Genomic DNA, 144,179 nt, shown 5'->3' with positions numbered 1-144,179 from the left:
AAACATTCTTATACGTCATTCGCCTTAAAAGCGCAAAATTAACCCATACAAATTAATACCACTATAAATAAACAACACATACATGCAGTTTATAATAATCAATAATTGTACTTATCTATAAAATGTGAGATGTTTAAAAACAAAATTTTTCAATAAGCTTTATCAAGTACAAATCGTACGTATAACCTGGGGCACGGTTTTATGGTGTAGGTATATGAAAACAATACCTAAATTCTGAAAATATTTGACGTTAAACTACATACAAATGTAACACAAAAATATGAAGCGTTCCTGAAATAAGAGTGGTATCAGAATATAATTTCTCAATAAATTAAATGTAGATAGTATTGCACGCATAAAGCTACACTCAGTAGAAACCACCACGATTCTATATGATAAAACTCCATTCACCGATCCTTGAATTAACAAAGCTTTAAAGCAAAAAGAGTCGAAAATTTTGTACCGTTTGTGGCTCATGGCAGCAAGATTGGTGTCATGCTGCAAATCAACACAATAATTGTAGTATCCAACATCTTTTGTGCTCCTCTACAATGTAATAGTGAAAGCAACACTTTATGATAATTACAACAATCTTATGTATTATGTATATGCCTACATATGAAAAAAAACTGACAATGTACATATACGTAACATTAAGAAGAGCTGAGCAGCCTTAAGACTCAACAATAATTGGTGAAACTGAGTGCTGCTTTAATTCTATAGAGACCATCGACTCATCGTCTGTCTCAGAAGATGACATTCTTTCTTCCTGAGATATGTTATCTTTCGGAGACAACGTGGTCCCTGACTTTGGATGAGCTTCTACTACAAATTGATCATCTGATGTTGAAGTAAAAGCAGCGTTTTCTTGAGTCTGTGAAGTATCAATATTGTTGCGCGATTCGTAAGTTCCGTCTGAGGTAGATCCTTCTTCACGCAAAGAAGATGCACTATTTTCAGAATTGTGAGTGCTTTTTCCCCGGGTATTTTCTTCTACTTCCGCTTGACTGATTACTTCTGTTTTCGCTTGATTGATTACACTATGAGATGTTTCTTCTCTAACACTGTCCGTGATGGTAACTGATTCACTTTCTACGAAGTCTGCTGATTTAATGTTATTTCCTGACAACTTTTCCACAATCCTGTTATCTAAAACTTCTCCCGTACTACATTCTGGTTCTTTCTTAACTTCAATTGTTTCCGACTGCGCTGAAATGGAAGAATCTTGCACTTCTTCACGTTTTATGTCACTTGTCACATCTTCTACTTTAAACTTCTTCTTATCTTCTTCACTCTCGCACTTTTCACGTTTCACTTTCCGTAAACTACACTTTTTGCTGTTAGGTCCACAACACTGTGACAAATACCATTTCTTCATCTTGTTCACATCCTCCTCCGGAATTGTCCATTCCATAAATCCTGGTTTGCCATCCTTTTCATCCGGTGGGATATTTCTAGTTGGATCGTCTTCTGGTTTATAAGAAGGAATGGTTAAATTGAGCAACTTCATAAGTTCCTTCATGATATCATCCACGTACGAATGGATCAGTAAGTCTGCTTTCCGGTCCTGAAATGTTTCACATATTTATCAGTTGAAATATAAAAGAAACGACACAAAATATAAGAATTTATAGCAGTCTAACATATTTCTTTATACGTGAAGTTGGTATCAACAATTTAGTATCTTTCGTGAAAAAAAATTCCTAAGGTCTGCTAACAGGCCTGATCAGAACATGTCTTCTTGCATATAGAATGGAACAATAGAAGAATAGAATAGAACATGAAGATTGTACAGATTGCTAACAATACAGAATTTTAAAAAGAAACAATTTTTGCAGCCGAATGTACAAACAAAATCAGGAAGCTTTCAGTATCATTTATTTTATTTTATGAGTATGGTATTCGTAGCTGCATTTCCAAATTATCATAATTTGGATTCTAAGTTTTCTAGAGGGTGGTGCGAGAATGGGAGATTTTTTGAATAGCGTAGTACACGATCACTGTTAAGTATGACAACGCTGTGAGATCATAATAATGTAGCATACACGATGATATTTCAGTTGTCATGGAGCAGTGTCAGGGGAGCAACGCGCTTTCGCGGTGAAAGAATATTACAAAAATAATGATAGTTGTGATGCTGTACGGCGTGAATTTTGGCGTCATTTTCAATTGCGCCGTCATGATATGGTTCCGTCGGGCCACGCTATGAAGAAATGGATGGAAAGATTTGAAGCAACGGGATAAACATTGAACTTCAAACATGTAGGACCAAGAAGAAAGATTCGAACTCCAGACACTATCCAAGCAGTAAATGCAACAACCGAGAAGTCCGCAACGCTCTGCACAGCGACATGCCAAGTCATTAGGATTAACACGTCCGAGTTTGGGTTGAATATTCCATGAAGATTCAAAACTGCATCCATATAAGCTCCAGGTAACCATTCATTGCAGGATAGTGATTCAACAATCGACGAACTTTTGCTGAAACATTTTTAGACAAAAGTAACGAAGATATAAAATTCCTTGAAAACTTGTGGATGTCCGACGAAGCACATTTTTACTTGAGTGACTATGTGAATAAACAAAATTTTGGGTACTGGGCTGTCAATAATCCCAATTTTATACACCAAAGACTGTTTCACAGTGAAAAAGTAACCGTGTGGTGTGCCGTTTCAACGCAAGGAATAATTGGTCCATACTTCTTTTAAGATGATTATGAACGGGCAGTTTCTGTAATGTCTCAACGGTATGTGAATATAATTGAAACGTTTTTCAGGAATGAACTACAAAAGTATGCAGTGAATAAATCCAGTATGCAGTATGGTATAAGTATGCAGTATGGTTTCAGCAAGACGGAACTATAGCTCACTCAGCGGGGATATTGATAATCTCTTTAGGAGACTTGTTTGAAAGACAAATCACGTCAAGAAATGGCGATATGAACTCGCCTACAACATCGCCAGATCTGCCAGCGTGTGATTTCGTTTATGGGCCTATTTAAAGAATCATGTCTTTCCTACTCGTCTTCATATACTGGATGAACTCAAAGCCGTGATATGTGAAGAGTTTCGACATTACTGCGGACGTACTGCAGAAAGTTATGAAAAACGTTCATTCGGGAATGCTGGAATGTTACCTCAGAGAGGAACGTCATTTAAAGGGTATTATTTTTAATACGTAAGTTACTTTCGTTTTCATTCAAATGGCATACATGTACCATCTTCTGTCCAGAATTACGTAAGAATATATATATATACTACTGTGCATTACGACATTTTCAAAATCTTCCATTCCCGCGCGCCACCCTGTAATTTTGTTTGTATGAACATTGACTTTTGTATGATTGAAAGAAAAAAAAAAAACATTAGAAAGAATATAATCCGCAGGTGAATCTGAGATCTCCCACGTAAGCCACCTACGTCAGTAATCAAGAGAATCTGACATTCTACGCCATCTACGTCAGTAACGAAGAGAATCTGATAATCTAAAGTAGCCATCAAGAGCAAGGAGAATTCAAATAGGTAATTTTACAGTAGTAAGAAGAAAGAAAAAAAGAAGAGATTGAAAGAAAATGTCACTATGATTTCAAATATGGTTCTGTGTTAGGAAAATCCGTGTCATTTTTCGTGACTTACTTCTTATGATTAGAGAAAGGTAAAGTTAGCAAGCGCGAATGCCCTAACTCTGAAGTAATCGTATCAGAAAGAGACATCACGTACATTTTGAAAGCAAAAATATGGTGAATTTGTGTGTTTTATGCGATTACTGTCGTATTTACATAAACAAGATGACTTCCAACATATCACAACAAGGAATAGCACAAATAAATGTCACAATATAAATTAACATCTCATAAGAGGACAGTAACTCACTGAAATACATATTATGTTAAACTAACTAAATCTTTAACTTGGAGAATGACCTAAGGCAAACCACATAGGTAACAATATTTATTGTCTCATATAGCTAAATCTTGTGAAATAATATCAGAGAAACATTTGCTACAACTCAATAAATGCTTGGAAACAGTAAGTGACGCTTTCTATACATTATTGCAACATATTAATTAAATAGTATGTTTATTCATAGAACTTGCGACAAATTTTTGAGAAATCTAATTAAGGTTGAAAATGAAATCTTTCGTTTAACGTCTTAAGGAAACGCATGATTAATGAAAGTGAATAAAGTAGTGAAATGAGAATGTGGGAGGAAACAGGAGAAGCTCCACAAAACCCACGGACACGTTGTTATCCACTACAAACTCACATTGCCTGGGATCGAATCAGAAACCTCTGTCATGAAAGCGTTCTAATACTGAGCAACCGTGTCCCCGTGAAGTTTGAAAACCAATTTCAAAAGGTGTTCTTATTATCGTTTGTCCAGCAAAAATCTCTATTTAGTTTAAACCCCTTACATTTATCTGAAGAAAAATGTCATAATCTTACATGTTTTGTTGGTTGTAAATTACAGATCACCAATCGTCCTCCATATTTTCTCGTATTCAAAGGAAGATTTCCACTTGGTATTATTTGAAGAGTAGTGCCTAGGCAAATACTCAGGTCACTCACGCTGAAAATAAATAAATAAATATTAGCTTCTAAAGTATCATCTCACATATGTCTAATATACAACATGATTATAAAAGAATGGTCCAAACAAAGAGGCCTGTAACAAGAGTGATAAACTGGTCAGTCATTGTAGAAAAAGGAAATAAAAGTTTTAAATAATTTTTGCGTGTAAATGTAATATAAATATGTAGCTACTAGAGCTGTGTGAACAAGGTACCAACATCAAAGCACCGCATAGATAGCATTGTGGGTTGGATGAAACAGATCGAATAAGTGACTGTTTATATCCTGGAAAATTTCGTATTCGTATCGCCCACAGACAACGGAAGACAGTGAACACCCATCTCTAAAAATAAAAAGTTAAAATAATTAAATTAATTAATTAATAATAATAGAGGGAAGAGTATAATACTGTAGTTACCACAAGCCACGGTATAGCGTCTCACGAAAATGACTACGTTGTACAGATACACGTCAGACTGCGATATACAAATTAGTCCCTGCATGAGATAACACCCAACAACATGACAAAATGCCGCAACTTTTGCATTCCAAGACAAATTACAAGAGGACAATGTAATCTATGGTATAATAAAAATTATTTATTTAATATGCGTAGTTATTTTTGATCCTTTCTTTGTGTACTACTTCTGAGGACTTTGTCAACGTATGTATTTTCTAAGAACTAATCTCTAGCTGCTCCTGTATCACATTTCTATTAGCTATTCTTAATGAAGGTAAGAACGTTATCAGTGACGTAGAAAAAGGAAAGTTCGAAGAATCCCAAACGTTTAATAATTGAAACCGTTCGATGAGTAAACTAATGAAAAATAACGGTTGCAAAACACTATAAGCAGCAATAGAGAAGATCCACCATATTTGATATTTGATTCTTCAATATTGCAATTACTAAAATAAAATATGAGAACTTGAATATTTACTAAGCTGAATTTTGTGGGGATTTTTGGTGCTTACTATGTGATTCTGTACCGAAGATTTTTGTGTGACCAATAATTAATGACATATTCCATAGGTTATCCAAGCTACCTCTATCCAGGTTTAATTTTTTAATTCTAAAGAAATAAGATTCGTAAGTTTGTTTCTATTACTGAAGACGTCTTATGTAGAATTTTTACTTTGTTTATGATATGTTTAGTTTCACTTTTGTGTTCTGATAATCCTGGAATGACTGGTTAAATATTACTTTGAAAATTTTAACGTCATGATAGTTTTAAGCAACGCGACGGTTTTTCATCTCAATAAGAATGTTATTCGCCGAAGTTTTACGATCTAGGGCCCAGAGAGCAAACTGTCATTGTAAAGTGCTTCATGAACTAAACAAAAGTGCACGTGTTTCTGCGCAGTGAGCAGATACAAGGGTGAGAGCAAGGTTGTAAGATATTAAGCAAATTTGGAGTTCAGAGTGTCTTACTTTTATTTATAGCTATATTCTTCAAGTGCATATCCACTTTGGGCAACGAAATTTTTGTGATCTGAGAATACATAGACAGGGAGAACTTGAGCGGTTTTCAAACTACTCTGAAACTGTCCTGTAACATCATACTGGTTGAACCAATTGTTGTTCTTACTAGCGAGTTCAGTCAACATAATATGTCATTCCTCTTCTTCTTTTACTTCTATCTTCCTTTCCACTGTAATTAATAACATTACAATTTATATGTTAAGTTTGGCATATATTCCAAATTAAACATAAAACATCTTTATAGAAAATACACCATGAAGCAAAGTAAGTGGTACACTGATCATTGACAGTGCAATACGCGCTGAATGGACTACAGACTGATAAGAAATCTTACAATTCTCGTAATTTTATAACGGGTCTTGCTGGAAGAATGACAAGTAACACCACACTTGCAATAAACTTCTAGTTTAATGGTGTAAAGCTGCTGAAGAACCTCTAGCCTTTGATTGGCTAGAGGTTCATGTTCAAATCTCGACCACTTGATGTGAGTTTAGTTTACAGAACCACCATCATTACACAAAACAACTTTCCTCTTGAATACCTTTCTCCTATTGCGCCCACTACGGATAGAGCCACAGACTCCAAATGAATGATTACGTAGGGAGATTAACTTTTAATACCCAACAATTATACTAACAATGAAACATGCCAAACCTAGACAGACAGATAGACCGTGTCGTTATAATTAGAGACACGATATTGTGGTGAATAAGAATTCGTAATTTCGTTATAAAAATATGCGTAAAGCGGGATAAAATCGGCGAATAAAAATTTAATGTAAGAACACTACTTTCCCTGGCAATTACAATTAGTTATCTTTTATTTCACCTTAATTTCCACTCATCAATCATCATGATATGAGTTCATGCATGACTATATTAAACAGTATTTGATTTTTTAAAAAAATAACACTATGCATCCTCTTTGAATAAAAGTATCATTTAAAGAAAAAACACACAGAGAGAAAACACTAATAGAAAAAAAAAATAACTTTAGTGTTCACGATTTACTTATGCAGCGTTAATTTTTTTTTTTTTTTTTCGGTATGTCACTGTAAGAAAGAGCCCTCTCCACATCAACATTCGAAACTGATATGTACATTAGTTGGAGACACTTTCCAGCGATTTCTGAATGCTCATTAATATACCCTGCAACACTCCTTCCACACTATCCACTTCAGCAGTAGATACCGTTTGGAGCTCATCTTGTAACTGCATGTAAAATTTCAAAAATTCATGATCTATTTTCTCAAAAATGGAAGTTTTCATCATATTGCTAGTAACTGCCAAATAATGATGAATAAATGTCAAATAATGAATAAATCGTAAGAGCGTCAAAAAACTGTCACTTTTGCGTAAATTTCGTGGAATATCGAGACTTGTTGCAAATTTCGCTAATTCGACAGAATTTCACGTTTAATCGCGAGCGTTTTGTGGTCTAACAAATAGTGAAAAAATATATATTTTAGGTACACAACATTTTCATACAAAACTGATACATTTTGCGTTTTCGCGTGTAACCAAAAAATCGTGTCTAGTTATCATACATTTCGCTGTGCAATTAAATTATCAACAACCAGTATCATCTGGAGCAGATAACAAAATAATGCAAATGATGAAGCAGCCTGGGAGGTTTCAAAAGTAACTTCTAATTGCGGTGTACTGATACAGGATAACAATACAATTTCTACGAAGGTCTATGTTGGTTGTCCGAGATACTCACGAACTTAGATACAGTAAGTTTTGCCCAAATCTTAATGTCTAAATTATGTTACAAACGTACGTTAAAAGAATATACTTACCAAGAATGAAAGTCTGCCATATGCAAATCTTTGATTGGAAGATTGTGTTCCCAATCTAAGATCGTATCATGAAGTCTTCCTCTGCATGGTCGTCCTCCAGGACGTACAGAAGGACAAGATACATTCAAGCACTTTTGTCCCACAGTACTAGTTGCTTTTTCTCGTACGAATTGCCTAAAAACAAATGTATACATCAGAGGAGTGCAAATCATATCGTCTACGTCTGAATGTTTCGAAACGTTACCACATAATCTTGCTATTAATTTTCTACGACTTTTTATAGGAACTTTGGACGATAAAAAAAATAAAAATAAACCAAGAAAGAAACAAATTCGAAGCAATAAATATCAGAATATAAAAGATACATTTCAAATGAAAAACTCACTTTATTAGATATTAAGATTTAACCTTCAAATACCACATTATTTCAGAAAACACTGGCATACATTCCAAACTATTGTCTTGAAAATTCCCAAGAATATTCTCAGTATAAACTCCGTTTTCTATTCTTGCTGTTCTATGAAAAATGGGAGACATACAGCATTTTAACAAATGAATAGACATAAAGTTACATTTTGTTAATTCTTAGAGGCATCTGTTACTGGTGTCCATATATTTACACCTATCCATGTAATGAATAAGGAGAGTACTATTAACTTCATATCGCTTTGTTTTATTGTTTTTATTCTGTATTTTATAATAATAATAATAATGATGATGATATTAAAAATAACTTCCATTTGAGCAAACACAGCAGACTCAGGGTAATCCCTATCAATGGTCGCAATTCCACCTCAGGCCATGTAAGTCTGTGGAGAAAAGATAATATGTGCATGGTTTTCTCGGTATATTTCAGTTTTAGCCAAATTTATCACTTCCCCCAATGACTTTATCGTTTTCCTTTACTTATTTTTGCCAATACGGTGTACGCTTCCATGTGCATAAAAATAAAAAGTGAAACATATATAGTTCTATTTTGAACAGATTACTCAAAGTTGTCTCTTTTGTTTTGGCAAAAGTTTCTAAACGTCATCCTGTCTATTACCTCGTTATCAATGTCCGACGATATAACCTCGTTGCTTTCTCCAGGAACCTTTTCAGAAATTCAACTTAAAACACACCTTACATTCATCTCTATCTACATAGTTCAGATTTCTTTGAGACCAGTTATCAGACCTGATAAGATCTGGTAATTCCTTTCGCAGTCATTTCGTTGTCCATAACTTTTGAACCTTTTTATTGAAGAATACATCATATACCTTTAGATAGTATTCCAAGGTTTCACTTCTCCTTTATGAACATAATTTGAACTTTTGTTCAATAGTTAAAAAAAAAAAAAAAAAAAAAAAAACTCACCGGTGAAGGCGATGTTTCCCAGACAACTGAAACGTATCATTGGAGTAAGCCATCAGCTCTAACCATTCTTATCTTCTTTGACGCAGAATCAGATGATTGAGTTGAGTTGATTTTGAGTTTAACGCCCCTTTCAGCAGCGACGCTATATGAAATGGTACCTACTGATTACGTGGAATCAGAACCACATGAGCTCCTGCCGGGAATCGAAGCCGGGTTTCCCATGAATCAGATGATGTCCTGTCGATGGATAAGACATTGAATCTGGTCAAAACTGCCTAATTCTCTGGTCATCTTCTTTGCGTCCATACTGAATTTCTTTTGTATCCACTCTCTTACTATTAAATCATATCAGTTCTCGCTCCTTGCAGAGATGAGCAGTTCATTTATTTTCCCTGTTCCTTTCAGTTAGATGAATCAATCAATATTAACTGGGATTTTAGATTTTGCCGTGAGGTTTAACTGAAACTAATTCTATGGTCTATTGAATCCGGAGGTTCAATGCCACATTCACAAATATCTCCACCAACTTTTGTCCTTAACTAACTGGGTCCAATTTCTACTTTGTATTTCTATTTCTGGAAATTCATCTTAATACTGTCCTCTCATGTGCACCTAGGTCTTCATTATGGTTTTTTTCAGTTAAAAGTTACAAATCATTTCTACTTTCTTTCATTCTGGCTACATGGTCTGCCCACCTTAGCCTCCTACACTTGATGACCCTCGTAATGTTCGGTAAAGGTATAAACTATGCAATTTTTCGTTTCCATCATTGTCCATTCCCGTCTCTCTTGGGTCCGAATATTCGCCTCACGACTTTATTTTCAAATACTTTCAGTCTGCGTTCTTCCCTCAAAGTACGCGACCATGCTTCGTAACCATTCAGCACAATAGGCACAACTATCGTTTTATATATAAAGCTTCAAATTCTTCTACAGAGTTTGGGAAGACAAAAGAATTTGGACTGAATAACAATACGAATTCCCTGGTTTTAGTTGATATTTTATTTATTATTATTATTATTATTATTATTATTTTGTATGTGTGTGTGTGTGGATATGTTTTGGTCTGTTGATGTTGATTCTGGATATCTGAAAGTATTCACTTTGTCAAAAGTACCATTTGATGTTTTAACGTATTCATAATTTGCGATATTATGGTCACGGCAAATTTCAATTTTAATTTTTTCTGCATTTATTTCTAAATATATGTCCCTGCAGGCGTTTAAAACCTATGCATTTCTTTCTATTGTTCTCACATGATTCCCTACCAGATTTACATCAACATATGCATAACATGGTGAGAAGGTTTGGGTCCTGGTTGCTATCTTTGATTTTCTTTATCGCGTATTGTAGAACAAAACTGAATAATAATGACGACAATACATCTCCTTGTTTTAAGCCATTCTCGATGTGCCATGTATTTTCCTAGTCGAACTTTATTTTTGAGATTTATTTAAAGACATTTTCATTGATCTAACTAGCTTTCTTGGTATACCAAAGTCAGTAAGAATGTTTTACAATGTTTCCATCTTAATCAAGTCGTAGGCATTTCTGAAATCAATAAATAATTGATGTACCGGGGAATTGTATTCTCATTTCTTTTCGAGTATTTGATCTATTTCGCCTAAATCCGCACTGATAATCTTCAATAATTTCGTCTACGTATGTGGCTAATCTTGCTAACAGAATGTTTGAGGGACTTTTATAGGATGTTGACAAAAGAGAGATGAGTTGGTAATTATTACAATAGTTTTGTCGCCTTTCTTATGAATTGAAACAATGACTGATTTCTTCCACTCTTGTGGCAATTCCACAATTTTTCGTCTCAACCTAAAATTAACTCAGTATGAATTTCTTCTACGCCCTGAGGTTTGTAGTTCTTTAATTTCCTTACAGTAGTTTCTATTTCTGTTCAGTTAGGCTCTGGAATACACGATTCTGCTGTATGCATATCACTTTAGCCACGAACATTATTTTCCGACTGCGTGTTAAGCAAACTGTCAAAGAAATATTTCCATCTATTCAAAATACTATTCGTATCCATACGAATTGTTCGGTTCGCTTTCCTTAATACATAAGCACGTGAATGGATAGCCTTTCTTAAATTCGTTGATACCCTGAATGTTTCTGGTCTTACTATTATCTTCAAGTGCAATACTTTTAGCTTTCAAAATATCGCCGTTTCTTTGTTCTAAAAGTTTTAGAAGTTTCCTACCTAATGTCAACGAAAATTTATGTAGTTATATCGTTCGGATTTTGCTGCCAACATAGTTTAGCTTGCTTTCTCTTCTCTGCTAGTTTAGTACATTCCTTGTCAAACGAAGGTTTGTTTCTATGTATTTCCACGTACCCCAATTTTTCTTTTGCTGAAATTTTAACGTAATCCCTAATTTTAATTCGCGTATCCTCACCGAATCTTCTATAGTCGAGTATCTGTTCAACACTTCAATCTGGTATTCCCTTCTCCTCTAATTTCTTTAAATTAAACTACCCATTTTTAGATGCTGAATATTTCCTTTTTTTTTCAGCGATAATTTCTCTAATCGCTGCTACCAAGTAGTAGTCAGTGTCAGTCAGATCCTCTAAATAACCAAATATCGATTTTGCTAGACTGTATTCTATCTACTAAAGCGTGATCAATTTGATTATATGTTTTTCCATATAGTGAAGTTTAAATATATTTATGAATGTCACGATATAAGTGTTTTATATATATAACTATCCACGATAAAGTCTTTAGATGTTGCAAAATTCACGAGCTGTAGGGTTTACTCTGTGTTTAACGTGCCTTTTGTAGAATAATTATGTACAATTAATATAGCTTGCATTTCATTGTGAAATATTATGACATAAAGAGTACTAGTATCGTAGGAGTGTGGCTAATGTAAATATTTAGGGCATTAGAAAATGACTGAAACTGCTCTTATTAAGGGGACACGGTAGCTTAGTGATACAGCGCTCACCTCTGCTACGAAGTACTCCTGATTCGATCCCTCACAGACTGATATTGAATAACGTGGAGAAGAAACAATAAAAAAATTCAGACATAATTTTCAAATCGATGTCGATATAATCTAGATATGTTTCTATCCGCAATTTTACGAACTACTGAGATTAAAGTATTCAATATTAAAATACATATACAGGTTCCCCCCCCCCTTCCCTTAGTTAATCCAAGAATATTGTAAATATTCACAGTGACATAACTAGGGGAGATGTTAAACGGGGCTTGTGCCCTGGGCGCCGGATTGGGAGGGCGCAATATTGGGCAATTATTTGGGGGAGCGTTTTGGTTTGGTTGGTCAGGAGACGCTAAGGCGAGTTCTTGCCCCGGACGACAACTAGCGTAGTTGTGTCGCTGAATACTCATAAGAATATAACTAAGAATACTAGTACAGCTTAAATGACATCGTCGCATGAGAACCAGAGAAACGTAACTCCATTTTCGTAGATTTCCAGACGAGCGGACAAAAATATTATTTTCTTAGAAAAATGGTCTTTTTAATGAGATGGTAATTGAGCTACATTCCAACAAATGATCGACAAGGAGAACAGATAGCATTACTTTCCATTTACACCAAGTGGGGCTTTCAAATTTGTCCAAACATGAAGAACAGGAAACCCGCATTTTTGGAGTTACGTTCCTCTGGTCCTCATGCGACGACATGATCAGTAAGAATTGAAAATTTACCTTTCACAGAGACTACACTGTCCAATAAACATATTTCCATGCAACTCAGAAAGATATGCACGTGGTAATCCAGATCGAAGATGAAGGCCGTCGATATTCTGGCTTACTACATAATGAATCAAACCTGCAAATAAAATTGTAGAAGTACTAATTTTCAAAACAGAATTGAAAATTATTTAGTGTAACATTTATTAATCAAGGTATTTTAGGTTTTAACACTACAAATGATGTGTAAAACCAGAATATCATTCATAAGCCTTCTACAGAAGACTTTAAACAAAGTGTAAGAATGCTGCAAAACTTCATCCAGGAGGTGAATATTTAACCCAACTACGAACAAACAATGTGCGTTAAATTTAACACGAAAATAACCAAAATATCGATATAAAAGAATTTTTCGTGTGACAAATTCCATACTATGCAAATCTCCACGGCAAATATCTGAAATGTGAATCATACGTCTTCTTTTATAGTGAACTTATTAATCATGCACATTTGTATCGCACAAAATATCCTGTGTAAGAATTTACGTAGGGTTAAAGTCCAACCTCCAAGTCATACTGCATGTTAATCCACCACACTACGGAGGAAAACTGGCAGTAAGATCGTATGATGCTGTAGCTTTTATTGGTACGATAAAGCTGCAAAATATTCAGAAACGCACAATACGAAGTATTAGTACTTGCATCATAAACAATTAGGGATCATTTTGAGGACGTATTGTGATATAGGGACATTGAAATGTGTTTTTGAATAATAAAATTATTTATACAAACCGCATTTATTGTTCCTTTTTATAACGTGAACGTTGAACATAGAATTTTCTTCTAACTTATTCAATATATTATTGTACAGTCCCCAACAAAAAATTAGTATGCCTCCCTACATGTTTTTTTAAACAACGAACTGACCAACTGGGATTAACTTTGGGTGCTGTACCTCTCTATGTCACAGAAAACTGAATTAAAATTGTCGGCCCATTCCGAAGTTACTGAGTACATGTAAAAATAAGTCTATTTTCTACTGATTATTTGCCTATTCGGGTATATTTTTTTCGACATTAATGCTTGTGCTATTGTATGTCGGATCGTTCTAAGCATATGCGACATCACTCTGTATGCTGATGTTTACACACATAATGTATTTATATTTGGATGGTTAGTTAGGACAATGGAACATGATAAGAATGTTACACATATCCCTTCCTTTCAATTTGCTTGGATTAATTCCACCTACGTAGTTCTAAGACTTTGAATATATTTCTCTCAAATGCATTACATTACATTACATGCTGAATCTTTTGAGATTATCTTAACTTTACAATGATGGATTTGAAATGACTTTTGGAATAAATGTACCAGTGAATGTGGAGCAAAGACGAAGCAAACACAACTTAATACGACTTCTTCAGATCTTAATTTCTTAATAGATCTAATGCAGTTTAAAATTTCATTATTGCATAGTTTAATATCTGATATTTTACTTTGCAGGATATCAAAAAGTACACTCGAATGCACAAAAATACATTGAATAACTTTAGCAGGAAAACAAATGTCAAATCACACAAGTCTCTTGTTAACCCAACTGCAATGTGAACAGAATTTGAGTCCCACCTATGTTACTTATGATGTCACTTAAAGCAGATTTAAGTTCTGGATAGTGTTCCAATATTGTGGCAACACCACGCAACTGGTAGTTCCACCGAGTGTCACAAGGACTTAGCAATTTAAAACCCCTTTCCCGAAATAATTCGCTTCTTTTGCTTGACCGACTGAAAAAACTGTGAAATCCACTAATACTTGCAACAAATAATTTTACTTTACGTATTTGCTTGCAAGAATTAAGTAACACTAAATTTAATGATGAGCATAACAATGGATAAATACAGAATGTGGAAAGGTTTCTTTAATAATAGTATGAACTCCTCCTGACTTTCCTGTCATTACACTACAGCCATCTGTGCTACTAATTTATTTGAATCGATTTCCCACGCTTTCAGAATGTTTACCAAAATTTTAGCAAGACATTGCGCTGTTCTGTCGTTTGATACATCAAAGAAGCCAACAAACCTCTCTTCTATGTTTCCAGTTTCAACATTGGCATAACGAAAGATTACGCTCAGTTGACTTTTGGTTGACACATCAGTTGTGTCATCGGCTTAAATAGAAACAAAAGGAGTATTTTGTATCTCTTTCAGTATATTTTCATTAATTATTTCCGTAATACAGTCAATAATGTCTTTTTGAATATCCGGAGAAGTGCGCTTAAATACAGCATTGGAATATATATGGTTCTTCTGCTAGAAAGTCTAAAACTTCTAAGTAATTACCCTTATTCATTGACAATTTTGTTTCGTCAATACCACGAAAAGAAAGTTCCTGTTGTGCTAGAAAACAAATTGTACCAATTAGTCTTTTCGAAACGTTTATTTTCTTCAACTTTGTCATTGTGTTTTATAGCAGCAAGTCGTTGGGCCTCTGAAAGAGCATGATCTATTCTGATTTTCCCCAGTTCTGTAAATTTTTTAGGCTTTCTTCCCTCACCCCCTTTATGCACCATTCTGTATTGTTCCATGCGAAAAATAACTAGTAAAAACAAAAGAGCCTATTTCTTTTTGCGCTTTCAGTTAACCATGCTCTTGTGTGGTACCACTTAGGTTGAAAATGTCTTGTTTGCTTCCCATTCTTTTGCACAAGCAAGAGAGATGGAGTGGGTCGCTTGTTCTTTTTTCCCATTTTTTCCTCTAATGTGAGGCGGGCGAAATATGTCTCGTTCTCAAGGAGATCGTCCACCAAGTTCCGCGATAAGGCCATAGTAAATCTACATATGTCCCTTCACTAACACACACATACACTGTATTACTGTTTCAAAGAAACAAATAAAAACGGATATATGGCTATATTGTAAGTTCCTCAAATCATAGACACAAACTTAACCACTTCACACACAACACATATCAGCATACTAATGGAAAACAGTGGAGCAGCAGCTCACAGTCAATTGATGATTTTTACAGAAAAAGCTATTTTTAGATTGAAAATATGAAAAAAAAAAAAAAAAAAAAAAACTATACCTCATCTGAGGCCTTCTTCAGTATTGATCTTCGAAAAGCTTTCGGATAGCAACGCAACGCAAAAAATGCAACAAACCATTATAACTGCTATATCAATTATCGAAAACTAAAATGTAAATTTTACGATGTAATAACGCAAACCAGTACGCTATAAGGTCCCTGATGTATTAATACTATTCACAATAACATAACTTTTTTTTTTTGGTCAAAACTTGTTACTGAATGCGAGCTTTTAAATTTTTCATAGTCTCTGTTCTATACTTTCTTACAAGACCGCATCCTGTCGCTTTTGTTTCGCCGAACACCGAAAGGCTAGCTTTTCGTCAGCATTCTACTACTTTCGTTGCATCATGTTGAATTTGTGAATAGCTTAAATAGTTTTCGTCTGCTGAGGGTGGCGAGAAAGTGATTGTCACCGTCCCATTCTCCTAATTCCATGAGAGAAGCGGAAGGCTAGCCGCCGATAGCCTTCAATGCGTTCTTGCAGAAGCTTCCACAGGGTGTCTATTAAAGTTCCAAAATGAAATTTTGCGACTTTTTCGTGACCTTTTCTTCACCAAATCATAAAATTTCCTAACATTTTCAAGAGCAAATTTGGGTGCGAATTAGGCCGAATTTTCATCCATGCGATAGAAACGTACTTTGCTTGCGATTTGGTAGCGTCTAAAGCCGATCATAGACATTTTTGGTGGTGAATTTTGACGTTTTATAGAACGAAATTTTCCAATCTGTACTTACATTTGTACAGTTTAAAAAAGCGTGACCCAAAAGCTAAATTTCGTGACTTTTATGACCGTTTTCTGATTTCGTGACATTCGTGACTTTCGTGACCGATAGACACCCTGTTCCATTTAAATCCATTTAAATAAAATTAATTGCATCAATGTCCAAAAGCAACATTTCAGGCTAATGTATAAATAAATGGATACGCTAAGCTTTATAGCCTTAATGGACACTACGTCCCTGATCATATTGCAAATGTACATGAATGGAATGACAAAAATATATTTAAAAAATGTGAGCATGGACCCATATTACAAGAAAAAGAATGGTTACATCCTGAATCCCATGACTTTCAAGTTTTAAGAAAAATAGTGACTGACCCACAACTCTCACAAGATTTAAATCACACTAATCGTTTTTGTCATACAAGTGCTTTAGAACAGTATCACAATGAACGACTCAAATACACTCCAATACGGCATTTTTCTTATGACGGTATGGTGACCAGAACTATGCTACCGGTACTGGATCATAACAATAACGTAAATTGCAAAATTGCAAAGAAACAGACTTCAAACCAATTTTCAAAGGCTACTAAACAATGGATAAAGAAAACAACGTACGACGTAAAAACTACCTCATGGCATGAATCATTCCAAAGCAGTGTAATGGATGTGATAAGTGAACAAAGCTTATCTTTTTTCAAAGACACATTCGCAACAGAAGTTCCCAGGAACATCGCTCCGATACCTCGGCCATCTATATGCGGTGAGGAAGAAGATTTGTAAATTTACGGGTAAGTATAAGAGTCTTCCTTTTTTACGTTTCTCTTTTTTTTAATATTATCGAATGCAATGATTTAGAATAGGATATACATATATATATATATATATATATATATATATATATATATACATATTACATGTTTGTATATTCGATGCAAAACCTAATCAAAATAATCGTATTCCTCTCCGTCAACAGATGTTCTAAAACCCACATAAATGTTATTCGCTTCAGGGAATGTTTCACGGATTTTCTCTACCACACAAGCTCGTATCACTTTTCATACATTTTTCCTAGTGTATTCCATGAATTGACCCAGTACACGAACTATCTGTAAGCCATAAATCGCTGCATAGCGTTTCTGTTCGATGTCAACTTACCTTTCACAATTTTGTCTTTGGAGTTTATTTCATGAATTGTCTGGCGGTATTTAAAGTATCAATATTTACAATAACACTAGTACAGTTTTTGTGTAATCTTATATACTCAGCACTTCCTCTGACATTATTTATTGTCTCGCTCTCAACATAACATGTACTTTCTTCTTCGGTAGCCATATGAGAGCAACATCTGAAACAGCACCAGTCCAAGTTTTCGCAACAGCAATGACCACGAAAAGGATTATCTGAATTTGTTTTTCTTCCTCCGCTGCCACTAGCTCGAGGTTCGAACTGAAGGCTTGAAGTTGTCAGTCATCGCAATCAGTTTTGGAAAAGGAAATCGAACTTTAGAACGTGCCACCGCAACACTCACAAACGAAACGCTTGGCACTATGTTAATGGAAGTCTGCTCTCGCAGCCTGACTACAGGTGACTCATCACAAAATCTTTTTTCCTCTGTTACTCGCTAACGACTCACTGTATCGCGATCAACCACCATTCCTTTTAGAATTTTCAACTCTACAAATGGAAATAATTTATAAAAAATGATTTTCTAAGTCGTTTAAAGTTAAGTCTGATACAAAAGAATCCCCAAGCACCAACGGAAAATGAAATATTTACTAAAAAAGAAAGAAAATATAATTACTCAATAAAAAAGTTTCGCTAAGGGCTTCATTAGATAGATGGAAAAGGATTCTGGAGAAGAAAAAAGAAATTAAGACCGGGGAAGTATCTGCGATATCACAGTGATTCAGTGCAAGGTCACGTGATTATACAGCCAGGTTAAAGAACTTAGTGGAGGAAGATATAATTAATGAGACGGGTAGATCGGTAAGAGCGCAGGAAACCTAAGAAATAATAAATAAAAAGCAAAATATAATTTAATGCAGAAGGTAACATTTTTTTTAAAGATGTTGCGAAGCAGAATAAACATCAGTGATGATGAAAATAATGAAAGACACTGCAGAGTGATGAGTATGTAGAATGGCGAAGGTAATAGGTGTATGGGAAACTAAAGTGTAGTGTGAAAAATGAAATCTTTTGAGTTATACGTCCCACGGTTATGCCGGTTAGGCTAAAGGAGACGGTGATGATGAGTAATGAATGAAATGGTGGAATGAAGAAAGTGGGAGGAAACGGGAGAACCCCGAGAAAACCCACGCACACGGTGTTTGTCCACCACAAAGTTCACTTGGCGGGGGCTGGGATCGAACCCGGGACCCCAAGCACCAGAGGTGAAGTGTAGTGTGGTAGGATATTATAGACATCAAGATCAAAAGAGCGCTTCGCCTATATGATGGTAATATATGTCTCCTCATCTCATTCTGAGACATATGGAAAAGTCTGGGGAGAGTATTTTGAGTATACTTACGGAAAAAGTATATCAAATCTTTAAGTTATTCTGAGACTGATAAATGGGAAATTTGGACGCTATACAAATATCGGTGATCGTAATTTCGGATCGAGAGAAATTCAAGTATGGAATACTGAAAAGTAGACGTATTTACGGATGTTAATGACGTTGGAAGGATCTCAATTACCGGAATGGTTAAAAGTATATGTTATCTTCGTGATGGGATATTAGATCAAACTGGTATAGGACAAATTTCATATCTGAATTTCTAATGTTTCTTTGATAGACATGTGGAACTGGGATTGCAACAAGGGACTGGTTCTCATGATCAGAAAGTGGACGTTAGGAGGCCTTTGTAAACAATTGGAAGGCAGGTCAAGAAAAGCTTTATGGCTTCATGTGAGGCGTCAATATATAACAATACAGAGAGGATGTAAGGTTCAAGAGGGAGAAAATTTCTTGTTTACAAATATGTAAAAGAATACATGGGATATTTTGGAAAGGAACAAAAGGTCTTGAGAGGGAAAGTAGCTGTTAATATGAAAATGAAAAGGGTAGAAAAAACAAGGAAACAAGGCAATAAGGTAATGAATTGAACGTATTTTATTCCAAAATTAATTCTTTATATTATAATATTCTTATAATTTATTTGTTTTATTTTATTTATGTTGCTCTATTTAATACCTGGTAAAAGTTATATTCTGTGGTCTGTATGTATGATTGGGTAATATGTACAGTGTGTCCATAAAGTCTCGGTATGTAGGGAATTCTAATAATTTGTTTTTGTTTTTCCAGATTGAATGATGGCTCTGCCTAAAGAACAACAAGTCGAGTTGGTACTCTTAAGTTGAATAGGAGGATGGTCGTATTGGAAAATTGCGGAAGAATTTAACCTTCGATACCCTCATCGTCAACGTATTTGTTTTACTGGTCTCAAGGCAACCCACATTGGATGAGTCCATCCAAACAGCAGGGCTGCCAAAAAGCGATGGTGTGGTGTGGTTTGTGGAAAGCTCATATGCTAGGTCTTTTCTTCTTTGATGAACATGTAACGGGTGAAACATATCTGAACTTGCTGAGAGACAAATTAATGCCTCAAATTGAGCGTTTGGGTTACAGACTTCCAGACTGGTTTCAGCAGGATGCGGCCCCTGCCCATTTTGCTGCAGCTGTTAGAGATTGGTTGAATAACAATTTTCGTCACTGGATTGGGAGGTCATGTGGAGTGGTCCCCTCGTTCGCCAGACCTTTCTCCCCTTTATTTCTTTTTACTGGGGTATGCTGAAAGATAAAGTTTACTCGATGAAGATTAGAAACGTAAACCACCTGACAGAAAGCATTGCCAGTCAGTGTGCTGAAATCGACAGCAATTCAGACCCATTCCATCGAGTTCACTTTAATCTTGCAAAGCGCTTCAAATTATGCATTGAACAACACAGAAATGATATTGAAAATATTATTCATTAACATTAAATTGACTAAAATGTGTTTTTTTCCCCTTGTACCCAACTTTATGGACACCCTGTAGACACTGACCAATACCGGATTGCCATTTGTTGAGATTGTAGAAGCTCAACGAATAGTAACTGTGATTTGTTAAGGAGCGTGGTTTATCACAAATTCGGTCTAAGAAGTCACAAGGTTAACCATAAGATTTCATAGGCTTCTAAAGTTTTTTCTTGAAACTTCGGACCAAATGACAGCATTTTCCCAAAAACTCATCCTAGTCTACCCATTAGAATTTCTTCGGTCGTTATAAACAAATTCTCTTCTTCAACGTGACTACGTTTCTAGTACATGCACTGTCCCATATGCTTGTAAATTAACCACACTGTCATCTGACGGCAAGTTGTTCCTCTTGCTTCTCTTCGACCAAGCTGCGCAGCAAGATTCTCTTTGACCATCGTTTATTTAAATGACAAATTTGATATTTACTTGCGGTTTTCCAATTTGAATATTCCAGGCCTCGTTAATCTGTTAATCTATCGTATCACCATTTTTTTTTTACTTACTTACTTTGCTTATCCAAGTAAGTATGTAACTCACTCACTGATTTTCCTCTTATTTCTGTCTTTCATTCAGAAAGAGGAAAGAAAAAGGAGAGAGACAAATAGAGAAATCGTATTTCACACTATTCTATGAAGCATCATTTTTTTTCAATCTGTTAAATGTTTCTAAGTATTTTCCTTCGTTTTAAATATACGTTAAAGAAATGCTTATTAACAATCTTTTTAACTAATTTGTAATATCTTATTAGATAAATATGTGTATATGTGCTTTTATTATCGCTGACGTCATGATTAACACCCAATCAATCAATCTTTTTTATTATTAATTCCTCGTTTATATACCTAAGTACATATTGTCTTCGAAAATGAATGATGAGATTTGGGGAGAATATTGAAGGGGAAGAAAAAAGACATGGGACACGAAGCTATCGAAAATCAGTGGATTATGGGCAATAATTCTAACGGTTTTCGCCCTTGTAATTCACCATGCTCGCGTAGTCTGCCAGGAGTAACCCGTGAAAATTTTGTGTTCTCTCAGATCATTGAAGTGGAAACTGAATCGTTTCAGGTAATCCTGCAACAACACAGAATCCCCACTCCATCTCCACCTTTACTTTGAATCATCCCTTCCTTGAGACATGAAGAGAAGGACCCACTCCTTGGACACCAAGATGTTGAGACTTAACCCATATGATTCTTCTTGTTGGATCATGTGAATAACATGGTGTACAGTGAAAAATTTCAGTGTTAATTATCTCAAAGCGCGCTTCTGAAAAGCATTTGAAAGTATTACCGAAGACACTCTTGGTAGAGAAAACGCGGAAATTGACAACCGCTACGATATCTGTCTATCATCACCGGGGTACACATTAAAACTCACTGAGGCACGTGCTTTTTTTTCCCTCGACCATTTATCTTACTAGAGCGATAGCTGCTGAACGCAATAAATCTCTCCTCACTTTGTATCGTATGTAACGCTCGATTCAAAATAACCTAACGGAGATCCTTTACATATACTGTATATACATTAGGAAAATGAGAGGCAGACAGACGAAAGATTCAACATTGTTCAGTTATTTTCCCCTTGTATCTATTTTCTTGCTAATGTTCACGAAATACGCCATTTCATCTATAAATAATTTAATAGAAATACAGTTTTCCTGTTCCAGCAGGAGAATGCCGGGATGGTACTTTTAAGTATCACAAAAAAAGATCTGGATAAATTCTCTTTCCCAATAATGTTATTGATGTTTATGGTTAATTATTCCAGTATAAATTGGCCTTGTATGCTGTTTCTGGAAATTAGATATAGGTAACGTAAAAATATTGCGCGAATCAGATAACAGTGTAGATAAGAGGTCCACAATATTCGAATAAGAAAAAATACTACTACATTGCAATTACGTTAATATTTGCAAATATTATTCAAGTTGATCAACGAAAAGCTTAACAAACAAACTAACACAGCGTGGTTGGTTTCAAATCATGCGAAGCTCTGCATACACTAGGAACGCAGTCACTTTGAAGAAAGTTATTTGTACATGACGTTTTAGCAAAATCTTATGGGTGAACTACGATACCTTCTTCATATTAATTGTGTGTTCTACTTTATAACAACTCTTTAACTTTTGTCCTTACAAAGAAAGGTCACTGTTTTGTCTCAGATTACTAAGAGGACCCTTGCAAAAGTCTACGAAGCAATTAATACGTTTCTATTTCTCTTAATAGAAAATAACTCTGCACACGCTATCTTGACCTGATGGAAACACTACTTGAGAAATAAAAATGCAAACGAAATTATGCATCACATACGAGAAAACAGAAAATAATTCTAAATTTAGCTCACTGTTATAGTTATGTAACTGATGCGGCTATGACCATCTTACCTTAAATTATTGTACAGTGAAAAATTTGTTTAATATTGCAAGTTTTGATCTTGTTGTTTTTGTCGGAGCTGACTAAGACAGCATTCTATGATTAAATTTTTTAAGTTAAATGAAATGTGTGGATAGTTCTACTTCCACATCTGAAAAATAACACCTGCTGTACAAGTATATGTACAAGGTTATGCTCCGACGAAAAAGCAGGATAAAAGATACTTGGACAGATGAATTTGTTTACTATACGAATACTTAAAATGAGACTTGTATTATAAACTGCGTTCCTTACAATTTAACTATAATGCAAAGGAAAAAAAAAAAAAAAAAAAACAAGGAATGTCCATGTATGAGCTTTTTCGGGTACTTTGTCCTATCTGTTGGTGACTTGGTACTATTTGACTGTATATGCCATGCATGCGTAGATGTAAAAATGTCCATGTAAAAAGGGGCAAAAGATGTAACTAACCCTATTCTTTTTATGCGGTTTTCAATGTTAAAACGCCATTTTCTCAAAAATGCAGTTTTGTGACATTCCTTCTTTTTCCCCCTTACCCTTCATTAATCTAACATCAGCTTCATATACAATTTTAAAACATACGAAATATCACTGAACATGCATATATAGCTTACCACTTTCAACTAGCTTTACAAGAGCCATGTGTGTTTTAGTCGGAACAGCGTCATCAAACGATATATTTATTTCCGGTTTCAGTCCTTTTGCTTCCAGGGTCCATACTCCTTTTGGGCCTCTGCAAGTAATTATTTAAAAAAAAAAAAAAAAAAAAAAAGTTTATAAACTTAATTTCTTTCAAACCTTGCAACAAACTTGAAATTGTAAATACGTATAATGGTTAACACGGACACCTGACTCTTACCTTTCTCATATTTCTTTGACTGCTCCGACATTGAGCATGATATAATAATAATAATAATAATAATAATAATAATAATAATAATAATAACAACTAAGTCACTAACCCATGAAACCCAGAGATTCAATACCGCTTTCTCAAAAGCTATTCCTTGATTTCTGTCCTTAGACAACTGGATTCAATTTCTATTTTGTATTTGTATTTCTGTGAGTTTCATCTTAATATTTTCCTCCCATCTGCGCCTAGGACTTCCTAACCGACTTCTTCCGATTGGTTTTCCAGTTAAAGTTTTCGAAGTATTTCTACTATTTTTCCATTCTAGCTACATGACGTGCCCACTTGAGACTCTCAGACTTGATGACCCTGATAATGATTGGTAAAGGTATAAATTATGCAATTCTTCGTTACGAAGTTTCAGCCATTCCGCATTTCCATCCCTCTTGGGTCCGAATTTCCACCTCAGTATTTTGTTCTCAAATGCTTTCAGTCTGCGTTCTCCCCTAAAAGTAAGTGAGTATGTTTCGTAACAATACAGCATGACTGGCATAGTTATCGTTTTATATATTTTAAACTTTAAATTCTTCTATAAAATTCTCAAAGACAAAAGAATTTGAACTGAATAATAACACAAGTTTCCTAACTTTAATCAGAAATTAATTTCTTCGTGGATATGGTTTTGATCTGTTAATGTTGATCCTCGATATTTGAAAGTATCCACTTCGTCCACAGTATTATTTGAGACTTTAAGGTATCCATAATTTACAGCATTATAACCACAGTGAACTTATATGTATTTAGTTTTCTTTACTCATATCATCCTCTATCAGACTTGTATCATCAGCATATACCATAATATGGTGAATTCCATTCAGCTCTAGGCCATGGTTTTCTTTTATTTTACTTGTAGCGTATTGAAGAACATGATTTGAATAATAATGGCACCAACGTATCCCTTTGTTTCAGGCCATCCTTGACGTAAAAGCTCGCGTGCAAATATTTTCCTATTCGGGCTTTACTTGGGATTCATTTAAACACATCTTTATTAATCAACTGTCTCTTTCGGTGTATCGAACCCAGTAAGAATGCTATACAATATCTCCTTCCCAACCAAGTCGTAAGCCTTCCTATAATCAATAAATAACTGATGTACCGTGTATTGATTTAATAATGATGTATTCCCATTTTTTTCAACTATTTGACGAATGGTACGAGGGTAGTCCCGAAAGTACCCGACCTAATAAAGAAATACACAAAATAAATAAATAAATAAATAAATAAATAAAATAAAATAAAATAAAATAAAAAAAAAATCTTTATTTCTAGTCTCCTTTTAGCTCGATATACTTTTCTCAGCAATGTTCAATAGCTTCGATACTCCTGTTTCTAGTGTGAACCGTCGAGCTCCGCAAAATAGCAATTAACTAGACTCCACTTCTATATTATTTGGAAATCTTTTACTACAGAGTCATTTTTTCAAATTTGCAAAGAAAAAATAACCTGATGGAGCTAAATGTGGAGAAGAGGGTGCGTGAGAAAGCAATTCGAACCTTAGTTCATTGATTTTGCCCATCGCCATAACGCATGTGTGAACTGGTGCCTCGTCTTCATAAAACAACTAACTCTCTTTTCCGCCAAATGCGACCATTTATTCTTGTCGAACGCTGCAATAAGTTTGCATAACACTTGCCGTTGATCGTTTTTCCTTTTTTGAAGATAATCAATTAAAATTATCTCAAACGCATCCCAAAAAACTGACGCCATGACCTTGCCAGCAGATGGAACTGGACTGAAACATTCTCACGACCCTGTTCTTCCTTCCATTGTGAGCAAACGCGGCACCCATCTCACGCGTAGCTTTCTAATGTCGAAATTTTCCATCAATATGCGATCTACAGCACTTTATAAAATGCCTAACATGTCTGCTAGCTCTCGCACATTCAATCCACGGTCATTTAATACCATTTTGTGGATTTTCTTAATCACATTTGCATGTCATCTCATTTTATCGACCACTGCAATGTTTCTCTTTGTTGTTCGTACGGCCTCGTTTAAACTCTAATATTTTACTGTTGTAAACGAAGATGTAGACTCCTCCAGAGTGCAATCTAGCTCAGCTTTGATATTGGTTGCACAGAGAGCTTTCAAATGAAAGTATTGTATCACATAATGATTACTTATCTTTTTTTATGTTTACAAATTCATTGAAAGGGTTCACTACTGGTGGCTACCAGACAAATATTAATGAACTTAATGTCTTCAAACTTAACTTAAAGGAGCAGTTCGACTTAGAAATGCATTTTTTACAATTTATTTCCATTTGTAGAGTTAAAAATTCTAAAAGGAATGGTGTTTGTTTGATCGCGATACGTTCAGTCGTTACCGAGTAAGAGGAAGAAAGATTTTGTGATGACGTCATAGGTGGGCAAGGAGCGAGAGCAGGCTTACATACTACACAGTGCCAAGCATTTCGTTTGTGAGAGGTGCGGTGGCACGTTCTAAGTGCGGTTTCCTTTTCCAGAACTGATAGCAAAGACTTACAAATATCATCTGCATGTAGAAAATGATATCTGATGGTGGGCTGTACAAACGTTTTTATAATATTATAAAACGTATCCTATAAAGCATAAGTTCAGCGTTTCAAAAAAAAAATCGAACCCGATATCATGTAAATAGATGGCGGACGAGATTGCTGCAATACCTAAGTACCTTTTCTTTAATCATTCTTCCGATTCTCAAACATAAGTATATTCATTTTCACGTTTTGTTGCAATTTTTAACGCTGACCCTATAATTTTGTGCTTCAAGGTATGTACAGGAGCGCAGCATATGAGGCAAAAATGAAATAACATCTGTAAAGTTTGCTAGAATACGAAAAACACTTCACCGGTTAAATTTCTGTTATTCTCATAGCTGTCCGCGGAACAACTCTCATCACCCGTTTCATCATCATTGTCACATGATACAGAGAAATTAAACGATGGATCAATGTCTTGAGGAACAATCATCGTCACTGATTCCTTCTACAAGCCGGTATATTTCACTCCCTAATTCACATTGTATAGCCTATTTCTAAAGCAGTATCTTCAGAATCATGAGTGACATCGTCTCTATTACCCTCTAATGCCTCGTCTTGACTACAACCGTCAATTGCGTCTTGTACGATATTCGTACGTTGGTAACTAGACATAGATCGGTGCTTGTTCAATGGCTCGGATTTTAAACCTTTCAATAATATAATTGGAACAGCATTCTTTCTCAGTTTGCGTGTAAATAATTATCCTGGCATTAGCCAGAAGTGGATCTAGACGGTAAAAATTCAGCGGGGGGAGTCAGAACCCAGACTATGATATGTATATCATGTTTACTAAAAACTTTCAAAAATATATAAATAATAGCTTAAATCAATTTTGTCACTTAAAACTGGGGGCCTAGGCCCCCGGCCCCAGTCTAGATCCGCCACTGGCATTAACTTTTCTTTCAGTAAACTTTACTTCTCGAAGGCAGGCTCTTCAAGATGTTTGGAACACGAGCGATTTTATTTGGTACATTTTTTTCCCATTGATTTTCTTGGGCCATAATTTATATCGATCTGGTGATTTCTCACGACTTAGAAACGTAAGAAAAGATACTTTACGTCCTCAGCTTCAATTGCACAAGAATTACAACCGAAAACACAGCAGGTGTTAGATATTTCTACTTCACTTCACAGACACAGCCCGCGCTGTACTAACACGCGTTTCCTACTTCACATTAGTGTTTCTTTCAGAAAAAAGTTCGGGGGGGGGGGGGGAAGGGACACTTAGTATTCGGAGAGGCACATTATTTTTACACAGTACTATTATATTTATTACATTATAGACGTATTATTTTGGTCTCCTCTCAAAGCTCCGAGAGACAGTGCCACCCTAAAAACATGTCCGGAAGAAACACTGTTTCGCACAACAAACGTAATTACTGCTCTCTCTCTACTCTTTTTTATACTAATGCTATAGGAAAAACAACTAACAAAAATTTCCCTCAAGAATTCAACACAGAGCAAGTCTGCTAACAAATCCAAAACACAACCTATTAAATCCAATGCACTATTAAAGGTTTATCAGCTGCGTACAAGGAGTGGTTGCTGACTCAGTTTCTCGCATATCCCACCCATGACGTCACCATTGACGATTCATCAAAAACAAATACCTATAGAAGCTGAACGAGACGGCCTATCAAGATATAAAAAAATACGGGTCTCTTATTTTTTGTTTCTCTTACTATTGCACCAAACTCGTTTTTAACTCGAACTGCTCCTTTAATCTTCATAAGACTGGTACTTTCGAATTTCGACCAGAGTAATGATTTTCAAACAACAACCGCCATCTGTAAGTCAGGTTAGGTATTTCTGCAACTATCCTCGTAAAAATCTCGTCGATAGTTGTTCGATTTCGCCTAAATTTGCATTGATAATCTCCAATAATGTCGTCTGCGTATAGGATCAATTTTCCTAACAGAATATTTGAGAGGATATTATAGGATGTTGCCAAAAGAGAGATGCATCGATAATTATTACAATTGTGAATTGGAACAATGATTGATTACTTCCACTCTTGCTGCAATTTCTCCTTGTTCCAAATGACGAGAATGGCTTTGTGCATCTCTGACAATGTTTCCCCTCCACCTAAAATTAACTCAATAGGAGTTCCGTCTACAACCAGAGATTTGTGATACTTTAATTTCTTTTCAGCAGTTTCTACTTCTGTTCGGTTAGGTTCTGGAATATCGGTTCTGCTTTATGCATTTCATTTTTGCCACAATTATTATTTTCCGGCTGTGTGTTAAACAAATTGTCAAAGAAATCTTTCCAGTTATTCAAAATACTATTAGTATCCGTGAGATTTATTCGTCCGTCTTTTTTAATATGTAAGTGCGCTGTTGACAGCCATTTTAAAATTCATTCAAGCCCTTACACATGTCTCGAATATTTTTGTCTTTACTATTATCTTGAACTTTAAAATATTTTAGATTTCAAAAAATCACGTGTCCTTGTTCTAAAAATTATGGAAGTTTTCCACCTAATGTTAATGAAATATGTGCAGTTATATCGTTCGGATTTTGTAGCCAACATAGTTTTGCCTGCTTTTTTCTCTCTGCTAGTTTAGTACATTTGTGGCCAAATCATAGTTTTTTTCTATGTATTTCCACGTGTCCCAATTTTTCTTTTGCTGAAATTTTAATCAATCTCTTAATTTAAATCAACGTATCCTCAACACTAATGAATTCCGAACCTTCTGAAATCGAAAATCTACTCAATACTTCAATCTAGTATTCCCCTTTCGCCTGACCCTCTCCAATTTCTTAAAATTAAATCTCTTCATTTTTAGACACTGAATATTTCCTTCTCTCAATGATATTTTTCTCTTATAATCGCTACTCCCAGGTAGTGATCAGTATTACAGTCAGCTCCTCTAAACGACTGAATATCAATCATGCTGATCTGTCTTCTTCTATCTAGAAAAACGTGATCATTTTGATTGTATGTTTTCGTTTGGTGTAGTCCCAAATATATTTATGAATGTCGCGGTATAAGAATTTTGTACTCTCCATAATAAAAGTTTAGGATGTTGCAAACTTCACAAGTCTAATGCCGTTGTCATTACTTTCCTTATGCAGATTTTCGTTCCCTACAATCGGTGTGAAAATATCCTTTCATACTAACTTCGCATTGAAATCCTCTAATAGAATATTCATATGGTATCGCGAGAGTTGGTCAAATATACGCTCTACTTTTTCGTAAAGACTGTCCTCTAAATTATCATCCTTATCTTCTGTTGGGGCGTGTACGTTTAAAACAATAATATCGCACCACCGACCCTTAAGCGCAATAAAAGGAAGTCTATCATTAACAAATTAAACTTGTTTAATTACTGTTCCCCATAAAAGAACGTAAAATTTCCGGCCTGTGCACTCTCTTTCCTTTCCATCTAACTAACTTTCGGAAGTCTTACCAGGTTCATCCTATATTTCTCTAAGCACACGTTACAGATTTTAATGTGCCTGCCCTACAAAGACTTCTAATACTCCATGTTCCAAACCTCATGTCCATTTTACTTTGCTGCTGTCGTTCCAAGCTATTGGTCCTAGTCCGATGCTTCTATGAATGTATCTGAACAAGTACTTTCTTTTACAGAATAAATTTGTTAACCTCACAACAAATCTCCAAGTTGGAGAGCCACCTCTTGTCTCTACGCGACTTCCTATTCAATGTATTCGCAGCTAACCTCCATATCTAGAGAATTTCTACTGTATCCGTAACCTGATGATGCGCCATGCACTGTTGACAGGAATAATAATAATAATAATAATAATAATAATAATAATAATAATAATAATAATAATAATAATAATAATAAGAAGAAGAAGAAGAAGAAGAAGAAGAAGAAGAAGAAGAAGAAATAAGTGAGTAAATAAATAAACAAATAAAGATAACACACTGAACCCAATCTAATACAATATCCATGAGTATTAGGGCACGTCTTACTTTCAAGCAATACACATATAAAAGCACACTAAGATAACAGCATTCATTTTGGATCCCACATCATATGAGTTTGTAGTAGACAATAACATGTCCATTGGTTAACCGGTTTCCTCGCACATTCTTCCATTGATTAACTCGTAATCATTCACTTTCGTTAATCACCCGTCTCCTTTAGTCTAAAGAGCATAAGTCATAGGAATGTTAAACTAAAGATTTCATTTCATTTTTTGGAACTCCTTGAATGAAATAAAATGTGTGTTTCTACCAATGGCTGATGAGCTTTAACTTAATAGACCAAACATAAACTAAACAAGAAGTACATATTGCATGCAAACAGCAAAAAATATAATAATAATAAAAACAAAGCCGGGAAAGCGGCGGCTAAGTGGTAGTGCACTAGCCTCTGGTACAAGGGATCCTTCGTTCGATCCCCGATCACGCGAATTTTTTTAGGTGGCCAACATTATAGCCGTGAGTTTTCTCGAGGTTCTTTCATCTCCTCACACATTTTCATTCCACAAATTATTTCATATTCGTTCATCTTCATTAATCATCCGTCTCCCTTTGCATAAAGGAATAAACGCGTGACGTGAAACTAGAAATTTCATTTCATTTCAGAAACAAAGATACTACCAAGTTGTGATAAATAAAAATAAAAACTTACCTAAAATCAGGTATACCAGCTGCAGTGCTTATACCTGCTCCAGTATGAACTACAACATGTTTCGCCGCTTTTATCCATTTAGCTAGTTTCGCTACCTTCTCTGCTACGATTTCCTTTTTATCGAACTTCTGCAACAAATCATAAAGAAATATTAATTAACATTTTTATTTTCGTTAAAGTTTTAGACTTTCAAATTATGCTATGCACAAGTGTTGGAAGTCTTATAGAGCGGCTATGTGCATTCGTCTGTCGACAGGTAAATGAAAGGGAATCTACTTTCACAATGTGTTGCTGTGATCTTTCCGGCAAGGTGGTGCACATGAAAGTCCTTGAGGGACGAGATTCTTTGTTTCCATACTGTCGAATTTCGTATGGTGCTTGAGTCATGGTAATGGATCCATATTTTATCACCTGTAAATATTTTTGAGAAAACCTCATCTCAATTTTCTATAAGCAGATACAAATTCACTTTACTAACATTACACAGAACAAACTTATGATTTACTGTTAGCATTCGAGGAAACCACTGCGAGCTAATCTTCAACATCACTATACCAGGTCTCCCAGCAGGATATTGAAAAAATATAGGACAGTTTGGTTTCTACAATAAAATATTACGCTCTGAACTACAGAAAAAATATAAATGTATTGTAAGAAAAGGCCACCCTTCACCCGCCAACCTTCTATGACTTTTCCAGTATTCATTGCAGATTTTCCAGGGTACTAACAATTTTGATTATAATGCACAAACACAAATTAGTAATGCAACTGGAAGTATTATTCCTTTAAGGATACCACCTCTCCATACATTTTGACGTTACTTTTTGTTTCGTTTTTATGATTTTTGTGCAAACGATAGAATTTGAACAAGGCATTGAAAATAGTAAAAACACTAAAAAAAATGCAGCTTTAATATTGTTAGAATTTAGAACACAATAATTCGCACTACCTTATAAGAAAAAGAAATAGTTAACTCTTATTTATAAGAATTACCATGGAATTTAACACCTTTTACATTTCGTTATTTATACGTAATTTTGAATACACGCAAAAATATTAACTATTTCTCTACCTTCCTACTATCCTTCTAGTTTTTTTATTATTATTTATTTATTTATTTACAGATGAACTTTATACTGGTCAGTCGATGTTAAACATCACCTCTGATATTATTAAAGACTGGTGTACTTCCAACTTGCTTAGTATGAACTCTGATAAGATCAAAGACTTGGTGCTTACCTATAATAACAAAAATTCGAATGCAGAACTTAAAAAATATTCCGCTCCTTTTTGTGGGTTTTTAATTGACGACCATATCCTTAACGTGGAATCTAGAGCTAGTAAAGGAGTTGACCTAATACGTAGATTAAGATTGTGCGTAAGTTGAAAGGTACTTAAAACTGTTTATTATGCGCAAATTCACAGTCATTTAAGTTATGGCACGATACTTTGAGGTCATTAGTCCTCCATCAAAAGCCTGTTGAAAATACAAATTTATCTGTAAAATGATGCTCGGTTTCCCCAGTTGTGCACACTGTAGGTCAAGCTTCGTTAAATTAGGAATTATGACAGTTCCTGCAATTTTCATGTATCAATGTTTGCTTTATATCAAGGAAAACAATCATATTTACAATGAATTAGGATACTCTCATACTTATCAAACTAGAAACAGGAACCGTTTAGGATTATTTAGATGTGAATATAGTAAGACACAAAAGACCTTTTACTATATGTCAGTTAAATTTTATAATTTTCTTCCTATATTTTTAAGACAACTTCCATTTCCGGCTTTTTTAAAAAAGTACAGAAATTACTTATTAATAATTGTATATATACTGTTGAAGATTTTTTTGAACTCAAAATTGATAGTTAAAATAATTTCGTCTATTATATAGCAGGGTGGATTGATTTAAATCAGTCTGATTTAAATCACGATTTAAATCACTTGATTTTTTAAATAAAAATCGTTGATTTAAATCGAATTCCAAAATAAATTAATTTAAAGTGAAAATAAGTAAAATCCCGTTTCTGTTCTGCTATTTCGATTATGGAAGTTAATAATCATAATTCAATGAGACTCAAATGTGCAATAGTATGAAAACCAGTGTCATGCAGAGGATGATTAGGGAAAATCCCGTTTTGAACAGGTAACGGAGCAATCCTGCTTTCTTCTTTTCGTATCATTGGGTTTGGGTTTTAAAATCGTTAACTATTCTAACGGGGAAATCACCATCGACATTTAAGACGAAAATTCTTTTTTGTGCGTGTCTGTTTGTTTGCTCCCAGATAATAGGGCGTATTTAGAGAGGTCCTATCTCATTTTTTTTTTTTTTTTTTTTTTTTGTTAATTTTATAACTTTAGGCGAAATTTATGTATTTCATGCCGCAAGCTAAGTTCTGAGTTTTTAAAAATAGGCCCCTGCCAAATATCAGTAACTTTTGTGAAAAAAAGTGTTATTTTGATAAACGTTGCTGTACTTTTTCCTTAATGCTTAACCTTTTAAATTATATCACCTACTTTTAGGTGATAGGGTAGAATCTTCATTATTCAATTAAAAAAGAACGAATAAGGCTTTTTACTTCGTTTTCTTCAAGACAGGAGGCATTTTAGAACATGTTACATATGCTTTCACGCCTTTTTACGTTGAGGCATAGTGTGTGATGACGTCATCAATTTAAAAAGATATTTTTTGTTATGCGTATTATTATTATTAGTTGGCGGGTTACATTTTGCATTCAGAAGACTGAAATTTTGCACACACGTTCAGTGCACTTCTTAATAATTTTCAGATGTTTTCAGATCTCTGCGTGAAAACAGCGGGGTCCAGAGGGGCAAAAATGATTAAAAAAAGGATATTGTTAACAAAAAAATGCTTTTTTCGTGATTTTCCCGCCTCAGATGGAGACATATGAATGGTACCGTTTGAAAGGCTGTTCTATTGTGAAGAGAATGATGCCCGTACTATGCTCCTAGGACAAATAGGGATGTCTCAGGAAACTGTTACCTGAGATCCTGTTTATACGGGAATCTGGGGTATTTGGAGAATATTATTTTTCGAGGGCTTACTGTTGTACATACAGGATTGAAATTTTGAACATTTATTCAGTGCACCCCTCAGTATTTTTCAGATTTGTTTCAGATCTCTGCCTTAAAACAGGAGGAGGGGCCCACAGAGGTAAAAATTAAAAACAAAAAAGAATATATTTTTAACATGGTGGAGACATTTGAAGGGTACCGTTTGGAAATTTGTTTTATTCTGAAGAGAATAATGTACACGTCATGATCCTAGGATAAATAGGGATGTCTGAGGAAATTTTTATATTACATCCGAGTCATCTGGATCATTGTGGGAATGTTCTTAGCTCATTGTTAAATAGTTTCCTCACCCTTACTACTCAAGATAGAAGCTTGAAATTTTGTACACACATTTTGTACACCCCTTAGTATTTCCCAGTTGATTTTGAGATCTGTGCGTTAACACAGGGAAATCCAGAGGGGATCAAAATTAAAAAAAAGAGTAAAAAAAATGCCAATTACTCTCAAAATTACCCGCTTCAGGGATATGATAAGGAAATGTGAATGTTACCGTTTCAAAAGCTGTTCTATTCTAAAGAGAGTATGTACCATGATCCTAGGATAAATAGGGATGGTGCTGTATCTGCTTGACTGAAAGTCTATAATTTACCTTTAAAAAGAGCCATAATTTAAAAGGGTTAAAAAACATTGTTTGGATTGATATATGTTAACGATTGGGGATAATTCAGAATTCAACCCCAATACTTTCACTTAAATGGCATAATTAGCATTTAATACTAATTCCTAATGCTTTTTCTTCAGTTCGTGACTTGTATTATACGAGGAGAAAGATTTGATTTAAATCAAAAAAATCGATTTAAATAAAAAAAATCAACAAAAATGATTTTTAAAAAAAAAATCAACAAAAATGATTTTTTTAAAAAAAATCATGATTTTTTTCCACCCTGTTATATAGTGATCTTTGTTTATATTATGGTATATTATGGTTTGTTATATATGTAACCCTAAAATTTTCAACCTCTAACTATTCCTGAGGATTGTAATACATCTGATGTTCTCAGATGTTTCTGCAATAAAATGCATTATTATTATTATTATTACTTTGACATTATTCTTCATTGCTTCGTATCTTTCTAATGAAAAAAGAAGACTGATAACTTATTTCTCTGCAATGAAATATTTGAATCTAATTAAACATTGAATCATTTGTTCAACGTATTGCCTTCTGAAATAAATAATGTAACAGCATTTCATTGGTCATAGCTCTGCAAATTATATATATACTTCTAACAATTGTTATACAACAAATTTCAGTTTATTAATAATTTCCAGGATTTTCACTATTCATCTCCTTTCCATAACTTTTCCAGGGCGTTTCCACGACACACTCTTATTTCCAGGTTTTCCAGAACGCGTGTGGGAACCCTGCATATTATGTACAGCAATATGGAAAGGCGTTGGATTATGTTGGTAAATATCAATACACCTTCATGCCTAGCCAATACTACTGCACACACTACTGAAAGAAAATACTAACACAGTTTGCGTTATAAGAAACTAGAGCATGGCAAGGTTCATCAGCTAAGCTTCCTTGGAGAAGACTACGCACATAGGAAACAAAGAAAAAAAGAATGGACATGTAAGGATAGGAAAAAACAAATAAAAAAAATAATAGTGAGGATTAGTGACTAGTCCCTCAGTAAAAAAATTCATTAAGCATATTGCTAATATGTAGCAATTTAGCAATTGGCCTGTATTTGTAATAATTCAATCACTGAAAAATATAGGAAATAAAGGACAAGATAAAAAAAAATAGAATATATATAAGACAAATATACATAAATTTCCAAAATATACGAAAAAATAGGAAAACTGTGAGCCCTGCTATCAGGGTGGATTGATTTAAATCAGTCTGATTTAAATCACTTTATTTAAAAAAAAAAATAAAAATCGGTGATTTAAATTGAATTCCGAAATAAATTAATTTAAAGTGAAAATAAGTAAAATCCCGTTTCTGTTCTGTTATTTCGATTATGGACGTTAATAATCATAATACAATGAGACTCAAATGTACAGTATAGTATAAAAACAAGTGTCATGCAGAGGATGATTAGAGAAAATCCCGTTTTGGACAGGTAACGGAGCAATCCTGCTTTCTTCTTTTCGTAACATTGGGTTTGGGTTTTAAAATCGTTAACTATTCCAACGGGGAAATCACCATCGACATTTAAGACGAAAATTATTTTTTGTGCGTGTCTGTTTGTTTGTTCCCAGATAATAGGGCGTATTTAGAGGGGTCCTATCCCCTCTCTCTGTCTTTTTTTTTTTATGTATTGCATGCCGCAAGCTAGTTCTGTGTTTTTAAAAATAGGCCCCTGCCAAATATCAGTAACTTTTGTGAAAAAAAGTGTCATTTTGATAAACGTTGCTGTACTTTTTCCTTAATGCTTAACCTTTTAAATTATATCACCTACTTTTAGGTGATAGGGTAGAATCTTCATTATTCGATTAAAAAAGTACCAATAAGGCTTTTACTTCGTTTTCTTCAAGACTGGAGGCATTTTAGAACACGTTACATATGCTTTCACGTCTTTCTGCGTTGAGGTATAGTGTATGATGACGTCATCAATTTAAAAAGATATTTTTTGTTATGCGTATTATTATTATTAGTTGGCGGGTTACATTTTGCATTCAGAAGACTGAAATTTTGCACACACGTTCAGTGCACTTCTTAATAATTTTCAGATGTTTTCAGATCTCTGCGTGAAAACAGCGGGGTCCAGAGGGGCAAAAATGATTAAAAAAAGGATATTGTTAACAAAAAAATGCTTTTTTCGTGATTTTCGCGCCTCAGATGGAGACATATGAATGGTACCGTTTGAAAGGCTGTTCTATTGTGAAGAGAATGATGCTCGTACTATGCTCCTAGGACAAATAGGGATGTCTCAGGAAACTGTTACCTGAGATCCTGTTTTATACGGGAATCTGGGGTATTTGGAGAATATTTTTCGCGGGCTTACTTTTGCACCTACAAGATTAAAATTTTGCACATTTACTCAATGCACCCCTCAGTATTTTTCAGATTTGTTTCAGTTCTCTGCCTTAAAACAGGGGGAGAGGTACACAAAGGTAAAAAATTAAAAAAAAGATATTTTTAACTGGAAATTCCTTTTTTCGTTATTTACCCGCCCCAGATACATGATGAAGACATTTGAAGGGTACCGTCTGAAAATTTGTTTTATTCTGAAGAGAATAATGTACAAATCATGATCCTAGGATAAATAGGGATATCTGAGGAAATTTTTATATTATATCCGGGTCATCTGGGGCATTGTGGGAATGTTCCTAGCTCATTGTTAAATAGTTTCCTCACCCTTATACACTCAAGATAGAAGCGTGAAACTTTGTACACACATTTAGTACACCCCTTAGTATTTCCCAGTTGATTTTGAGATCTGTGCATTAACACAGGGGAATCCAGAGGGCATCAAAATTTTTTAAAAGAAAAGTAAAAAAAAAAAAAAAAAAAAAAAAACGATTACTCTCAAAATTTCCCGCTTCAGGGACATGATAGGGAAATGTGAGTGTTACAGTTTCAAAAGCTGTTCTATTCTAAAGAGAGTGATGTATGTACCACGATCCTAGGATAAATAGGGATGATGCTGTAGCTGCTTGATTGGAAGTCTATAATTTACCTTTAAAAAGAGCCATAATTTAAAAGGGTTAAGAAACATTGTTTGAGATTGATATAGGTTAACGATTGGGAATAATTCAAAATTCAACCCCAATACTTTCACTTTTTAATATTAATTCCTAATGCTTTTTCTTCAGTTCGCGACTTGTATTATACGAGGAGAAAGATTTGATTTAAATAAAAAAAATCAACAAAAATTAATTTTAAAAAAATCATGATTTTTTTTTTCATCCCGCCTGCTATACGTACGTGCTAACTGAAGTTCATGGGCTATAAATTGCAATTCCATACGAGAATAAGAGTAATGATCAAAAATGATCAAAATGAGATAAATTCATATCTGGGATTAACTGAGTGATTACAACAGTATATCCCAGATTAAAAGAAAGTGTGAAAATTAAAAATGTAAAGGGAAAGTTAGTTTTAAAAAGAAAGAACTTTTCTTTTGCCTCTGTTGGAAAATTGGTGTATTTTGCACTTATACTCTTTTCGCAGCTCTTCAAATAAACAACAGGCAGGCTTCTCTTTAAATTGGCGGAGCTTCTTCGTAGCTAAGCGGTTAGTGTACGCCCTTTTGGCGTAGGAGACCCGGGTTCGATTCCAGGCGGCAGCTCATGTGTTTCGGATTCCACGTTAATCAGTAGGTCCACGTCTCGTATAAACTCAAAATCAACTCAACACAACTCAACTTTAAATTGGCGATTGTTATCCACGAAGCTAATTTACAATTTGCAATCCTATCTATGGTTAACACTAGTACTGATGTACACAATCAAAGAAAGAAAATAAAATACGTGGAGAGGAGTAAATTCACACCTCTGACTTAAATAACGTTTTTAAACAAAATTAGAAAAGTACTTACTTAATTGTATCCCTAGAAGCAAAGAAGACTTTCCGAGGAATAAAGAAGCTTAATAGAGGTTATGCAAAATAAGTTCTTCACATGCTTGTATTATCAATATAATACCACTCGAAAATACTATAACGTATTGCTGGAAGTGACGTTCATTTTTTAATAAATTAAATTTTTATTTGGGGGCTAAACAGATTATATTCTTGCCCGTTAAATTAAATTATCTGTAAGTGCACTTACACATCTAACACTTATAGTAAATAAATTTATTTCTATTCTAGATGTTTGCGAATATTCTACTTCGTAAAAATCTTGATGTATCTTCAGCCTTATACACAAAACAGTATGTAATATTTATGTATGGCCGAAGCGAGGATCATTGTTGCCTGATCATATTACCAGACTTATAGTGAATTTTCTCTCACTAGTGGAAGAAACTTATAAACGCTAATTTCAGAGTACAGAAATATGAAACCAATATTATTGTAAATAGTTATTAATGTATATGGGATACAGCAAAGTAATAAAGTTATATGGTACAAGAGTACCAGTTCAATTTTAGTTAATAGGATTGGTGATGATGGTATCCCAACTCTTCTAAAAATTTACTTTTTCAGTATTTAGTTTTGAACTTTTCGTTGTGATATAATAAACCTCAGAAAGGGTTTATTATTTTTTTTTTTATTATTTTTATCTTTAAGGTTATTCAGAACGTCCAAACAGTTTGTGTCTAAAACGATAGATGGCGCCACCGTCACCAATGTTAACATATACAACTAATAAAATTAAAACAATCAAATATAAAATAAACAGTTCAAAAATTAAGCAAAAACGGATATAATCTGGTTAATGGACGTTACAAAATCTAGGGAATGGTACGTGTCGATTTCAGATATTGTTATTAGTTTCATTGTTAGAGGCCACCATTGTTAAGTAAACAATCAACTTTATCTGCCGTACTTTCGACCAGAAACTGACCAAACTTTGCACACCCATTTAAGATTGAAATATCTAGGGAATGGTACGTGTGGATTCCACATATTGTTGTTAGTTTCATTGTTAGAGGCCACCATTGTTAAATAAACAATCAACTTTATCTGCCACACTTTCTACCACAAACTGACCAAACTTGGCATACCCATCGGATTACAACTGAGATATCTACTGAATGGTACCAGTCGATTTCACATATTGTTGTTAGTTTCATTGTTCGAGGCCGCCATTGTTAAATAAACAATCGTTGGATTTCTCCATTGTTAGATAAACAATCAACTTTATCTGCCATACTTTCTATCACAAACTAATTAAGCTTGGCACACTCATTTACGATTGAGATATCAATGGAATGGTACGTGTCGATTTCACCTATTGTTGTTACTTTCATTGTTAGAGGCCGCCATTGTTAAATGAACAATCAACTTTATCTGCCATACTTCCTACCAGAAACTGGCCAAACCTTGCACACACATTTAAGATTAAAATATCTAGGGAAAGATATGTGTCGTTTTCTCATATTGTTGTTAGTTTCATTGTTGAAGATCACCATTGTTAAATAAACATTCGTTGGATTTCTCTATTGTTAAATAAACGATTAACTTTATCTGTCATAATTTCTACCACAAACTAAGCAAACTTTTCACACTTATGAACTATTGAGATATCTATGGAATGGTATGTGTCGATTTCACGTATTGTTGTTCTTTCATTGTTGAAGGCCACCATTGTTAAATAAACAATCTTTGGATTTCTAAATTGTTACATAAACAATCAACTTTATCTTACACTCTTTCTACCAAAAACTAATCAAATTTGGCGCACTCATTTACCATTGAGATATCTATGAAACGGTACGTGTCGATTTCACTTATTTTTGTTAGTTTCATTGTTAGAGGCCACCATTGTTAAATAAAAAATCAACTTTATGTGCCACACTTTTTAACAGAAACTGACCAAACTTTGCACACCCATTTAAGATTGAAATATCTAGGGAATGGTATGTGTCGATTTCACATATTGTTGTTAGTTTCATTGTTGAAGGCCACCATTGTTAAAGGAACAATCAAGTTTTTCTGCCACACTTTCTACAACAACCAAAACAAAATTTGCAGACTCATTTAAGATTAAGATATCCATGGAACGATATGGGTCGATTTCACATATTGCTGATAGTTTCATTGTTAGAGGCCACCATTGTTAAATAAACAATCAACTTTAACGGCCATACGTTCTACCACAAACTGACCAAACTTTGCACACCCATTTAAAGTTGAAATATCTAGGGAATGCTATGTGTCGATTTCACATATTGTTGTTAGTTTCATTATTGAAGGCCACCATTGTTATATAAACAATGGTTGGATTTCTCCATTATTAAATATACAATCAACTTTATCTGTAATATTTTCTACCACAAACTAACCAAACTTGGCACACTCATTTACGATTGAGATATCTATGGAATGGTGCGTGTTGATTTCACTTATTGTTGTTACTTTCATTGTTAGAGGCCACCATTGTTAAATGAACAATCAACTTTATCTGCCATACTTTCTACCACAAACTGGCCAAACTTGGCACACCCATTTAAGATTGAAATATCTAGGCAATGGTACGTGTGGATTCCACATATTGTTGTTAGTTTCATTGTTGAAGACCACCATTGTTAAATACACAATCTTTGGATTTCTCCATTATTAAATATACAGTCAACTTTATCTGTCATATTTTCTGCCACAAACTAACCAAACTTGGCACACTCATTTACGATTGAGATATCTAGGAAATAGTACGTGTTGATTCCACATATTGTTGTTAGTTTCATTGTTGAAGGCCACCATCGTTAAACAAAGAATCAACTTTATCTGCCGTACTTTCTACCAGAAAGTGAAGAAACTTTGCACACCCATTTAAGATTGAGATATTTAGGGAATGGTACGTGTGGATTCCACATAGTGTTGTTAGTTTCATTGTTGAAGGCCACCATTGTTAAATATACAATCAACTTTATCTGCTATACTTTCTACCACCAACTGACCAAACTTGGCATTCCCATCGGATTACAACTGAGATATCTAGGCAATGGTACCTGCCGATTTCACATATTGTTGTTAGTTTCATTGTTCGAGGCCGCCATTGTTAAATAAACAATCGTTGGATTTCTCCATTGTTAGATAAACAGTCAACTTTATCTGCCATACTTTCTATCACAAACTAATTAAGCTTGGCACACTCATTTACGATTGAGATATCAATGGAATGGTACGTGTCGATTTCACCTATTGTTGTTACTTTCATTGTTAGAGGCCGCCATTGTTAAATGAACAATCAACTTTATCTGCCATACTTCCTACCAGAAACTGGCCAAACCTTGCACACACATTTAAGATTAAAATATCTAGGGAAAGATATGTGTTGTTTTCTCATATTGTTGTTAGTTTCATTGTTGAAGATCACCATTGTTAAATAAACATTCGTTGGATTTCTCTATTGTTAAATAAACGATTAACTTTATCTGTCATAATTTCTACCACAAACTAAGCAAACTTTTCACACTTATGAACGATTGAGATATCTATGGAATGGTATGTGTCGATTTCACATATTGTTGTTCTTTCATTGTTGAAGGCCACCATTGTTAAATAAACAATCTTTGGATTTCTAAATTGTTACATAAACAATCAACTTTATCTTACACTCTTTCTACCAAAAACTAATCAAATTTGGCGCACTCATTTACCATTGAGATATCTATGAAACGGTACGTGTCGATTTCACTTATTTTTGTTAGTTTCATTGTTAGAGGCCACCATTGTTAAATAAAAAATCAACTTTATGTGCCACACTTTTTAACAGAAACTGACCAAACTTTGCACACCCATTTAAGATTGAAGTATCTAGGGAGTGGTATGTGTCGATTTCACTTATTGTTGTTACTTTCATTGTTAGAGGCGGCCACCATTGTTAAATGAACAATCAACTTTATCTGCCATACTTCCTACCAGAAACTGGCCAAACCTTGCACACACATTTAAGATTAAAATATCTAGGGAAAGATATGTGTTGTTTTCTCATATTGTTGTTAGTTTCATTGTTGAAGATCACCATTGTTAAATAAACATTCGTTGGATTTCTCTATTGTTAAATAAACGATTAACTTTATCTGTCATAATTTCTACCACAAACTAAGCAAACTTTTCACACTTATGAACGATTGAGATATCTATGGAATGGTATGTGTCGATTTCACATATTGTTGTTAGTTTCATTGTTGAAGGCCACCATTGTTAAAGAAACAATCAAGTTTTTCTGCCATACGTTCTACCACAAACTGACCAAACTTTGCACACCCATTTAAAGTTGAAATATCTAGGGAATGATATGTGTCGATTTCACATATTGTTGTTAGTTTCATTGTTCGAGGCCGCCATTGTTAAATAAACAATGGTTGGATTTCTCCATTATTAAATATACAGTCAACTTTATCTGTAATATTTTCTACCACAAACTAACCAAACTTGGCACACTCATTTACGATTGAGATATCTATGGAATGGTGCGTGTTGATTTCACTTATTGTTGTTACTTTCATTGTTAGAGGCGGCCACCATTGTTAAATGAACAATCAACTTTATCTGCCGTACTTTCTACCACAAACTGGCCAAACTTGGCACACCCATTTAAGATTGAAATATCTAGGCAATGGTACGTGTGGATTCCACATATTGTTGTTAGTTTCATTGTTGAAGACCACCATTGTTAAATATACAATCAACTTTATCTGCCACACTTTCTACCAGAAACTAACGAAACTTTGCTTACCTATTTACGATTGAAATGTCTATGGAATGGTACATGCCGATTATCAAGGGCTAACAAGCCCTAGCCAAATTGTGTGTAATACGTCATTATGCTTGGGATCAAACGATAATTATTCGTGATCAAACGAGCTGGCCAAATTCCGATTGAATTTGTTTTCATGGTGGCTGTGGTGGAGGGGCTAACAAGTCATCGGTAAATGTTATTGTTCGGAAAATGGAATAGTGCAAAAAAATAAACATATTTCATTCAGAACTTTGTTGTGCCTGCTTTGTAACCAGTGTGAATTAGTTGTGTGCCGCCAATTTCTTTTCATTCTTTTTTTTTTTTTTTTTTTTTTTGTCTCAGGTGGAGCGGGATGGCCCCCTACAGCGTTCCTAGAATTACACTCTAAAAGCCCACAGTGTTCCTAGAGCTGCACTCTAAAATCCCCTCCCATATAACTGACCTTTGTTTCACAGCAGACACCTCACATTTGAACTCTGTTGAGATTCTAAGTTTGTCGGTTGTACGCACAAATTGAGAGTATAAACATGTATTAGGGAATGAGAAGTTCTCGAAATAAATTTGCAAGCTGAATATTTTTTCGCGACATAAGTGAAAAGTAATTGTATATCCTTGAATAGTACCCTGGAGAGTAAGAAAACTCTAAGCAAAATAATCATTGAATAAATAGCAACGTAATCACAGTAATGTACATATGGCATGTTGTATTTCTACCAGATTGTCAGAGCACTAATTCTCTCATTTTTTGATGTGAGCGGTCTCGCTATCGAATTTCCAGAAGAACATTAAAAGATGTATTTAGGTCTATTCCATTTTAAACAAACGAAATACGTTGCGTAAAAGAACTTTCCATGTTAAAATATTTGATGGGTAGAGTAGTTTGTGTGGGATTTGATTGTTATTGCATGTATCTATTGCATGCTGATTGGGTAGCTGGGAAGGCAGCCAAGATATTCATTCTGACGGTTGCAAGCCCGTGAAAATACAGAGCAACAGTTACTCCAAGGGAGTAGATAATAGATTAAAAAAAAACTACCGTGAGGGAGAGAGCCGAAAAGAGTTTATAGTATGAAATTTTGTCCGCAACTAGGGAAGTTCCGCCAGGAACGCAGGATCACCTGTATATGGCTCTCATTGTTGAGACACTAAAATTTTTCAATTGATCTTATACGGAAGATAAACATTAATAAACTATTTTTATTTATTTACTTATTCCTCGGGGGATAGTCTATCTCAGAAGATTACGATTAGCATAATTCTATGTTTCAGGGGTGCGCTTCCAATCCACCTCCCAGAGGCGGTTTTTGGGTGGGCGAACCGGACCTTGTCCTTAGATCCACACATTAATTAAAGTATATGTAACACACATGTACGTATGTGTGTGTGTGTGCGTATGATATGTGTATATGTATGTATGCTAAATGTAAAATATTTTTGAACCAATGTTTCCAATCCAAATAATAGAGCCCCACTTTTCCAACTCGCCAAAAACAAATTCCGCCTGTGTCACCTTCTACACATCAGCGGCTATGCCCATAGTATATTCTATGATAACAATTGACTGAATGTGCTTTTCAAGTTTCTAGCTCATTTTCTTGGAAAGATAATGCGTAAGACTCTCTTAGTGTTGCAACGAGACGAGACAGGACTCTTTGAAACGAGACACGATACAATACGAAACGTTTCGTAAAACGTCTTGTCTCGTGTCTCGAAAAATACAAACACAGTTTCTGAATTTGCTTAAAAATTTATTAACTCGGAATAAATTATTTGCCTTCGAAATGTATACCATCTTTTATTATTTCAAATGATCCAAATGATTCAACGTTTCAAACCCTACAAAGAACAGGGAATACCTAAAGCACTTTTTAAAAATGATTCTTACAAACAGCTTTCACTTCCATTTTTCAATCGATTCAAGTTTAATTATTTTGTGATAGTGCTCCAGATTCAAATACAATGTAAAGCGTTCATTGAGATCAGTGTTTCAGAAGATTTTATTCCGAGGGCTGGTGGAGATATCTACGTATAAAAATCCTTTAATAGAAGTACAAGTATGCGTAGAAGTGGCAATTTTATCAGTAACTAACTACTGTTTCATGGTCTTTCTCGTTCCGAACCAAGACAGAAACGTGTCAGCCTTTCTCGACACTGAGTTTCGAAAAAGATTCTGATTTGACAATAAAATTTATCTTTTTTATCCTTTTATGCTGTTATTCGAAGATAAACCATTTTTTTAAATGGGAAAGTTACATAGGCCTCCTTATGTGTTGAAGTGGCGCCAGGGGTTCTGAAAAAAGGATATCAGAATAAATGGGGAAATCTTGCCTTTCGTCTGTACTGACGGTATTGACAAATGTTCCTATCGAAGTAATTACGGGTTCAGTCGAAACTAAGCAGTCGTTGCTGGAGGATTGCAGTCGTGTTTTGTGTTGTGCTCTGTTAACCAAACTAGGTTAAAAGTTATAATTTTAACCACTTGGTTTAACAGCTCTTTTGTGGGCCTCAGCCTTTCTGGTGTTACCACGAGACGAGACAGAACCATTCGATACGAGACGAGACGGACACATCTTTTCTAGACGAGACGACACAGCCAGAAGTCTCGTCTTGTCTCGTTTCGTCTTGTGGCAACACTAGACTCTCTAGATATATCAGTGCAAGGTATGACAACGTTCCTCGCGGAGCACATGTTAGCTCTCAGCCTCTTTCTTTCACTGATGTTTGTTTACGTAGTAGATGAATATATAGAGAGTAACAAAAGGATGAGATATGCAGATTCTCCTGAAACCACATTAAAATTGTAGCAGTATTTGGAGCTTGTTATAAATGGATTTACCGGGGAACTAAAATAATTCTGGGAACTGATCATACAGTATTGATATAAATAAACATGGAAACAAGTAAATACAAAGAACTGAAATCGTGAATTGTTTTCAAAATACAGAAATTTCGAAGGAATATCTGTTTAGGCGGCTTTAATTGTAAAGGAATTTTGAATAAATTTGCATCCCCTGAATTCTTATACATAAAAAACAGAAATCTTTCTTTTAGCGTACGAATGAGATGCTTTAGGAAATTAGGTTAAGATAATTAAAATGATACTGTCCTTTGCAAAATTTAAGAGGAATACCATGATCGAAAAAGCATGAGTCAAACTATAAAGGTCAGTGGTAGCTTTTGCCATTTCTTACGACCACTATACGCACCTTATTGCGAAAAATTTATTCGTATTATAAAACCGATATCATTCAATAAATGTCAAATTTAACAGATCTTGAGAGATGAAATGACAAAAATTGTCATTACCTCTGTCGCATAAGATATTCTAGCTTTGTGACCCATGTTATTATATGACTTTCACGATAAGTGACAAGGAGAATATAAATCCCAAGTTCAAAACGTAAGGAAAGAAACCGGCTGTTCGCGCTTCAAATTATGAAAAATGTACCAAAATGGTTGAAATTATGATTTTGTATTTCTTTACGAGAAAGAAGAATAAAAATAAAAATTGGAGCAATTCTAATCATGTATGTATAAGTCCACTATCTTCTTCAAGTTACTAAACTAACTTCAAGTGTTTCAACCATTTTTGACACATAACTCGAAAACTTTTTAGAGATATTAGAGGCAAGAATACGTGGTTGATAATGAGCTTTTTAATTATGTCACAATACCTTTTGAACTTTACCTTATGAGAAATGGCATATTCCAAAATTAATTCAGTACCACCCTAACCTGAATTTTATCAAATGATCAGCGAAAGTGATATGGTGTGCATCGTCCAGGGATTAATTCCCGGTGTGGCACTCAAACATTTCTGTGTTGACCAAATATCGAGAGAAAAGTTAGGAAACTAAAAGATAGCGGACTTCAATCTAGACAGCCGGCGACGTTGGGTGTGGTTGTGCTTACTACTAACATAAGCCCGCTGCAGGCTCAGATCACAAGGGACTGTTGCGCCAGGATTATCTATCTATCTATCTATATCTATATCTATATCTATCTATCTATCTATCTATCTATCTATATATATATATATATATATATATATATATATATATATATATATATACCGGTATATATTGGTGTTATTATTTTACCTTACATTCTCTCAGTGGCGTAAGTAAGGACGAATGGGCCTCCCCGCAAAAATGTTAAACGGACTCCCTCTTTCCACATTCATGAGTCACGTAAAATTTACAGAGAACAGTTTTGACTTTCCATGTTCTATCTAGTGAGTCACAACTTGCTCATATGCAAAAAAAATGCACATTATTATTATTATTATTATTATTATATTGTGCTATAGTTTTCGTCTATTCTGCTATACCAAATTCGAGAGTCTACGACATCCGACATTTTTAATGAGGTGAGGTAGTCCCACTTTTTGTTGTTTGGTTCGATGCTGGTTTCACTGTTCTTTTCCCATCTTTGAAATACATAAGCACGGCAGATCGCGAAAACTCGACAAGTCGCGTTGTTTCCGAAATGAAGCTCCCAGCCACTTAGTCACCCTGATATATCGTCGTCCTTCCCCATTCGAGTGAGATTCTTGTCGTGTTTGGCGCGCGGTTGTGTTATGCCTTGTAGCTCTTATCTCAGCCCGATGATTTCGTTCAAAAAGTAGCGAGTGGTCATAATGTTTTCGCTGGTCAGTAAAAGTTTTGTTGGCATTTAATTTACTAAATAATCGCTCAGGTGTTACCGTCTTCATAGGTAAAAATGAGATATAGTTGGAACATCACATAATTTTTAACATCTTAACATTATAAAGTTTAACTTCGAAACTGAAATGGGCCTCTTTCTGTTCTGGGCCTCTCAATGTTGCGGGCCCTGCAGGCCCTTTAGTTGTGCCACATCATTCTCTCTACTCAGAAGGATAGGGACAAATAGAAAAGTCAAAATTCATTTTGTCCATTCTTCATGCATCATACACTTCAGAAAAAAAATCATATAATACTGATATGTAAGAAAATATTAGTATTGTTTGTCTGTTTTCTGTATACAAAGAACCACTTAGGTTCTATTTATCTCATATTCTGGTAATAATCAAAAAAGAAAAGAGTTTCATGTGATAAACGTACGAAAGATAATTTGTCAACGCGATGTGAATGACGTTCTCTGCAACCTAATTCCCGTTTTTCGTACAAAACTCTATTCCTACCTGCAAAAAGAAAAGATTTATGTTACTCATCAATGGTTGAGATTTTGCCCTGCGGCTGAACAACACGGCTTGTATAAATAGACTCTGACTGACTGCAGGTGCACGAAAAAAAAAAAAAAAAAAACTGTTGGATTCCTCTCCCCGCCCACTTCAAGTGTGGATATCCTGGACACATTCAAACTGAGCGGTACGATCTTTCAGTTCTTCCCAGTAGAGGTACCAGCAGTGATTGCTAAATGAAAAAGTGAGCATCTGGTGGCGAAAAGGCGAAGTGCTCGGACAAGGGGGAGTTCACAGGAACCTTAAGCGGAAAAATGGATGAGGCTTAACTTCTGTAACACTGAACTTGCGTTAGCAAGTATTTTGTAACCAGCAAAAAATGTATATATCTTTAAAACATTTTCCATAAACTATTGTTAGTTATCATAAATGCTATGTTATTACTAGAAAAAAATCTATTTGTTTGTGATATGCAGTCTTATGGAGTATTTCTTTCTTTCTCTTTCAAATGATCTGTACCGTAAGACTCTAAGGTTAAGAGCAATAGCACACTTACTCTACAATATGGGCCCCTATTTAAGTATTTACGCCTTTGGGTTCAAGAAAATCTTTAAAATCCCTCATCTTATTTGTTCTTATTCGAGTATGTGTAAGCAAAAAGAACACAAAACGTTATAGCGTGTCTCTTGTATCCGAAATAAAAACCAAAATTACTAAAACTATTAAATACTAGTCTACAGTAAACACAACATAGTTTTATCGTGAGTATAGGTAAAAGGTTTAATAATGCCTGCAATTCCACTAGGAAAACAAAAGTGAACTTCTTCTTGCTTTGGTAGTAGCAAACACACTAATCGATTCCTGGTGGGAGAGCACAAAAATTTAATTTCATCATCATTTACCTTTCATTAATCGCCCATCTTCTTTCACGTAGAGGACAAAACGATGGGAAGTCAAACTAAAAGATTAATTTCATCTTTTCCATCGTGGACTGAGTGTAAATTTCCGAAATATTGGCACCCAGATTCTTAAGCTGCATCGAGAATTAAGTCAAAAAGGAAAAAAAAAATCCTAAAATTCTGTTGTGTTGTCTTGTTTCCCCCTACAAGTCGGTCGAATAAAAACAATACCGTATCCCTGTAAACATAATATATAAGCCAGTAAACTTTTACCACATTAAAAATCGTTTATGTACGTACCTCTATTGGGAACAATACTCAGGAAGTAACATAATATATCGTAATTGATCATTTTTCTTTTTTTGGTTGAAAACTTAACATGACTATCCTGTACGTAATCTTTTACAGTACAGTGCGCCATCAAATAATATATATATATATATATATATATAAATGCTTTAAACGACTCCCTAACACATTCTGCGGTCTTATTTTCCTGACATATGATCAAATAGATGCGTACAGATTGATTATGTGCGTGCAAACTGAAGTGCTATAAAAACTATTATTCATGCGAAAAACTCAATAACCTTTGCTAGTTTTCCTCTACAAGCAACAATTGTATCTATTCGTTATTTTGCCCGTTTAAAATACTGCTTGCGAAGATCCGATATACAGTCTCACAATACAATCGTCTTTTACCCGGAGCAGTACAGGAGCCCAAGAAAACGTAATAGTTTATTATGGTGGTTAGTGGAACACCCCCATTATTATATATACTAGTATTACCCTCAGTGAAATCATTTGACAAAAATCTTAAACACCACCATTATTTTCATCACAAGAACAGGCTTCACCATATTTTGCTACCTATACAAATCTCAGTACGTGTCTTTTTCATTATAATTATTTGTTCTCTTACTCTGATTTCTAAGTTATAGTTCTGTATTATTGGTTTATTGACATAAATAAATAAAAAAAATACGCATCAGGGCAGGCCAAAGTTGTTGGGGAGCATGAGCAAAGGGACTGTGGAAATACCACTTGTAATGGTTTTTACACTAATAACCAATACCGGAGACATAATGACGACATACCGACTTAAAAATTTTATAATCCATACTTCCATTAAAAAAAAAAAAAAAGCCTGTATGTTGGGTGGGTATACGCTAGGCTTTTAAAATAAGTCTAATGTACCTATTAAAAAATTCTAGCATTACATCACTGCTAATAACCATATTCTTATAAATATTTTGATGCAGATGAGCGGGGAGTTTAGATATGCCCCTCTGTTTTTTTATAAAAATTAGGAAAATTTACAAGAGAAATGAGGTAAGAAATGATGATTTGGAGTTCTTATGTAATGTTTAGGCGTGTAGAAACTATGTTTAATACGAGAAAAGATATGTAGGAATGGGTAATTTGCAAGACGCGGAAGTATTTGATGATTCAGCAGCATGGTAGTCGTATAGGATAGCAAATCGGTGGGTTTAATATGATATTTCCTCATTGAGTTTTACACAATTATATAAGAATAATGAAGAGAATCTTTTGAATTTTTATTTTCTATGAATTTAAGTGATAATTGAAGCTTCTATGAGACCCGGAAATTAAATCATGCAGTTTTACGTCCCACGTTTATGCCGGACGGTCATGATGAAAAATGAATGAAATGGTGGAATGAAGAAAGTGGGAGGAAACGGGAGAACCCCGAGAAAACCCACGAACACGGTGTTTGCCCACCACAAAGTCTACACGGCGCGAGCTGGTATCGAATCAGGGACCCCAAGCATCGGAAGTGAATGATCTACCACTGAGCCACCGCGCCCCCTCTATGAGAACCGGGTCAAGTCAAGTGTAATTTAAGTCTTACCAGGTAACCTAACCTACGTTAAACTAAGCAAACCTACCATAAACTAGCCTAGTATAGTCAAACCTAACATTTTTTAATGTTTTAACTGCTCTTTTGTAGGTTTGAAACTGGAGGGGCATCTCTAAACTTAGGTCGATGAGCGTATCCTAGAACATACAAATGGGAACTTTTACGCACAAAATCTATTACTCCAAAAAGAAACAGTAATGCATAAAGAGTCATTTATAAGGTGACCGTTGCCATTATAAGAAATTATATAAATAATGTAAGTGTACTGTAACATAAGCCTCGGGTTATGTTCCGATAAGCCCTGCCGCACCAAACCTATACACTAAGTGAACGAAATCTAATCTAACCTAATCTAATTTAACCTATTTATAAGTAATATTTTGTGTTCAAAAGCTGGCAAGGCTTACCGTATAAATTCCTAAGCCTATGTTACCATTCTATGTACACTCCAACACTAACATGGGCATTACTGCTGTATGGCCGGACCAATTTGAAAATCAAAGGAAGTACCAAATGTATTGCATTCAGTTCTATTTGGTTGGATTAAATTAAGTTATTTTAGAACGTGTTATGTTAGGCGTGCAGTTTCACTATACGGACCCATAGTATAAGCATTAGTAGTAGGAACGAGTTAGAAGCCCCGCAAGGGTTCGTTAGGTTCTGCTCTTGACATGAAATGGGCAAATTAAAGACTTGCCCAAATTTTCCTGTACATTTTACAATCTATGTCACAGCCTTGACATAAAAGAGCCATTTCGACACTGCCTTTCGCGCCATTATATCATAACAAGTGTACCTCTCCGCGAAATAGTTCATCCGCTTCCACATAATTCTAATATGCAATTTTTTCACGACATTTGAAGCTCTGCAAATTCAAACAGCACCGGTCCTAGAGGGAAACTTTGCAATGCTCGCTTAATTGGCATCCTTACTCTGACACGAAAAATTTCACTCGATTAATTATCAAGATGGGTCCAAATTTCTCTAACTTTAAGCAAAACTGATCCTACTTACTCTACTTTTTAAAAGCTGTCCTACTTCTAAATGTTCAGCTGGAGCGTGTATTGTAAAGTGCCCCCACCCCCATAGCCCTAACCATACCGCCTGACGTCCAAATTTTATCATCGGCTTCTGTATAGCCCGCTCCCCCCAGTTCTTTGTCACCGGAACTGTAAGAGTCACTACTACTACTACTACTGCTATTACTACTACTACTACTACTAGTAGTAGTAGTAGTACTACTACTACTACTACTAGTACTACTACTACTATTACTACTACTTCGACTACTACTACTACTTATATCGAGAACAGAACCCAACCAACCCCTGCGGGGCTTCTAACCCGTTCCTACTACCACTACTACTACTACTACTACTACTACTACTACTACTACTACTACTTATACTAAAGCCTGCTTACCACAAGATTTACATCTTAAATCTTTATAACATGTGATTCCGATTCATTATGAACTAATATGAACCGTTAGAATAACTATGATTCGTTAAAAATCACTGGGGGGAGCGGGCTATACTCAATCCATTTTTCAGTGGTAGAGCGTTCACCTCTGGTGCTAGGGGTCCCGGGTTCTATCCCAGCCCCCGCCAAGTGAACTTTGTGGTGGACAAACACCGTGTGCGTGGGTTTTCTCGGGGTTCTCCCGTTTCCTCCCACTTTCTTCATTCCACCAATTCATTCATTACTCATCTTCACCGTCTCCTTTAGCCTAACCGGCATAACCGTGGGACGTAAAACTCAAAGATTTCATTTCATTTTTTCAATCCATTTTGTCAATAAAACATGATTTTGTAGCCATAATATGATAGGCTATTCATGAGTATTTTACTTATAATAGTACATATGTTTTACCAAATGTATTTGATTATTTGTTTTTAAATTGGCTATACCCATTATCCATTACTCTATGCTAACGTAGCGTATTGAATAAATGTTGAATTGTATTTCTTATTTCTCCGTTGATTGTCGAGATCATTATGGCTCAGTTGCCAGTTGTAAACGAAAAGAAGTAAATACAATAATGAAGATTCATGACTAAAAGTACTTACTTCATCAAGTCCCAGTTTTCCCTTATTCTCATATGGAGAAAGACCATCAGCATAATTACAGGACATGTTAAAATTACACCCGTTTATAAAATGATTAACAGATGGACGTAATGTTTACATCCCAAGAAGACAACCATTGACAAATGACATGCTAGAATGCGAGTGACGCATAACAGAAGCTGTATCATGAAAAGTGGACCAGGAGCGTCATTTGATGAATTGTAAAGGGTTATTGCTCCCCCTTTTCTCTATCTATCAAAATGAAGTGAGTGAGTGACTGATCACCACTCAGGTCAAACCGTTGAAACTAGAAAATTAAATTTAGCCAGTGCAATTTGATCTGTAGGTAACGTACCCAGAGGCGTCATTTCAGACTTCGCTTGAGGGGCGCAAGAGCACCACCGACATAAGATTTTCACGTTATGTACTAGTAGTTAGTAGACAATCGATTAAAACATATGTATTTCTCCAACTTGGATCGGTAATTGCCCCCTCCTGCCCCCTAAATGACGCCCCTGGACGTACCACTAAGCAAGGATTTTTTGAAAATCGACGAGAAAGGGCGGAGGGGTTGAAGTGGAAATTATTATATAAATATCTCAATGATGTCCATATCTCGATGACTCTTGCTACTGCCTTCCGAGAAGACCCCCTGCCGTCCGAGCAGGTGAGAACACTGACCTTGAAGAAAAATTTCGTCACATAGAACTAAAGCAAGAAAAAAAATTCTCCCACGTCGGACATTGGTATCAGTTATAAAAAGAAATAACCAAACCTCAAAAGTGCCAAATATTTATTAAGATGCATATACAAATCCCCCGCTTGATCTAGCTAGTGGTTAACGTGTAAGACTTCGTTACACGTGGCCCGGGTTTAATTCCCAATGGGAGTGCATTTTGGCCTTCACCCAGTGTCGTGACCATAGTGCTCTCAAACGGTTCGGGTCAGTCGGGTCGGGTCGGGTCATCGGGTAGGGTCTTCAACCCGACCCGACCCGACTCGTTGAGAGCAGTAAGCGCTACAATGATTAAATTTGGCATGATTGTAGCTTTTCGGGACAAACTCACAGAAAAATTGCCAAAAGTGAATATTTTTAACTTTTGGGGCGTCTAAAGAGGGGATGAAGAATTTCCCCATGTTATTTAAATTGGTCTTCTTTGGACCTATAATCTCATGTTTGAGAAACTTAGAATTGGAATAAAAACTTGAAATTCGGTATGCTTGTACGTTTTCGTTACGTTACGTAAGTGAATCATCAGAAATAAAAATTTCCAACCGTAAAGTGGTTTTATGGGGAACTGAAAAATCTTTCCCATGTTATTTATATGGGACGTCTTCTACAACCCACAATGTTTAGGCACTTCCGGCGGGATTAGAACGATGAAATTTTGTATGATTGTAGCCTTCCAGAACTAACCGATAGGAAAATTGCCAAAAGTGAATATTTTTAATTTTTAGGGTATAAAAGGGGGATGAAGAAATTCTCTCGCTATTTAAATGGGCGTTTTCTTGAGATACAAAACCTTAGGAAAAGAAACGATAGAATTGTGGATCCAAGGTGTGCGAGGCCGTAGGCCGAGCAAAGACAGTGTGTAGGGGCGAAGCCCCGGGATGTGCAGATTCAGGGAATATGAAGAGCAAGTTCACGAAATTCACTGTTGATGCAAAGACCAATAGATAAGAAATGCGAGGCCGTAGGCCGAGCAGACTCGGGGGTCTGGGAGCAGAGCCCCCAGCTAGCCAAAGGCTAGTTTTTATATTAAAAGTGCAAGCATGAGGTGAAACTTAGACCTATGATATATGACTTTTGGACAAAACAAAGAGTAAAATAAAAATACAAAACGGGATGTAATTATTTTCAGAAAAATGAGTAACCTATATTCATTCTTATAGAAAGTAGCAACAGTCTATTTTAGCGTTTCTGCAAAGGACTATTTAAGCAGTGGTTGTTATCTCTATGAACTAATTATGTACGAGTAGTATGTAAAAAATATCAGAATCAGTATTTTTCATTATCATTGGGTAACGCTAATGGAATAATTGCAATAATCATAAGAGAATTCCAGAGTACTATTTTTTTAATTCTTGAACAAAAAGAAACAAAGAATGGGAATCAGAAATTACCATTGCATACGTACGTATATACAGTATGGTTTTAAAAGAATGTCGTAACATTTAGAAATTATGTAGTGTACTTGTTCGTAGTTGAGTTAGTGCACCAACTGCGTTGGTGTAATAATAGCCTATTGTTCGTTTCGGTGTTCCTCTTTTATGAATTTGAGCTCCCTCGTCGCTAAGCGGTTAGCGTACGCGCCTTTGGCGTGGGAGACCCGGGTTCGATTCCCGGCGGGAGCTCATGTGGTTCGGATTCCACGTTAATCAGTAGGTCCACGTCTCATATAGCCTCGCTGCTGAAAGGGACGCTAAACTAAAATCAACTCAACTCTTTTATGAATTTTGTTTTCCCCATGTTTGTGTGCCTTTTATTTTATACAAATACGGTATAATGTTTTGACGCATAGGGTGCCCTTTATCTAACAATCAATTTATTTTCTTTGTATTACCCAAGATACACTAAATCAACATTTTTTTTTTTAACTGATGCGACAGCTCTTCTAAATTTTACACCATGGTAGAAACATTTCCTTTATGTTTAATTTCTTGGATTAAAAATCAAAATATAAGTGTTTCTGTAAATAATTTTCAGTTTGCTGCGAACCCAATGATTTGTTTTTGTAGAATATTGCAAGCATTATAATTATTAGTTTATCAACCTCACAAAGTCGATAGCGAACAACCGTGGCATAGTGGTAACGTAAACCGAAGCGGCCACCGTGTCTGAGTTCACGGTTTCTCTCAGGCAAATGCTGGGATGGTACGTTCTTTAGGGGCCGTGACTTCCTCTTCTAACTATTTTCTCCTTTCCTTACTCTGTTTCTTTCCTGGGTTGTGTGCTCGCCGAGCTACGTCAACCCTCAGTCACGTGAAGGGCCGATATAGCCAAACTTGCTGAAGGGCCTATAAAAATTCAAATCGTATCTCACTCACAAAGTCGATAGTCTAATTACTAGTTGGCGAACCTTAGCAACAAATTTTCAGAGCACAATTATTATTCACAAAACTGAAATTTTGATTCACGTGATATTTGTGTTTGGGTTCTTTTATCATTGTTTTACCAGCACGACAGAAATCAAAGTGAACACTGATTAAAAAAAAAAAAAAATCTCGGAAGGAGCACTCAGTTTACGCATTACCGATCGCCTGAACTCCAAATCACATCACGTTCACTTAGGCCTTGTAGGAGAGAGTGCTGGAACCTGTAAATCAGTGACATTGAAATGAAAGAGTTAAGTTTGCGTTACTAAATCGTTTGCTGTTTATGTACGGATGCAATGAAATGCATATGTTTCACATGTGTTCCTTAGTTTAGGTCTGACTGATAAAGAACCCTTCTTGATACAATCAACAAAGAAAGTGTCGAAAATACAAGTCTTCCTGATGTTTATGAAAAAACTTCACCAACAACCAGTGCCAGCATTGGTACAGAAAGTTCACATAAAAATGCATCTCAGAATTCTCTGCAATGTAACTCACTTAAGTTGTACAACATGTTGCCTATTGATATAAAGTATGAAGAAAATATGAAAAGGTTCAGACAAAAGTTAAAATTATTTCTACTAGAAAATTCTTGTTATACGATTGAGGAGTACGTAAATATCATGACAAGGTAATATTACTTTATTTTACTCATGTAAATTTTTTGTACATATGACGCATGTTACATTTACTTGAGGACATTCCTCGTACTTGTAAGTTCATACAAAAGAAATAAATACAATACAAGATTCCACGAGCACCTCCAAGCAGCAAATTGAGCAAAGCGTCACGACAAATTCCCCCAACACTCCCTCACAGGACTTACCTAAACAACTTGATGAAAGATCATGTGTAACCGATCACGGGAAAAGGTTTGAAATTCTTGTTTTAGAAAGTAAAACTCAGCCGACTAAGGATTTCAATTTTTCACGAACAGCACGCAGATCTTATCATGCATTCCCTAGTTACATTATAATACAGTTAGAGATAATGTTTTGTGTTTTGATTGTATAAGGCATATCATTTGTCAGGTAAAATGCTGATGGTAGGAGTTGAATTGACTTTTCTCGCTATAGGGTTCAAAAAATTGGAAAAAGGCCACAGACAAATTCAGAGCACATTCGAAAAGCGAATTCCATTGTCTGAATAATGTCAGTGTGGACATTTCCAACACAGTTAAAAATATGTATACATAATGGTAAAAATTGTAGTTACAAACATCCATTTTTTGTAAGTAGTCCATTTTATGCTATTTTATTTGTTTTTAACTGTGATTTAAATGGTGGGAAATTTCTGCACCATACTAAAATCCAGAACAAAACTGGCACTGGATTAATTAATCTTAAAGATGTAAACCAAGATGCTTCTCGTAGATCGAAATTTTACCCTCACGAAACATACAGCTGCCTTATATTACTATTATTATTATTATTATTATTATTATTATTATTATTATTATTATTATTATTATTATTATTATTATTATTATTATTATTATTGGCCAACCAAATCCAATTACTGTTACGTTACGAACATATATTCGTATTATCTTACCTATGTTACATTCCCGCGTATTTTCAAGACAGTAGTTCAAAATCAGTTTGCCCCTCCCCTCCAGCTGAAAAATACTTCCGACGTCACTGATGGTAGATATTCCTTTTAAACAATCTATTCTCGTTCTCGATTTGAAGATTCCCGTGTGACGTCTTGCCTTCACGTTATAATTTTACATTCTAGCATTCCAACTTAACTTCCGAGGTTTCCATGCTAGCACGTCTTTATATCTATCTATTAAAATGCTACAATAGCAATTAAACGCGCCTGAGCTCCAACCTATAACTTTAGCTTTCAAATCTTTCATTTATGGTTATGTGTGATTTCACGTTTAACAGAGACAAACATTTTAAGTATTTGTACTTTAAATAGTCTAAATTAGTTAACTATATCTTTTTCATAAATTTCATGATATAAAATTATTGTTCAAGGCCTTTGTATTTTAATAAGCCTTCTCTAAAACCAATGCATATGAGTTGTGCTTCCATCTTCCCAGTTCTTTTAAACTATGTTTATATGTTTGTGGCCAATCCTTTCGACAATGAGATCTCGGAAACTATAGGCTCTAGAAAGATAACGTTTTCACTGATCGATTGAAAATTTTGCATAGATTGTCCAGTTCTAATTGAATATTTCTTTTTAAAAAACATGGCCATTATTTCTTTATTACATTTTTTAGGGTACGCTGGAAACGTTGAAATTAAAAAAAAAAAATTAAGCATCATATCCTATGTGTTATACATTCCAACACCACAATGTTGTATATTGGGGTTGTATATGTCTCAGGCGTTTGTTCCATGGCCAAATACATAGGTAATAATGGAAAAGGAAGGATAACCATTTCTCGAGTCTTAAGATAAATCTTTATTTTTTGAGTGTTTTGCCCAATGAACACAATATATAACTGACATTATAATTAATTGTATATGTAATGTATTTGCTTATTACATACTGCATGCAAGAAGAAAGAAAACACTGGTCATACATGAATTAGAAACTCCATCCGGAAGTATGGGAAGTATGGTAGTAGAGCGTTCACCTCTGGTGCTTGGGGTCCCGGGTTCGATCCCAGCTCCCGCCAAGTGAACTTTGTGGTGGACAAACACCGAGTGCGTGGGTTTTCTCGGGGTTCTCCCGTTTCCTCCCACTTTCTTCATTCCACAATTTCATTCATTACTCATCATCACCGTCTCCTTTAGCATAACCGTGGGACGTAAAACACAAAGATTTCATTTTTTCCATCCGGAAGTAGGCTCAAATTTTGCAAACGATGCGAGATATTGAGATAAAATAATCGAAAAAATCTCCCCTTTATGATACCCCTTGACGATTTTTTTAAAAATCAATACGTCTTTCACTTGTGTCTGTAAAGGGACATGTACATATGTTGTGAGGAATGAAAATGATATTTATGCTCATATGCGAATGATGCGCTGTGTAGAGAGCGCAGGTTCAGCTAGTATATATATATATATATATATATATATATATATATATATATATATATATATATATATATATATATATATATATATATATATATATATATATATATATATATATATATATATAATTATTGGAGACCAAAATTTCCATCTTTAAAAAAAAAGTTTTAAAATAGCAAAATACTGGGTCTCCTTCCAAAGAAACCGTATTTTGAGGAGTTGAGAGATAGCACATTTTTTCTTCTTTCGGAAGAACACCTTTAATTTCGGAGCTTCCCGTAATAGTACATTTTTTTTTTTAATTATTGATTTTCAAGCACATATTTTGGAGGGTTTTAAAAAGTAGGCTGAAGTGGGTGGGACCAGTGCTGGTACCCATCGGACAAGATCCTTATTTTGGGGGGTTGGGTTATAACACATTTTTCAATAATGTAGTTTGAGAAGAACACACTATTGGTACTCTTTTGAGTAGGTTAGAAACCAATCGTTCATAGTAGCATGCTAAGCGTGATTCTGGGCCCACCCACAAAAGACCTTAATTTCGGGGCATTTCGTAATAACACATTTTTATAATTATTGATTTTGAACAGCACATTCTTGGCACATATTTTTGACTGAGTTTTAAAGAGTATGCCAAATCGGGCGGAGAGAGCTGCCGGGGTTCCCTCGAAAAAGGATCCTCATTTTGAGGGTTTGAGTGATAGCATATTTTTTATTAGTATTGTTTTCGAAGAACACTGTTAGCACATTTTTTTAAAGTAGGTTGTAAATCGATTGTTTATAATGGCGAGTGAGCATAATTCTGGACCTACCCATAAAAGCTCTTAACTTCGGGGCTTTCCATGATAGTACTTTTTTCTTTGTAATTATTGATTTTGAGTAGCACTTTTTTTTTTTTTTTTTTTTGCACTCGGTTTTTAAAAATGCGCCGAAGTGGGTGGGGCTAACTTCCCGCGAGTCTATGATTGAAAAATTTGTACGGGCCTAGACTAATACGATAACATTGGACTTTGTTGTTTCATTTCAAGAGCCTATAACTCAGCAACTACTGGTTGCGTATTCACGAAATGTGTATCAATGGAAAGGTAAAGTAGCGTAGAAAATTTTTATACCACACATTTTTGCATTATCTGCGATACTGAAGCATCCAGAGTGAGAAAAACGAAATAAAGGTGTTTTCCTTTTAAGGTTTGTAGACTTCAATCGTTTAATGTGATACCACATAAAGTGAAAATAAGGCATTATGAAATTGAATTTAAAGCTTATATATGATAGCTCTCTTTCGTTTAAATCTAATTTGAGTTTCTTGTGCCCTGCCGTTTGCATATAACAACCATTTAAGTGATAACTTGCGTTTTTTCCAATGCTCTTTAGGCATTAAATCTCCTGGAAACCCATGACGCGGACAGCGGAGAGTTTGGAAACTTTGATATGTTGATCAGGGCATCAAGTAGAACAAAACAATTTTTAGTTTCACACTAATTTTTTGTAAGGTTAAAACCTAAAGTGATTGGTCAATATGCAAAGTTTCCTTCCGTGAGAGAGTATTAAGTATGGTGGAGTGTGACCCCGTGTAGCGTAGTCACTAACGCTCTCACTTTAGCTGCGAGCGGTCCCGGGTTCGACTCCGGTGGGGGCACTCGGTCGAAAAAGTGTACAAAGCTTTGTGCTCGCCAAGGGGCGTCATCGCTCATACGTGACGGGCTAAATGGCCGTAGATTCCGAAAGCCCAGAAATCTAAATCCTAAATCCTGGAGCTGGAAACAACCTTTAAGGAAAATCAGTTTCAATAATAATTTATTTATTTTTTCTCGATTTAACCAGATTTAAAAAAAAATCCATTTGAATATTCCATACGCATTTCTCTCAAGGTTAATCATTAGTTCGTTCCGCTTTAATAGCCTATCCGTTAACAGTCTCTTTCCTCAAACTGTTGAGGTATCATGACACACCATAAATGCACAGTACTTCACTACTTTCTTCGCTGAACAGCAAATTGCTTGTCCTCCGAATACTACTCATCGCAAACACTTATAAGCGGTATTTCTCTTGAAATTCGAACTTGAAACTGCTATATTGAGTACTAACAAAAGCACGCTGTTTTTTTTCTTTTTTTCGCGTGAAGAATAAGGATGAATGATTACTATATTTATATTCTCACGTATATGGCTGTTCGTGGCATACTTTGTGCATTATGATTTATGAGCAAACTTTTCCCGGGCCGAGAGATTGAAGATGGTGTCCCGGCGCGAGTTCAACTCACCCTCTACGCCTTTCTTTCTCTTTCTATATCAAGTATCAGAAACGTTGAAATGTGTGTTTAGTCATTAGTTTCAAGTGACGAACAAAGAAAAGAAACTATGGTGAGCGTAAAAAAAAATCGAATTTTAGATTTCATCAGATTTAGAAGTTTCATGACTCATAGACACCGAGAAAGTGAGTTTTTGACGTCTGTCCGTCTGTTCGTTCTTCCTGACGAACACTCCCTAGAAGCCATACCGTTCAACGCATCTGAACCAAACTTTACACTTTAGGTTTTTATGTCATTCTCCAGGGGGTAGGGATTTCGAATGTTCTTCCTACACCAAAGAATAGGAATAGCTTACTGAATGTGAAATTCAAAAATTGCTACTTTCTCAGAAACGGCTGTAACAGTTTTGTTTATATTTCATAAACCAATTTTTCAATAACAAAGCCATACTGTAGTAGGTCATTTATCTCGAAAAAATCGAGAAGTGCAGTTTTCTCTTAGTGAATTTTCTTTTCGGATGATTTTCTCGAAAATGATCAGTCGATTTTAGTCGCATAACTCACTTGTTCTGAAAAAAAAAAAATACAAGTTGTAGTTTATTCTTGAGGGTTAGCTTTTCCGGAGTTTCGATTTTCTCAAAAACGACTTGCGAAATTTTGTTCATATTTCGTAACAAATATTCCTATAATATAGCGCGAACAACTTTCACGAGAATATCCACATTGGGTAGTTCACTCACGGGGTAAGTTTTTTCGTCATTTTTGTAAAATATGACTCATGCCGTTTTGTTGATATTTAATCTCATAGAACGGATTTATGCAACATTATAGGAATATTAATGAAATATCTATTATGAAATATAAATAAAATCACCTGACACGTTTGTGAGTCGTTTTCGAGAAAATCGTCCGACAAAACTCATCCCCAAGAATAAACTATCCCTTGTAGATTTTTTTAAGGACAAATGAGTTATGCAATATTATCAGGTTGTTAATGAAATATTTATTTATGAAATATGAACAAAATATTCTGAGACGTTCTTGAGAAAATCGCCCGAAAAAAGCTCACCCCAAAAGTAAACTATCCATTCTCCATTTTTCCTGGAAAAATGAGATACCAGAACTACAGTTATAACGACCACTAAATGTGTATTAGTATGAAAATCACCAGTTTATATCAGTTTAATGCTTGTTTTGCATAATTTATATGTCATAGCCCTCAGTCTGTATATTTACATAATCTAGGTTACTGTTTTATCAAAATCCATCTAAACACTTCATTTAAATACTACCCTTTTTATTGTAGTACGTAATAAATTAAACATTTACACACTTTTAAATGTTGTACATGTACACCTTGTCTCAAAAAGGTTGAGCGCATTCTTTACTGGTGTTTTGAGGCAAAAATTTTTTAAGTCCAGCTTCGGGTATCTTCGGGAAAAAGTAAGCCAGGTTCGAACCTCCAAGCCAGCCTTTGCAATGGGGAAAAGGTTTGCAGATGTGTTATTCTTCTTTTAAATATAATAAGACTTGTTACCAAGTGTTTAAAAAAGCAACATTGATTGAAATACTTAAGGATACAATATTTTGAAACTTTTTTTTTTTTAAATGTCAGCACATGCTTGTTTGTCATTTAGCTCTCCATACGTAATGGAACATTTAAATACGTTAAAGAATCTTTCCATATATAAAAGAATGCTCAAAGTTAAGAAATAGAACATAATTATCGCCTGAGTACTAAAATGAAAGTCAAAGTAGAACAGAAACAGCGTTTGTAATGGATATGAATGTCATAATTATCTTGAGATCCGTTATACATCGCTAGAAGCATAGTTCTAGAAGTCATTGTGTTAGCTCATTGGTAAGCTGTCGGATTTCAAATCATAAGGTTGAGAGTTCGAATCCCGTCTAGGTTAGTCATTTTTTTAAAATTATATTTTCTGCAATGCATGAAAAATTATATAAAATAATTACATTAGAATACATAAGTTGTGTATATATAACATAATCATTGCAGAACATAGTAATTATTATGTTTAAAATATAACATCTGAGATAATTTTCACAGTAGATCGGTATTATATATAAGAATGTAAATACAAGTTAAGAAACTCGTTCAATAGCAATATATAAATCATGTAGTGTATTTATTTGCAGCTATTTGTCATATAGAGGGTAATTCTCAACATTCATAATACAGAATGTCATTTATGTTCTTGAAAAGTTATTCGATGCATAAACAGAAGGTATAAACAGAGAATCCAAAGTCGGAACGCTCGCAAAAAAATTCATGAACCCCAAAGGTCACGTGAGCAGACTGGAATTGTCCTTATGAAGCATGCCACAGCAGAAAGTCTTTACATAGATTTTCAATTCAATTCCTGATATATACTTTTGCAATGTGGAAGTGGTGATGCCTTGAGTCGCCCTCTCTCGCTCGCTCGCTCGCTCACTCTCTATTTATACAGAATATAAAAGTGGATTTATGTGTGTATTTCAACATAATTCTGATATATCTAGAGCAATTTTAACTATATTTCTTACAGTCTGGAAAAAGAGTACTGTCGGGATACATATCAAAAATGCTAGAAACGGGTCGATATTAGTATCGAATCCATAGTTTCGTGGTCGCTTAGGTGAATAGTTCTACTTTCAATTCAAGTCCAATTAAGCTCCCATTAGCACCCAGGGTGGTTACGTAGCGACATAAAGATATCGAAATCCTTCGATATTAGAATCGAATCGTAAGTTTTCAGCGCCGCTAACAGTGCAGCATTTCCCATTAGTCCACATTATGGGGGGCGCGGTGGCTCAGTGGAAGAGCGTTCACCTCTGGTGCTTGGGGTCCCGGGTTCGATCCCAGCCCTCGCCAAGTGAACTTTGTGGTGGACAAACACCGTGCTCGTGGGTTTTCTCGGGGTTCTCCCGTTTCCTCCCACTTTCTTCATTTCACTCATCTCTCATCATCACCGTCTCCTTTAGCCTAACCGGCATAACCGTGGGACGTAAAACTTAAAGATTTCATTTCATTTCATTTTAGTCCACATTAGTCCACATTTCACATTAGTCCCATTGCCTAATTATTATTATTATTATTATTATTATTATTATTATTATTATTATTATTATTATTATTATTATTATTATTTTATTTGTAGTAATAGTAGTATAATTGATGATAGAATAATTATTGTCTATGTATTGTCTAGGTAGGGCTACACACAAGATTTTGCTCGTTTTGGTTCGACTTGACTCTAATCCGAGTCGAGTTGGAAGATATTTTTCGCGCCGAGTCCAAGAGTAGACCTCAAAGATGTCTGTTTCGAGTCGAGTCGAGTTTCAAAGAAAAGTCGTTCGTGCCCATCCCTATTAATGAGAGCTTAATCGGAGTTAAGCGAAATTGAAAGTCTCACTATTTATCTAAGCGACCCCGAAAACTATGAATCTAATATCGATCATTTTCTAGCAATCTTTTATATGTATCCCCCTCCCATTCACCATAGGTAACCCGACAGCACTCTTTTCGAAACTATAAGAAATGTGGTTAAAATTACTCTAGGCCAGTGGTTCTCAATCTAATTCCTATCACGATTTCCTTTTATCACACGCTCTTGCCAGCGACCCACAACTTCCCACAACTTCTTGACCAAATAATAGAACGATCATGCGACAAGTCTTTGCAACTGTTTTTTTTTGTAACGAAGACTTGGACAAGTTCTGCCTGATAAGGAGAGAAGAATATCCTGGTCTGGGGATTGCTGCTTTAAAAGTAATAATTCCATTTGCTATATCGTACTTGTGCGAAAGTGTGTTTTTTATGGTAAACATTAAAACAAAGATAAGAAATCGCTTATCAGTTGAAAATGGCTTGATAATGTTCGTCATGAAGATTGAACCGGACATTGCTGAACTAGTGAAATTACACCATGCTTAGGTGTCTCATTAGGTTTTAATTTTAATTGTATTTCAATGTGCAGGTTTTGTTGCATGTGTATTTTTCTAGTATTTCTATATACAGTTCTCATTAGTTTTATATCATACCTCTTTGATTTAAATTCATTTTTAAACAATTCTACTAACTAACTAACTCTATGGCCTATGGAACCCGGAGGTTCAATGCCGCGTTCACAAAAGCTCTACACTGACTTCTATCCTTAGCCAATTGTATCCAGTTTCTACTTTGTATTCGTATCTCAGCGAGATCCATCTTAATATTGTCCTTCCATCTGCGCCTAGGTCTTCCTAATGGTCGTTTTCCGATTGGTCTTCCAGTCAATATTTTGAAAGCGTTTCTACTTTCTTCCATTCTAGCTACATGACCTGCCCACCTAAGCCTTCTAGACTTGACGACCCTAACAATGTTGGGTAAACCGTATAAATTATGTAGTTCCTCGTTATGAAGTTTCCGCCATTCCCCATTCCCGTTCCTCTTGGGTCCCAATATTCGTCTAAGGATCTTGTTCTCAAATACTTTAAGTCTATGTTCTTCCCTCAAAGTAAGCGACCATGTTTCGCAACCATACAGAACAACAGGCATGATTATCGTTTTGTATATTTTAAGCTTCAAATTTCTCGACAGAATTCGCGACGACAAGAGACTTTCAACCGAATAGTAACACGAATTCTACACCCTTTGAAAATGTTCAGTAGATTTATTTTTTATTGTTCTTTACAGTGTGTATAAAAAATAAAAGTATGCCTATCAGAACAAAATTAAAAATAATATTTAAAAATAATTTCTGGTGTTAGATTCTAACTATATTTATCTCTTCCGCCTATCTTCGCGATCCCCTAGGGGCCGCGACTCCCAGGTTGAAAAACCCTGCTCTAAACATACATGAGTTATGTTGGAACATACATACATACACTTTTATGTGTATAAATGCAGATAAGAGAGAGTTGAGAGAGAGCGATTAAGGAATTACCGCTCTCAATCTCTTCACTTTACTTTTGCGATTCGCGAATTTCTTACGTGACAGTTTGGGGCTAGCTAGTTTTTTGTCTTTGACCACGATCCGATTTTCGATATGCTCTACCTAAATGCTGTAATGCGAATATTGATAAGTTATCTGCGATGAAAGTAGCTGCAAATAAATACATTACATAACTTATTTATTGCTATTACACGATTTTTTAAATTTGTATTCAATATTCACACATAACACACCGACGTTCTGTCAATACCTCAGATGTTATATTTTAAAGATAAGAATTACTTATGTCGTGAAATGATATGAATATATATATTCAACTGATATATACAACTGATGATATGAATATATACATTCAACTGATATATACAACTGATGAATTGTAATGTAACTATTTTACATAATTTTCATGCATTGAGGAAAAGTAGAATATCATAAAAGAATTTCACCTGAACGGGTATCGAAGTCACGATTTAAACGCTCGGTGGTGTACCACTGAGCTAACATGATCGCTTTTCGGAAGCTTCTTCTGAAATATAACTGAGCTCATACGTAAATGCTCTTTTCCGTATGGAAATCACAATGACGAAACGAGAGTGTGAATACATAGTCTCGAAATATTGTATCATTAAGTATTTCAATGTTACTTTTTTCTACACTTAATACCATTTCAACATGTCTTATTATATTTAACAGAAGGAAAAACATATCTGTACATCGTTTCCCGATTACTAAGGTTGGCTTTGGAGGTTCGAACCAGCAGCTTTAGTTTACTGTTTTCCCAAGATACTTGAAGTTGGACTTCGAAAGAGTTTGTCTCAAAACAGCTATCATCATATCGCTCAATCTGTTTGGTATATGGTATATGTTTTTATACGCGTAAAGTCAGTATAACAATTCATTCTTTAAACAGCTTTTCGTATGTATTAATATTCCTTTATAAAAACTGTTTTTGATATTATTATTACGGCGCTCCATTTTCAGATTTCTTTCGCGAGTCGTTGACCAAGTCGTTCCCCACCAGCGTTGCCAGACTCACAGCTCGGAATTATTCCAAAACCTGATCGAACTTATGCTAGATTCGGTCAAATTATGCTAGATCCTCATAATTACTAATTCAGGAGTTTAAAAAAACGAAGTTGAGATATGATAACGTAACTTAAAATACACAGAGAGCAAGAATGCATGGATAGAACTCAATACTTCACGCACCAAAATTTTAACTCAACTAAATTAATGCAGTCGTTGCCAGACTCAATGGCGTATATATCGTATAAATGAATGCAAAGTTTTTGTTTACATATTTTGAAAGAAAATTACTTCACAGCATAAGGGGAGTTGGGAATCGTCTGCTGGGGGGGGGCGGCAGATTTTTGGTCGGTCTAAGAGCTGTCATTTCAGGAATAAATATGATCATGAAGTCAGAAATAAAGATAGTGAAGTTGTCCAAAAGTTGGGGGGAGAATGGCCCCCATAGCTCCGCCCATGCCTCGGAGTTAAAGGATTAGAAAACCCTGGGTGGAGCCACAAAAAAGCCCAAAGACGTTTCGAACTTACTTCGGAAAATAAGACTGCCTGTATGGTTTACCGACTGTATGAATCAATGGAAGAGGATACATTTCTGCCGTTCTTTTTCTTTCCACGACCAACTTCTTTCTCATCTCCAGGTTTTACGGCTTTTTGATAAACTTGCTGAAATTGTGCTAGATTTGGGCAGGATGCTAAAAGCAAGCTGCTAGATGCTAGAGAAATGCAAATTATGCTAGATCTAGCATCATTATGCTAGATCTGGCAACGCTGTTTCCCACAGTAGGCGTGTCGTGTAAGTAACCAATCACACGTCAGGTACTATCTTTTACCTATTGCTTCCTTCTCACAGCTCGGAACATTGGTAACTATGGATAGACGTACAACAGTAATTACTTTATGGGAGTTGGAAGGTTATTCTGCAACTGCAGCTAGCAGGCGAGTAGGTGTCCCGGCCTCTACAGGAAGGCGATGGATTCGGAAATATGGTGCTACAGGTCAGACTGATAATTTACGATCTCCTGGTCGTCCGCATGTGTCAACCGAAGCCCAAGATGCGAGATTAGTAAACGAAGCCCGGTTAGACCCACTAAGGACGTCTAGACAGCTAAGGGAAGTTTCTCTCTATCCTGGTAGTAAGCATACAGCTCTGCGAAGGCTTCGTCATGCTGGGTTATGTGGCCGTGTTGCTGCCGTGAAGGAAAAACTCTCAGACGACCACAAAATTTACCGTCTCGCGTTTGCACAGGTGAATGTGGGTCTCAATTGGGAAAACGTAGTTTTCTCAGATGAATCCATATTCACAACATCAAAGGAGGGACGCCGTTTTGTGTATCGTCCGAGAGGCACCCGATATGACCATGGATATGTGGCTGATTGCAATCGCAGTGGCCATGTATCTATTTTATGTTGGGGTTGGATTTCCAGTCGCGGAGCAGGACAGTTTCATAGAATTGAAGGACATCTGGACAATGCTCAGTACTTAGACATTATCAGTAATATCATGGTGCTATCTGTACGAGTATTTCAGCCTGATGGTGTAATTCAGTTCCAGCAATACCAGTCGCCAATACATACTTCCCGTGTGATTCAGGAATGGTTCGCAGGGCACCCTGAGATTGATTTAATCGACTGGCCGCTCGTGGAGCAGACCTCAATCTCATGGAAAATATGTGGGCAGAAGTGAAGCGTATTCTAAGGGAAAGTTGGCCTGAGGCAGATCCACCAAGAACTCAGAATGACCTGTGACATCTTGTTTCCGAAGCATGGCTGGAGGTAGGGAAAGGAGATAGATTTGTCACCCATGTAATAGATTCCATGCCCAGAAGAATGGAGCGTGTAATAAATTCAGAAGGGTCTTGGACACAATATTAATGTCCCCGCCTTAACTACCGAAAACAGCCCTTTTCAGGGCTACCTAAACGCTTCTGAAAATATTTCTAGAAGTAAACCACTCCTTGTATCCGATTTCTGTGCAATCCTACTAACAAAAGAATGATAATTAGCTGTAGGCTTTGAACTCAAGACCTCTTTATTGGCAAGTCCGTACTCTACCAGTGAGCTAACATGAACACGCAAACCCAACCTGAACAAAAACACGACTTTCTATTTCTGGTATTCGATGACAATGATGCTCATATACTTGGCAAATGTTGTATTCAACTTGGGATATTCCGCAACACACACACACACACACACATAAACAAAGCGAAAGAGAGAGAGAGAGAGAGATGAATATACAAAAGCATATTCAACGTATTCGAATGAGACTCTAAGTAACGACATTCCGTTCTAAAGAGAGTTTGTGTTTCTTCCCGTGACGTTAAGGGGATCGGGAAAAGTTATGTGTCTTGAAGCAGGATACGACTTTGGATACTCTGTTTATACACTTTGTATATCCGAAGGAATATATTGTATTTCACGAATGTAAATGACATGCTGTAATGAGAATATTGAGAAGTTACATCTGTATGACAAATAGATGCAAATAAATACACTACATAACTTATTTATTCCTATTAAATGATTTTCCTAACTTGTATTTACATCCTTATATATAATACCGACCTACTGTGAAAATTATCTCAGATGTTATATTTTAAACATAATAATTACTATTTTCTGCAATGATTATGTTATATATACAGAACTTATGTATTCTAATGTAATTATTTTATATAATTTTTCATGCATTGCAGAAAATATAATTTAAAAAAAATGATTAACCTAGACGGGATTCGAACTCTCAACCTTATGATTTGAAATCCGACAGCTTACCAATGAGCTAACACAATGACTTCTAGAACTATGCTTCTAGCGATGTATAACGGATCTCAAGATAATTATGACATTCATATCCATTACAAACGCTGTTTCTGTTCTACTTTGACTTTCATTTTAGTACTCAGGCGATAATTATGTTCTATTTCTTAACTTTGAGCATTCTTTTATATATGGAAAGATTCTTTAACGTATTTAAATGTTCCATTACGTATGGAGAGCTAAATGACAAACAAGCATGTGCTGACATTAAAAAAAAAAAAAAAAAAAAAAGGTTTCAAAATATTGTATCCTTAAGTATTTCAATCAATGTTGCTTTTTTAAACACTTGGTAACAAGTCTTATTATATTTAAAAGAAGAAAAACACATCTGCAAACTTTTTCCCGATTGCAAAGGCTGTCTTGGAGGTTCGAACCTGGCTTACTTTTTCCCGAAGATACCCGAAGCTGGACTTAAAAATTTTTTGCCTCAAAACACCAATAAAGAATGCGCTCAACCTTTTTGAGACAAGGTGTACATAGCACAAGATTGATATTCTATATATTATATGTTTTTTGTTGCTATGACGACTTACAAAACATGTCATATCACTATCACAACAGAACACCAATCATAATAACAGAATTTTCTTCTTCTTCCTTTCAAACAGCTTGTGCATATTTTAAAACCACATTTTGCCCGTAAATACAAGTTATTATATAAAAATTACATAATATCCTTACACAGTATGGCATTGTTATTGAGAAATTCATTTATATTATGAAATATAAACAAAATATGAACCGTTTTTTGAGAAAATATCATTTTTTAAATTGTCATCTTATAGTAAACTACTCTTATATTATGGGTAGAAAGAAATTATAAAAAAACCCTGGAGAATTACATAAAAACTTTATGATTTATGCAGAGTCGTTTTCACGTACAATTAGGATCATACTAAAAGTCTGACTACTGCAGGAAACATATGTTAGTCGAACTCTTTAGTATGGCACTAGTATTAGTCGAACGACGAAAATTTTCAAAATAGGAACCGAAGATCTGGTGAGGTAAATAACATACAAGACTGTGCTCAAGATTGTGCTGTTCAATGCAACCTAATCGAATCTTTTGATAATGTAACTTGAGCTAAAGTTATGGCGCCCGACAAATTAGTTTTTGTTTTGTTTCACTTTGAATATTGTTCTGATTTCATTGTAATTCATATTTCTGAATTCTATGGAATTACATCTAATCAAATTTATATTACCTATGCCCTAATAAATGAAATAGGTTATGTTGTATTTCAGCTTATACCAATTTTATTAACAAGTATAAATGGAATTGAGTTAAAGAATCTATTTAGGGCCTAAAAATAACCAACAAACGTACCACATTTTGAATATCTTCTTATCGTCGGTAATTTTATAGACTTAAAAATAAAATTGATTATGAAATAAATATAAAAATGATATTGAGATAAAATGAAAATGATATGTTATTTTATGAATTGTAATTTTTATATATATGAGGGTTATTCAAAAGCTAAGGCAACTTGCATACGAAATGTCTAATGGTCCAGGATTCTTTCTTTAATTGTGACCAATGTAAAGAAGTCTCATAATTCGGGAGCCATTATACAGCGATAATGTATATTTCTTATATACTTTTAAGTATCATTTTTATTTACGGGCAAAATGAGCTATTTAAAAGGCACATGCTATCAAGTAGAAGAAGAAGAAATTACATAAAGAAATAATTTAAATATTTTGTATTATATGTTGTCGTTGCTATGACGATTTGTTTATCTGTTTAATGTCGTTGCTATGGTAACAAAAAGAATAGATGTAACGAAGAAGCGTCTTATGTAATCTGAATGTATAATATTTTAATGTGGCGAATGAGATATAAGTTGAAGGATAATAATGTATATTTGAAGTTCATAACTGTGTTGAGGTATTCTAGATAATCTTGTGTATTGCATAAATATTTAGTATCAGGGAATATGTAACGTAGCTGACGAAAGAATTAACGTTACAATATAATAATATTCTAAATACTATTAAATATCTTGAGGGGCAACAAACAGCGCACGATATTTGGTGGTTCGCGTGCTCTTGTTAACTGCACAAGGCGACGCCACTGGTTGAATAATGGAGAACACCATGGTTTTGCTTCAGTTGACTACACTGTCAATTTCAGAGTGGGATTTGCGTTGTTTCTACAGATTAATTACATTTCTCTCTTCCTCTGTTGTCTCCTTTCCTTTACGCTCCATTTTACTTGTGAAGGCATAGGAGTATACCACAACTGCGAGCTGCTGTTGAGAGGCACAGTCAGGGCCGGCGCTAGCAGTTTTGCCGCCCTGGGCGGTACTTTCAAATGCCGCCTCTATAATCCGCAAACCTTATTTTGACAGGGGACGTTCAGGCATTAAGAAAAAGTAAGATACCCTATTTAAAAATATGAATGAAAAGGAAAAGTAAACAAAAAATTAAACTACCTCTCTTGAATGCTTACGAAATATTTAAATGACTCCATACATGACACAATATTCAGTATGATCGATTTCACTGTACGTGATATACAGCAGGGCATACAGAAAATTATATATATATATATATATATATATATATATATATATATATATATATATATATATATATATATATATATATATATATATATATATATAAATATATATGCTTTAGTCCGACTAGGAATTTTAATTTTTAAGCTTAGTTTATATCAAAAGGTGTTTCCAACAATGTGGAGCATAAATATAATATAGGGCTAGTGAATCAGATATTACGGCAAAAGTAAGTGATTAGCCTAAGCCTTATAGCGTACTAAAATACAATAGAAATACACAAATTTTACATATCTTAATTGAAACAACTTTTCTCGCTTTGATATGATCAAATTCCTTTATCACATTCGCGTATCCAATGTTTCGGCCAATTCGTGTTCCATTGATATCATCACTAGACCACCTAAGCGTGTTTCAGATATGGAAGAACGTAGACAGTTTTTAATAAGCTTAGAGTAAGTTTCGAGAAACTTCTTTCTCTACTTGCCACTATTACTGGTAAGGTAAACAAAATCATAAGTGCAACACTGACATTGGGAGCAAAGTCATATTCCTTAATTAATTTTGGTCTCTTTTGTTGAACTTTTAGGCTTAAATTATAGCCGATAATAGTTTCAGTTCGTGTTTCAATTCTTCGCGCATTAAAACGCAGGCACTTTTCAGACAAAAGTTCAGGTGGCATACCTTTCAGATTACTTATATCGTAAATAAAATCGAAATACTCGCTGTGATCTTTAAGTTGCCCAAACCTTTTTCTTAAAGCTAACACAATGACGTCCAAAACTTTGTAATAAAAATCGATCTTGTATTTTGTTTTGCGGATCTTCAATAGCTTCATCCTCAGCCTCGTACTGAAACTGTCTCTTCTTCTTTCGACTTCGAGCATGTACTGTATTACCTATCCGTGGATAATCCATATCTAATACTGATGGCAACTCTATCGCATCAACTAAGGTTGAAACTATGCATAATTTCTGCTCGTCTCAAAAGTATTTAGATATATTTTGAAGAAAAAAAAAACTACATCCGAAACATGAGAATCAATGCTTTGGAGACTTTTGCTTACTGTGTTTATGTGGAGTGAAAAGTCATACCAGATAACGAGTGAGCAAAGAAAGTAAAGCCACGCAGCTGGTTTGCTATACATAGAGAATCGCAGGCGACCATTCTGTTTGTTCTATTGTCATTACTTATTTGAAGTAAGGCATCATAAACCTCTCCTATTTGATATCTAAGTAGAGTTAGAGCATCAATTCGGCTCTCCCACCGTGTGGTGTTGAATAGTTTTAAAGTGAGGCTGCTAATATGTTCCTTTAATATGGCCCAACATTGAACTGAAGCAGAAAAGGAGTCATAAACTTTTTTTTTATCTATATAAAAAATGAAACGGTGGACTGAGGTGTTCTGGTTGCATTGTTAACAACAAAGTTTAGTAAAGGAATATAAAAGGCTTGGGAATTTATTTTAATATTCTCTTCTGAATACCTGAATGTTTGCTTTTCATATTGGAACCATTGTCACATCTTTGACCCTTCTTGTCTTCGATAGGAAGTTCATTTCCTTTAGCTGTTTAATTATTACTTCTGCCAGTCTTAGACCAGTGGTGTCTGTTATTGGTACGAAACCAAGAAAGTGTTCGCAAATTTTTACAAAGCACTCTTCATTACTGTATGTAATTTGTACGAAACGATTGTTGTCATTTGCTCTGTACCAGATATAATGGTGTAGAGTTTAGTATTATACTATAATATGTTGCAGCTCTCAACAAAGACAGTATTTTACTTTCAATTCACTCACTAAGAATTGGAATAATTTCATTTTGAACATCTTTTCCTTAGTAATGGTGGTATTTATTTTGTCGTTACATGGTTCTTTTAATGTGTTCGGCCATGACACTGTCAATCTTATATTGCTTAAATTTAAAACAATTATATATAACGTGTTCTCTAAAATATATATTGTTGATAAGATATGAAGAATTTGTAAATTGGTTAAAAACTCGCTGCTAGAACCTAAATGTCTCTAGGTGTTGTAGGCTAGAACCTCCTGTCTCAAGTGGGATTGCACCTTTTGCATACTTGTAGTGGAGCGTTAGAATATTGCTGAATAGAATATATATAGTAAGATTATTCATGGCTTTGGATTGATTGTTTTAACAAAAGAGACACTGACCAAAGCTTTAAAACCCACTTTATTTTAAATTATAATTTGTAACTGTAACTGTATTTTCATCTGTATTTTCATTATATCTGTATTTTCATTTATTTTCGAAGTCTGAAAAAGGATGTTACAAATTATAATTTATAATAAAGTGGGTTTTAAGCTTCGGTCAGTGTCGCTTTTGTGAAAATATCTATCTATCTATCTATCTTTCTATCTATCTATCTATCTATCTATCTATCTATCTATCTATCTATCTATATATATATATATATATATATATATATATATATATATATATATATATATATAAGACACTTCATTGATTGATTGATTGAATAGGGGATTTAATGGGAACGTCAGCATCAAGGCTATATGTCCCCGTCACGATTTAAACGGTTGCTCGCGAATAAAACATGTAAAGAGAAACAGGTTAAAAGATTAGAGCGCAATAAACAAAAGTGCTGCTAAATAAAAGGAGAAATGAAAAAGAAAATAAAAGAATAAATAAAGTAAAACAGATAAGAACAATATATAGAAAAACAATAAAAGCTAACAGAAATTAAAAATTTAGCAGCAATATAAAGACACTTGATAATCTTATCCGCCCTATTTGAAAATCTTATCTACGCCGTTGCAAGGGAAATCTTAAACGAGATACATGTAGCTAGTAGTTTGATCATTAAAAATGAGGGGGAATGATTTGAATTTCCTGAGTGAATATTTTCCTGAATGTGAGTGAATTAAGTTTAATTACATTCTCAGGTGAACAAAATTTTATTTTTCCATGTGGGCCTATTACGAACCATTATATTTTTATACTATTCTTTTCTTTTCCAAATTTTGCCGCCCACTAGACGTGCCGCCCTGGGCGGTGGCACGCTTCGACCCCCCTCGCGCCGGCCCTGGGCACAGTATGAATACAACAGGTGTGTGGTAGAGACATAAAGCTTGCATCCAATCATGTGATTCTCTACTCGTTTGGGTGCATTCGAAAACTTGTTTTCCCCTAAGCAGAGGTAAACGTGTGGGGGAATGCGGGGGAACGTCGTCCCCCACTTCCATAGAATATCGATGGCATCACCCCACTTCCTAAAAAAATTACAATGGGCAAAGATAGACAAGGGGCACTGTGTGACATCATGCGTCCCCCTACCTTTTCAGATACACTTTTACCCCTGCCTCTAAGTGGTACCGCAGGATAAAATTACAGTAAAATTTAACACAGTATAGATTATGTACTACATACTGTACATGCATTACGATATTTTATATATAATTTCGGAGACACACAATGGTAACGTTTATGTGTTTACATATTCAACACTACTGAGTAAATATTGCATTGTTTGTAGCATATACAATGTAAAATATTACACTATTTGAATACTTCTGTCGACCTCTGTATACTGGCTATATAATTATGCAATGTGAGTTCGTTGTTATGCCTTCAAAGTGAAAATCACTGGAAGGTCCTAAAACAGGGGGGCAAAGCTGCGACTGTTGAGATGACTTCCCTCTTCTAGAACTCTAGAGCAGCTCCTGATCCGAACGTTACTCAGGTTTATATATGAGGCATTGGAGTGCGAGCAGAGTTTTAAGACTCTGACCACACTCAATGAAAGCGAACTCACGAGTCATGTACGAGACGCGCTTGCTCGTAGCTACGGGTCAGACAAATAAAACCATGTAGAATGTAGAATTTTTTTTTTTTTTTTTCGTGAAACATTCACGAACAACAATCAAGTAGAAAAATCAAGATCAAGTAGAGAAATCAAGTTAATCCTTATTCCACTCACTATCAGCGATATTAAAAATAAGCCTATTCTTTGGTAGACTAATCAGGAACTTTGCCCGCAGCTATTCAAGAGGTCCACGTGCCAAGTACCTTTTAAATGGAGATAGCTGTTCTTTACAGACGAGCTATGGTAACTGTAGAAAAAAATAAAAAAAAAAAATAATAATGTAATGTTACATCAACCAGTTTTATTGTTGCTCTCGAGAGACTTAAACTGTCACACTCACACACACATTCATATATATATGAATGTGTGTGTGAGTGTGACAGTTTAAAGTATATATAAAGTGTGCTGTCGAAAGATTCTACTGAATTTTTCATAGCCACACGTATGGAAATTTACGGATTTCATTAAACAAACTCGAGTTGTTGCTATGGACGCTCTCTCCGGCAAATGATAACTCCAACTCAAAGGTCATCGATGACGGAAAAAACAGAAAGAAAAAAAAGACTACCGGCGTGACGAGGAAGCAACAGTTCATTTCATACAGACACCAGACAGTCCTCGAGTGGCAACGCAGGAAGGATAGCTGCGTGAGTGTATAGTGTGTTCAAACGTGCTTAGGGATTCACAGAACATTTCCGATCTTTTAACTTTATTACTTAGTGAAGTTTAGAGTTAATAGAAATCAGTATGACGTCCACTGAACGTGTAATGGACACAAACTGCATGACGCTGACTCGGTTTGTTCTAGCGGAGCAGAAAAAAATTCCTAATGCTACAGGTGATCTCACTCAGTTACTTAACAGCATTCAATCGGCCGTGAAAGCAGTAAGCTCGGCGGTGAGGAAGGCTGGGATAGCAAAATTGTAAGTGTTCTTCATCAAGCATAGACGTAGCTAGTAAAATGGTATATGACTATTTTTTCATTTCTTCAGCTGTCATAAATTCTAAAATTTTCTTATATGTAGTTCTTCAATTTATTGAAATATCATTTTATCTAATATTCAATGTAATTAAAACCCAGTACATTAACAAGTGAGAAGATTACAGTGATAAGTGAGTAAGCTTTGATATTTAAGTTTTTGTTCCTCTGTCATCGGAAATCGAACCCGGTGTTACGTGCACCAAAAACACCCACTAGACCAGTGCGCAGTGCTTAAAGTGACATCAGATGAGGTGACGGTATGGAACAAATATGACCACTTAGAGCAGTAATTAGGGATAGGCACGAGCGAGTTTTCTTCGAAATTCGACTCGACTCGAAACAGATCTTTGAGCTCGACTCGAGAACTCGGCTCGAAAAATTTCCTCCAACTCACTCGAGCTTCGAGTCGAGTCGAGCCAAATTCTGTGTGTAGTTTTAAGTACTCTCTTCAAGTATCCAACATAGACAATATAAATATTCTATTATCAATGATACAATTTACTAATCTATAATTATTATTATTATTATTATTATTATTATTATTATTATTATTATTATTATTATTATTATTACACCGTGTATAAACATGAAAGATAGGTGGTTTGTATCTGAATACTAAAAACGAGTTGACTGCCGACATCGCTAGTCCTGAAGTCTAGGAGGCAAGGACATCATTCACGAGTTTCTGGATTTGAGTTCCGGAGAAGCAAATACTCGGGCTCGAGCCTGAAATTATTAAAAGTGATAGGGTGCAGGCCAAACATGTTTAAAACTGCTCGGCCCGGGTTTAGGGTTGTCAACGGCTCGGCTCAAAGCTCATTCAGTATCGAGCCGAACTGAGAAGTGAGCCGATCCAACAATTCACCCAACAGAGGCGGCTCGAGCCGATGGCTTATTCCAACCGCGCCGGCTCGAGCTCATGGCCCACCTGAGCAGAACCTAACCGAGCTGATGGTTCACACCAACCGAGCCGACTCGCGCTATCGGGTTAGTCAAGCCGAGTCGAATCGAGCCGATCGACTATTTCAACCGAGCCAGTTCGAGCCAATGGCTCGCCCAAGCCGAGTCAAAACGAATTGGTGGCTCATCACAACCAAGCCGGTTCAAGCCATCTGTACAATTGAGCCGAGCCGATGGCTCATCCAAACCGAGCTGGCTCGAGCTGTTCGCTCAGTTGAATTAAGCCGAATTGGTTGACATCACAACCCGGTCGAGCTTCTGCTTGGGCTCAAAATTCAACCGTGCAGGTCTCAGCTTTGATGGTAAAAACTACAGTATATACTTATATTGATGCTCACAACATTTGAGGCTGCCTCATTATAAAAAGCTATTGTCTTCTTGTTATCGAGACGAAACGAGATGTGAGCAGTGTCCCCTGTCGTGAGCAACACTAAAAGTATTCCACATTACTGCTTACATTTCTCATGGCTGTCACTTTCCAGGCTAATCAGGCCATGATTTCGAAACGAGCTGAACGAGAGAGCCATATATAAAACTCGACTCGACTCGAAACTTGATCTCAAAACCAATGACTCGCCTCGGAACTCTACTCGAAAAAATTACATTTGATCCGACTCGAATTTGAGTCAAGTTTGATATGAGTCGAGTTTTAGCTCGACTAGTGCCCATCCCTAGCAGTAATTTTGACAGAACCCTAAATAGCATCTCTACTCCTGACATTTTTGCACCATTTTCGAATTTAAAAATCTATAGAAAGAGAGACAGAGAGTGAGTGAGTGAGGACTGATATGTAAATGTTTATGCTCCCCACTATCATCAATCCAATAGAAATAGATATTTATAAATCAATGAATATTGTTTTCCGTTGTATTTCATTGTATTGTATTCCATTCAATAATATGAAAACTTTGAATTATGCTAATCATCACAATATTCGATAAATAATTACCAGCACGTACCGTAATATAAATCCAGTGAACAGAAAAATGTTTTGTGCAGCCAGTTTACGATGTGAAAAATGAATTTTCTGTCAGCTCAAAGTGCAAAATTCTGTTAATTTCTACATAAGTGTGGACCTCTAAAAATATAAAAAACACATTGTACAGTCCGTAGCAAAAAAGCTACAACATGAGCATATAAGTATATTGTGAAACTACGCCTAACAGCGCAGGGAATCAACGTAACGTCTAAGTGGCACGAATCACGCCAGGAGAAACCTCGGCGTCGTCCCATGCACACTTATTTTGGAGCAAAAGACTTCGTCCTTTCACAATAAACTTACATGCTCATGTTGCAGGTTTTTTGCTGCGGACTGTACATAGGCCTACTTTAGAACACGAATAGAATATTTAAACTATTTTTACCAATCTGCCTTCTGACCCTTAAGTCACAGTATCTACCATAGTTTCTTATAAGGTCCATATTCCTTCTTTTCACGTTGTGTTATCTTAAAAGATGTCAATTGACAGTTCTGTAGTCTGCACTGCGCCTTTCTTTTCGTAACCAAGACAACATACGGCTCAGGATTAAACACGCGTAGAAGGTACATTTTTTGTACACGCAAACTACAATTTAAATCAGTTATTTTACCGGTATGCAATACCGGCCTATTTTCTAACTTTCGGATGCATAACCGGCTCACTTTAAGCACTGCCAGTGCGGAGGGCTTTTATACTTCGTACTCTTTATGCAGTAGTTTTATCACCTATATGCCGTTTGTAGCTTTTATTGTGAGCGAACGGTATCGTGTTCGCTCCATCTGTAAAAGGTTCCGACTGTTTCCACATGTGAGGGGGGGGGGGTCGGTGGCTCAGTCGTAGAGCGTTCACCGCCGGTGCTTGGGGGTCCCTGGTTCGATCCCAGCTCGCGCCGTGTGAACTTTGTGGTGGACAAACACCGTGCTCGTGGTTTTTTTCGGGGTTCTCTCGTTTCCTCCCGGGGCCGCGGTGGCTCAGTGGTAGAGCGTTCACCTCTGGTGCTTGGGGTCCCGGGTTCGATCCCAGCCCCCGCCAAGTGAACTTTGTGGTGGACAAACACCGCGTGCGTGGGTTTTCTCGGGATTCTCCCGTTTCCTCCCACTTTCTTCATTCCACCATTTCATTCATTACTCATCATCACCGTCTCCTTTAGCCCAACCGGCATAACTGTGGGACGTAAAACTCAAAGATTTCATTTCATTTTTTTTCGTTTCCTCCCACTTTCTTCATTCCACCCTTTCAGTCATCTCTCTCATCATCACCGTCTCCTTTAGCCTAACCGGCATAACTGTGGGACGTAAAGCCTAAAGATTTTATTTTCTTTGTTTCCACATGCCACTAATTTTCATATTTCTTTTTTAATGCAAAATTATTAAATCGTTGCTGGAATGTACTTGAAATAATTATACATTCTAATTTTTATTTTTCCCTTGACGCAGTAACTAATGTCTCTAGCATGTTAGAATTGACAAGGTATATTATGCTTGAAGGTCTAAATTTGTGTCAAAAATATGGGGTAATTATGAAAGGGTTAGTATTTGAATTAAGAGACAGTGTTCCAATTCTTATTTCTTTTAAACACAGTTCATATTAATGACGACACTAGAGAGATAGCAAGAGGGCGAATGTCTACCGCTGACTTCGCGTGCCCCTCCCCCAGACATGTATTGTAATGTAAGTCAAGTATACTATTATTTTTGGTATACAAGAAACGGTAAAGGGTTTCCCCTCCAAAAATAAACTTTTCTGCTCCTCTGATGGCCCTTCCCCTCCGAACAAATTAAAGCTGTTTCGTCAGTGACAATTGTCTTTTAGGACAGGTTGATCATTTGCAACAAATTTAGAGGTTCCCATACGCAATGGTTCTCAGCTAATTTCTTCCTCTTGTTATAGAAATAATGGACTGTAATTGTACCCATAAATTCTTATTCTTTATCCCCTTGTCCTTCCACACAATCTACCAATAGTTATTCAGAGTAGAATTTCTTCACTAGTGATGACCTTTATTAAAAATTATCTCTAAGTATATTCTTCTTTTCTTTTTTATACTTTATGTCCTCTTTGATTTTCCATTCCACGCAACTACGATTACATTGTTCTCAACATACACATTTCGAAGTTTTTTTTTTTTCGAGGTTCCTCGTAGCATTATTATCTTCAATACGAGAGTCTTGGGTTCGAGACTCACTTCTTATACAGCCACAGCGCTAAAAGAGAAAGTTACCAATTCCAAACCAACCAATTTAGTAGTTTCTCATTGCATTTTCTTAATGTCCAGGTTTCTTCTTTGTATTACAGTACCATATTTGTATCCATAAAAATAATGATCGGGGGTGGCTCGGTCACAAAAATGACTGCCTTCCAAATTGATACGGAGAAAAATAATTTTACAAACTAATGGTTGTGAACATTTATTCCTGTTTATGAATTAGGAACAACTCAACACAAATTTAACTATTTTAATGTGGTGTCCGCAACCAGAAGCGTCAGATTTTGTTTGGGGGGATAAGACCCTTTGAAATAAGTTAAATTTCGCGTTTTTCTCTATTTTGCGACTATTCTATTGATAAAATCTATATAAATCTCAAACTCGGGGGGGGGGGGCAAATGACTCCCCTGTCCGCAATCCTGATTTATATCCACAAGAGATATCGCAACATAACGTAAGTAACAATGCTTGATGTTATCCTCTGTTCATGTGTTCTGGTTTGGTTCTTTGTAGTGTCCGCTGCTACCACAGAACAGCTATTTAGACGCCTGGCTTTGCATAAAATGCAATCACACATTTTTCCTAACTGCCAATTCTTTCGTTATCTATGTCCCTGCGGCGACCGGGAGGAAGAAATTGGTTGGATCTAGCCTGTAAGCGTGTTGATCGCGCACTGGATGAAAGGAAGGGAAGATAAACTTGGAAGATGGAATTGTTTCCCGGTTCTCGCTGGAGAAAGACTAACTTAATTGTTTCCCGGTTCTCGCTGGAGAAGACTAACTTAATTGTTTCAAGATCGACAGAGCTCCACATTAGGTTTTCGGTGCGGCGTTCCTACGTATAACAAATTATTATTATTATGAAGGAAAGAAATTAATACTTTGTTAATGCTCTTTACGATTTCGGAATTTAAGAACACACGATGAATGAGTACTTTATTTATTTATTTTGAACATTTAAGAAATGACTGATTACACTTGAATTACATTTTAAATTGAGTTACCTGTGATATATTACTGTGAAGGATTCATGTGGAACCACAGACAAAACATGTAATACCTATACATATAAAATACAAATAGAGAAAAGCAAAACGTCTAAATATAAATTTCCAAATTTTACACAGAAATAGGCTACAAAAACACAATTTTCTCTCTCTCTCTCTCTCTCTCTCTTTTTTTTTTTTTGGTTAGTCTAAAGGTCAGAATAATCATGATTTTGGTAAATTGTTAAGTCAAATTGGGTAAGTTTATGACGAGGAACACCACAGAGATATCGTGGGTCAATGAAAACTTCACCCATGATCCACTGACTCCAACCCACCGTTACTCACTGCACCCACGACCCACTCTGACCTACCAGTACCGTGACCTACTCCGACTCAGTGTCGGACTGGACAGGTTGGCAAGGCGGAAATTTCCGCCTGCGCCCACCCTCTTATAGCGCTCCTTTGTCACAATAAAATAGGCTTATAGTTGTATTGAACTAAAAAAAAAAAATCGTCTTTATAATAAATGGCAAATAACAGTTATTGCATGTTTGTGTAGATTATTGAAAGGCTATAAACTGTCAAGTCGCCGTGCTCCCTTCGTAGCGGATGGCAGCACTGCAAAATGTCCTAAATGATATGAATCGACTCGGTATGATATAGTACTATCACGTGTGGCCTTGTGACTGGTGTATGGCTCATTCTGTAGTTGCGTTATTTGACTGCGGTAGAGTTACAGTACTAGCAGGGGCGGATCCAGAGGGGGCAATCAATCCCCCAGAAAAGGGAAACTTTCTTATTTTATATATATAAATAAAACCTATTCCAAAGTTTGATGCCCTTTAAAGCAGCAGTATGACAACGGACCGCCCCCCCCCCGAAGTCGGTCCTGGATCCGCCCCCTGAGTACTAGCGTGGAGACTCAACGTAAGCGGTACCTGCACGTTCCCAAGTAGGAAAGTAGATCTTAATAAAGGCAAGAATATTGTGTGTTATTGTTTACAATGTAATTTATACCGGTAATGTTTGGATGCAAACAAATGAAAAGAAATATACGAGTCACGAAATAGTTAAAAGGCGTCAGACGTTTGGAGTAACACGGTGGTGGGCGAAATATAAGTCGATTTCAGTCGTATTCTGTAAGAACGACGATTCTTTTTATATCAAGAAGCAGTTAATCAGTGTACTGCAGGAAATAAGTACATCTAGTGACTTTGTTGGAAATACAGACAGAGCAAGAAGTTTACGAGACAAATGATCAGTGGCGAGGCGTAATCCCACAAGTAGGGTAGGCCCGATAAGCTAATATTTCAATTTAACTCCACTACAAATATTTTGAAGTGCAGTTCATATGTTCTTCTCTCTGGAATTTGCAGAGGGAATGAGGGGAATTTCCTCCTCACTTAATGTTTTCATTTCCTGCAAATTTGAAAATGGAGGGAGGAAGAGAAAAAGAAAGTACATCCTTACAGTTAGCTGTCAAATAATTGGATAAGCGTTTGTTAATTATGTCTCCTACTTTAAAGTAAGTGCAATACTGCATTTAATTAATGCATTACGTGATAATGACCACTAGAAATGTTAATGCTCAGAGGCAAATTCATTTTGAATCATCGCAAGATATTTAGTATTGTATTCTATGCAGTGGCATATTTAAGAGGGTAGCTTCAATGCTTAAACACTCACAGAAATTTTATCGCATTATTTTTTTATTGAAATGAAATGAAGTTTGTGAGTTTTACGTCCCACAGTTATGCCGGCTAGGTTAAAGGAAACGGTGATGATGAGAAATGAATGAAATGGTGGAATGAAGAAAGTGGGAGGAAACGGAAGAACCCCAAGGAAACCCACGCATATGGTGTTTGTCCACCACAAAGTTCACTTGGCGGGAGCAGGGTTTGAACACGTGACCCCATGCACTAGAGGTGAACGCTCTACTAGTAAATCACCGCGGTCCCTTGGCAATTTTTTATTGTTTGAGATATATATATATATATATATATATATATATATATATATATATATATATTACCGAAAACATCGAAATGTTGAAGTATTGATTTTATTTTATAAGAAATCAATGATAAAGAAAATATACGATAGAAAACAGGGTAGGCCCAGCCTCAGAGCTTCATAGTACGCCTGCAAATGATTGACATTCGAATCAAAACTCAAAAGACACACGATCTTTACACAGAATTAGTTGAGCTTTTAACACCTTATAGATTGGCGAAGTGATCAGATTAGCAAAATATTTTAATGATGTTTGGACAGTGGCTTCGTTTTATGTCAAGTTAATGGGAAACTTGAAGCTTTGACTATGCCATTTCACACGTAAAAACAATTATAATACTACTACTACCAGAATGCCTGTTCTTCGGGACACCAAAACTGTCACCAATCAACTTAGGGACCAAAAAAACTGAATTCGATACTACTATCGTCATTTTCAATTATTTTTACATGTACTCCTAAGGGGGGGGGGGTGATTAATGGGGGCTGAATTTTGATTTAAACGGCATTGCAAGTGTCACTGCGTCACAGTGACCCTGAAAACGACGGATTCGATACTAATATCGAGCATTTTCAAATATGTTCCCCTCTCGTAAGTTCCACCGTCAAAGTGAAAGTATAAAAACATCCCAGGCCCAAACTTCATCTATGTGGAAAATTTGATCGAGATCGGTCGGGTGGTTCAAGAGTTATTAAATCCCTTTCATTTATATAGTTTTTGCCTTTGAAAATATATCGTAATCCATGAAATCCATGAAGTTGTTGAATTCCAGTGGAAGAATAACTAATATTTACTTTCTTTTTTTCTTTTTAGTCATTTCTCTTGCAACTGATTATACGTACAAAATATAAATAAATGATAAGGATATGCCTGAGATGCTAAATACTATTACAAAAGTAATAAAGTTTGTGACCCTGATTATTTTTTATCGGCTTCAATGTTTTTTTTTATTTATTTTTTTTAGCCACACCTCCATGTTATAGGTTGAAAGTTTATCTATATTTGCACGTAAGCGATAACAATATCCGTAATATTCCTTGGCTATTTTCCACATATGTCATACTTCATAAACTCGATATCTAAAACGTCAATACGTAACACACAGCTTTGTCACTTCGTACTTTGAGCTCTTTACGAGAGAGAGGAAATCCGCAGTAAGGTCATTGCACAATACAAAATTGATATGAGAGAAGTGCAATCATCCGGAAACTTTGTCCTCTGCAGTGTGAGCAAGTATTATGTTGGTTGGTGCGATTAAAATGTCCGTGTTTCACAGGCAAACTAAACAAATAATGAAAAAAATACCTGGTTAATGAAAGTAGTTTTCGGCTGTGTCCACAAACTTTTGCCATCACTCAGCCAATGATTGGATTCCAAGACAAAAGGAATCTCTAAGTTTGTTGTGCGAGAAAGTCCTCAACTGAATGTTGCACCTCTAGGACATCCGGGACTTCTTCTCTGCCAAGAAATAATCGAGATAGCGGAATTAGTAGCAGTAGTTGGCGGGAGAGACGTCAGGAGAATATGGTAGATGAGAAAGGGTTTCATACCGTAACTCATGGAGGGTTTGTACAATATTTTGAGCGCAGTCAGCGACGCAACTAGGATAGTTGTCGCCCGCGTCAAGAATTCGCCTTAGAGCCCCCCACCCCAACAACTAAACCAAAACGCTCTCCGACTACACCTGATATTGGCATCACACAGTAATTCTTCTATTCTATTTTTTCTTCAAGTGGTAAAAAGCTTGATTTCAAAATTGAAGTACATTATTTAATTTTAGTACAAGATAAAACACCAACTAATTAGTATTTGATTGCCAAATAATTTGAGAGTAGCATGCTCGACATATTCGTACAGTCTTATCATAATAAATGCAATTCACAATGTTTTTGCAATTATATTCGGATGTGCTTATGTGTAGAATGAATAAACAGTCCGTTGCTTTAGAATAGAATATTTAATTATGACAAACAGTCAAACTGTTGTCTCGGGTACTAGACCTATACTCGGACATTTTGCAAGTCTTTTAAATCGATGTAAGTTCAATGAAATCACAAAAAACAGGAACTAAAATTTACCTTTGCGGACTCTTTTGGCTGCAAAGGTTTTTACAATGTCCTCAAAAGATAGCTTTGAAGCTAACTTATGCTCTCCGGATATGATCCTAAGTTGCTGAGTCGTTATTGTCCTGTTATAAGTTATTGAGGTATTTTTTAATTATCTTTAGTTTGTTAAAACTCTTTTCGTTGCCTTATAGTGAAAATGAATATTTGCCCAGTTTTGCGCCCCTCAATCCGGCGCCCGGGGCAGAAACTCTGTTTGCCCCTCCCCTTTAGTTACGTCACTGTCAACAGCACACTATCGTTCAAGATGAGAACACAATGTGTGTTGACCATTCTGGATACTGTGGTTAAGATTGCAATGCAATGCTGCCTCGCAGAAGAAAGACATGATGAAGTATTCTTACTACAGCCCACCACCTCAGCAACACCTGCGGGCTAAGGTATAGTTTTGGAAACTCTCCTAAATGTTGATCGCCATGCTACCACTGTCATAACTCATAACAAATTTTTAATTTTGAAAATATCCGCAATTTAAGGGGAGTGGTTCTATGTACCCGTCCCAAAATTTGGGAGTGGATCAACGAACCCATTGCAGAAATTTAAATGATCCCTAGGTCATTGACTCTCGGTTCTGAGAGGGGCCATTGGGGTAAAATCGTCCATATGTTTATCTATACTACTGATCACCTCTGGTGCTATCTTTTTTTTTGTGTGTGTGTGTGTCAGAAGTGACAATCTGATTCAAGAAACATTCCCGGTTATTCCGCACGCTCAGAAAACTGCACACTTCAAATCGCAATTCTTATTAAACCGGTGTCGACTCAAGTAGTGCTCACGTATCCAACTATCTCACCTAACCAGTTGCGCGGAGCTGCCGAATGGGATTTTTGACGAATTTGTTGGCCGTGTGACTCATTTTTCCAGTTATTACTACCACAAAATTTCACAAACTAACGGCGTGCTCAAATGTTCTCTTGATATTTTCCATACCCAGATGTGCATAATATTCCAGTTTGAACTAGGAAAGGAAAATAACTCGCGATTATATTCTCCATAGTGCACTTTCAGATGACCAAGTTGAACAGTACACTGTTTCCAGACTAACAGCACCTTAGCCTGTTTTCTAAATATATATAGATTTTTGTCTTATGTACAGTGGGCCACAGAAATTCTCGATGTACAAAGTCCGTGAGTTAGGCAACCCAACTAAAGCCTGCTCCAAGATCAATTACGCCTGGTAGAGTAGCTAGAACAGCAGCATGAAGTTGCCACACCTGTTAAAAGAACAAATCGAAAAGTGTTCTTGTGCAGGAGTGAGGAGAAACGCTGGCTGACGAAATGACAAAAGGGAGTCTTTGGATACTTGTACTCACAGTAAACAGCACAATACCAGAAAAAAAATATACGGACACCAGAGGCCCCGATGAGTAGATAACAGTCAGGGGACTTAAATAATCTTATAATTAACTCAAATGAGGGATTATAAACAAGTTAACTTACTTCAAATGACTATACATATATACGTATCAAATAATAAACGGATAAATTATGCGGTATATGTAGTACGATATTTTCAAGTAAACACAAAGTCTTGCGCTGAGGTTTGAAACTAGTGTTGTAAAAAAACGGTTTTTTTTCTGTGAAGTTTTTTTTTCAATAAAAAACATCGTTCTTTTTCACGTTTTTTTTCAAATGTCTGTTTTTTTTCTGGCAGCTATTATTTGTTGATGTATGTTGAAGATTATTGAAATAATTAATAGAACTTGAGTCGAAGCCCTCGTAACTTACAAATCGTTTATTTCCTTGTACATATACGAGCAAAATCGTGTGATTATTCCTTTCGGACCCAGATCATTTTTGGCGTTTTCATACTTTGTCAGTTAGTGACGTATTCCTCAAAAACCATTTACCCTATTGATATGGTTAAGACCTTGTTTTTTAGAAAAGGAATGTGGCTATTTTTTGGTGTACGTTACATTGCAGTGTTGCGAGCGGGTGGGAAATTACTGAGGGAAATGTAGGGGTGAAAATTTACAAAAAATCCCTAACCGAAATTCAAGATTTTTTGTATCTAGCACCACTGTTGTCATATGGGTCTAACTCACCTAAAAAGATTCTTTGGTGCGTTGACAAGGTACAGTGAAACCTGAAGTCGCTGGCTTTCATTCAAAGAGAGAAAGAAAAAAATCTGTTTCCATACACATGAAATTTTGACACTTTTTACGCCTCAAAAGCAAAAATCAACAGATATGCCGACGCTACAGCTTCTCTAATTATCCTATTTGAAACTTTTTATGGTGTGTTCTGTAGGCTAAAGAGAAGGCTTTCAGGTAGTGGCACATTTGTTCCAACGTAGCGAGCAAGAGGGAAATAATAGAGGGGAAAGGGAAATTTGCCGAATTTTTCACTTACAATCGGGAATTAATTGTTTTGGCTGGAAACATTGCCATAAAACATACGTAAACTATCTGATTATAAACCTTGGTACCCTAAGAAGGTATCCTACAAGTATCATTGCGATATCTAACAAAGTAAACATGAAATTTTAAAAAAAATCTCATTCTAACTCAGAAATGCACAATTTTCTTACCATTTACAGAACATGGTTTATTATAAGCCACAACTGTACTTCCCCTAATTATTCTACCAAAACTTTTTATGGTGCGCTGTGTCGGCTAAGGACGAGGCTTTCAGACAGTGGTACGTTTGTTCGAATGTAGCCAACAAGAGGGAAATAATAGAGACAAAAAGGAAATTTTTCCAAAATTTCCTCCTAAAATCGGAAATTAAAATTTTCTGTAGCTGGCAACAATGCTAGCAGTCACACACAAACTATCTTAAAAGAAACTTTGGTATCCCTATTATATACCCTACAAGTATTGTGACGATATCCAATAAAGTAAGCAGATCATTAAAAAATATTTCAGTCTACGTAAAAAAATCAATTATCTTTCCACTTAAAGAACAAGGTCTACTGTAAACCTCAACTGTACTTCCCCTAACTATCATATTGAAACTTTCTATACTGTGTTGTGAAGGGCAAAGACAAGACTTTCAGATACTGGTACTTTTGTTCCTATGTAGTCAACAAGAGGGATATAGTAGACAAAACAGTAATTTTCCCCTAACATCTTGAATTAAAATTTTCCGTAGCTGGCAACACTGCTACCAGACAGACGAAAACTATCTTAAAATAATTACTGGTACATTACTAATATATCCTACAAGTATCATGGCGATATTTAAGAAACAATGCTTTTAATTACCAAAAATATATTTCGATAAACAGAAAAGTAGGGAAAATCAAAAGTTAGAACCTAAATCCGAATTTTTCGTGCGTCCCCTAATTACTCCACTGTAACGATATGTACCCGAGTTTGTTCAGTAAGAACAAATGTTCGACTGGCGTAAGTTGACTTGCATTGGGACGTATAGGTAGGTTTATAACAAAAATTTTGAATTTTTGGCCCAAATTTAAGGAGATTTTAATTTCCGTAGTTGGCAACACTGCGCGCAAGCCCATGCAATTGATGTCAACAATTAGGTATCCATCCGACGTATCTATCTGACAAGTCTTAAGGAGGTCTCTCTACAACGAATGAAGCTACAGGGGAAAAGTAATAAAGAAAATTCGAAAATTCTTGAATTTTTGACGGGTGAAATTTGAGAAGGAAATTCGACACACAGAAGAAGAAGAAACTAAAATGATAAACTATGGACCAACCATATTTGGCAAAACAATATATATCGATATCTTAATTAGTGACCATACAGGGGCGGATTAAAAAAGTTACACACGCGTATGTGCCACTTTGGCCATGTGGGTCCGAAAGGGTTACGAGTGTACATTTAATTACATTTTTTTGACTACTAACTTGTGTTGTTGTAGTAATTATAGTCTTGACTAATAATAATATCGTTGTTGTAAACAATCATAATCTCTCCTTTTTACATCTTAGTTCCAATACTGATGCTGAGAAATTCAGGGTGTTTCAAAATGAATATCGGGGAATTAAGTCTTCGTAGTACTTATTACATTTTACGCACAATTATAAATACATCAAATAAAAAAACACCTCAAACAGTTTTTGCTTCAAGTGTTCGATGTGAGCTTCATTCGTCACATGGCACACATTGAGTCAATAGGTGAGAAAGGCCCATAAACTTTCCGCCATATGGCACAAAACATTCAATTCATACAGACGGTTGCACTGTAACTACAGATTCAGTCTTTGCAAGGTTATTGTGCTGCCAAAATGTCTTGAGCCGTGGCAAAAATGCGAACTAAAGCTCACACCCTCACCCACCCACGCGTTGAGTCAATAAGGGTTCAGCTGTTGCTAAGCGAGAAAAAGCGAGTGGAATTCCTTCAGCCGATAGCAGCGCTTGCAACGGAAGACTAGGGATCAAGTCAATGTGGCATTAGTATAAAACACACAAAGCTGTCTGGTCTCTAGTCTCCATCTTTGCTACTTGCTCTTTCTAACGGCAGACAGAGGAAACAATGCATGGCATGCGTGTGTACAAAACTGTTTGAGTTGCTCTTTTATTTGATAATACTTATAATTGTAAGTTAATTGTAATAGATACTATAAAGTTTCAAAACCCTAATATTCATTTTGAAACACCCTGCATTACTTCAAATTATGTTATCCTATATCCATGTCTTGTATGTACACTCATGTCCAAAATTATTGTTCCAAGTCTATAAATATGTTGTTCTAGGAATATAATTTGATAACGAATCCGCCTAGTATTTCTTATAATGTTAGTATGTGTATAATCGGAAAAGACATGTATGTGGCAAATTTCATGTCAAAACAGCAGTAAATAAGAACAATAAAACGAAAATGAAACTTTCTTGTCCATTTAGCAACATTTTATTTTACTCTTTCTCATTTTCGTATTTATAATTCTTTTCCTTTGAAATTTATCATAAATATACATTTTCAGATTATACACACAGCATCAGTATTAAAAGTACCCTGCAAAATCATTAACAAATTATATTCTTACAAGAAGACAGTTATAGATATGCAACAATCATTTTGGACATGAGTGTACATATCATCGGGCCTGCCCTAGGCAATTTGTCGCCCGCGCAATGATGTAATTTGCCGCCTCCCTCTTTCTCCAGAAAGAACAAATCTTAAAAGTCACGATTTTAAGTATGCTACTCTAGCATGAACAACGAAAGGGAGGGAAACTACACCCGCACTCAGAAAGGCTTAAATACTTACTACAAATACAATATTGTTGTGTCTGTTTTTTCCTTTAAATATTAATCTATTATGTTAGTGAAAGATAAAGCAAATACATCTGAAAGATGGTAATCCATTTTATAGAATTCAATATCGAGTTTCAATCTCAACATATCAGTTTGCAATTATAGTGCAACTAGCTCTTTTACCTTTATTTCTTGATTTTCCTTCTACATCTGATATTTTTTTTAAAAAAAAGTGTTTCCACCTTCAATGATAACGATCCTATTTGCGACAAAGACAAGAGAAGCTCTGCTAACTAACCAAAGGGGGCAGGCATTCGAGAATTGAGTTCCTGTATTTGACAACAATCAAGCAGTATATTCTGGGATTTATTTTACCATTTGCTTTAGCACTGATCATGAGACTTAAACTAATGAGACCTAAACATAATTTATGAATGTAGTATTCAAATAGAAGGTCAGCTTAGTAAATTTAGCTACCATGATCATGAAGTCTGTCTCCAACAAGAAATATTTATTTTAAATAAAATACTTATGACAGATTTTGCAGCCCCGTGGAAATGCACGTGTTGCACATATGATAGAGCCAGCAATGCATATCATATATCAAGTCGACAAATTATTTATATATGATATTCAGAAAAAATATTAGTAGGCAAATTAGTTTTAGTTTTTACCTTTAGACAAGTTATTTGCGTTTTATACTGTTCGTTATATTATTTTCGTACTTATTAAAGGCCTACTTTCACGAAAAAAAAATGTTCATTTCTACTTTTATTTCTTCGTAGATATTGGTGAAACAGTACAGAAACTCTGATTCTTAGTAGGTACACTACTCATATAAATTGTAAAATATTTGTACCGTATCAGTTTCTAGTGTTTAATTTATGTTGCATTTTATGGTAATTACACCTACATAAAAATACTTCAGACTTAAATGACGTAAGATACATTACAAATGACTATTTGAAAAAAAACGAAATTTAGAAAAAAAACGAGAGGCAATGTTTTTTTTCTAAAAAAAACGTACATTTCTGAAAAAAAACGAACGGTTTTTTTTCTATTTACAACACTATTTGAAACTATTAACAGTAGCACGTGCAAATCAATTAAAATATGGATCGATCATTCGGGGAAGAGTCCAGCCTCCAATGAAAATTTTGGGGGTCTAACAGAGCCTGAGATCCTTGGTTCTGCCCCCACTGATTAATACGTAATACTACTTCGAAAGAAGAACTTGTCCGATTTCATTGTTCGTTAAATGACTTTTGAAAATGCTAAATATTGGTACACAGTAATTTACGAGTATTTGTAAATATTAAAAATGCAAAATTCGGTAATTCTCAAACGAGTTGGAGAACTTATCCGTACTAAGCATATTTTCCCTTAGGTTGCAAATATAACTGAAGGTTCCTGATTTGTATAATATTTGTGAGAATTTACACATTGAGACAAGGAAAAAAGGGGTGAATATTGTGTCAATTAACAACAATTTAAAAATGCACCAAATTAACGGATAATATTAAATATAGAATCATTAACAAACTTAACTCTATAATTCGTTTCCTCCATTCATTTTTCTTTATTTTCATGATTACATCATCACTGAATTTCTGCACTGGAGATTATCCTCGTTTAGTAACATCCAACTGGAGCTCAGCCTTATAAATGAAACGTTTTAAAAAGTGTAAAGAGAGTGGGCGGGAATCGAACCCGGGCCAGGAAATTGGCAAATCACAACGCTAACTATTCACCTAAAGCGTTACTTAGTCTGGTTCTTCTAAATAAACAGTCTTTTCTGTTCGCTCAAAACATTAGCTTGTTTATAGTCAGATTGATCTACAAAACACAGGAATATGTGATTGAGGACTCGCAGGGCATTATATCATTGTATTCACTAAATTATCAACATTACAGATTTTTAAAAAAACAAAATACAGAACTCCTTTATTTTAATCAAATACGGCGCGTATATTATCCTTTTAATTGGCAAAACGTGAACGAGTTGTGTTAAAAATGCAAATTTGGGTGATTTGCATATTTTAGGTTCAAAATCCAAAATTTAGAGTGAAAATCATCTTATTGTTTACAATAAATGAAATGATACGTTGCCCACAAGCAACTATTCCAATTTGAGGTATCTTTTATGCCGTTTTACATCTCCCACACTTTGTGTATAATTTCTTTTGATGGCTGTGATCTTACGTTCTTCTACAAAGATATATTTGGAATATACAAATTATATATATATATATATTGTATATACAGGGTGTAACATAAATGCATAGCCAAAAGTGACAAGGTGATTGAGGACATCCAAATAAGTAAAAATGTGCCTATAAACATGGGTCTTATGTCGGTGGTTCTCTTGCCCCCGTCAAGCGAAGTCTCAAATGATGCCTCTTTTTGTAGCATATATCTGGTATTACCAAAGGGGATTTCCCCTTCATATTCCTTGTAATTCGCAATGTCCACAGATATGGATACGAAGCATCAAGAACAATCAATATACAATGGCGTATTTAGGATTTTGTTTCGGGGAGGGGCCATGCACAACATGTGAATAAGCACTTACCTTTTTCCTTTTGGATGCAGACAAATTTTAATGAAATTGTGCATATACGAAATTTATTTCGGGGGATTAAGCCCGATAGCCACCCTTCTAAATACGTCACTGTCAATATATTTACGGATACAAATGATTTGAACATTTTTATTGTTGTATGCATTAAAAATATGGTGAATTAATATTTTACTTGTAGTTACAAATGACTACCTTATTGGTTACAAGAAAAATGACTCGAGCGTGACCTTTTGCGTGTAACCTACTCCTCACTCTGCCACTTGATAACTTAACGTGTTCTATCATATATGCGGAGAGTCAGAAACTTTAAGACGGGTTTTCTGGTTATTGCACTTTGTAATATTGACACTTTAAATGTGCACTCTTTACCTCGCGAAAGGTAGCCCCGAAGTTCATTTACCAAAGCTTGCTTTACTTAAAACAAAAATAAAGCATTAAAGCATAATGCTTAATGCTTTTTATTCCAGAACCCTGTGTATGTGTACAATAAAGGAAAATATGTTAATATATATTGTGACAAAGAAAAAAGAAAGATCAACAAAGGCTGTTATCAATGCCGCAAACAACGGAAATCAAATGCCAATTGCCTTTACGCGTAACAATTGAAAATTCCAATTCCTCCTCTCTCCGCACCTTCCGCTGAGAAAGATGTTTTGTTTCCTTACTTTGTGTTAAAAAGCAGACAAGACTTGTAATGCTTATTCCAAGATGCCAAAATCAAGAGTATATGGAATCTCAGAGAGTAAGAGAATTCCCAACTGACCATTTCAAAGTAGAAGGCGGTAATTTATTTTGTACTTTGACAGAAGCACTGGCGGCTAATGTTAGTGTTGCAGCGTTGCGCAACGACCAAAGTATTTTAAAAAATATATTAGCAGCAATAGTAGTAAAGAACAAAAAATACTTTCTAATACTCCCATATATACTTTAAATAACATTTTTTTTAACTTCTGTAACTGTCCGTTTCGTTAATCCGTTTTAAAAGGCGAAAAATAATCCGTCACACAGTCTCTAATTTATATTGTGTTGCAGCGAACACACAACGACCAGATTTCTTCAGCGCGGGAATTGGAGCAAATGTTAAGTCTCCTTTCCCCTATCTCAGAAGTTAAAGGGTCTGGTCGTTGCAGTGCTTCTGCAACACAGCACGGTTTCCAGTGAATGAGAAGGTTTCTCGCGCTAAATAAGATTTCTGAGTTTTATTTCACTAGCAATTAACAAATGGAATTTGTTTTTATGAATTCATATTTTTAAATTACGGTACTTATTCTGAAGCAAATCAATATAATGACAATTAAAAAAAGTGATAGCAGAATTACAAAATAAGAAAGGAAATATGTAGTAGAGCAGAAATCAAATGAAAGTAGATCCGCATTTAGAAGTTAATTCTTAGCTTATATAGATAAGGAAGGTTTCTTCTACAGTAATTTGTGAACCAAATATTAATAAGTCAATATGAACCCCCCCTCTGTGAATAGTATTTTAGTATATACATATTTCTTTTATAAAATAAGTATATTTTATACTCTTGATAAAACTGTATGGTGGGGAACGCCACATTGAATTTGGGACTAGTTAGCAATACTCAGAGGCGTAGCCACGAGGGGGGTCCACCGGGTCCGGATCTCCGCAAAATTTCGAAACTCGACTAGCATATGTAGACTTTCTTAACAAACTATACTTGTTTAACAGAGAAATGATTGATGTGAGCTAAATATTTTATTTTACGCCTCATCATGTACTCTTTTTTTCTTATAGAAATAATTGTTCTATCATTTTTTCTAAAAATATAGGTAACAGTAATTAAGAATTACTTATCTTTTCGGGTACAGCATAAGACAGGTACGTTATTACGTAGACGTATTGGACCTTCCTCAAATACTTTAGACCCCTTCCAGCTAACATGTTGTTCCTATATCTGACGGGTTTAAGGTTGCTTTCCAGAACGTATGACATTGTTAAACATTGTTTCCCCTCATGTGGAAGTATATTGTGTTCATCGGGCATTGCGTAACAACCAAGACGGATGATTTGGAATGTAGTTTTTTTTTCTTTTACGCACATGTATGTGTGTGTGTGTGTGTTGATGTATGAATAGAGTTGCCAACTCTGTAAAATAAAAAAAAAACGGCACTTCCTCAAAATTCTCTGATATAGGTCTCAGCGTGAAGTAATCCTGTTCGGACCTATCAATGGAAAGGAAATGTACTATCGTGAACAAAAGTGCATTAACACATATATTCTGTATGTCCTTAGAACATTCACTAATAAGCTTAATAGATATATTGTGCTATAAATGAGAAACTGAAAATGATCAATCGGCATTGATCAATTTATTGTATTTACCAGTAACTACCATTTCTTTAAAATTATCGAAACAGATGAACAAAAGTATAATAATCTTTAATTGACAATTTTGGATTTGGAAAATGAAATTCACTCTTTAAACATATAGTCTCTACTTCAACCAGAGGAAATTGCTTTAAGAAGTCCTTTTCCACTCTTAATAAATGTATAAAATTCCTTGAAAGCAAATTTCAAATTTCCCCTGATACAGCCCCTGTCATCTCTCTAAAATTTTCTAAACAGATGAACAAAATATATTAATCGTTGATAGATGGTGAAAGTTAACAGTTTTTAGTTTACAGAATGACAGCTACTTTTCAATATCTGTACTTCGAACTAGATACAAATTTAAAAAAAAAACAATTATAAAGGGGCTGGTGAAAAGTTTGTACCCGTCACCGGCTTTAATCAAAATAATAGCAATTTTTCCGGCCAGGCCAATGAAAAGCCGGCCAGTTGACAGCCTTATGTATGAATATGTGACATTCGCAATTCATATACCAGTGTCTCTTTTGTATCAGCTGTTTTGGTTATTAGATTTAATTTTATTGTGTATGCTTTACTTCTGTAAATAACCTACAAATTCTGAATGAATTGCATACCATGACTTCTGTAAATAACTTACAAAAATAAAAATTGCCCAGGTTTCAACTGAGGAAAAACTTACAATTAAGGCTTAGACAAAAAAAGCAAAGTGCAATTCAGGAGTGTTAAAAAAAGGCTTAAATTTGCAGGACATCCTATGGCAGTAATGTTGTATGCACTAGATACATTTCCACAATTTATTTTAAATTTTCTTAGATAAATTGTGAATAAAACGTGTTCAATGTACATTTTTTATAACATTAATCTCTGCTACGAACTCCCTTCAGTCTACACTGAAGAGGAATTCGGATCACTGCCAGAGACTGAGTTTGCTAGAATGAATTGTTCACAATAATCTAGAAAAAATATTTAGTGAATCTACAAAGCTTCTGAAATTAATATGAACTGTACCTATGGGGTCAGTAAAAGAAGAATTTTTTTTCACACCAAAAAGAATTGTCACTTTCAAGAAATTGAATGTCCCAAGAAAGGTTATCACGATTGGTTATGCTTTCCATCGGAAAAAGACCTGACAATAAGAATATTAGGGTTCAACCAGCATGTATTAGGTAGATCTGTTCCAATCAAAGAGAGAAGAATGAACTTACTAATTAAACAAGGTGATCAATCGGATTAAATGTTCTGCATTTTTTATTTTTTAAAAACAGATTTTTATTTAATTTAACATGTCACCTAGCATTTTCATCTAAAGTTATGCTGATTAGTCAATGAGTCCACTTTATATCTTCTGTCTCCGATCGTTCGTACTGCAACACCCGAAACCACAATCCACCGGTCGCCACTGGACAGAAGTCTACTGTGCAGCTACATGTTTCTTCTTTGAAACATCGCTTAAGGAAAACTGCACAAAATGAGGTAGTATGTTGTATTGAATGAAGTTTCATATACATTTTTAATACTTGTGCAATAAAAACGAGTAAAATAAAACATATATAATAGAAATGGATAAAAATGAAGTATAATTCAAGGAACAGCATATTAAGGGATAATTTAGGAAAAAGGATAATGTAAGAAAAAATAAAGCATAATATACAGCTGTATAAAGCACAAAGTTAGTTGCCCTACATATTATTGTAATGTACAATATCATGTCAGTATAAATAAGAAGATTCAAATTTTTCAGCGGAGTACGATAATTAAAAAAAAAAAAACTACATTTGTAAATTTGATATTTTAAAATATATGAGAAACTGCTAGCATTCTTGCAAAGGCCCAGAGGCCAGCATTCAAAGTATAAAATGATTCATGATTTCGAAATTCTAAAAATTTCGCAAAACGCTCTATGAAGCTGTGATATCTTGGTTGGGAACCTCTGGTCTAGGAAGACGTGTAGTCGTCAAGAAACAAAAACTAACATACAAATAAGAAAAATATATATTAAGTTTGTCAAAAGTACACTAAGAATGAACTGTAGACCAATGGAAGCAAGGTCTTTGGAAGATGCATTTAAATTTGTTATTTCCTTCTAATAGAATGGAGTTTGTGCGCCACTCATAAGACGAGAGTGCATCTGTAATGTATGCTGTGTCAACTATTAAGCTCAGAGAAGGTTGGATAATGATTGGGAAGTCAAATTGACCACTCTTGGGGTTCTAGATATATTAGAATCCCCGCCATTCTAGTGTTAAATTCATAAGACCCTGTAATTATTTAACTAATCAATTTTTTTCATGTGGTTGCGTTAAAAAATAAAACTGAATCTTTAGTTATATATTTACGTATGTTTTTATTTAGAGTGAAAAGCAAATTAAAGTTAGTTAATATTTATATCTTACAGATACGGCTTGGCTGGTTCAACAAACGTTCAAGGAGAGGATGTTAAGAAATTGGATGTGTTATCAAATGACCTGTTCATCAATATGCTGCGATCGTCATTTACAACCTGTCTTCTAGTGAGCGAGGAAAATGAGACTGTTATTGAGGTGCGATTTTATTAATTATGTTTCCAAGCTTGTATTTATTCATGCTATCATACTTGTTTAAATAGAACTTGGACAATTTTCTCTATAATTTCTTACGCTTGAATTTAAATCACATGGATTTGTAGCTTACAGTTCGAAAACTGATTTTTACAATGATTTTATTAGGTTTCCTTTCTATTTATTTGTTCTTTCAAATCTTACAACTTAACTTTCGCGCACTTCCATACTTACTAGACTTCTGAAATTTTATACTGATACCTAAACATGGTGATGATAAATATTTGCACGTGATCTTCGATGTAACTTATCGTTTTATTATAAAATTGTTATTGAGCTCCTGCTGGTTATACAACCCAAATATCACAAAAGTGTTGTTGGTTGCAGATAACTAGGTGTTGTGTTGACTAAATCCATAACGTTGGGCATTCACATTTTTATATTCTTTTGTTGTGTCGTCTTAAATGTCCTTAGAAAATGTAACCAGTAAGCTCACACACTGAAATCATGTGCTGCGGTGATGTAGTGATAGAGCACTTGCTCTGGCCCGTGTGAGATACCTAGTTCGATCCCAGCTCTCACGCCAAGTGGGCTTTGTGGTGGGCAAACACTGTATATTTTCTCGGAGTTCTCTCGTTTCCTTCCACTTCATTTACTCCACTATTTCATTTAATATCATTATCATAAAATATCTGCCTAGATGAATAATTGTAGGACTAAACTAAAAAGATATGTTTGTTGTTTTTATGTTAAAGGAAGTTAAGAGTAAAGAACTGATTACAATTTATTGAATAAAAACAAAAGCAAGCAAAAAAATAATAATCGTAAACTTTAAAACTGCATTTATAAAATGCAGTACAAAGCAGAAAATAATAAATGAAGTAAAAAGATTATTATATCATCTTTCTGTGGTGGGCGCTCTTTCTGATGTGGGCTAACAGCAGGGCCGTGAAGGGATACTAATGAGGGCGGTGGACAAGTCTACTAAAAGGGCGCTGATACAAACGGAAATATAAATATATATACTTTGAAAGAAAGTAGGAAATAGCTAATTTGTGGAAACCTTGAATCGAAATCCTCTTTACTAGAGAAAAACTTAATATTTCTGTCACATAAAAAGAAGCTAAATGTATCAACAACTTAATATAGCTCTATGGCCTATGGACACAGGAGGTTCAGTGGTGCGTTTACAAAAGCTCTCCATTGATTTCTGTCCTTAGCCTACTGCACCCAGTTTCTACTTTATATTTCAATCTCTGCTAGAACTATTTTAATATTTTCCACCCATCTGCGCCTCGGTCTTACTAATTTTCGTTTTCCTATTTGGATTTCCAGTTAGAACTTTGAAAGCGTTTCAAATTTCTTCCATTCTGGCTACATAACCTGCCCATTTGAGGCTCCTAGACTTGATGACCCTAACAATATTTTTGTAAACGGTATAAAATTTTGCAGTTCCTCGTTATGAACTTTCCGCCATTCCCCATTCCCGTTCCTCTTGGAGTGCGAATATTGGTTTAAGAATCTTGTTTTCAAATACTTTTAGTCTGGAATTTTCCCTCAGAGTCAGTGACCATGTTTCGCAACCATACAGCACAACAGGCATGATTATCGTTTTATATTTTAAGCTACAAATTCCTCAACAGAATTCGCGACAACAAAAGATTTTTAACTGAATAATAACACGAAATACCTGCTTTCAATTGACATCAATTTTTTTTAGTAATTATGGTTTTGGTCTGTTAATAATAATTCTAGATATTTGAAAGTATCCACTTTGTTGAAAGAAAATATTATTTGGTATTTAACGCATCCATAAAATGCAGTATTATAATCCCGACAAACTTCCATTTAATTAGTTTTCTCTGCATTTACTTTTAAGCCCATAACTCTGCAAGCGTTAAGTAAGATTTCTGCATTCCTTTCTATTGTTCTATCATCCCCTATTAAATTTACATCATAAGCATACGACATAATCTGGTAAATACAATTCAGCTCTAGAACCTGATTCCTGTCTTTGATTTTCCTTATAGTGTTCTCCAGAACAAAGTTAGATAATAATGGTGACAACGAATCTCCTTGTTTCAGACCATTCTCAACGTGAATACTCGTGAACAAGAATTTCTCTACTCGAACCTTACTTTGGGATTCATTTAAACATACCTTAATTAATCTACCTTTTTCGGTATTGCAAATTCTGTAAGCATTTTGTACACTGTTTTCCCCCTAACCTAGTCTAAAATCAATAATGGATGTGCCAGAATATTGTATTCCAGGTACGTACGCAGGGGGTGGGTCCTGGGGGTCCGAACCCTCCCCGAAATTTCTACTTTGTGTAAATTTAGCCTAATGTTAGGGGCAATTTTAGAAATTTTAGTATAAAGTACCCTCATATTGAGTTTGGACCCGTCCCGAAATAAATTCCTGCTTACGCTACTGTTGTATTCCCATTTCTGTTTCAAGTATTAGTTGAATTGTAAATATCTAGTCGATAGTTGATCGATTTTACCTACATCCGCTCTGATAATCTCAAATAATTTTATCTGTGTATGAGGTCACTCTTGCTAATAGAATGTTTAAGAGAATTTATTAGATGTTGACAGAAGAGAAATGTCTCAATAATTATTAAATCAGTTTTGTTGCTTTTCTTCTGAACTGGAACAATGATTGATTCTTTTCACTCTTGTGGTAATTCCTCCTTGTTCCAGATAAGGAGAATGAGTTTGTATATCTTGTTTCACAATTTTTCCTCTCAAGCTAAAATTAAGTCAACCAGAATTTCGTCTACACCCGGAGATGTGTGTTTCTTTAATTTTTTAATAGCGATTTCTATTTCTGTCTGGTTAAGTTCTGGAATATACGGTTATGCTGTATGCATTTCACTTTCTCCACGCACATTAGTTTTTGGCTGCGTGTTAAGCAAATCGTCAAAGAAATCTTTCCATCTATTTAAAATGCTATCCTGATCAGTGAGAACTGTTCCTTTAGTTTTATTTAATATATAAGCACGAAATTGATAGCCTTTCTTAAGTCCGTTAATGCATTTATACATGTCCCGAATGTTTTTATTTTTACTATTATCTTCAAGTTAATTAATTTTAGCTTTCAAAAATCGCGTTTCTTTGTTCTAAAAGTTTTGGAAGTTTTCCGCCAGATGACAGTGAAATTTTATATAGTTATTTCGTTCGGATTTTGTAGCCAACGCTGTTTATTCTGTTTTCTCTTCTCTGCTACTTTAGTGCATTCCTGGTTGAACCATGCTTTGTTTCTACGTATTTTTGTGTGTCCCAATATTTCTTTTGCTGAAATCTTAATGTTATCTCTAATTTCAACCAAGTATCCTGATCACTAGTGCACTCCCAACCTTCTAAAACCGAGAATATATTCGACACTTCAATCTGGTATCGCTCTCTCACCTGACTCTCCTCTAATTTCTATAAATTAAAACGCTCCGTTTTCAGATATTGAATATTTCTTTTATTCAACGATAGTCTCTCTCTTATTATCATAATCAACTCCTCTGAACGACCGAACATCAGTTGTGCTAGACTGTTTTCTTCTATCTACTAAAACGTGATCGATTTGATTATGTGTTTTTTTCGTCTGGTAAGATCCAGGTATATTTATGAACGTCGCGATGTGGGAATTTTATAATAATCACGATAAGGTTTATGGATTTGCAAAGTTCACGAGTCTAACGCCGTTGTCACAACCTTCTTTATGTAGACATTTATTCCCTATAATCGGTTTGAAAATACCCTCTCGTCCTACCTTCGCATTGAAACCGCCTAACAGAATTTTCATATGATATTGCAGGAGATGATCAAATGCCCGTTCTAGTCTTTCGTAAAAACTTTGTTTATTGTCATCCTTATATTCTGTTGGGGTATGTACATTTAAAACAATAATATTACACCACCAACCCTTAAGAGAAGTAAAAGAAAATCTATCATTATCAAGTTCAACCCATGTAATTGCTGACATAACGTATTCGTTTGTGAACGAAAAGCCCTGATTCTAGTTGGTAATTTTTAATTCGTTCCCCGTGAAACAACGTAAAATTTCCCGACTTAACTCCTCCATTTCCTTTTAATCTAACTTCCTGATATCCCGCTAGGTCCATCTTCTTTTCTAAACTCATTTGTTACACATTGTAACGCGCCTGCTCTGTAGAGACTTCCTATCTTCCATATTCCAATTCTCATGTCGATTTTACTTTGCTGAGTTCGTGCCAAGTTATCAGTTCTGATCCTAGGATTCTGCGAATATATCTGAACAAGCTTTTTTTTTTGTTTGTTTTTTGTTTACAAGATGAGTTGTTAGCCCCGCACCAAATCCTCAAGCTGGAGGATCACCCCTTGTCTGTTCGCGACTGCTTATTCAGTATATTCGCAGCTAACCTCTATATCCCAGAGGCCTTCTCCTCGATCCACAACCTGAGGACGCGCCGTGCCGTGGTGACAGGAAGATCACATTTGACGGAAATTAATATAGCTATATTTTAGAATTACAATAGATACTGATTATCCGAACACTAATTTAAAACACATAGGAACAATCAGTATGCTCAGATATATGGATGCATATTAAGACTGTGAAAGCTTCGATGCCATAAAAATCGTAAATTAGAGACTAGTGTCAGTGTAGTATTTCATGAATGCATCGTGCGTTTGACTATCCGAACTGTTCTTGATTAACTACATAGTTTCGTTTTATAGGTACATAACTTTATAATATTTTTGTAAGTGATTATACTCTTTACCTATTCTCTGCCAATAGCAACTGTATGAATTTGTAATACAAAACTGAAATACAGAAGAATATATATATATAAATGTGATATTTTACAGGGCATCTCATGTAAAGGGCGCATTGTATTCTTCACAGCTTCTTTATTAACAATTACTATTCGAATTTATTGTACAAAGCTGGCACACAGGATAACTAAAATCACTTATCTATAATGTGATGTTTCGTAGGGCGCCTTATGTAGAACGTGCACTGTACCTTTCACGGATTCTTTACCAATAGTAACTGTATGTGTTTATTGTACAGAACTGTAGTATACAGAAGAGTAAATAAATTCGTTCATCTTTGATGTGGACTCGCAAGGGCACCTAATGTAAAGGGCGCACTGCACCTTTCACGGGTTCTTAACCAATAAAACTGTAAGAATTTATTACTAAATCTTGTACCTTTATTTATACTGTGATGTTTCAGAGGGCGCACCGGGACACGTCCCGGTGGGCCAGCACGGGCCTGGCTAACACCCAGTCAGGCTTTTTACTTCATTTCATTGTTTTCTGATTTTTACTGAATTTTTGTTTTAAAAAAACATTTTTACGGTTATTATTTTACACTTTAACCCATGTTTATGCTTTTCTTTGTTCATTTAACACAGAATTATTTCTCAGAGTTGCCCTCTCTCCACCCTGTCTCTTCCAGAATCTGTATTTGCCATAGACCCCTATGGTTGCCTAGATGAACAAAAAATATTGATCTAATAGCTTGCTTTGTGTTTCAGGTGGAAACAGAGAAACAAGGAAAGTACATAGTATGTTTTGATCCACTGGATGGCTCCTCTAACATAGATTGTCTTGTTTCTATTGGATCTATTTTTGCCATCTTAAAGTGAGTACATCATAGTACTATTAAGTATTCTGCCTTTTGGCAGGTTCTGGGACTAGATTTTTTTTTTTTTTTTTTAATTTTAGGTTTGAAGCATGAAACACTTCAACAATTGATATAGTTCATTGAGTTCAACAAAATTATATGGATGAGTGAAAACTCTTGTGTGTAGCTTTTGAAAAATAGGCAAAAACTAATTTCTTGTAAACCTGGAATTGGTGATATCTATTAGGATGAAACGGACATCAAAATGTGTCATTATGTACTTTTTTTTTCTTTTGACAGTAACGAAACAACAGCACATACGATGATTAATGAGATATAACTCAAAATTATGATTAACTCTTAAAATTTTCTTTTCTTCTTCTTTTTTTTACCTATAATACTCTCCAAAGTTGACACCTATACCAGTCGATGGCATGCTTTAGAACAAATTATCATGCGTAGCTTTCGAGAAAAATAAGTGTCTATGACGCTGAAAGGTACGCCATCCGTTGCCAATTTAATGCACTTTATTCTTAGTTTTTATTCTCTAGAATACTGTAGATTAAAGGCAAATGTCAAGTAGGTCACCTATTACGAGAATGCAATTATTTATTTATTTTTGTACTGTATTTAAAGCAAATTATGTATCATATATTCCTAACAATGACGCACATACTGCTTGTAACAGCAGGCTTATTTTGAAATACATAAATAAATCCTTAAAATAATAACGCTTTGTTAAATATCTCTCACACTACTATCAAGGAAGTACTTTTGGTTCACTATTTTTTTTTTTTTTTTTTTTTACATTTATTACATTTTTTCTTCGGGAAGTTGAATGATTAAGTTTCTTCCCGCCATTGCTTGAGAAATTCCTTGAAAACATTATTCCCAGGATGCACTCAGTCGAGCTTAATTTTATTTCTTGCTTACATTTTTATTATTTTGTAATATTTATTGGGAAAATTTTCATGCAGGGAATGTTTCCTGTCATCTCCAGTTACTAACATGCAGTAAAAGAATTTGGATGGGAAATGAAATTGAATCAGAATGTTGAATTTCTTGAAAAAAGTGGCTATATTGTTTGTCCAAGACATTTACTCTTCCGTAATCGATATTTATTTATACATACATATAGAAAAACAAAGAAAACACCTTTTTTTCTAGACTCGAAGCGACGCACTAGGCAAAAATATTTCAATGTATCGCAATAGAAAGTAAACTCTCTTAGCAAAGTTTGCTTCACTAAGTTTGTAGAGCGCTGCCTGTGAAATAGAAACGGATAGACAATGTATTTTGATCACGATTCGAACCCGAACCCCTTCCCTTATATATTTCTAAATTTTCGAACTGCATAAGTGACGGAAGTCTAACAGAACCGCTTTGTCCGTCCGTCGATCAGAGCAAAAATGGTAGGAGATATCGACATGAGGCTTTTTGCAATCGATTCAGCGTTCCAAGACTAGGTTCCACTTCTCCGTTGACCTTGTATTTGAACGAAAAGTGGTTCAAATGAATCATCTCCGGTTTCAGCGTTTATCAGCATAAAAGAAAACAGTAATAGATAGTGAGAAGAGTTTCTTTAAATGATCCAGCGTTTTAAGGCGACATACCATCACTATTCCGAACATTTTACCAAAACCGGAAGTGGTTCAAATTTAATTTTTCCAGTTTCAATACTAATTTCCACAGAGGAAGAATGGTAGAAAGGATATCAAGATGCAACTTTCTGCAATCGATTCATTGTTTTAAAAACAGGTTCCATCTTCTTGATCAACCTTCTATCCAAACTGGAAATGGTACAAATTAGCCATTTCCACTTCCAATGAAGCGCTGATTTCCATAGCGTTTAAAACGGTAAGTGATAAATGGAGATGCGGTGTTTTCAAATCGATTCAGCGTCCCAAGAATAACTTCAATCTTCCCTCTATATGTTCTCTCTATGTAAACCAGGATCGATTTAAATGAGTCATTTCCGATTTTAATCTTTATCGCCACAAAACGAAAACGGTAACAGACAACAGCGGGTGGTATTATTTTTCAAACGATTCAACATCTGAAGGCATCGTACAATGAGTATCCTGAACACCTACCAAAACCGAAAGTTATTCAAATTTAATTTACTTCGGTTTCAATACTAATTTTCACAGAGGAAGAACAATAAGAGATATCGATATGCGGTTTTTCGCAAGCGATTCACTGTCTTAAGAATAGGTTCAATCTTCATTAAGCCTCTATTCAAGCCAAAAGTGATTCAAATTAGCCTTTTGCGGTTTCAATACTGATTTCCAAGGAACGAAAACAGTCAGCGGTAGCGAGATTCGGTTTTTTGCAACCAGTTTAGCGACCCAAGAATAATTTCCATTTCTTCCATTAACGCTCTATTTAAACCGGAAGTTGTTCAGGTTAGTCATTTCCAGTTTCAACATTTATTGCCACAGAATGAAAGTGGTAACAGGAGGGTAGGCACAATTTTTTCTTATACTACTACTACTACTACTACTACTACTACTACTACTACTACTACTACTACTACTACTACTACTACTACTACTACTACTACTACTACTACTACTACTACTACTACTACTACTACTACTACTACTACTACTACTACTACTACTACTACTACTACTACTACTACTACTACTACTACTACTACTACTACTACTACTACTACTACTACTACTACTACTACTACTACTACTACTACTACTACTACTACTACTACTACTACTACTACTACTACTACTACTACTACTACTACTACTACTACTACTACTACTACTACTACTACTACTACTACTACTACTACTACTACTACTACTACTACTACTACTACTACTACTACTACTACTACTACTACTACTACTACTACTACTACTACTACTACTACTACTACTACTACTAATAATAATAATAATAATAATAATAAATGAAACAGATTAGACAAATATTTTACTACAGAAACACAAGAAGAAAATTCACATGAATTTAATGTAATTGTATACCATCGACAACACTTATTCGGTCTGGATCTCAATTTTCATAATGAAATTCACGTATGTGACTCATAGCTAATCTTAATTCACCGTAATGCAATTTAATTGTTTTAATTGGGCGTGATCGGGTGGGGAAGATGGATTATCACATTATCTGCGCTTTACAAGAAACATATGTTGTTTAGTCTACTTGTACTGAAACAAAACTCCGCTTGAAAAATTTAGTCTTTAATTATATTGTTGAAAACACATGACAAGCATTCAATCAAGTTATTTTGTGTGTCACTTAATTCCCCTTTAAAAGCAGAATCATACTTAAATATTTTTTCATACGCTGCTCTTTATGAAAAAGACCACTGACATTGATGATTCTTCAATAGGAATTATATTATGTTTATATTCTCCACTTACTGACATTTTCTCTCATTCACTTTTGCAAATGTAAGAAAAAATTGTCACTCACAATATCTCAAAAACACACACTCTCTACTCAATTCTAATGAACTCAACTAGTCTGATTTCGTAGATGTTTGCGCCAACGTAACGAAATAAAGGGACATTAGTTTGTGATAATAGGTGTAGCACCCTTAAAATATGCGTTGCTTTAGAGTCCGCAAAATTAAGCAAAGTTTGTACGGAATGGGGCCCTACGTTCTCTTGCTCTTTATTTGTTTGACATATTGAATCGAAATCGAAGGTCTCGAGAGAAACGCTTTATATAGGAATGCAAGTTGATAAGCGCTGAGGCCGGTCTCTTCCGCAGAACAGACACCAACACGTTCTCTGGCGGGATTTTCTGAGTAGCTTGCGGTAGTTCCACTGCCGCCTGAGACACTGCTCAGTGAGCCTCCAAGCAGTGGTGCTAACCACGATCTCTTTATCAAACAATATTTTTTCAACTTAGAAAACTTATCATACATTCTGTGCAAGGAAAATGAATTAATTATAAATTATAAATTCTGAAAGTAAATGGGTAGACCGGGCCTCAGGGCCTCTTACGACCCTTCGCCACTGGAACACACTATCAAAGCCGGAAGTGGTTCAGATTTAATTTAATCAGTCTATACAGTATACTTTTTATTTGTCATTTCGAATCTGACTCGTGAGTAATGAGAACTTGAATTACGTGAAAATTTCAGGTGCGTTAGCCCGAACAGCACAAGATGTGCTAGGCATGTGCCATTTTGGTGTCCCAGCTACTTTTTAGGTACCCGACACTTGGCACATATTATATTCATGTGCTAAGTATGTACTTCAGCTACCTACAGTTTTAGGTACTTGTTACACCTAATTGGTATTTGCAACTATGTACCACAAATATAGCATTTATATACCTGGCTCAGTTTCGCACTCTAACAGTCATTTGTTTTTATATTGTCACTTGGGACATATATCTGTTATGTTCTGGGTAAGTGCTTTAGGTATATACTGTTTCAGATACCCTAACAGCACAAGATGTGCCAGGCATGCACCACTTAGGAGTTCTAAATTCATCTCCCACATTTTATGCATTTCTTGCTTCTTTTTCTAAGCGATTGTGCACTAGAAGCAACAAACGCATCAACTTTATTAGATGGCAACTGTCGCCGATCATTTGAAAGTGAATATGGAAGAACCATGAAATAAAGTAAATAAACACTCGTCATTTTGTTATAAAATTACATGGCGAGCAAATTTTATCTGATCCCAAACGGTTATCGTCGAATATACGCAGTTAAAGGAGCACTCTGATTAACAAAATTCAAAAGACCTCAAGAATTATCCCTCTACAAGCGACATTCTCTTCATCACCTCCGTGGCCAAGTCGGAAGAGCACGTGGCGAGTAATCCATAGGTTGATGGTTCGCGTCTACCTTGGCGTACATTTTTTTACTTGTTCAATGTGTTGTTTAGACTCACCTTAATGTAAACGCATTACGCATATAGGCGATTTAACATATTTTGGAGGAGTAATTTTGTGGTTCATTGACGCTTACGGCATGGGGAACATACCTAGAACATACTAGGCACTTTTCCCAGGTACATGTCAAGCATGTGCTTAGAGACGGACATTGACTGTGACTAGCACTTGCCAGCTATATGATTTCTCTCTCAGAGGTACATAAGGCACATACTGGACACATTCCCATGTACCTGAGGGAACAGGATAGGCATATGCCTGCTATGTAATTGTGCTGTTAGGGAGGCTTATTTTTCCAAAAGTTCGTTTTGATGGCGACCAAATTCGAGTTTGTGTCACTACGCGATTGTTGTATGGTTCATGACTACATTAGTGGGGTATCATCTTTCCACATCTGTAAGTTGCGTAGACTGTAGATCTCCGTCTGCCATATACTCCACAAGGGTTATTCGAGTGGCTGCAGACCTTGAAATAAACTTTGCTTGATACTTAATAAGAGAAATGCGACAACAATAAAATGCCATTCTCCATCAAAGATCCTTAGAACTCTGATCAAAGGCGGAAATAGTGCGGTTTACACTGCTGTAGTAAAAGGGAACGCTTTTAATGTGAGGTAAGGAAAGATCGTGCCTGGCACCGTGGCACGACTGAAAGAAATCTCTTGAATTGAAAATTAGGTATTAATAATAAATAGGTGAAAGCTATTTGGTATTTTTAAAAACAATTTTTATATTATCCAGAGGCGGATCTAGAAAGTAAAAACTGGGGAGGGAGGCAGCCAGACCCCAGACCATGATAGATATATCATGAGTTTACTATAAACTTTCAAAAATATATACATAATAGCTTTCAAATAATTTTGTCTCAAACTGGGGAGACCTAGGCCCCCGGCCCCGCGTTAGATCCGCCACTGATATCATACGAAATCCGAAAATTTTTTTTACATGTTTGTTACACTGCCATAAAACTAATGGAAAGGTCATTAATATTATTATATACTTTTCTTTTTACCTTGAAGGAAGAGTAGTAATGGAGCACCTAGCACTGAAGATGCATTGCAGCCAGGTAAAAACATAGTAGCTGCAGGATATGCACTATATGGAAGTGCTACCATGATGGTATTATCAAGTGGTCAAGGAGTGAATGGATTCACATTAGATCCTGTAAGTAGGGCGAATATTTTGAACTTCATCTTTATATAGTATTGGTAGCATTAATTCAACTTTAAATTATATTTTTCAGGATCTATATGAATTTACTATGTAACAGGACAGCTTCGTTGAACGGAAGAAGGCATCTGTAGAGTACTTGTCTCTTGATTTAAGTCTGGTTAGCCTGATGAACTTGTAACAAAGCCCAGAATATTACATATAAATCCGATTTGATTTGTCTTTCAAGTGTTACCAGTAAAATTAGAGATCTATTTGGACCAAATACACTGGATAAGCATTCTCTGTATCAGATGGATTCAGGCCAGTACCCAGCCCCAAAATGTAGGGGGGACAGTATAAGTTCGAGGGAGCCGTCCTCCCTAGACCCTCTGGATACGGGCCTGAATGGATTGCGTGGAAACTATAACTTTCGTTTAATCTTCTCTCCATGTATATACGCATCTGCTACCAAAAGAGTGTGTTGAAATCGCGGAAGTCAACGTAATCTAACTGAAAGGTCAATTCTTTAGTCCAAATAAAATTTTAGTTTTACTAATTACACTAGACAAAAACTTAACCCAAATTCAATTTATTTAATAAGTTTTAATTACTTCCGTTTTACCCAAAAATGCTATAAAGTTCATGAAATAATTATAACCAAAGCATCATCCTATAATGATCATGTACAATAATTTGGTTCAATAATAAACCTACATGGGGCTATCAAGGAATGAATTTATGACTTTATGCTCCAGAGCCAAGGGCTTTTGGTAAATGTAGAGCTATTCGTAAAATGTATTGTAGCTGAAAAATAATGTTTAGCGGAGGCCGGAATTTATCAAGTGGCAAAACGTCTCTGCATGCTCACTTGATCCACATGCAGTCGTACTATGTGACTTATGTAGTGGAAGTGGACCAATCATGTCCTTCAGTTTCCAGAGGTTACACTTATTCCTCTGCTTTAGGCTACATCTTTAAATCTGCTAAAGGATATAAAACTAAAACGTAAAATTTCTACCATTAGATTATGTAATCCACGAGTAATCATTTTATTTAGTATAAATGTCCAAATAGAGTATATAGCGCTATGAAGAACTTAAAGTGGAAAAAATATATTACTAAAAAAAATAGGATTATCTAAACATAAAATAATTAAAAATCTTCATTGAAAATAGTTTCAAAGGCTCCTTCAGTATCTTTATTAATTTCCGTTCAGCAAATCAGATATTAACAGTTTGATAATAAATAATAGGCATACTGAGGATGGTGTGCTGTGATTATTAATGACGGAAGAGTTTTGTATGACTCGTACAATTGTATGTCCTTTAAGCAATTTTCATAAAGTGCATCTCATCCAGCAACATGAGCTCAGGAACTGACACTACGATTTACTGTGGCCAAGTAATTAGACCAAGATGGGTTGTTTGCTTTATGATTAACGCATTGTTTTCTTATTAACTTATTGCATGATAGTCTAGAGCAAACTTATAAATTTAAATACTTGTTTCTTCTGATACAAATCTCAGTGCTCTCACACAACTATGAATACAGACAGGCACGTAGCCTAAAGGTGGGTCCGGACCCCCCTTCCCCTTTCGAAATCAGAAATGGAAAAAATTAGGGAAGGACGAAACAGAAAAAAAAACGAGAAAATGAAGAATATGCGTTAAAAATAAAAAAAGTTACATCAATCGTTTGATTACTCTTTCTTATGATGAGCTTTATATGGAGGAAATAGTGTGAGGATCAAGTTAAAAATGAATATTATTGTAATGGAGCATTCCGAATTCCATCTAACTCCATGCTAATCCTATGGATTACAATCAATAAACCCGTTCGATTAGATAGTCTCTCAGGTAGAACTTAAGAAATGCCCATAATCACTAGTAATATGAGCCTGGCAACATAGCTTTCAGTAACACTTGTTAAAGAAATGTTCAATTTCGCGGCAACACTAATCCATTTTAGAGGATGTCTTTACTGCTGAAAGAGATCTCGTTGCTATTCTTGATGGCATTAAACGAATGTGAGAAATAGAATAAAGGAGACAAGAAGAACCGAGTTCCAATCACCTCGGAAGACTATCTTTTTCAATATTTTTAAAAATATTCTTTTACTTGAGATTTCTTCATAATTTATTATTAAAATACTTACAAGGCAGGGTACCTCGATGTAACACGCCGATTTTGATAAGATTGCACAGACATACAGATCATCAAAAAAGAAGCGACACGTATTTTTTTTATATCGGCCAACAAGCGTATTGAAAGGGTCAAATAGGGGCATAAAAATGGGGTCAAAATGAGATTTTATGCAATATAGCGAGAACGAGAAGAGATATCGGAAAAGGTTAAATGTACGAAATACTACCCATAGTTGACGCAAGCCATTGAGGTAGAACTTACCCATGTGAAGAAAGCAGAACATCCGGAAATGGACCAATCACGTTTACAACATTGTCATAATGTGCTACAGAAATGAGTGAAGAGGGTGGCAAGGAGCAGGAAGAAAGAAAACACGAAAATGGAAAATACGTGTTTTTGCTTTGAGTTCATACGTCACCCGTTTGCGAAAGGGACGCAGATTCATCTCAGTGCACGAAGATTCATCTCTACACGCAAGAAGGATGCAAACGCCGTTCGTATAGGCAGCCAGCAAGACAGTACTGCACAGCGGGTTGCATATAAGATCAAAACCTCAAGTTGAGTGGTAGAAACGACTAATAGTGTAGTAGCTTAGCGACTGGATCATGCAAAATGTGATACCAACATGCCACTTTCAGGGATGATTGGCCTATTAATAAGAAGTAAATCCTGATATAGAACCACCTCGGCGAGTGTCTTGTTTTAGGTATATGACGTCATCAATATGGCCGCCAACGAATTTCGACTTGAGTTTAAACATGTATAACTCCATTACCATTCAAGGTAAAAACTTCGTTTCTCCTTTATTTTGCAGAGAATACATTGTACCTATATTATCATTATAAATACTTGCCTTATATTGCCGCCATTTTTAAATATGGCGTCTCAAACTGGAAAAACGTTTATTTTCAAAACGATTTTCTATGTTTTATAGCTAATAACTTTGAAACTGCTATGATTATGGAAAAATACCTTGAAACAATCGTCAAAGGTAATTTCAATAGCTTTCGAACGCGACCAGAATCATTGATGTATCTCAACAAATAACTGAGATAATTAATTTTTTGTTGGACTATATGTCGAACTTTCGTGAATAATGTTCGAATGTATCCGTAGATGTAGTTATATGGCATTTGTAGTTTCATTCTCCCTTTGATAATAGGAACATAGTACCGCTACCAGTATGTTCCTTTTAACGTGGAGAATAGCAAATCACAAGTGTTTATCTTCTGTCCGTGCTGAAAACTCTTTATAACGTCATAAATCCAAGATGGCCGCTGCGGTTTATCTCCGGTACGGGAAGTGGGAATTTCTCGCCGCAGAAAAATAATAGAAACATGCAATAACCGCCAATCTCTTTCTTTGGATGTGAAGAATTTTGACATAACATGTGATTGGCCCCTCTTTGTGTCTAGAAGCCAGTATATGACGTCATAAACACATTATGGCGCCATGGCTTACATACGGATTATGAAAATTATTTATTTCTCGCATTAGAGAAATGATAGAAACGTGCAACAACCACCAATATCTTTTTTCATATGTAGAATCATAAAGTAACATAAATTATTGTCTTTTCTTTGAGGCGAAAGACGATAGACAATTAATACATCTGCATTATCGATTTCCCAGTTAATTCGTCACAACTGCATAAAGCGAAAGAGAAAAGAACCCACTACGAACATTCGGCACCAGAGAGATACAGAAACACCTTTACCGCTAAATGTTGGTTTGATGATTCATGCAAAAACAAGAAAACGAGGTATTATTGACAGATTACACATTTAGGATTATCAATCTCATATGATCGTGTTCTGGAAGTGTCATCTACAATTTCAAATCTGATAACTGAAACATACGCTCAGGTATTATTGAAAGATTGGCACATTTAGGATTATCAATCTCATATGATCGTCTTCTGGAAGTGTCATCTAGAACCTCAAATATGATTAATGAAACATACGCTGATTCAAGTAACATCTCCATCCCAAACTTTCAGAAAGAGGTGTTTACCTGCGCTGCCATCGATAATCTGGACCACAATCCTTCATCAAGTACGTCTGTTAAATCATTTCATGGTACCGCTATTTCATTAATTCAGTTACACAGCCAGTTTCAACCAGCCTCGTGTCACCTGCAAATCAACGGAAAATGGACGAAGAGTGTTAATTAGTTACCAGATTGGTATACACAGCTCCCAAGTACACCAACACAGCGTCCTGAAGTGCCACTTTCAACCGTGAATTCATTAGTTTGGACCCACACAAACAATCTAGTAGAAGCTAGGAAGTGGCTTAGTGCTGTTGAAACAACCGTGCTAGGATATAGAGATAGCACTGAACATTTATCATGGTCAACATTCCATTCCAATGATAAAAAAGACTGTGATGCACCACCACAAAGTGAAATTGCTGTACTTCCATTATTCTGTGACTCAGGTAATTCCCTACAATGGTTAGACATGCGATAGACGTTGTGCGGAACATATTGCGGTCAATAAATCCCAGTGATCACTTACGATCATCCAGTGTATGGAATAGCAAAACGCCTTCAGTGGTTGCTCCCCGACCAGTATGGAGAAGATCAAGTAGTTGAGATGATGGGAGGCCTTCACATAGAAATAGCTGTATTGGGCGTTTTGGGCGACTGCCCTGCGGGGCAGTGGTTGGACAGAAATGCTCGTTGAAGCGAATGTCTACCCATCTGGAAAAGCGGAGAGTTGTCTCAGTTGTTCGCAGGTTAAACGTTCATGTTATGATCATACGGTAACAATGGCAGCCTTATACATCCTTCTGAATAAAGCCTACTCTGAGTACGCAGATAACGCAACTCAAAATGATCCAACTCTTACATTACAAGACTGGGTAGCACTAAGACAGACTCAATCGGCCCAATTCAAATTTTGGTACACGGCCATGAACCTTGAATCACTTCTGGACAGTATTCGATCGGCGAAATTTTCCTCCTATTATAGTGCATTGGATCAGATTTGTCTCTGGATGTTCGCCCTGGATCATATCAATTATGCCCGTTGGATGTCAGTATTCGTAAAGTCTTTGATAGAATTGAATGTACGAAACCCACAAATATATGATGAATTTCAGAAAGGTAATTTTGTGGGAAGAAAGGCAAACAGTAAATATTCGCACATGTCCCACGACCAGTTACATGAACAATGTAATAAGGATCTAAAATGTGAAGGAGGTGCCATTGGTCTCTTTGATAATGAAAGTTCTCTTCTGCGTTGGATGATTTCGGAACCAGTGGTTGCAGGATTACTAACCGAATTTGAGAAAGAGGCAGGAATAAGTGACGATTCATATTATCACAGTCATCATGAAGATACAGACGCTTTTTCCTCTAGATTCAAAAAAACATGTGAAAGCTTTAGTAAATGCATATGATGATGATGATAGAAATCTATTTGCTCGAGAAATGGTGCCCTAATATGCATTGCCACATATGCTGTTATGGATGAGAAAGCAGCTGAGTGTCTTCATAACAGAAGAATTGGGAAAGCAACAGTACAAAACATTTGTTCGGAAACGGCTCATCGAATGCAAGACGCCTTTAAGATAACCGATTAAAAGAAATAAACTTTCGCTTTTTCACACATCGCATAAAGAAGGAACGAAAAAAGGACTCGAAACGTCAATTTTAAAAAGTGACTGTAACCTGTTTTCTCGCCTATACATAGCTTGTCAAAGTCGAGGTGGAGACATCAAAAATTTCTTTGCTCACGAAAACCTTTCGTATCCTCCGTCACTCTCTTCAAATGGTCAATTGCGCAAGGGAACAAAATCAGAGTTTATTTCTTGCTTAGAACCACTTGGAACATTACAATACGATGTACCTAGTGTATCGGGTGTTATATTTAATGGAGCAGTATTAGCTCACATGCTGAAGCCTATTCCGCGACAGGCGTTTTCTATGTATTACACTAACACATTTCAACCATTTTTAGAAAAGTTTGCGAGTGATGTCATCAGAATGGACATAGTCTTTGACAATTATGATCCCGACAGTCTGAAAAAAGAAGAACGAGACCAACGAGGAAAAGAACCAAGAATATTTGTGAAAGACTCCACACGGACTCCAAAAAATGGGCATTATTTTTCAATAATTCTGAGTAGAGCGTTCACCTCTGGTGCTAGGGGTCTCGGGTTCAAACCCTGCTCCCGCCAAGTGAACTTTGTGGTGGACAAACACCGTGTGCGTGGGTTTTCTCGGGGTTCTCCCGTTTCCTCCCACTATCTTCATTCCACCATTTCATTCATTACTCATTATCACCGTCTCCTTTAGCCTAACCGGCATAACCGTGGGACGTAAAACTCAAAATTTCATTTCATTTCAATAATTCTGAAAACAAAACTGATTTATTTCGACTTCTGTGTAAACACTTGCAGAACATAAGTGATTCTGATAGTAAGAGAGAGATTGTGTGTGCATGTGATGATACCGCATGAGCAAACTCTAATATGACGTAACAAGCCTTATGCCCTGCAAAGAAGAAGAAGCAGACACACGCATGTTCTTGCATGCATTGCATGCCAACAACCACGGACATAAGAATATCTCAATTAAAACTGTCGATTCTGATGTTGTTGCTTTATTCTTTAAACTCAATGTATCACACTTGTTGATTGAATATGGGACTTCTAAAAATAAGAGATATATTCCTGTCCACGAAATTGCGACAAGCCTAGGAAAGTCACACTCAAAAGCCCTGTTCTTTTGGGACGCATTTACAGGGTGACACAGTGTTAGCTTTTGGTGGTCGTGGCAAGAAGCCAGATTGGCAGGTGGTGGCAAGCATTCCCTGAAATAACAGATACATTCATCAAACTTTCAGTTACTCCTGCTGAAATTTCAGCTCATGACTTTGCAGCTCTTCAACGCTTCACCATACTCCTGTACGATCTCTCTAGCTCTTTACTAAATGTTAACGACTGTCGACAAAGAGTAATGACGAAAAAGAATTGTTCTTACGAAGGGATCCCATCTACAGAGGCAGCCTTATTTCAACACTGTCTGCAAGCTGCCCTACAGGTCGGGTATTACTGGTCACAAGCTCTCCAGAAAATGCCCATAATACTCGAAATTTGTAAATGGAGTTGAAAGAAGGTGGATCGTGGTTATCCTCCTCTGTGGTCCTTACTATAAGTTATCTGCGCACTGTAAAGAACTTATTCGCTGTGGTTGCAAGACTCTTTGTCAACGTTCTTGCAAGTGTCAAAACTTGGGGTTAGTGTGCACTATATTGTGTACCTGCGATGGACAGTGTGATCGAGAAGATAATTTTATTATGAGTTGATCTTGTCTAAATAAGAAATGTGATTAACAAAAATTACTTCCCCTAGTTCTCTGAAGTACGTTTCAGATGTTAAGTTAATAGTCATACTATATCACTAATATTTTCTCTTCTAAATTCTTCACATATTTAATTGTATAACTGTTTATTGTGTTGCAAATTTATCTCTCGCTGACATACTGGTAGCGGTACTGTGTTCCTATTGTCAAAGGGACAATGGAACTACGAATGCCATATATCTACATCTACGGATACAATTCACGAAAGTTCGACATATAGTCCTACAAAAAATTGATTATCTCAGTTATTTGTTGAGATACATCAATGATTCTGGTCGCGTTCGAAAGCTATTAAAATGACCTTTGACGATTGTTTCAAGATATTTTTCCATAATCATAGCAGTTTCAAAGTTATTTGCTATAAAACAGAAAATCGTTTTGAAAATAAACATTTTTCCAGTTTGAGACGCCATATTTAAAAACTGGCGGCAATATAAGGCAAGTATTTATAATGACAATATAGGTACAATGTATTCTCTGCAAAATAAAGGAGAAACGAAGTTTCTACCTTGAATGGTAATAGAGTTATACAGGTTTAAACTCAGTCAAGTGGAAATTCGTTGGCGGCCATATTGATGACGTCATATACCTAAAACAATATACCCGCCGAGGTGGTTCTATATCAGGAGTTACTTCTTATTAATAGGTCTTTCATCCCTGAAAGTGGTATGTTGGTATCACATTTTGCACAATTCGGCCCTTTTATGCTGCTAAGCTACTAGACTATAATAGATGAAGGAATACGAGGTCAGATGACGTAGCACATTATGACAGGTGCAGGTACTGTAAGGAAAGAAAGAGCAAGTTGACGTTGTACACAAAATCAGTTTTAACACTGAGAGTATTGGACGCGGCGTATGCAATACGAGCTGGTTTGAGTATACGAAGTTGCCAAACGCGAGGTGTAGAGCCAGCAAAGTGTATGTGCATTTGTGTCTTTCACAGGTACTATTCTCAACAAGACAAGCAAGGCGACGTTTAACTGCTTGTGAGACCTATTGGTGAACATTGGACAGTGTGGTAGCTGGAGTGGTATTTGATTGTTGTGTAACTGGTGGTGTGTGCTTGTGCGTATTTGTGCGTGTGTAACAAAATTCAGGTGAGGTGTAAGTGGGCTTGTGACGTTTGTGGTCGCAAGATGGTCTATGTGAATCCCCTGAATGTGGTGGATATGCTAGTGGAGGCATATCAGGCAACACAATATGTCCGGACACCACGAACGGTAACGGAAATGGAGCTCAAGGACTATATTTTTAACATCCTAGAAAGTTTCAAGACGAATGGGCACATGTATGTTGAGATTGAAGAAGACCTCTTATGCAGCAATAGATCAGACATCCCAAGTATGGCAAGTGAAGATGAGATGGATGAGTGGGATGGCCCAACGACCTCCAACGTACATACAACTGGAGTCAAGAGCAGAGATATTGTGGACATGGGATACAAGCGGAAGGCAGTATCGTTTTGGAAACGAGGGAAGAAGAGAAAGATGTCCTGGAAATCTGTACAGAAACACTTCAAGCGTGTCAAATGCAGAACAGATCTATATAGATGGGAGAAACAGATCACAGAAGGTGGAACCAAACGTGAAAAGCTAAACGTGATAGACCGAACTGTGTATGAAAAATTTGCGACAGCAAAACAGCGGCATTTAATTGTCCATGACACAGACTTGCAACGTTGGGTGTTAGAAGCAAACCAAACAACAGCCGTTGCTAATTTCAAAGCTTCGAAGAAATGGTTATGGCGCTTTAAAACACGTCACGGTATCGTCTCACGCAAAGTTACAAAATTTGTAACACATAGCATTACAGCGAAGGCCACACAAGTGCACGAAAGCGCTAAAACCTTCGTCCAAAATGTACAATCACTCATTACTGCTCATGGCGAGGATAACGTATATAACACAGATCAGAGTGGCTTTGCTTTAGAATTTCACTCTGGACGCTCTCTGGCTTTGCGAGGCGAGAAGCATATTACAGCAACAATGCAATCTCTACCTGCCATCACACATAGCTACACAATACAGCCTGTTATGTCTGCCAGTGGAAGATTGCTGTCGCCCATGCTCATAGTCTTGAAAGAACTTCATGGTACGTTTGGGCCACGGATTCAGCAAACAATGTTCCGCCCACAAAACTTATATATTTCTGCATCATCATCTGGGAAAGTGACAAAACAGATCGTTAAGACGTGGTTCCAATCAGTGTTCCTTCCACAAGTCAATGAGCAAACGGTACTGTTAGTCGACTCGTGGACGGGTTATGATCGATCCGACTTGGCAACAATAATGCCACAGGACAAGCAGTGCAACATTATGACGATACCTACACACACAACTGGGTTAATACAACCTCTGGATGTGTATGGTTTCAGAATTTGGAAGAACTTCGTACGCAAAGTATCTGATGCGGTACGCCTTCAGCAACTCAACATCAATCTATACAGCAGAGACAATATACTGAAACTTCAATCCCTTGGTGCATAATCAACTTTCATCTCCACGGTACATACATCTATTCCAATACGCATGGTTTTGTTCTGGATATCTTTCATCACGACCAGATTATTTTCCAAATCCAGTGGAGTTTTGTTTTCATCAGTTGACGTCATTGGTCTGCGAAGAAGCAGAGTGCCAGAACCCATCCATCATCAAGTGTTCGTGGTGCAAATACTGTTTTTGTTTGGACGATTTCTTCCTGAAATATCATTTTTGTGCTACTTATCACGAGTGAGCGTCTTGTTTTCAGCATACACCTCTGCTGACTTTTATGTTGTACGTACATATGTACGCGTATTTTCATGATATAATGTAGATACTCATGCGTAGAACTGATATTGCTGTTGCTCTTTATCTTACATGTGGACCACCTGCTATTACATTCTACTGTGCAATGCATTTTGTGTGTGTGTATGTGTTACTAGCTACAAACATTCCCGTTTCCAATATGTATCTCACCGTTGCTCCCATTGCACAATATATGCAACCCACTGTGCAGTATTGTCTCACTGGCTGCCTATACGAACGGCGTTTGCATCCTTCATGCTTGTAGAGATGAATCTTCGTGCAGTGAGATAAATTTGCGTCTCTTTCGCATATGGATAACGTATGCACCCAAAGCAAAAACATGTATTTTACATTTTCGTGTTTTCTTTCTTCCTGCTCCTTGCCACCCTCTTCACTCATTTCTGTAGCACATTATGAATATGTTGTACATGTTATTGGTCCATTTCCGGATGTTCTGCTTCCTTCACATGGGTAAGTTCTACCTCAATGGCTTGCGTCAACTATGGGTAGTATTTCGTACATTTAACCTTTCCCGATATCTCTTCTCGTTCTCGCTATATTGCATAAAATCTCATTTTGACCCCATTTTTATGCCCCCATTTGACCCTTTCAATACGCTTGTTGGCCGATATAAAAAAATACGTGTCGCTTCTTTTTTGATGATCTGTATGTCTGTGCAATCTTATCAAAATCGGCGTGTTACACCGAGGTACCCTGCCTTGTTAGTAAGATACAATCATTTTATTGTTCTAACAAACCCATATGAGTATATTGCCAGTAAAATTGTTTAGATTGATCGAGCCCCTTGTGCGTAACCATACTATTTCATGTCACCTTCCCCCCCATTACGAAATCCTGACTAAACGAACCAATATATGTTGCTAGTAAAATAGTTGAGAATAATCGAGCTCCTGGTGTGATAACCACAGTATTTCGTCTCGGACCCCCTCCCCCTATTACGAAATCCTGGCTACGTGCTTGATACAGATCTTTCAAAATTTACGGTTACAGCTCAAGAAACTTCAGAACTGACACAGGGGAAAGTAAGACACACACAAAGGTTAAGGAGGCTGTATTTTTATGGACTTTAAGTCCCACAATTGTACTTATCTATATAGTGTAAGTTTGTAACTCAGTCATATCCGTCATCTAACAATGGTGAACGTAAATTGCGTGATGCACTTACGGAAGTGCTATGCGTTCGGAAGTTTAAAATAATGATAAAACTCAATAACCCGAAAATCTCGAGGTTTCAGTTTGGATTATCCACACTGCTTTCCGGCTTACGGAAGTGATTTAGTAAGGATGTAGCTAAAGTGGAAAATGTAACCGCAGGATGAAGTGATAATTAAAGAGAAAACTGATACACCACACATTGAAGGAAGACTTGAGTATACTCGTTCATGAGTCGATGTAAGGTGGAGTCGGTACATCTAATAATGGGAACACAAGAATTATTTTAGTAACTGCCACCAAAGATTCAGAGATAACGAAAATTAGTGATTAGCAAATGCAAGACCAAGATCTGGTCTATGTCTTGCACATCCAGCCTTGGTCTTGGTCTTGCATTGGAACTCTTAGTCTTGGTTTTGCTTGCAAGAGTCTTGCAAGTTTTGCTTTTAAGAAATCTTATGTTTTTCATAGGGAAATTTTACTCTGAATATAAGGGATAATAAATTCTATAATGCATCAATAGTAACGGAAATACAATGTATGTTCCTAAATGCAATATAGTTTACCTTCGTGTAAATATGATGATAATGTACAACATAGGCGATGACCTTTATTTATTTATTTTTAATGGTGCCCACGCTTCACTACTTATAAGATAAATCACAACGTCTTGTAATCTTTTTATATTCTTTAACAGATCCAATACACCACTGGTTCCCAATTTGGGGTGGCTACCCCGGAGACACATGAGAGAAAATCAACCTGGCACAGATTACTCAAATAATATGAATTGCAATTTTTTTTGCACTCTTAAGGCATCAGTTTTTTTTCAACCTTGATTAGCTAATCTTTGTATTGAACAGACTTCCAATTAAATATTGATATTTTGTTTTGCTGATTCCAATATGTATTTTATGGGGCAGAAGGATGGACATTACGCAAAACCGATGAAAAAATTTGAGACTTTTGAAACATGGGCATAAAGGAAAAAGCAGAAAATTAGCTGGGTTGAACGGAAAACGAATGAGAATGTGTTAGAAATAGTAGCAGTAGGGAAGAAAAAAAGAATTTTACATGTAATTAAGAGGAATAGGAACTGGTTGGGACATTGACAGGAGAAACTGTATTATGAGAGAAATGCTAGAGGGTATGGTAGAAGGAAAGAGAGGGAGAGGCGAAGGAGACTGTAGTTGAAGGGAGGTATTAAAACAGAAGAGACCATTTCCAGTTTGTACGGTAGTCTTCAGCTAGTCTCAAGACGAAGAGACTAGGTCAAGACTACCGTACATTGAAGCTTCTCAGTTACAGCAAGTGACCTGCCTATAATGGTAGAATAGCTATGATGATGACGAAGATGATGATATGTTTAGCAATATTTCCAAAACTAGAGAAAAAATTATAATAATATTGATTATAATCAAACCAGATTTAAAGAAATCTGCAATATTTCGAGTTTGCTGCTGCTTTAATAGAAATAGTTCCTGCACTTCGTTCTTATGCACTTTTAAAAGATGTTTCTTCAGTCCTGAATTGTTTCTGTTTTTCATTTTTATTGCCACTTTATTCTTCGATTTTTTGCATAGTTTGCATAACCCATAAGGATGCTCCCCACTTCCCACAACAACTTCAAAGTACGCATGAAATTTAGATTTTGTGCTCGCCACTTGCGTTTCTTATTTTGCAAATTTCTTCTTACTGGACGTTTGTGGCGTTTCGTCGGCAGATTGCCTGAGGCAAAGCAATTGAAGGGTGAAAAACAAATCCCTCGTTTGTTATATTTATCCCAGGACGAGCCTACAAACTTTACCAGCTCGAAGGTCAAAGGTTTAGGTTTACTCCAGATAGCACACACCTGTAGAATAGGGTATTAGGACACATGCGATACTATACATTTGCGGTACTGTTCAAAACTTTTCCTTAGACAGTGGGACATTTACGGTACACATCGTGGAACGTGCGCCAAAAGCACCCATTTTACCCGCGTTAATCTAAATTAAAATGAATATAATAATAAAATGGGTGCGTATGGAGATGGAACACCCTAATATTATGTGATTCATTCTGATATGCTGATTTTGGTAAGTCATGAAGATACAAGAGGAGTTCACACGGGCCACCTAATGGAAATTATCACAGTAATCGAAACCTCTATTCATTATTAACTATATGTAGTACTGTACCTAAATTTTATACATTAGATTTGTTTCAAAACTTTCGCTGTTTTGTGTTTAGGCGTATTGAACTCTATTATAAATCATGAAAATAAATAGGGATGCGCACGAGAAAAGATTTGTGGCTGTCTCGTCTCGAAAATGTGCTGTAAAAGTGATGTCTCGACTCGAAAAATGTATATTTCTCTATTGGAAGAGCCGTGTTTCGACTCGAATTTTGTCAGGAAAATCCTGTCTCGTGTGCATCCCTAAAAATAAATTACTAAATCATTGAAGGTTAATTTTGACTTTGCCTCTGATACTTATTCCGAGCTAGATCTGATCAAAAATCCCTAAATATGCTAATAACAATTGACATCTGTGTGCAAAATGAGTGACTTGTGATAAATCACTCCGCAGGCAAGTTGCTCTTTGAATAATTCCGTAATACTTTCTCATAATTACAAGTATCTCAATATGTTAAAAACGAAGAAAGAAAAATATTATATTTCAAGTTTGAGTAAACACTGTCAAACAGCTATTGGAAAACTTAATGAAAGCTATAAAAGAAAACAAAAAATATATAAATATTTCTAGAAGTTCCCTTTAAATATCATGGACAGGCGTTTGACCAATCAGAGATAGGATTTGTTTACGTTTTCCAGTTTTGACCAATCACAAACAAGCATTTGTTTACATCTTTTGGATTTGTCTACTATGTATCCTACTAAATGTTTTTCCTCACTTTTCTGTATAATTGATTCTTATCATGTTCTTAGTGTTTCGAGAAAATGTTTCTATGTATGTATGGTGAGTTAATAATGGTTTCATATTCTGAAAAAAAAGTCTGCTTTTGGTATGCGAAAAAGCCCGAGTTTCCTGAAAAAGTCATTTTATTCTCCAACAGAACAGCTTGCTGGCTACACCAATGTGATAAAACGTGGTCTTTGTGTAGCAGTTGATACTGTGTGCTTATCTTCTCACTGAACACCCGAAAATATCATTTCTTAGCTTGGAAAATAAGAAGTTATTTCGAACAGTACCGCAAATGTCCCAGTACCACAACTGTTGATACTCGAAATATCTCAAGTGTCGCAGTACCGCAAATGTTGCGCTTTCGTAGAATAGTATCTGATTTCCCGATAAGTAGTCCTCATTGTTAAAAAAAAAAAAAAAAAAATGCATCGTAAGCCATCACCAATGGCACATTTCTTCGTGTGCAACAAGCTTTGATTAGAATGACACCTGTGTGGCTAGAAAACGAGTAATAAATACAGAAAACTCGAACAACTGATTCAGAAAACGACATACTTAGCTATATGCTACAGGCACAGATCGTCTCTCACGGATTGCATAAACAACTGGGAACATATTTACTCCAGCGGCATTTTTACTGAAGCTAAGAAATTCAAGTGAAAGATGTAATGATTCCCCCCCCCCTGTTTACATTCTATAAAAAATTCAAGTCGTACCTGTAGTTGTGCAAGACTCTTGCACAAGAGTCTTGGTCTTGATCTTGCAGGTATGGTCTTGGTTTTTCATCGGAATTCCTGGTCTTGGTCTCGGTCTTGCATGCAAGACTCTTGCAAAAACTGGAAGACCAAGACTCGCGCTCATCACTAACGAAAATAGAAAAGGAGAGCGCAGAAAACTATAGAATCTTGCTCCAGACTTCATCATGAGCACCAAATATATTTATAGACCCAGGATGGTCGAGGCGAGATCGCAAGAAATTCTTAAACTATATACCCGTAAATATTCCTGGTTTTACAATCGGTTTCAGTTTATAAGGTTTGGTTTCATTGACCATTAATTTCTTTGGCTTTACTTGCAATTGACGATATATCTGAAATGGAAGTACGATATAAATATCGGTACATTACTCAATATAGAGACAAGATCGTACATACCAGCTCGCGTGAAAATTCAGTGAACAAGTAATACTGCATATGCTGAAAATCTCCGATATTTTGTTGCATAGTTGAGAGAATCTGCAACTCAGAACAAGTTATTAAAGTGGGTTACAAGTGTGAAAACTCCTGAGCTGCTATTGTCTGACTAGCAAGATAAGACACTGTTATGGGTTGCAGTGTATTAGCGTAATGGCTTTTACACCATAATTTGGACTTTCGTTCAGCAATTACATACTGTTCTTTATTATTTCCAATTATTTAGCTCTTTAAATCATAATTTGCATCTTCAAGTAAGACAAGTAGTTTGGACCAGGTTTCAAATGCGACCAAATTACTGTGCACTGTAACGAGCAATCAATCCTCTTCTCCTTTCCAAGATGCAATTGTTCACGTTTAGGTTCCGTTTCTTCGCATTGTAGCTGTTAAAACCGGGCTATTCGTTTTGCAAAGTTAGAATATTATGTTATGTAGATAACATAGATTGAGATTAAATGCAAATGAATAACAGTGAATTAATTTGTTTACAAATCAACAATCATGAATTAATTTGTGCGATGATCAGCTGGAAGAAAAATAAACTACTTCAAGCACGTTGCCTAAATCAAGATTTATTACAGCATAATGTGGGATGCTACAGAAAGATGAGGTACGGCAGGTATCTACTAGAAGACAACTACTTTGGCGATCGTGATGACAGAATAATGTAAATTATTACTATATTACCTGGACATAATTAAATGTATGTATAGATTCTACAAATAATCGACATTAAAAGTGATCATAAATCCTCTTCGTATTATTGTCTTTCCTTTGGCAACAGCCATTGAGTCATGCCAGTCAACGATCTAACATTTCTCAATAAAATCGCATACTGTTCTTTTGCATTTTTATCTATTTTCATTTTGATACCTATTATGGTTCGTGTAACGCAAGAAAACATTCAGTCCGCTCTTCTGCAACGCTACACGATTCGCACATTCAACTCTACTTAATATCAATGTAAACAAAAAATAATCTACGACATTATTTCTTAAATTGCGATTTCTTGTTTCTCCCTTGCTATTAATATTTAAAAGCATAAAATTTAGTTGTAAAACAATACTTTTTCTTAGTTGAGATAAAATTCTTATTGCTTATAATAATAGTTGAATTGATCTTTATAGGCAATTGGAGAATTTGTTCTGACTGATCCTTTGATGAAGATTCCATCTCGAGGGAAAATCTACAGTATCAACGAGGGTTATGCTTATGCCTGGGATGATGCTATAAAAGAATATGTGGAGAGCAAGAAAAATCCTAAGGTAAAGTTACCACTATTGTTGTTCGAATTATTAGTGTTTAAATGATAAACTATGTTGATAACTTGAACCGTGTGTGAGACATTCGGCACTACTCATGCCCATCTTTCCACCATGCTCATGCCTAATCACTAATGTAAAGACTGAATTCATATTTGAAATAATCGCTGTAATATGAAAAGTTCGTAGACTGTGAGCGAATTAGGATTTCACAATAGTTTTAACTATTTTCATATGAAAGTGATTAACTAACAATTTCATATTAGTATAAAAGAAAGCCTCAATAAACATATATGAATATAGATAGTCCTTGAGTTACGTAAATTCCTGCAACATACATAAAATTCATGCTTACGTAAGAATCAATGTCAAAAATATTGTTGAACTGTTGTTAATTATTTTAGGGCGTTATAACAAAACAAGTTTCTGTACTCTATTTATCAAGCATATTATATAATTGAGTTTTTGCGTTGCAGCAATACTGAACAGTATTTTTTTTTTCAATTTTTAAATATACGTGTTTGCGACGAATCTTAGGCTATAGTAAAAACAATCCACTTACACAAAGAAGTTTGCAATGATCTATTCAATAAATCGAGAACTGTCTGTAATGGCAATTAGCCGAACTCACTGCTTATGCTACATATGAATGGTTCAGGGGAAGGAAGTTTTAAGTTCAATTTTTTTGCATTTTAACGTAACAAGTTCATAATAAGGATCAGAGAATGTAGTTTTAGAAGTTCCCTTAATTAATAGAGAAATATGCTAGTAACTGAACAAAATTCGGAAAAGAAATCCTATAATTTTAAGCAATCATTCAAAATTCCTATCTACAAAAGTTGAAAAATATAGTTTGGTATATTTTTCTCGTGTACCCTTTATATAACTCAATAATGCTGAAAGAGGAAAACTAAGCCTTAATTGTAATTTTGGGTTTTCAGAGATTTGTTACAGTAAAGTGGAGAGGTTCATTCTTCGTATTTTATTTAATTGCTATATTGAACAATAAAATTTTAATTAAAAGTGAAAAGATACTGGGAATGCTAAACACTCTTCTGACTTGCTCATGTCTACATGATAAGCTTAGCAAAGAAAATGAAGTGACAATTATTCTACAATATAAACTTTTACCCGTGAAGGAAAAGTTCGTGTGAACGTAAATCTGTATTCGGCTAATACTGTGAAACCTGTCTATGTTGGCCACCATCGGTTCCATTGAAAAGTGCCCAACTTAGACAGGTGGCCAACTTACAGAAAATAAGTGTGATTGATGTATTTTTAAGATAGAATTTCTAGTATTACTTGATTGTAAAATTTTAATAAGCAATGTCAGCATAGCTACTTTTAAATCTATATATATAAAAGAGAACGTACAAAATCCTTTGTCCGCTCATCACGCTAATACGGCTGAACCAATTTCTTTCATTTTTGGGGGGTTATTAGGATTTGGACCCTAGATGGTTTTTATCATATCACTTTAATTTTCAATTACCAGTGTCTTGAGATAATTGACCATTCAGGTGTCCACAAATCCTTTGTTAGTTCATCATAGGTAAAAATAAACGTATTTATATGCAACCCGCATGACCGTGTCACTCGGCGGGTTAACATAAATGACAGGCGATATACAGCGGAAAATAGCTTGAATCTTCTGTTTAAAATTTTTTAATTGATTTGCTTATTTTTACAGACACTTTTACAATATGCCAGCACCGGGATGACCGCAGCGAAGCGGGGCGGGTTAACATAAATGACAGGCGATATAATGTTAAGATTTACTGCAATCTTCTATGGTTTTTATCATATCACTTGAAAGCGAAAAAGTAAAAATTATCTAAGTAACAAAGTTTATTGCGTTCCGGGGTGACCGCAGCGAAGCGGGGTGAACGCTGCTAGTAATGTATATAGAGTAATCATAACAATGTACAGTACTAGAAAAAGTACTACAGTATGTTTAATATATGTACCTTTATCTTCTTGAAAACTAGTCTGGTACACTTAGTTATTCGGATTGAAAGCGCAATTACACAAACAACCATATAATAGAAACATACTCACGCAGTTTATTGAAATTGACATTGTAGCATACTGAGTTATTTAGATTGAAAACAGGGCCGCAGTGGTTCAGTGATAGAGATTTCACATCTGGTGCATGGAGTCTCTGGTTCGATCCGAGCTCGCGTCAAGTGAACTTTGAAGGTGGACAGATGCCATGTGCGTGGGTTTCATCGGGGTTGTCCCGTTTCCTCCCACTTTCTTCATTCCACCATTTTACTAATTTCTTGTTATCACCGTCTCCTTTAGCCTACCCGGCATAAACGTGGGACGTAAAGATTTAATTTCAGATTGAAAACAAGAAAAGCACAATTATCAATTGAACAATTTATGTGCAGTTTATATGTCTTTTTTCGGCAGTGACAAATATTTTCTGCAGATATCTTTCGAAAAAAAAATAGCAAATCAGTTATTATACAAATTTATTCATCGTGGTTCATTCTAAACGTACTTCTTTTATTCTTTTTAGCGTTCTAATTATGTAGTTAACTACTTCTTGTTAATGAGCTACAAGTGTTTCCTCGTAGCAAAATATGTTTTAAGAAAATCTTATGGGAATTCATATCTCAAAACTTCCGCCATCTTTCCACAAGCCGTCAGGTGCCAATACTTGACAATTGACATGGTTAGTTTTAACCTTGAGAATTTTCCGGAATTACTAAAGCTCCCCACTGATGAAAGGAGCTGATATAGCTAATGGTTTTCCAAAACAGACAGGGTAAACAAATACGTATAACCATTTCCTGAATTCCTGTACGTGCTTTTTCATATTCACATCTTCCTTCACCAACCCTTTATGAGGGTAGTGTTCTGGCCATTGACCTCCAAGAACAAATCGTGCGAATCCATGTTTCTTTGTGTCTAGTCACAAATACAGAACATCTGCCTCTCATATGGGAATAAGAAAGAGTTAAGAAAAATAACAAAACGGTATTTTGCGTGGCCAAGATTCGCAGGTAAATTTATCATTATCATCATAGGACAAACATTGCTTCAATGTGGCCAACTTCCAAGATAGACAGGTAGCCAACTTACAGAGTAATAAGTAACGAATGTCTTATGGGAAAATACAGATTCAACACGAACCAGGCCAAGATAAGCAGGTGGCCAACTTAGAGAGGTGGCCAAGTTCACAGGTTTTACTGTATGTTGCAAAATATCAGCCCATCTAATAACTATTGTAGTTGTTTCGATGACCGCAGCAATGATGCCGTCTGACGAGCGAATAGTTGAAGACGTCACGTGTCATAGCTGTGTCATATAGGGTACTTCATTGTGCAGTAATGTGTAGAAGGTGAATGATCTACTCCATGTTATGGAATTGTGGCTTGTCTTCGATCAATACAGTGTCAGAGGATGTCGCATATCTTTGAGGGTGAACACTATCTATGGTAGCGATTGCAAAAGTAATGTCTCCAAAGGAGAGAACTGGCCAATACGGTATTACTTAGCGACTTGTTCAACAGATAATGTCAGGATCTTACTAATTTAATAGACTTAAGATCTTTGACTTCTGTAGCTGAAAGACAATTACAAGGTGGTCCGGAAGTGGGCGTACCCCCCTTTAGTTTCAACAGTATAGTGTTAGTTATGGTAGAATGTCTGTACACAGTTACCTTGAAGTCTTGAGAGTCATAAACATAAGTATTATCACCACCCATTTCGTAACACAGCTGAATTCTGCGCCTTCTCGCAAATGTTTTGTGGAGATACTCCGGAGTCACGAGGATGAAGGTGTGTTCCACAGCTGCTCGTAATTCCTGCGATGTGTGATATCGAAACCTTTTCAGGATGAACGGCTCAACCCTTGAGCCAGCAATTCAAACCTCTCTAGCTCAGCTCCTAATTAACCTAGAGATGTGATTTTGGTATGTATCTCTTCAGAAAGGATGGAACTTTCTAATCCTGTGTATATCATTCATGTAGTGGGTCCCGCCGTGAAGGGGCAGGGGGCAAAGTTGGGTGTTTATAGTTTTCCCTCTCTCTCTTCAGAATTTGGGGGGAGGTACCCCCTGATGGAGCTACAAGGATAAAAAATGGCATCCATAGAGACAAATGAACATACTAACTAGCCATACCCAGTCCATGACTTTTGGGCTTGAGAGGGGTGAATAGGAGGGGTATTGAATTTACCCTTTTTCTTATTGTGTATTTTCTTATAAAGACAAAAAAATATATTTCAAATTTGAGGAACTCTGACAACATTGTTATTCATCGTACGCAAGAAAAAGAATCTCACATTTACGACAGATATTTGGGACAATGATACACAAAAGTCAAACCCATCGGTTCAATACAAATGGAAAAAGAAATTCACAACCCCACAGCTACGTGATACAGCCTGTATATTATTCAATAGCCACTGTAATGTACTCTAACGTTGACAGCCCTAGCGACATTCCTAATTACCACAGACACACAAACCATACCTCGTTGAAAACCTTATAGATCAGCCATTCCAACAATGTAACTTTTGTGTGTCTCGGGCCAAACCAGTAAAAGAAGAAGACGAAAATAAAAATTTTGGGTGGAAAATCAAAATTTTCGAAATTTGTCGGACTATGGCAACGCTGTTATTTTTCGTACGCAAGGAAAAAAATCTCACATTTACGCCAGACATTGGGAACAACGATATAAAAAAATGAATGGTGTAAGTGCAATAGGAGTGAAGAAAAAAATTCGGAACCTCGACCCTACGTGAATCATCCTGTATTTTTTTCGATACATTGTGGTATACGCTAATATTGGCAGACTTGGCTACGCTCCTAATTGTCACAAGCATATCAGCTATACCGCGTTGGAAAGCTTATGGAACAAACATTCCAACAAGATAACTTTTGTGTGTCTCGGGCCAAACCAGTTAAAGAAGAAGACGAAAATCAAAATTTTGGGGGGAAATTACAATTTTTCGAAATTTGTCGGACTATGGCAACACTGTTATTTGTCGTATGCAAGGAAAATAATTCTCACATTTGCGCCAGACATTGGAAACAACGATGTAGAAAAATGAAGGGTTTAGGTGGAATAGGAGTGAAGAAAAAAATTCGGAACGCCGACCCTACGTGAATCATCCTGTATGTTTTCGAGAGATTGTGGTATAAGCTAACATTGGCAGACTTGGCCACGCTCCTAATTGTCAAAAACATATCAGCTATACCTCGTTGGAAAGCTTATAGAACAGACCTTCCAACAAGATAACTTATTGAACAGACAGACAGACACACACACACACAGAGAGAGAGAGAGAGAGAGAGAGAGAGAGAGAGAGAGAGCGACAGGAAAACAGTTATCACCTCAGAACGCACCGTTCTATTTTTAGCCTGGTCAAAGTCAGCTGTAGCTATCAGTTGAATCTAAGGGTCCTAAATATGCATTTCTTTCAACTCCCTCCTTTGACAAGTTATTTAGTTTTAGAAAAAAATCTTCCTGACGAAGCAAAAGGAAAGAAAAGCAATGATCTTGCGACGAACAATGTTAGGTGAACCAAGGCGAGTTTATTCTCTGCCGTTAGTAAGAGTGCATTCCTACTGCACTTACACGGTTTATTTTTTGCACAATTGTTCACAATAACGGGGGTAAATGTGAGAATTATTTTTCTTGCATACGACAAACAACAGTGTTGCCACAGTCCGACAAATTTCGAAAAACTTGATTTTCCACCCAAAATTTTGATTTTCGTCTTCTTCTTCTTTTACTAATTTAGTCCAAGAGACACGAAACTTGCCTTGTTGGAATGTGTGTGTTATACGGATTCCAACGAGGTATAGCTGATATGTTTGTGACAATTAGGAGCGTGGCCAAGCCTGCCGATATTAGCGTATACCACAATCTATCGAAAAAAATACAGGATGATCCACGCAGATTCGGTGCTCCGAATTTTTTCCTCCTCTCCTATTGTACCTAAACCCTTCATTTTTTAATATCATTGTTCCCAATGTCTGGCGTAAATGTGAGAATTTTTTTCCTTGCGTACGACAAATACCAGTGTTGCCATAGTCCCACAAATTTGGAAAAAATAGATTTTTTCAGCAAAAATGTTTACTTTCGTCTTCTTCTTCTTTTACTAGTTTGATCCGAGAGACATGAAAGTTACCCTGTTGAAATGGGTCTCTCATAAGGTTTCCAACGAGGTATAGCTGATATGCTTGTGACAATTAGGGGCATCACCAGACTTGCCAATGTTAGCGTATACCACAATCTATCGAAAAAATACAGGATGATTCACGTAGGCTCGGTGTTCAGAACTTTTTCCTCCATTCCTATTGAATCTAAACCCTTCATTTTTTGATATCATTGTTTCCAGTGTCTGGCGTAAATCTGAGATTTTTTTTTTTTGCTTGCGTACGGTATATATCAGCGTTGCCACAGTCTGACAAAATCTGAAGAATTGTATTTTTGAAAAAAAAAATATTTTCGTCTTCTTCTTTTACTAATTTGGTCCGAGAGACACGAAAGTTACTTTGCTGAAATGTCTGTTCTATAAGGTTTCCAACGAGGTATGGTTTGTTTATGTGTGACATTTAGGGGCGTCGCCAAGCCTGCCAACGTAAGGGTAGACGAAAATTTCTCGGGAAAATAGGAACAGGATGATTCACCTAGATTCTATCTTCCGATTTTTTTTACCTAGCTATTGCACCTTTGCCCTTCATTTTTTGGTATAATTATTATCAATGTCTGGCCTACAGGTCAGAATATTTTTTCTAGCGTACGACTAGAAACAGTGTTGCCAGACTCTCACAAATTTCGAAAAAATATTTTTTCACTTTTTCTTTCTTTCTTCTTCTTCTTCTACGGGTTGGGTACGGTAGCCTAAAAGGTTATCTTACTAGAATCTTTCTTTAATAAGCTTTCCAACAAGGTATAATTCATACCCATGGAAGAATTAGGAGGGGTGCTAGGGCCGCCAAAGTAAAGGTCTACGATTTTCTTGAAATCCCTGCCCGTCCTGAAAAGGTTTAACTGTTCCTTAATGAAACCCCAGAGAGCATTGCCCGGGACTTCTTGGAGGCGAGGCAAAGGGAGCTAGTGAAGATGTACAACCTCTTCCATATGGACTTGATCACATATTGTTGATTATTCCAACTTCACTGCAACTAACTGTTACCAAGCAGAAAACAAATGAACACGGATAGCAATGTTACCAGATAATGCCAAGCAATGTTACCAAACAAATGTGAGTAAAACCTAAAATTGTCAGAAAACACCAATTAGGGATACGCCCACTTCCGGACCACGCTGTACAATCTGTACACATTCATGCAACCATCCATAAGCAATATGTACTGCACAGTTTGGTTAAAGTCATAATTTTCAAAGCAATATCAAACATTTAATTTTTCGACGAACTTTTTATAGGAACATTTTAAGTAATTCGTAACATCAACAACTAGTAACTTAACGCGCGTAAGTGAAAGTTATCTTCAACTTATCACTTTACAACTTTCTATACTTTGGAGCTCCTTCGTGGCTAAGCGGTTAGCGTATGCGCCTTTGGCGTGGAGACCCGGGTTCGATTCCTGGCAGGAGCTCAGGTGGTTCGGATTCAACGTTAATCAGTAGGTTCCGTCTCATATAGCCTCGCTGCTGAACGGGATGTTAAACTCCAAATCAACTCCATTTCTATACTTTGTTCCAAATTGAGAAAAAGAAAAATATTTTTTTAAAAAAAATATAATACAAATTATTCCAGTTTAATGTGATTAGCAATCCTTGTCTAAATATATTCTTTGTAGAATTGCAAGATAAAACTCAATCTCACTGTTTATTTGGTTCATTCAAATCAATCAAGGGTTAAAATGTTTATATTGCTCTCACACTATGCAGTGTACTATTCAAAACTACTCTACAACTATTTATACAAACTATTACAATGATACTCACCACAATCCAGATTTTAGAGAACTTAAGTAGGGAAAAGGGGGGACATTGGTACGATTTTTACTTACCCGAGATTTTAGAACATATCGTCAGCTTGAGAAACATGGCTTTTTTCCTACTTAAACTGTGATTCTTTAGCTACATTTACAATGTACAATATTGTTTCTACTAATGTCCTGCCTGGAGTAAATTACATTTTACGAAAGATCTGCAATCTGTACCAATCTTCCCCATATAGGGGCAGATTGGTACGAGCAAAGTGAAATATCACACAGACTTTTTGATAATAGATATAACGTACTTCTTTTGTTTTATTTTCCCATGAAATATTTTGAAATATAATCTATTAAACTTCCACAAACTCAAGTATTTTAACAATAGATTTAAGGACCTACAACAGCAAAAATGCAAAATAAAAACATGTTTCATAAAAAGAATGTGAAGATTTATCAGAATCTTCAGTAATTCAATAGATCTAGTTCAGCCTGTTACAAAAAAATAAAGTAAAAAGTCCAATGCTTGCTTGTGTCCTCATCAAAATTTAAAAGTTCCGCAAGCTATTTACAAAGATAAAAACGTACTACCTGTATAAATGAGGTTCTGTTTCTAAAGGAAAAATAGAAGTAAATAATCCAAGGGCTACCTACAGTTTACAAAATTTTGAAATCTTTCATACCTCAACTATTAACTGGAAAAGATGTTATAATTTTGGTTCGAGCGTCCCTTTGTCTCCAAAGGAGGCGGAGCTTTGTTATTATAAAGTAACCAAGAAAGTTCTGTTGCTTTTTCACCCACAACCTTCGAACATCGATATGTCACCTAAGACGTACCTGGAAGATCAAAAATAGTCCCATCAGCATCGACGACCTTCTGCCAACGCTCTGGAAGGCAATGGATTCCATCGGGGTAGAACAGGTGGTAATTGGAAGGTGCAATGTCCGGGAAGTATGGCGGATGCAGTAGTGTTTCCCTAAAAAGGCATAGAATGGTGTCCCCGGGTCATCCTAGCCATGTGGGGCTTAGCGTTGTCCTGTAACAGCAGGACCCCTTTGCAATTCAGATGTGCTGGCTCTAGAGTTTTGAGTTGTTCTTGAATACAAACCAACTGTTAACACTAGACAGTTACATTGATGCTCTGACAAGTTGGTAGCAGTTCCCAATGCACGATGCCACAAGCATTCCACCAAACACACAGGAGGACCTTCTGGTGTGCTGGTAGAGGACCTAGTGCAATGCTGGTTTTGGCCGTTTTGGAACCGGTTCATGGGATGCTAACCAATGATGACGGCGCCGTGGAGCTTCGTACAGGACCACTTCTCATCATATGTCAACACCCTTCCAGAAATTTCTCTTTACTGAGACAAGACAGCAAAGAAACATAGGTATCTGCTCGCGTTGAATTCTAGTTCGGATCCAATCATGTGGAACCCATCGACCCAACTTGTAGTGCGTCCAAAGCTGGAGGTGCTGCCGAACGGTTTCTTCACTCACACTGAAATGTAGTCTCAATTCCTCACATATCTGGCCACTATTCGCCTTAATTGCTGCCTAAAGATCTTCATTTTGTACATGTGTTGGGTCTTCCGGCACTAGTGCGTCTTCCAGTGTTTCGTCACCGCTTTTAAACTTGTTAAACTGCCGGTGCACTGTCCGCGTAGTCACGACACTCTCACAAAAGGCCTGGTATATCTTCTCCCTTGCTACTGCGGCGTTTGATCCCAGTTTGAACTCGCACATCATACTCGCTCTTAGGGCCCTTTGTAGAGGTCCCATGTTTACTCTGTCCTTACGCAAGTTCACTGTGTAACTGAACTGTCATAATCAGGTAGTATGATGGATATATCCACACCAACAACTGACCTTCGCCTTATCTCCATTCGCATTCAACTCACAGTGTGAGGGTCAATTGAACACAGACCTCCACAAGAAGTGAGAGAACTTTCTTGGTTACCTTTATAATATTCAAGAACTTCGCCGAATAACTTTCAAATAGGTTGCTGAAAGTCGAACAAATATGACGCTTACTACACGCTGGCTTTTAGCGTCCATGTACAAATATATATTTGAATTTGATTTTGTTAGGCATGTGCCTATTAAAATCACTCGCATGTTATGACCTGGGGGAAAGAATCTTCACATTTTTGCTGTCAAGGCTCCTAAATGGTTAAACAATTTTCCATTCGAAAGTTTGTGTACCTATCGACTATACCTATAGTTCTGGAAAGTCGGAAATATAATAATAGAAAAGTTTTCCATATTATTTTGGTTAATTTATTTTTATGCTTTGATTACGGAGATTAAAGTGATCACACATGAGATAGCCTATATTATTAGTAACTTTTTCTACTTGATGTTAATCACAACGAAAACTGTGATACACGGGAAATGCACAGAGTAGTCTACCCTTATAATTACAAATGGAAGGGGTGGATTGGTACAGAGCGGTGGGGGCACATTGGTCCGTACCAATCCACCCCACATGCATGTGTACTAATGTGCCCCAACCGAATTTCAGGATCATTAATTCCTATAACTGAAAAATTGCTCCACGCAGGGCAATTGAACATAAATGAAATTATTTATAAAGAATTACACTTTCATGCAACCTACATAAGTTTTCAAAAATTCAGTGTTTATTACAAATATAAGCTTACAAGCACATAAGTGAAAACTTACTTTTGCTCTAAGAAATCAAGTTTTTTTTTTTCTGCACAGAGAAAAGAACGCTGCGTCCATCCATCAACTGTGCCTCACGATGTTTGTTTGTTACCAATGTTGCCAACACCAAACTGTTGTCCATTTACCTCTTCACAGTAGGAAAAATATCTACCTGGTATCTATGTGCCCCATGTATCAAAGTCTCCCCCTCTCCCCTATAGATAACTCATTTAACCGAGTGTGGACATACTTTTGCCTGTGACTACTTCAACAACTTATACACGCTGTTGACACATCTTTTCTTATTTGGGAATGATTTATAGCGTCATTATATATTATAGCGTATTCTGCAACTTCAGTATTGACTTATTTAATTAATACGGATAACCGTAAAGTATCAGATAAAGTCATTTTTCTATTCTATGAAAAAATAACTGCAATAATAATAAGATAGCGGTCTTTGTCTTAATAATAAATACCTAGGTAGAAAAGTACGGTAGTGTTCAGCATCATCACTATCGATTTTCAAAATAATTAAATTGGAGCAGTACAATTTGTTGTAGTTCAATCGTGGCAATTAGGAGATGCATGTCAGAAAAGGACCGATATATTTTTTTAAAAAATGGATAAAGTACATACCTTGGCTATTTTCCGGCGTAGTCATTATGAACTTCCAGACATTTCTGGTAGCATGGCACAAGCTTCTGTATACCCTCTACGTAAAAATCGTTTTCAGATGAAGAAAAAGAAAGAAAGAGCTGGGAGCAAGGTCGGTGCTATGTAAGTGGGGTGAGTGAATAGTTTCATCGAAATCTTTGAATTGTCTCAATAATACAAGCAGCTGTGTATGGGGAACGGATCAAAAGAATCCCAGAATGTAGCATTTCTCTCGGTGGATTTTGAATGGCACGTTAGAGATTATTCAGTGTTTGACAATGCATATCTGCTATAATTGTTCATTCTGGTTCCAAGAAGTTACAAGAATCACTCCCTTTTGGTCTCCGAAACACGGTTGTCATGATTTTGTGAAGTGATGTTTTTTTTTTTTTTTTAATTTCTTTGCTTTAGGAGAACAAGTGTGCCGCTATTGCATGATTGCTGCTTCGACTCCCCAGTGGCATATGCTATCTAGGTTTGATCCCTCGTCCTCATCCTTCCCCCAGCGGGTGGAAAAATCGCGTGCAGCTGTCATTCTTAGTTCTTCATGAGCGTCTTTCAGCATTTTTGACACCTACGTCGTATACAGTTTGTGAACCAAGCTTGTCAGTAACAATTCAATGCATTGCTTTTGCAGACGCTTCTGGAAATCCTTTGGCGAATTCAGTTATTGTAAACCGGTCATTGGATCGCACTTTATCGTTAACACGTTCTACCAGATCGTCAATCTGAACAGTATGCCTCCTCCTACGCTCAGCGTCATAAACATTTCAACCCCCTTCACGAAACTGCTCTTCTCTGTTGCCTGACCTTCACTTATTACTGTCAGTCCGTAAATGGCACTGTCAGTCCGTAAATGGCACACAATTCCCGATGGGTATCAGCTGCATTAGGGTATCTAGCTGCATTAGGGTATTAAGGTATCCCGATGGGTATCTTTGGCGTTCAGAAATCGTGACAGATCTCACTTCACATTTGGCAGGATTCTATATTACGACTGCCATTTCACCTTACTGCTACTCGAAAGTACGCAGCTTCATTCGGATGATCCTACTTATGTTGCAAGCACAGAATACTAGGGCATGCTTGTGCGCATGATCAACATCCGTGTTCCTAACCCGCGTGAAAATCTTGACAGCTTTTTTTGGCATGCGCCTCGTATTATTGTAAGAGATCAATATAAGTTCAAATCTAAGTATGGTTATAGCCTTATCCTATTTTGAAATAATTTGAATGAATATAGTTTTTATGTTGCAATTACATCGACACAAGAGTTCTAAATCTGCAAATTATCTGCATGCTAGCGCCATCTATTGACAACAGGTAGAGCCTGTCTATTTCATCTGTGCCCACTATACTTCGGCCCCACCGCCGCCACACTCTGATGGAGAAAATCCTCCCTTTGATTACGGAAAAGAAGTGAATGACCTCCACTATGTTGCCAATTTGTCATTCAATCATTTGGTCGTGACGAGTGAAGATCGTAGGCTACTTAGAATGGCTAACAAGACAGAGGACAGCGAAGTCCGTGAAATAATTTATTCTGGCAACGCTTCAGCATCTAACAATTGAAAGATCTCGGCCGCAACAACTTGTTCCTCCTCTTTTGAGGGAGGTACGGGGAATCACATATCGATAGCAGCGCCAGAAGGGGCAGAGTTGAAATAGAAAGACTCTAGGAACGCACGTAGCGGAGCGGCAAGTGTTCACTATTAGGAGAAGGACGGGCAAAGTGGCTCACAAATTATAGACGGCGTAATATTGTCGGAACAAAACACGATAATAGAATGTTTTATACATGTATGGAAAGCTTGAACCTTCCGCCATATTTTACAACAAAACGGAAATAAAACAATTAAACATGTTGATGATATACTATTTTTAATGTTGATATGCGAAAGTCCACTTTGCCCACCTATAAAAGAGCAAACTGGACGTATATGTATGTAGGGTAGGCATTGTTGTTTGTTGAGGCAATGTTGCGAATTTACTTAAGACATTATTTGCGCAACTATTTCGGAGAACAAATTATGAACTTACAGATTTGTAAGACTGTTTGCGTTTCTAAGAAAGCAAAAAATAAAAAAATGGAAGCAGCTTTTGCATATATGTCTATTTAAACAGTTCCACTTTGCTCGCTGTCTGTTTTTCCTCTTTGCTCGCATCAGCACGATTCACATTTTATACCTCTCCAAATCATGGTTTTCATCAATTCACAAAACCATTTCATCTATTTCTACTATGAATGATGCTGTACTCACCTGATTGCAAAATACATATCTCCGTTGAATATTCAGGAATTACAACTCTTTTCTTCCTGGCCTTCTGAAAACTTGTTTTTTCATATCACACGTTTTCCCTCTATTACTCATGCACAACGCAGCACGTGGAATTTTCCATTATGTCATTACGTCATGACACTTGCTTCTCTTCAGTGCTACTGCCTGTGTCTTGATGTGTAGCGTTATGCTTCTGAAAATGACAAATTCCACTTTGCCCGCACGTTTCACTTTGCCCACCCTTCTCCTAAGTATTAGCGTTATTCATAGACTGAAACATTTTCTTTTTATAAAATAAGAATAGACTGAAGTAACTTACCTTTTTATACTAACTCTGTAAATAATATTATTGCTAATGAGTAATATTCATAAAGTACTCGTAATTTACACTTACTGCAATACACATCTCTCTATTCTCCAGAACGGCAAACCTTATGGAGCGAGGTACGTGGGATCCATGGTTGCTGATGTACACAGAACCTTGAAATACGGAGGTATTTTCATGTATCCCGCAACCAAGGATGCTCCACAAGGAAAAGTAAGTATATTATTGGGCACTGCAGGTACAAGTATTCTTTACTTTGATTTACATAGCTTGTACTTCACAAAATCGTTTTCGACATATTTGATCATTCACATCATGACAAGACAAAAGTCAATCTTATATGTTGCTCAGAGACGCTTGTTGTAAAGAAATACGAAGTACGTAGGTAAAAAGCATTCTTAATTAACCCTTCACTGGTAAGGCAAGGTTATTTCTAATGCTGTATTTGCATATAATATGGTGGGATCAAATTCCACCCGTAGCTCTCTACAACCCGGAAAATATAATGCACAGTAACTAGGTAACTTCAAGGACTCCGATTTAAAATATTACGAAAAAATGCCTGATCATGTCTTCATCCTATTGACAAATATCGCGTGGAATCAGTTTTTATCCCCCATTACCAGTTAAGAGCTAATTTTAATATTTATAGATATATGTTGGAATGTTACTTGGCAAAGCAAGACTCAAATATCCATTTTAATACTAATCTTGATCATGTATGTACGAAAATTGACTTCTAAGACTATTATTTCGACAACTTACAAGTTGTCTTCTTTCAGAAGTTGTCTTCCTCGAAAGAATGGTGAATATTAGGTATACTGGTTCATTATTATTATACCTGCTATTTGCAAAACAGGGTACTCCTAATTTTAAATTAACTGCAGTGATTTTTTGATTATTACGTTTAGTCTATCCAGTTTTAAGTAGATTAAATTTTAAGAATTTTAAGTTAATTTTCTTTTGACCATGATGTAAAATTTTACTATAAATGATCTTTTAGTTTAGATACTTCTACTTTTGTATACAATAATAGTCTCTATTTTTATAGCTGAGATTACTTTATGAATGCAATCCGATGGCTTATATTATAACGCAGGCAGGAGGATTGGCTTCCAACGGAAAAATCCCAATTCTTGACGTTGTTCCAAGCAAGCTACACCAACGATGCCCTGTTTTCCTTGGTTCCAAAGAAGATGTTGAAGATATCTTAGCCATCATCAAGAAGCATAATCTCTGAAGAAAATGATTAAAATGTTTCTAAATTTTAAAAAATATATATTCAAATTCATTCCAAGAAGACATCATGTAAAAAGATTACTTTGGTAAAAGACTGAATGTTATGAATCTATTTTGTTGTAAGAAAAAATGTTAAATTTTTACTAAGAAAAATATATTTACATCTAGTAGTTTAGATATGTCTCTTTCAGTGAGTATGTTTAAATAATGTTCATTTTCACTGCATTTGAAAAACATGTACGAATATACCAGAAAATTGGAAACGAATTACTATCGAACCGAATTTAACTACATTCTATTGCGGACATATTCAGTAAGTCTTATTATGGATCGATACTGTGGATAGACGAGCTACTTGAATAGTCCTTTTTCCTTTCCACCAGTCCTTTCGTAACTCTTAATCTGTATTAATATTTACGTCCTGTAACTTCAAAACAATTACTGTGGCAACGTAGGAGTTCATAATTTATGTAAAGTTCTTCTGTTCATGATGAAATCATCACATTTCAAACCCTGCTTCCGCCAAGTGAACTTTGTGGTGGACAAACGCCGTGTGAGTGGATTTTCTCGGGGTTCTCCCGTTTCCTCCCACTTTCTTCATTCCACCATTTCATTCATTTCTCATAATCACCGTCTCCTTTAGCCTAA

General features: G+C 35.8%; 2 protein-coding genes across 3 annotated transcripts in view; one reads left to right on the top strand and one right to left on the bottom strand.

The window, feature by feature from the left end:
- Nucleotides 1–53,786, bottom strand: part of Sirt6 (sirtuin 6) — a 54,894-nt gene extending 1,108 nt beyond the window's left edge. The window contains exons 1-7 of one of the 2 annotated variants that reach the window (XM_081734095.1): nt 53,576–53,786; nt 31,157–31,284; nt 23,731–23,849; nt 12,899–13,022; nt 7,853–8,026; nt 4,446–4,569; nt 1–1,567 (exon numbers count right to left, since the gene is read on the bottom strand). The exon at nt 1–1,567 is cut by the window's left edge and continues 1,108 nt beyond it. In XM_081734095.1, coding sequence (XP_081590221.1) covers nt 674–1,567; nt 4,446–4,569; nt 7,853–8,026; nt 12,899–13,022; nt 23,731–23,849; nt 31,157–31,284; nt 53,576–53,641 — 1,629 coding nt within the window. In that variant the 5' untranslated portion in view covers nt 53,642–53,786 and the 3' untranslated portion in view covers nt 1–673. Of the gene's footprint in view, nt 1,568–4,445; nt 4,570–7,852; nt 8,027–12,898; nt 13,023–23,730; nt 23,850–31,156; nt 31,285–53,416; nt 53,496–53,575 lie in introns of those variants that run through there. The other variant, XM_081734096.1, reaches the window with a different exon arrangement.
- Nucleotides 53,787–77,645: 23,859 nt separating this feature from the next.
- On the top strand, nt 77,646–143,706 carry fbp (fructose-1,6-bisphosphatase). Its single transcript, XM_081734094.1, has 7 exons — nt 77,646–77,993; nt 99,801–99,945; nt 105,464–105,570; nt 111,473–111,617; nt 128,307–128,444; nt 142,389–142,505; nt 143,344–143,706. Exons 1-7 carry the CDS (start codon nt 77,818–77,820, stop codon nt 143,530–143,532), a joined length of 1,017 nt encoding a protein of 338 aa, XP_081590220.1. The 5' UTR covers nt 77,646–77,817; the 3' UTR covers nt 143,533–143,706.
- Nucleotides 143,707–144,179: the final 473 nt, after the last annotated feature.

The sequence above is a fragment of the Thermobia domestica genome, chromosome 12 (genome assembly GCF_964235325.1).
Source record: "Thermobia domestica chromosome 12, izTheDome1.hap1.1, whole genome shotgun sequence".
Taxonomy (NCBI): domain Eukaryota; kingdom Metazoa; phylum Arthropoda; class Insecta; order Zygentoma; family Lepismatidae; genus Thermobia; species Thermobia domestica.
This window is presented reverse-complemented; position numbering and strand designations above follow the sequence as displayed.

What these genes read in the sequence shown, in the direction of transcription:
- fbp (XM_081734094.1), top strand. Translation starts at nt 77,818, where the DNA reads ATGACGTCCACTGAACGTGTAATGGACACAAACTGCATGACGCTGACT. An exon ending in TCTATTTTTGCCATCTTAAA is followed by an intron (nt 105,571 to 111,472) that starts GTGAGTACATCA and finishes TTTACCTTGAAG; the next exon opens with GAAGAGTAGTAATGGAGCAC. An exon ending in AGGATGCTCCACAAGGAAAA is followed by an intron (nt 142,506 to 143,343) that starts GTAAGTATATTA and finishes CTATTTTTATAG; the next exon opens with CTGAGATTACTTTATGAATG.